The sequence below is a fragment of the Anabas testudineus genome, chromosome 10, assembly GCF_900324465.2.
Source record: "Anabas testudineus chromosome 10, fAnaTes1.2, whole genome shotgun sequence".
Taxonomy (NCBI): domain Eukaryota; kingdom Metazoa; phylum Chordata; class Actinopteri; order Anabantiformes; family Anabantidae; genus Anabas; species Anabas testudineus.
In genome coordinates this window covers 18308007-18452185 of record NC_046619.1, presented here as the reverse complement: position 1 = coordinate 18452185, position 144179 = coordinate 18308007, and the positions used below count along the sequence as shown (strand labels likewise).

Below are 144179 nucleotides of genomic sequence, written 5' to 3'. Positions count from 1 at the left end.
TTATACTGAAATAGTGAAAGCCTAAGCAGCAAAACATTTTCAGTCAGTTTGTTCTGACAGCAGTTAATTGCTTTATTAAATGCAATCACATATGTTGCAATGAAACCCAGATCTTGTTTAATTAACTATTTAGATTGTAAACACTGAATTCTAATATTGTAGTGTTACTTCTACAAGAATCTAACAATGATCTTAAATCTTTAATAAATGTTTTGCAGTAAATAATTCAGTAGACGTCATTTGATCTTATTCACTACATTGTAGCCTATTGTGTGTTTGAGACAGTTCCCACAATACTAAATAAATATAATAGGCATGGCTGTTTATCTGGAGAACTGAGAGGAATGAAGAAGCATCAATTCACAAATGTACCAATCAGCAGCATCTCAGCATCTGGAGTATTGTAGTTGTTCAATTAGAAGAGCTGCTTCACTGTACACAGAAACCTTTGTGGTATGCAGTAAAGGACAGAGGCAGACAGAGGCTTTGGTTTTCTCTCTCTGCAAATTGTTCAAGAGTAGTATCAGAAAACAAGGTCCCAAGGTTGAGACACAGTAGGAGTCTGACTCAGGCATCATGTGCTGCAAGCAGTGATGCAGTAAACCTTTGTTTAGGAAAGTACTCACAGCATTATACTGCGGTGGTCACTGAACTCTCAGCATGGGGCTAAAGGTACAAGTATGTTCTTGTTCCAGTCTCTTTCTTTTAAATCTTAGGGGGATTTTTTTTTTATACAGTACATATTTTTACTGCTGCTTGCACAGCCTTCTGACCAGATGTACTGTTGCTGTTTCGTTTACTTCTAAGTGATTTATTATTATTTATTTGTGTTATAAATGGAGTGTGGCAGGTGGATATGCCTTCATCTTCTCTTCTCCCTCTGTTTAAAGTACTGACACTTTCTTGACACGATTCCTTTTTTGTTTTATTCAACCTCTGTGTGCATGTGCTTGCAAAGCTATACATCTGACCGTAAAGTTTCAGTGATTTCTTTGTGACATTTTAGTAACCTTTTGAACTAATATTCTCGATGTTGCCATGCTGTCTTCATATTCAGTTCTTTTGTGAGCGTAAAAAAAAAAAAAAAAAGAAACAGCTGAATTTGCTTTTCGCCTATTCTGTTTTATTCTCTTTGAAGACAGGCAGATGAAAAGGAGCATGGGAGAGGGGGTGGGTGGGACGTTAATACTGTTTCTAAAGCTATTCCAGGCTATACAGATTGGAGGCTGGCAGAGAGTTATATTGTTTAATTGAGTGTCAAAATATGTTGTAGGTTATTATTTCCATCCACTATTCTGCCAACAGTTAAATTTGATCTATTGTACACTCCTTGGGTTAAAATACATATTCTAAACTTATGTGTTGCATTACTGGTTTGAATTGTATATGTATATATGTACATGATAACTGTTATAGATAATGGATGAATGGGCTGATTACAGTAAACTTCAGTTGTAGTAACACTGCAAAGGATTATTAACTCCTACTGTGTATTCACTAATCATGCATTCACAAACAAATGTGGACCCGCGATTAATAGGGGGCTTGAAATTGTTGGTTCACTCAGTCCTGTGGAACATACAATGTGACAAGACTAGAAATTATTGTTGTTAGTGCTCGTTATTGTGCATGTAATTTAATGGAGCGTTGGATCAATGCAGCTGTGCCTAAAAGCCTCCTTTGGTATGTTTGTGTCATCAATTGAATTGAATGCACAAACTTCGACTTGCCCTCCGTGTCCTACTACATTATGAAAGCGCTGCCTGGGGTGTGGGCTGAGTAACTCTGTTGCAGAAGATGACTCCAGCCTTTCTTGAGTCTAGATGAGTACAGACCTTGAAACCCAGCTGAACTGAAATGTGAAATAATTCATGATAGAGGATGTAAAGTCAGGTCATAAATCCAGTGGGCACATGGTCGTGTACTACATAGGCTTCAGGAAACAAGCCAGTGATAGAAGGGGTTTTTGCACAAAATAAACTCTGTAGCCTGCAGGACTGAACTGCAAGAGAAGAAAAAAGATGCAGCAACAGAAATCAAATGAAAACTCAGAAGGAACAAATGCATTCTGATGATCAACCTGTTCAACTTTTAAAACGAGGCCACTTACAGTTTCCGGTATTTACATAACAAGGGCAAAAAGACAGTGAATGAGCATTGAAGTGAGTTGAGCCTTGTTGACAGTATGGCCTTTTGTTCCTGGTGAGGACAGTTGCTAGATTGAATTGATCTGACTTCAGAGCCTAGCCGTTTATCTTGGTCAGTCATATCTGATCTGTGGCTGTCAAGTGGAGACAGGCTCCTTGCTGAAATAAACTGCCTGGAGAGCAAGTGAAGGGGCTACTTTACCTCTCCAACGCGGTGGCAGCATATTCCTAGTTATGTATGTTTCTTCACACATTTTCAATTAGTAAAATGTTTAGAGCTAAAATGATTATACTGTAAATCAGTTACTTGACAGAAAAAATATCTTCTAAGATACCATTTGAATCTAAATCTTAAATTCTTCAGACACATAATTTGATTACAGTATGTATAGAGTGGTCTTGTAACCATAGAGCCTTTAAATTTTGCTGTTATGATAATAGAAGTCCCTACCCGCCCATATGTTTTTTTGCACTGCAAAGGTAGGTTCTTACTGTTTTCTCACAATTTGAAGATCAATTGTTTGAAATGATCAAACATTTTCATTGATTTGATAAAAGATTATTCCCTAATGAAAGAAATTATAATTTGTAGCTACAGACATGATGAAAAAGTAGCACTAACTTTGTCGTATGAGTTTTATTGCAGCTAAAGCAACATAACATTTAGTACACAATGCATTTTTAAATGTCCTAGTTTAGATTCAGTTCCAGCACAAGCACATTAGTGTTGTAGGTTACAAGATCAAATGAGGAAATATAAGTAAATGCTCCATTACTTTCCTTCAGTTGCAACATAATGCTGTAGGTGCTGCAGCTATATTTTCCACAGAGATTTCCACTTTAGTTCGATTCTCTCCAGGGACTCTTCTAGAAAAAAATAATAAATAAATAAAAAATAACATTTTTAAAGATTCCAGTGGCACAGTTGCAGCTCAGCACTGTCACTCCAATTTAGAGGGCTGTGAACTGATCCTTTTGACCATGTCTTCAGCTACCTGAGCCATTTCTAAGCCACGGATGATAATCCCCAAGGGTCCCTCATTAAGTCTTTGCTCCAATTAAGCCACACTCGTTTTGTTGCAACACAATTGCTCTGTACCACAGTGCACAAATCCCCCAACAGTGGATTAGGCTGATCAGTGTGTGGGATGAAAATGGCAGCATTGGTAGTCAGTAGAAGAGGTAAGCATTTCTTAAGTGTCAGCAGCCACTGCTCAAACGCCACATAGTGTACATTAAATAACTTGAGTTCAAGGAAACTGCATCAGATATATCAGAAAATATACTAAATTTGTAGCTACAGTAGATATGGCCTTTATATGTAACTTAAATTTGCCTTCGCAAGAGGAATCGCAGATCAAACCGATCCTGCTGGACTTTGATATAAGCTGTAAATTCCAGCTGGCATTAAGACTTCAGGGGCCGAAAGTTTTCTCATCCTTTACAGTTTTCTAATGATCAGAGAGGCTGGATGAGTTGTGAGTATCACATCTCATTGAATTCACACCATGCTTTATGCATATAGCAAAAATCTTGAGTTGCAGTATTGATAATCAATTGCATTCATTAAACAGTCAGTTCTTAAAAACGTATCTTGATGTGACAGAAGGTTGTGCACAAAACAATGGCAACAAACCAATAAAATAAACACATAAACTAATACTACATTTTAAAGGTTATTTAAATTGGTTTATGCACTTTTAGGGAATAAAGAGACTTTAATCTGTATTATGAAATTCTAGTTTTTGCTTTGTCATGTTTTTTGAGTTGCCTTGTAGCCTAGAACTTTAGTAGTCAAAGGTTTGGATTTCATTTTGAATGTGAATGGTGATACCAGAAGTTCTGACAGGCCATGCTGTCAAAAAGAGTCGCATTATATAATGTTAGCAAATTAATCTGACCTCCAAATGATTTAGTTGACAGTTCACTACATGTTCGCTAGAGTCCGCAGGCAGGATTTGGTTAAAAAGTCTAATTGTCATCATTGTGGGTAATATTGCAGTTATGATCTAATTAACAGAGCATAATGACAACTTGTTTATTTATCAGAGAAAATACACATGTTGATGATGATATAATACAAACTATCAGCGATAGTGAATCTGAACATTGTATTTATTTTACATTACTGAACTCTGTATCTTAATAAGAAAACTAAATGGTCACGTTAAATATAGATTTTACCAAAGTTTAACAAAAACAAGGGAGAAGTAGGTTACACGGACAAACGGTTGGGATAAATGATTTGCCATTTTGGCTCAGTCACAGCTCATTTATGTTTCATTCGGGAAGTGGTTCTCACCCCCACACATACTGAACATAGACAGTAAAGGAGTCACAGCCACGAGAGGAGCATTCACTGACAAATTTTAGCGACTCACCTTGGTGAAAGGTAACATGTGGTCAAAAGTTGCTAAATTTGCTATTTTTGAGAGAAATAAAATCACTAAAGCACTCTTAAAAGTAACTAAATCTAAAAATGACCATTTACATGACCACTCTCCACTGTACAAACAGAGGGTGACTGGACGTTTCTTTTTTAGGGATGTAGATAATGAGCAAACTGCAAATACAGTTCCACCTTTTGCTGTTATGTAATCTCACAACTGCAATAGTAATAGTCAGCATATTATGCTGTTACTGTCAATTAACTTGGGTTTTGGTGGATCACTAAAATCATTTTTCTTTATCGCCTAAGCACAAAATACCAGCATCACTTCATGGCACTTTCTTTGAGTTGCCCAACACATTAAAATTAAGCAGTAATGGTGATGCTTTATGGGGAAAGTAGCTAATGTTTGCCCAAAAAGTAGCTCAAGTACTTGATATGTAGACAGGTTTATAAGGTTTTAAAACTCAGCCGTGTGCTGTATTGAGTTACCGTAAAACTGTTGTCAGTCAGTGAGGTGTGTTCACTGTCTGAGGCTGCACACAAAGTTCAGTGGCATGATGCCTGGAAATGCTACTCACTTGTCTTTTCCAAATGAAATGATGGTGTAATGAGGCATTTTGTGACAGCTGTTTAGGCAGAAAAATGATCAGGTTGACCATGCAAGGAGAGAGATGCTGTGCATATATTGTGTGGGTCTTTTCGTGCCTGGTGTGGTTTAGCTATTGCTCCCTCTTGGACTGACATTTCTTCAAGGATGTTTATCCTGGATCGCTGGGCATTTGCAGTAGCTGAGTCTGTTAAAGTTGTGAGCTCACTCTTCATGTCTGCTCTGATTTGTGTTTCTTTTGTTTTTTTCTAGACCCTGGAGTAAGTGACCTGTGAATAGAGTCACACTGGGAATTTTCTAAAGGACCTCCTCGCTTCTGTACCAGTGTATGGACATCTGACATTGGGAAGCCTAGCAGGTATGTCAAGATAAATTCATCTCCTCTTGTAATTGTGGATGTTGCCTTTGTATTTCAGTTCTTACGTCAGCTTTGGATTAAAAGGTCAGTTTTGAATAAACAGATATGTAAATATGTCCTACAATAAGTCCACTCCAACCACATACAAACTGTTGTCATCCGAGCTCACATGCATGTATTAAAATTGTACATAATTTATCTTTATAGAATTTATCCAAACATAACTCGATGAAGCCCAAACGATGCAAAAGGCACAATAAAAACAGTGTATGTGGCTCACAGGTGAAATAACAGGAAGACATGTATATTTAAAATTGGATATTCAGGTAGCAAGCCTGGTGTCACTGGGCCATCTGCTCCAGTGTTTAAGTCCCCTGACAGTGAAAGCCCAATTACTGCTAATTTATAATATATCACAGATAATTAAGGTGTTTGTTATCCTCAGCTTATGCTTAAATGTGATTTTCAGCATTGCAAATCCTGAAATTTATCACGATCCATATGTGGTAAATGGTTATGCTGAAATATTAGCAGTCATGCAATTAATACGGTAGGCAATATGGAGTAATGGATAATACCTGTCAGTTTTCTCTTAACGGTCTGACTCTGCACCACGGTGTCCTCATTTCTGGAAAAGGCACCTGCAAGTGGGAAGAAAGAAAAGGTTTTGGTGTGGCTGCTTGCTGGGAATTTTCTATTTTTGGAAATTATAAACATAGATTGGCCCTCATGTCTTTCAAGACTTCAGTCCTAAAGAGCGGTGTGACAACTTTATACTGTCAAAAAATGAAACATTCATAGGAAATTTAATTTGACCTTGTTCCCTTAACAGTTTGTGCTTCTTTTAACGTACAGTACAGTAGATACTATATCTGCTGAAGCTCACGTTAAAAGAGGATGATGTTATGACAATTGATGGTTTGAATAAACAGTAACTGAATAATTTACTTTGACAGTTGTTAGTAAAACTTTAATCATTCAATCCTTTTTGTGCATTCTGTTGAGACTGTTGAACAAGTTAAACTAAGTCATGCTGTAGGCATACTGCAGAATCAGGTAAAGGCAAGATATGAAAACTTTAATAAGAAGAATGTCTGGAGTGGAGAGAAACGGCCTTCTTCATGCACAGGCCTGCCGAATTAGAATCTACTTACTTAGTAATTAGAATTTGCAGAGAACAAATGTTTGCTCCACTAAACCCTATCCCTCAACGTCGCTTCCCAGTTCCTAGAGGCATCAAAGAGACATTTTATGCCCAACAGGCAGACTGACATAGAGTGACTTGGAGGGTGTCGGACAGATCTACCAACATGCTTAAACGCCTGGCCTGCAAATGTCAGTGTTGCATGTTTCTGGTCCAACCTAATGGGCCTGGTTACATTTTGCAACATCCGCCTTTAATGTCACTTTTTCAATAAATGCACCCAGGGAAGCTGCGGCAAGAAGAACTGGGACCGGTTGGAAATTAATGTGATCATGTCTGGGAAGGGACTGTGCTGAATGACGTGTGGAAGGAAAATGTGTCTCTCTGAACTCCCTTGCTGCCGTGAGGCATAACACAATTAGACTTTAGATTGTTTTTTCCTCTCCCCCTGCCCATCTGATATCTGCTCTTGCCAGGCTATTCTCTTTCATCTGCTTTATTCCTCTATATTGTCATAATGTAGCAGACCCTGAGTGCTCTCACAGATCACTGGTACAGCTTATCAGTGAAGTGGTGCCGCTTCAAATTGGGTCCCTTAATTTAGTCTCTCTACATCCATTCTCAGGATTACACTTTCAGGGGAAAAGGCTGTAGTGTTGGAGAGGAAAGATAAACATACTCTAGGTGGAACAATCGAGACTAGTACATGGAAATCTCGTGGAAAGTTCAGGAGCTGCAGCAAGAAAGAGAAGTGTGTTTGCACTTCTGAATGTTGAAGCAGCTGTTTGCTTTTGGAAACGCCTGCCCTGAACCATCCACAGTAGTGTTGGAGAGATAAGTGGAGGGCATATTGACTTCAGGTAAAATGTTCAGCTGCAGGAAAATGTTCCGCATGTCCTAGAGTTTTTCAATCACATACACATCACAGCACATGAGAAGAATATAAGAACAGAAGAATATTGATGAAATAGTTTAACAACTGTGGAAAAAAAAAGTGATATTTCTATTACTGGGGGTAAATTATTGCATATTCTAGTAAACAGTAGTTTACTAAACTTCCCTTGAACTAAAAATGCCTAGAAATTGTGCAAAATGTCTCTCCACACATTATTTAAAGACACATTCCATGTATTGTAAGGTGTGGGGGAATGACGAGGGCAGCTATGTGGTGAACAACAACTGACCAAATATTACGGTTTCCATCAAGAAAGGGGATCGAATCCCCACTCTCCCTCTGCCGCATTTGTTGCTGTTGTGTAAACATGAGTTCTGATGAAGAATAGCATGTGGTATGGTTGCAGCTGTGAAGGGAGGTGAACAGAACACTTAACCTATGAGCCTTGTAATTTTACAGGGTGCCTTGTAGTTTTTCTTTGCTTACCTCTCGATCCTGCAGTACAATGCATTCCTTTTTTTTTAACTTGTTCTTGTTAGATGGGGATATTTTAGGGACAGTTTTCAGCATACCCAGAGCAGCTGTCAATTGTTTTAGGCACTTGTCGTGGATGTGAGAGTAGAAACAATATTCATCTGTGGCCTCACTTTACTGGAACAAACGTAAAGGCATGATTAAGCCATTAAGGCCACATCTGCCAGCCTAATTCCTTTTTAATTTGCTGAGAATTCGGCTGTATATTGCTACAGTGGATGTGACATTTTAATTAAGCTTGGGCTGTAAAAATGATTACCATGAGGTTGCAGAGGGTTCCTGCTCATATCACTGTGGAGAATAGTAACCAGAGGTCCACACTCAATACCATTGTCAAACCAGCACACCCCAGAAATCAGTGACCTCCCCACTATCATTAAAGCAATCTGTGTTGCACAGTGAAAACACCGACAGATGTAGAGGCAAGGGGAATTCATTTGCCTACATTTAGAACAAATACAGCTCTTTCATGCCAGTAAAACCAGTAATATTTTATCGAATACTTGGGCTTTTCAGCTGAGCTTATTACATCAGTGTATTTAGATGTATTTTAAACACTTCTTCACGGTAAATCCCTCTTGAGATTTTTTTTTTAATACTGCCTTTGGCATAAACACTGGTCCCTGAAATAGAACTCTCTGATTAATTTGACGCACATAATGCCAACTTGAAATACTAAAACGCAGACGAGAGCGATGAATGATGATGGTAAATACTGTATACAAGAAAAATGTACAATTTGTAAACTAAATTTTTTCCATGTCCATTTTAACAACAATGTAATTTTGTAATTACATGTCTCCTAAGCTGCTGAGAGCTGTGTAAAACATGGGTCCACAATCTCCTATAGGCGTTGACTGGGACTGAGATCTGGGGACTGCAGAGTGTATGGTCCAGATTTTCACATACATAAAACTGTTTGTTTCTCTGCTAATTTATCTTGGTTTCTCGTTCATTTCTCACCCGTCTGTTTGTCTGTATTATTCATCTCTTACACAAACACTAACAGCAAAAGCGGGTCCATTAATCTGCATACAAGAGTTGGTTTGAATGGTCAGGATTGGTGGCTATATGTTAGCTGGCAAAGTGAATGATTTCCACTCCTCCTTCAGCATCTTGTCTGCAGTGAAGCTGTTAAATAATACAAGAAGGAAGAATGTGACTATGCTGAGCTGCTCTCCAGTACATATAATATTCTTTTAACTGTGTGACCAGTGTATTTATTTTAAAGCATAAATGTAAATCATTATCGTCATGTAATTATTACAGTGCGTGTATCGGTAGGTATTTAAGAGTAAAAATGGGATTATTGATAGCTTTTTATTTACTAGATGAACTGCTGTGGTTTTCAGTGCACTCTCTCTCCTCAGCTTTCACACTCAGCAGCACCTTGGCACAATTGTAATGATACATTATTATAACATCATTCTAATGATATGAATCTTCTAGTGACATTCAACAAAATTTCATGAATGCTTTCATAGAATTTCTGTGTGCTAGAATGATGGAAATATCAGGCACAATTCATCCAGCAGAAGCTCTGAGCATTGGTAGTATGCAATTATAATCGACTGGGGGATTTTCGGATTTTGCAAAGCATTCCGTGCACATCCCTGTCAAAGCACAGTTTGACTGGTATAGTGAGTGGGATGTGGCAGACAAACAAAAGAGTGTGAGGACTGTCTGAAAGTGGTGATGTGTCAGTGGAATTGTCTGTTCTGACTAATGTTGGAAAGCCAAAGCAGAGAAAAGCAGTCAGCACTGTGGACAGCTCTCATTGTGCTCTCCTCAGGACCATGGACAGCTCCCTTGAGATCTGACCATAGTCATAGTTCATCCAGAAATGGTCAAATGTAATTTCTTTTCTTGATGATTCATTTTTCAATTTATTTTCTGTACTGTAAACTAAAATACCAAGTAATCTGAGGCCTGTCACATCTTGAGCTGAGATTGATGGGTCATCAAGCTGACGTTTAACATATTTAACTGGCTTTCTTGACTCTATGTGAGTCAAATCATAACAACCATCATATCATTCATGTAAGATGTTCAGTATATTCTGTGTCTTATCGTGTTTGGGTTTAGAGTCATGGGAGTACTGAAACTAACACTAAAATTGTCGCTGCACGAGATACAGGGTTCGCCCTAAACAGACATTGGTCTATTGCAGGGACGACACAGTGGGACAGAAAAAACATTCACACTCATTCACACCTGCAGGCAATTTGGAGTCATCCGTTATCCTAACCTGCATGTATCTGGATTGTGGGAGGAAACTGGAGTACCCTGAGGAAACCCCTGCAAGTATGTTAAAGTATGTGTTCAATCTCTGAGCCATCTTGCTGTGAGGCACTGCCTCAGTATGCTGCCCTATTATATTTGAAATGTTTCACACATATACTATAATTTACATAATGGCAATTATCACCAATTAATTAGAGATGACAAACACACAGCTGCAACATGCATTTGCTTTATTATGCCAACGTCTATAGCTTTTTCATGCCCTGACCATAAACAGGCTATATAACTAACTAAGCTAGTTCAGAAGTTTGTCTCTCACTGATGTTCAATGTTCAGGTATCCTGACAGAGGCTCAGTCTAAACTAATATGTTGAAATTTCATCACTGCAGCCCCGATGATCACGAAGCTGAGTAGAAAACCTTTTTATACCCTCAGTGTGATGACGCAGGGTTTCATCTTATCCTGAACGGCCTCTTCTGGACCTGTCCATGTTGCATGTGACTGCCTATTTATTACAAATTACACTCCTGAAATGTGATTTCAATCATGCCTTGATTAGAACATTCATGGAGCTGAAAGAGCACATAACAAGCACTGTGAGACTGATTATCCAGGATATAACCTATGTTAAATCTAATGAGTTGGCTAAGAGTCGGTGTGACAGGTTCCTGCTTTATTGTTACCAGTTATTCTGTGCACAGTTCATTCACGAAGCCAGATTAAATGCTAACTTTCTTATTTAACTATTGCAGAATAGCACAATGTGAGTGACAACAAAAGAAATCGAGTCACTGTAATTATTCTTTCACAAAATCTTTACACATTTCTTCCTATCCCTGTCTGCAAATCAACATGATTATCCTTTTTCACACAGTCAGGACCTTACCATGGGTTTCGTGAGCCATGCTGAGTACTGTGTGGAAGGTTGTAATGGATTCTTAATGCATTACATGACATTTTGCTCACCCGAGTGCTCTGGGACACAGGTTCAAGAACCGACATGTGCATTTCCAGGTTTTTCACAGCTATACACATCTGGAGGTGGAAAGGGAAAAGGGAATATCCTCTTTTCCTATTTTTCTATTAGCAGAAATACTATATATCTAAATGTTAGCAGTGGCATTGTTAAATTATTTTCTCTTTTTTTACAGGTTTGTTTCTCCTTTTGTCCAGTATTTATTTTATATCCATTAATGCATTTCCAACCTTCAGGTGCTATTGTTGTGTCTCAGGAAACAAATGGCTTTTTTCCCCTCACTAACAAGACACATTATTTTGAAGTCAGTCATTAGATGTCTTAATCATGCAGCTAATTTACCTTGTTAAATTGGAACTTCTTTCACTTACCCTATCTCTGTGGAGTGTTGCTCACTTTTTCTTACAAGAACAAAACTCCTGAACTGCTTTAGTCCCAACTGTTGTCATAAAAAAATAGAGTATTTGTCCAAGCTACATATCTGTCAGATGTTTTGAATCGATTTTGAACAAAAAAAAATAAAACACTTTCAAAATGATTAATCTATAATAGCAGAATTCTGTCTTACCTATAGTGGCTAACACAGATATTTTTACTTAACATATGAAATGTATGCATCTAGACAAATGCAAACAGTCAAATTATTTTTTGTTTGTAATGTTTTTGGGCTGCTCTACAGCATACCCACAAATATTGTCACAGACTGCAGGTCACAAATTAGACTCACAGTCATTTACTAACTCATCCGTAGGAGCTGTAGACATGTCGTTCATCCATGACACAGTGTCCTGCTGTTAGGTTTAAGTTTAATGCCTCCTTCCTCTTTACACTTTCCTGTCTGTATTAAGCTTATCCTATGACTTTAAAGAGCAAACTGTGGAAGTGGGAGTGTTGAGCCAGTGTCAAACAGAGCAACTGTATGTGATGTAAATTCCTCCCTGTGTGGATGCTGAAAATAGTGGATGTGAGTTCCCATCATGCTTTGACTGTAACACTCAGAGCCGGCTTCATCCTGTTCTTTCCTCTTCATCTTCACTACAGAACGCTGTTGTGACTTTTTCTTTTTAGCTAATGCCATGTGTATACACATATTCCCCTCTCTTTCCATTGTTGGGTCTCTGTAAATTTCACATGCTCATAACCTGCCTTATAACTGGGAAGTGAGTGCATTTAGACTGCTATTACCTTGTGCCTGTGAGTTACTGGAGTGCCAAGGAGACCTTTCGTTGAATGCCTCTTGATTAAATACATTTTAATTCTCTCTAATCATTGTGTTACTTGACATGGTTCTCAATGGTTTCTTAATTGATGATGACATTGCTGCTTGAGATTGAGCTTAAAAGCAATGATTATGGCTGCCCGGCACATTGTTACTCATGCATGATTGTGTGGAAATTTATATTTTAAATGCAGGCCAAATGAGGTCGCATTGGTCTTTCTGTGCCCTTGCTAGACCTTTTTATTAAATCTGCAATACTAGAAATATGTGCTCTCTCAAAATATTACGTATTTGAGTAAATGGAACAGTTGTCAATTGTCAGTCAAATTAGAATCCAGTTATTTAAACAAAAGCTAAACCTTCACTGGTTCCAGCTTCTCAAATGAGACTGTGCTGCTTATACAGCTTTTTTTACAGCTTTACAGAAGGAGAACTGAGACAATAAAAGCATAAAAAACAATAATGGTGATAATAAAAATAATCAATGCAGCCCTAGGAAATGCTTCATGAAAAAGGACATGGAGTATGAAGACAGTAAATTGCCATTCGTAAAGTCAGCGGTAAAGATGGGCCACATTATACAGACCATTTAACATTATTTGTCAATCAGTCATTGATCTTCTTGTCTCTTCTACCTTCCCCTTATGATGAATAAGTTTAACCTTTAACCGTACAGGCATGTTGATGCCATTAGGCAAAGGATGTCATGGCTTTTGAAACTGGTCCTTTATAATACTTAATGATTTATTTTTTCCAATATATATATATTTTGCATACCATTATACTGAATATTAGCCCTTCTCCATAGCTGACTGACACTGCTTTTATTCATTCAAATATGATTTACCCTAGTTTTGTTTGTAATTGTGATTAAGGTTGTTAAAACCCCTCTTGCATGACCAGTTGCAGCTCTGTACATAACCCAGTAACAGTCCATGCTACTGCTACTGTCCCCTGCTGTGCTCTTTTCACCACAGGTTCAGAGCACTCATCAGAACCCTGCAGTAGACAAATGGTGAAGATTTGATAGCCCCACATTCAATCTCTGCTTATTGTGACTCCTTTGAGCGCCCCTTTAGCGAAAGCTTATATCTTAAACTATCTGCTCAATAACTCAATTCTACTCTTATCTCAGGCACAAGGAAGCGATTTAGAGTGAGGTGGGAGAGCTTGCTCTCATTCACCATAGGATGTATCACACAGACCAGACTGTAAAGAAATACAGAGGATCAATGTCTTTGAGAGATTACCAAGAAGATGGGCGTTAATAACAAGGCACTGTATGTGACAACAGATGGTTTATTGATAGGTGCTACAGAGTCATTTACAACACAAGGTGATGGTGACATATTGTTCCACAGATAGGACTATTTATATATAGTTCTATCTCTATAGAGAGCTTATATTGGAAGAGATGGGTCTGTTGGAATCATTGATCCTCTTTGTGTTTTTACTATAAATAGATGATCAATACCATTCACTCAGAACAATTATGCTTATTTTTTAGATCATATATTAAAACTGCAGCAGGTAACCGTTGAGGATTAGCATTCATTTATGTGTTGCAATAAAATGTGTCCCCTGCATTTAACTCATCCCCCCTGGGGGAAGCAGTGGTTAGCCACATACAGCGCCTGTGGAGCTAGCACCAGGACAAACCTGGTGACAGAGATGGTGTTTGAACCAGTAATGTTCTGCATCCTTAGCTGTTTCTCTACCCATTAAGCCAGTTAAGCCTAAAGGAGGGATAACAGAAAAATACCCCACAGCTTTTGCAGGTTAAATGTATCTTGCTGTGGCACAGGTAGAAACGATTGAAACACTGCAATATGCCGTAGGATTACTATTCAACACATGAGCTTCTAAAGGTTTAATTTTGTGAAATAGATGTAATGATATAAAATATTGTTGTAAAGCTTTGCATTTGCAAAAAACGGATAAATATCTACATCACGTCACATGTGATAAACATGTATTTATGTTTGTGTTGGGATAGCATATAAAGCAGAAAGAGTCCTGCACTGACCCACTTCATTTGTGATATTAAAATTACACATAAGCAGCAATTTTTGGAATAAAAAAAAAAAAAGTACTTGGATATCAAAATTGTATCATACTACTTTCTAATTGTGTGCGGAAAAGATATTCGTTCAGCTTCAGAGATTTTTTTTTTGTCTGTAGAAACAAAGCACCACTTCAGCAACAGGACACTTTGGGGAAAAAATAGCATGTTTACACTAATCCATCCCGACACTAGATATTTGTGCTTCAATTTTCCTCAGTTCTTACTGCATTTTGAAGTTTTTCTCTGCCTCGCCCTGTTCTCAAATTATTCTCCTATTTATTTATTTATTTTCTTGATTTCCTTGTATTTATATGTCTGGGATTTGCCTGAGACACATTATTTGTATTAGCGGCTGTGCAGAATAAAAAATAAACTCCATTTTCTAGCTGGTCTGGCTCAACCTTGTTTGTTCCCTGCCCTTTATTTCTTTTGACACTATTTGGCCAACTTGTTTGTTGTCATACCCAGTTTGTTCGACTCTGTGTTTGTCTGCCTTTGTATTTGTCTTAATGTTTACAGAGAGCAAAGATGTATTTGTTCTCCCTTGTTTGCTTTTGCTGTTTAGTGAGGAGGTTTTTGCTGCTACACCTGTAGAGACCAAACCAGAGAGAGGGACTGTGCATTCCCCAACATGTTCACCTGCTTATTCTTTGTATTATTGCACAGGCAAAACCTATGAATGCATAGCGACAGAAGGTGACCACAATAACAGGAGCATGTGTGGAGTGTAATTTAATCCAGATGCCAAATTTCTGCATTAAACATCAACATTTTGTTTTGATTTTATATAGTTTTTTATTGAACATGCTGCAGGTTCTTGAAATTGAAATGTTGGAAGCAGGACCAAAGGACATAAGGACAAAAACTGTGTCGCCTAGATGGCTGCTTCAGGACAGTATGCAGTGGTCAGTACCTGCCAAAAAAAGGGGCAACCAGTGTGCTGGCAACATGGCCATGTTCACCCAAGGCTTACTGTTCTCCTGGGAGAGGAGAGTGGCACATCTGGTCTGTATGCAACAACTAAATACACCTATGATTAATTACTTTGAAGAGGAGTAATTGCTAATCATGTGCTTTTATTGAGGTTGGATTCATTCATGCTGCATTCAGTACAGTTTCAAAAAAAGAGTGTGTTACATAGTGAACCAATTTCAACAAAGGTCATTACAGTACAGTTGAGAGAGAGAGATTGAATTTTTACATGATCCCCTGCACAGACGATGCTAGACATTCTCCTACCATTTTCTTTACCAATAGTTTTTTGCTGCACAGGTTTTATTGCTCAACCTTTTAAAATACTCTTTTCTGATTCCAGTTAGAGGACATATTTGGCCAGGTCAAAGATTGCGTTAAGTAAAAAGTGACTCTTGTGTGTTTGGGATCATGGCCATGTTAGAAATCCCCTCTCCTCTCAACAGGAAGTCCTCTTTTCATTCATATTTTGGTATTTGTGTGACTCAAATGTTTTAATTGCCTCCACTGGGTTTTTACTATTGGTAGTGAGGGGTGTCATTAAGATTTAATACCATTCAATCCCAAGGTTTGGTACCCAGTGGTAGTCACTGGTAGCATGGCTCCTCATCTGCCACTGAAATACTCCTCCATTTGTGTTTTTCAGTTTTGTTGTGTGTTGTAAGTGTGTTTATGTCTAAAGTAGCTAAAATAGTTTCTCTGCAAAACTCCAAACAACATGAGCATAACGATTTGTATTAAGAACCCTGTGCATGCACAGTGGGTTGTTTATGATGTCCCAGCCCCCTGTGGAGCTCCAAAGGTTGAGAGCATACTAAGCAAAATGTTGGTGTGTGTGCATTAAAACAAGACATGGCTTGTCCTCTTCTAAACTAACAAAGAGGACATGTTTGTATAAAGCCCTCCATGTGGGGGGAGTAAACTCATTGCCATCACATTAGGACAGAAATGCCAGGCCTCTGTGGTAATAAAAGAAAGCTCTGAAGTCGCAACGACCAGTCTGACATCCAACATACTTTCACGACCTTTGACTTTATGCAATCTTTCTGTGTCCAGGCAAACATTATCTGGGTCATGGAAATACAAATGTCAAGTATTTCCACATGAGAATAGTTGTGCTTTGTACCCTCAGGGTCCTTTCATTTCCTTTTTTCCAGCTTCCGCTCACTTTCTGATCCCTTCTTCCCTTATTTCCTCATTTCTGTCTTTCCTTGTGACTTCCTCTCTTTCCTCCTCCTCCTCTCCCTCTTTCCTTGTGTCTGTGCTGTGGCACACAGGACCTGTCCGCTTGTTTGTGGAGAGCGTTGTGGTAATGTTCTGTGGCAGTTGCTGAGGACAATGGCCGCTGGGTGTTTTGTGATGTAATGATCCCTGCCATTGCCTCTCACCCCCCTCCGGTCAGTTAAGGGGAGAAGGGGATGGAAGGTAACGGGCCAAGTACAAACACGCATAAGGAGAAGCAGTTCCGGGAAGCAGGATGCTAACAGAGCCAAGCCTGTGACTGGACAGTTGCCGGCTCAGATATGTGTATTGGAAAATTAGCCAGTGAAGTCTAGTGTATAGGCTCTCCCTTTTCTCAACGGCTGCTGTGGTGCACTTGTGCAAAACAGTCGGCCCACAGATGCTCCGGTGAAGCTGCTCAGTGGTGAGCTGTAAAAGGCTGCAGCTTCTCTGTGAAACTCATGTGTAAATGTGTTGAACCATGTGATTGTAAAGCAAGACTATGCTGGCAAAGGGCATGCATGCTCACCAAATGTTTTCCTGTTAATTAAATGCCACATTGGCTTTTAATCATTAAACGATGCAGAAGAGAAGAGATTGTGATAGAGCAGGATCTCTACATTGCATTTACCTATAGAATATTTGAACATTTCCTAGAAGCCAATCAAAACAAGTTGAGGTGTTTAAGACATGCCACAGTTTATTGTTGATATTAAAGACAGTAGTTCAATCTACTCAACCTCATCTTGGAGTTGTCATTGATCTGATGATAGTCCCCGTGAACAACCAAGAAAACTGTGCTTCACTAAAATGTGAGCAGATTAATAATATCATGTAGTGACAGCTCGGTGATTTTCTTTGTGCTTGTTTAAATCATGCTAATCAATACAGTTTTCAGTCTTTCCTGCAGATGTCATTGTTTCTTTGAAGCAGTAAAACGCCTTCACTTCGATGGAAAAACTATTATGCAAATAAAACCTGATTTGTAACAGCGGCAAACACGTGAGAAAGCTGATCAGTATTGATAGAGGGGGACGATTGACCTCAGGTTCAGATGGAAACGATAGCTGTTGTTGGGTTATTTGTGGTCAAGGTTTCTGCTGCGTCTCAGTAACTCGCTCTTGTCTAGTAGACTAGTAGCTAGTAGCTATAAATTCAAGGTGCATTTTGCTATATTGTGTCTGTAATCCAGCATGTCTGCTATCATCTCCTCAAGACGCTGCAGATAGGTTGTGGAGGTGAAAGTGCATTTAGGATTCGGACCGGCTGTTCCCGGCACAGCCAGAGGTTCATTTCAACTGCCAGGACAATAAAATCTTTTAAAAATACAAACCTGGAATTGAAAAGGGGGGAAAAAAAACAAATACGTAAATCTGAAGTTTGTAAGCTGTCAGTGTGCACTTGCATACAGACACACGGATTGTCATTGTCATCTATGTCTTACCTGTTCAGCTAAAGGAAAAAAGGAACAGAGAGCAATTCAACCATTTTCCAGCTCTGCTACATGAAAGTACTGTCAGTCAGTCTTCCATGTTCAGATTTGAGATAAAAAGAAGACTAGAGATTTAAAGGCAGTAGGCAGTAGTAACAACTAGAGAAGTATTGGATCCATTTCTGTGGCGCAGCAAGATAAAATTGGTTAGTTTTGATAGCTGATGCATTTTAAATTCTACAGATTTTTCTTTCACACAGTCGACAGAAGCAAAATCCACAAAACAACAAATAGACTAAAATTTAGAAAATTGGATATTCTGGAAAACCTTTAAGCTGTAGAGCGCAAAGTAATCGCAGAAGTAACATGACTGAGAAGTAGAGTTTGTGAATTGAGCCAACATTGCAGTTGTCTCTGGAGGACACAGCAGACCTACATATTCCAATCAAAATCTGTTCCGACCGAAACACAACTAATAGGAGGCAAATTGTCAGTAATTAAAATGTACATCAGAACTTCTTGTTGAAAATACACCACAGGCTGCTCTTCCATCTGTTAATTACTCTGCGAGTGGCTTGTTAAGTGAGTGTCTTGGCAATATGCTCATTTCAAATGCATTCAGCTGCATGTTTGTGTTGTACTGTGTTCTAATGCCAATTCTATAAATGCCCTTTTTATTTATTCTATATATTTGTACACATTTAGTTCAACACTCTCCTACAGGGCAAGGTAGCTTATATTCCTATTTCTCAGTCTGGTGTGCTTGGCTAAATAAGGGGTTTGAAGATGCATCTTATCTGTACTGTCACAGTGTGTCCTCTGCACAAATATGATTTCATTTTTCTACAACTGAATGTGTCAGAAAAAATAATATTGCAATATTCTTCACTGCACAAACATCATCCAAAGTTTAGATTGATGGGACAACGTTGTTACATATTAATTATCCATTCTTGACAACTATTATCTCTATGCTCCATCGTCCTGCTCACTAAGCCAGACTTTTAAAAATAGTCATCCATCATCGTCACAGCTCCCAGTACAACTTGTCATTGTCCCTGTTCCGTTCTTATTCCTGTGTCATTTCATAGATAAATCACTTTAGTCAGTGTAAAATTCAAATCCACGTGTATGAGCTACGATATCTGGTCATTTGTTGGTACTAAACCACAAATGTCTGTAACTTATGAAAAGGTAAGAAACACAAACAAACCTGAATGCGCTCTTAATGTCCACAACTAAAGGTTATTCTGTCACCAGAAATACACCCTGAGTACTAACATTTAATTTTAGACTGGTTTTCTTTTTAATTAAGTAGATCATCAGTTTATACTGGAACTGGAACATAAGTATGATAAAACATTTTGATGGCAGCAGTGATTCAGTTGGTAGAGTGGTCCCTCATCATGTCTATTGGCTGGTGGTTCGAGGCCGGATTTCTCCCCTAAACCATATGTCAAATTGTGCCTGGACAAGACCTAGTCCAAAAACACAAGCCAGTGCACAATGCTCAGTGCATTACATTTGCAAAGAACTATTTAAATGTGTATTTGGAATAAATCTGTCTTGGACTTGATGGACGCACTTGTCACTCAATTTGAAAAGGAAATCTTAGAGGCATGTGTTTGAATTGATATCTGTTGGATTGTAGTTATTAGGGTCAGATCACAGCAGAGTGTTTCACCTTAAGGCCTCCAGAATCTGCAAATCAGCTGAAATGAATGTGCTCAGGTTACACAACCGTTCATTACAATATTGGAACTGAAGCCGGTGAAGTGTTTTCCCATGAAGAATGCCATCACAATGAATTCTGATTGCAATGATTCACCCCCAAAATTAGTCATGTTTCTCTTCTTGCAAGGGACGTGCTTCCAGCAACAAAAGCATGTTTGTGCACTTTCATCTGGCCATCCCTTGCTAAAGTGGGATCGCCCACACATTCCCCTCTCCACTGAAAAAGGATTTGATCACTGCTGCCAAACGGAGTCAACACGCGAGTGTGTGTTGCAAGGAGTGGGAGAGGTCTGTGCACAAGCTGAATCCGCTTGTGATGTTTTTATCAGACCTATGCTAATAGAGACATTGCCACATTCCAGCAGTGAGTAGAATACATTGAGATGATGCAAAAAGATTCTGAACAAAACATTTTGTTTCATTGACTGAACTCTTTATTTACTTGAGTATTTATTTTTTGCTTATCAATAATATTCATGCATTTTCTGTCATACTTACTATGTATGAATACAAACATGCAGCTTATGCCTTAAATCAGTTGTGCTTTTACCGGTTTGCTTCTAGTCTAATTATGATTCTAGTTTTTGGTGAATTTCTAAGCAGAAGTTGGAAAAATGATTCCTTCTCTTCAGAGGCAAGTTTAGGTCAGTCAGTTCAAGGTGACTCCTCTCCTGCGGCGTCCTTAACATGTGAAACAGTTAAGAATAGCACCTTTCAGCAAAGGCACCTTCTTTATTTTGGTATTTTTAAATAATTAAATGAGGTAAGATGTCTATAAAAAATTTAAATTTAAATATATCTTTACACCTCAACTGTGACTTTTCACACATCGCTCACAATCCTCTTAACATAGACAAGAAGGACTATTCATCATCTTGACAAAAGCACCAAGCACTGTCCCTGACACTGTCTGTTCCACTGTCAGGGACCCCAAGAGGCATTGAGTCATACAGCAGACAGAGCTAACCTTCACAGGAACCTCAATCCACTACTTTCTGAGAGGAACTGGTCACACAGTGAAACGCAGAACTAACTATAAGTCAGATTTATTAAAGTCGACGATGCCTGGTCTGGTTATGTAATGTGAGCTCAGCAGATTCATGCACTCTGTGTTCAGACTAAACATTGTCATGTAAACAGGCAAATTAGTTCCATTAGTCCTCAAGCAAAGCTTAGAAAGATAAAATCAAAAATATTCCTTAGCCTCAGTCAAAGTTACAAGTAAGTTTGTAGAGAGTTCTTCATTCCCACTGGTGAGTTCTTGTTGTATGTTACCTCAGTATTCAGTACTGCTGCTGTTCAGTGGTCACTGGTATAAATTATATTCCTTCTGCAGGAGATTAGATGTTCAAACATTTAATTGTCACATTCTTTTCTGTATCTTAATCATTAAAAATACTACATATGCACCTATTTAAGTTTTTTTTATTTATTTATTTTTTTTTTTTACACATAGCCTTTGTCACTTTTCACAGTGCTAAACGACAACGAAAACTAATAGTGAAGCTACTCGTGAAAGGCTCTTATCGTAACTATTTCCCTTTGACATTTACCATAAAACACGTACTAAGCTGTGGAGAGTCCCATGGGGATGCTGTCATGAGTGATGTGTCTGTTAGACATGAAATATATACAGTACTTATGTCACATGTGGAAGTCCCGTGAGGATTGATGATATCAGCCTATACCGACCTACCCATGAACCAACCTATCTAGATGTATATTTTCTTAGTATATTTATTCATTTTATCAATCAACTGTTGCCATCATGAGCATGTTTCTGAAGCAGTAATACACATCAAAATAGTTGAGAGTTTCCCTATGTAATAACTGTCTTTTTTGTTTCTCTCTGTGTTTCAGTCTGTGCTCACATGTGGATGTAAGATTAAATCCATAGTTTGATCACATACTGAGCCAGAGCTCCACGGTGTATCTTGGGCAGCAATTATACAGCAGTTGTAAGTACATAGATTTAATCTTTTGCCTTATGAAGATTAATGGTAACCAATGCAATTAACTAGATCTAATTGTCATTTGGTTAATTACAATTATAATCAGCAACAAAGGGCCTGAACACTGCTAAAATCATGCTTCAACTATGAGCCTAGACTCAACTGGCTTCAAGGGTGGGATGCAGTAAAGTAGCAACGTAGGGTGCAAGTTTAAGCATTAAGGCATGGTGGTATGTAACGCTGCATCGAGTCTGGTAATGTACTGCTTTCTGATCCCAGTGTAATCACATCGCATTTCTATTACTTTAGATGGTATTGATTCATGACAAAATGAATGGTTGCTGTTTGGAAACGACATGCAGGATTGTCTTTGAAACTGTTACAGGTAGTTGGCAGTCAGTAAATAGATTGTTTACTTCATTTAAACAGGACATAGTAGCTGCAAGTAGTCATTTGCGTCAGTCGTTATGCTTTTGGTACTGTATTAACAGATTGTCCTTGAAGTTGCTGTACTGTACTCGGAGTGTTTCTTCAACTGCATCATTGCAAGGAGACCCGTGGGATGCATATCAAGCCTTTTCTTGACATTGTGGTGCCGCAGTGGCAAGTGTTCTCTCTCAATGTCAACATCAACAAGCTTCAACTTTCACTTAATTGGACTAACAGTGATAAATAACTGTAGCTTGTCTCACTATGTTAAATCGTAAGGATGGTTAGAGGTTGTCGATTTTGTAACCTTTGAAAATTATCTTAAATTAGAGCCATAATAGTCAAAAAGCTTTTGCTTAAAAGGAAAGAAAAGGCTTGGGCATGGGTGTTAAGATGAGGGCCTTGTGTGGGGCTGTGAGGTCGAACGCTGTTCGTCTGATGTGCTTTCTTAATTACCCCTATTGAATTCATTATTTATTTGCTCTGTTGAACCTGCTTAACCTTGCTGCCCTTCAGCGAAAAAATGATTTAGGAGGCAATAGGGAGTCAGCAGAGACCTCTACCTGTGGGAGGACATCCAAGTTCACTTCACCTCTTTGAAAAGTCATCAAGAGGAATTGCAGAATGAAGCAGAAGATGTAAATTATATTACCAGCCTATTAAAATGCTTTAACATGTTTCAGAGTTTGCTTCATAGACAGTTTAACAATTTAAATATTTGCTGAAGGTGATATTTAAAAATGTAAGTTTGCATTTTTATCTTTATTCTCACATGATAAAATACTAAATCTGTGTTGCCTGACAGTCATGTCATCATATCCCTGTTGAGGTCCTGTCTTGACATTTCTGTCATGCAGTATGCTGGTACATGTCAAAACAACTCATCACACAATTTGTACATGGAAAACAAACTACATGGGTCTGTCAAAATCCCACGATGGATGGAAAGATCTTCCAAATTCTTCCAACAACGCTGAAATACATTATCTACTCATCAGTTCACTCACAGAGTACAGACATACAGTCTAGACTCTTATATTTTTTACAGGATACTTGCTTCATGTTTACATTTAGCATAATGAACCCCAACATTTGGAAAATGTACAAATTCAAACATATCCCAAAAGATGTTGACAGGGATTACGTATACAGCAAGTTCCATATTCAGCTTCAGGGGCGTGATTTGGTAGCTGTAGTCTGTTCTGTTTTGCGTTCTCTGTGGGAATCAACACAAGTGCTCTTGTTTCGTTTCCACGCGCCGCAGGACATGTGTATAAAGTTCCATATTTCTTTGCCAGTTTTTGCTCAGCTTGTTGCCGCTTTGCATCTTTTAGACATTTGACAATAGTTCCTGCTTGTGTATTAGTTTCTTTTTTTGTCAAAAATAACCAATATCCCACAGCTCCTTGTGTCTTTTTTACTGCATGTCTGCACCCACAGGATTGAGATGTGCCCTCTACCAGGCCATAGTCTGTTAAAATATGTCTTGCAGTGTCTTAATATCAGAGAAAGTCCATCCATAATATTGTCACATACGACTTTTAGCAAAGATAACTCTCCCAAATAGGATGTCACCAAAACTAGGGATTGTAGAATGACATTGAGATGCCAAAGGAGGGAAAGATGTGCAAGTGCATTGAAATGAGTTATAAACCCTGAATATAGAACACCTATCAGCTTCACTCCATTGGGCAAATGTGTCTGTTTACTCCAAGCCCTTGAAGAGCGGTGTTGTTAGGTTTGCCAGGTACTGGAACACATCTCACGATCACATTTGCCTTCCGTTGCCATGGTGTTGCAGGCAGAACTCGCTAGATAGTAATGATCATTTCTGCACACCTTTAGCATCCAACTCACTCTTGGCAAAATGCATCAAGACAGAGAGGGAGAGAGAGAAGCAGCACGCAACAATTTGTGTGTCTGTCTCAAGAAGTGAAGGAGACATAGCCCAGCAGTTTCATGAATTTGTGAAAAAGAGGACAAAAAAATTACAATTTACTAGATGCCAATACCTAAAGGCTTGGCCTAGTGAGATTATTTATTTATTGTGTTGGTCCTGCTACTTCATAGATGCTTAGTGAATGATTTATGAGTTAATTCATACAGTAAATAACAAAAGGTGAAACAGTCCATCCATACATAAGGAATTTAGCCAAATATTGCACAATCCCATATTGCTCGTAAAGGATTTATGACTTGAACAGACCTTCACTGAGCTTCAGATGGTGAAGTGGGTTTTTTTTTGTTGTTTTTTTTTTTTTTTAAAACTTGGAGGGAAAATTACTCTTTTTTTTGTGTGTGTGTGAACATCTTACATTTAAATGGAAATTAGCATGAAGACATACCCTGCAAGAACAACCCTTTATATTGTCTGGTAAGTACTTTGAAGGAGTTTCAGTCTTCCACTTCTCATTAGTACCGACTGTGATTCAGTGGTAAATCAGTGGGGTTTGCTGTGAAAGGCAAAAAAAAATTATTCAGATCAAACTGAATTATGAAGGAGCCCTGGAAAATTGGGGTCAGTGGTGGATCCCTTTGATTTTTTTTTTTCCTTTAGCAGCTGTGTGTCCATATAACTAAGGTCTGATTTGAAATCCAAATTCCGTGAAAGTAGTGCAGAACAACATCATGGTCAACTGAGGAAAAAAACTCTTTAATCAGACTGTAGATTAAAGGATTAAGTCTTCTCATGTTTGTTAGTATTGTATGGTATTGCATGCATTGCTAGTCAAAACAGTTTTATTTTTTCCCCTGTCATTATTTTCCAGTCTACAGTATCCTGAATAATATATGTTATATATGTTTCTTTGCAAATACTACTCATATGTGTCTATTAGTTATCAATTTACTTGGATAAGTATGTAATATGATTTGCAGCACTCTGTAAAGGGATTGAATATTTCCACAAGTATTATTTGAACCAGCATTTAGGTCATTTCCTGTTGAGTCAGGTTCAGCAGCATTCCAGCTGAAACATCTGGATTAATTGTTGTTTGGACTTTTCTCTCACTGCACTGCGATTTTAGTAGTTGCTGGTAAAATGCTCCACTTTTAGCCTTTAATTTGAAAATCCACTGTTTTAACCGGCAATTAGATAAGAAATTGTGATTCATTACACAACACTTTTTTTAAACACATGTACATTATCATCTGAGTTATTACATTAACACTAGGTGAGTAGTAGATCTTTTCACTAATGTAGGATTAAATGGTTTGTATTTGTTAAAAAAGAAAAGAACTCTAATTGTTTATCTGCCATTTCCAAAGTCACCCTGATAATTATAGATTGGAGATCTGTAATTGAGCTAAAACCACTTTGAGTGTATTGTTTCAGGAAGGACTGTTTTAGCTCAGGTTTTTATCCTCGTAGCACGCTGTTAAAAAGGGACCTCATGTGGTTCTACGCAGGAGGCCTGGAACAATTGGGGCTTGTGACCTCACCTCAAAGAAAAACAAGCAGTGAGCACATATATAACTCTTTTGGCATCGCAGTGACTGAGAGAACATCATTACTCGACCACCAGCCATCTCCCTTTTTTCCCCAGATAATCAGGACACTGTGGATAAATGTAAACAACTTCAGCACTCGCCTTGCATGCCCACACCTCGCAATGGATCTCTTTCTAAAAAGGAGCAAGGAAAAAATAAAGAGGCCATAATGGTTCCACTTCTACATCCAATTAACTGGGAGGCATTGTGTCACTATTCATTTATAATCATTATGTATATTTGCATGAGTTACGACACAGAAATACAACAGGTGAGGCAGTCTGTCACTGTTGCGGATGATAAAGTTGCAGCTCGACATCTCAGATTACAAACCATTAAATGGCAATGGAGGCAGTTCGCAGTCAATTGCATTCATCATTACAACAGAGTATGACTTCCTGTTAGAGGTATGGTAGACCTAGAGAGATACACTGGCTTAAATCCAAATTAGGACACGTTGCATAAATGAGCATTAACAGTCAACATTCAGTATAATGTGTATTAATTTAAAATAATTAAACAAACAGGCAGAAGTTGAACAACCATTATTTTACCTCTCTGTTGATGCCTGAGCATTTGTTTTTTTTTGTAAATCTTCTGCTATCTTCTTTGTTCATGTCGCATTATTGTTGAGAAAGCTTCGGTAGAGCAATTTAATAAACAATGTTACTTAAATCAGGAGAAAGCCTGGAGACATAAAGAAGAGCCATGTATGGGGGAGATTAGGGGGAGAAAGCTTCTGTTTTGTTTTTATTATTATTATTATTATTATTTTATTTTTATTCTTTCTCTAAAAATGTTTTGAGTCTTTACTACAATGCACAGATGAGGAGATGCAGCAGTCCAACTTGTTCTGACCTATGTAGTAAACACAGCAAGATGAGCCTTCTGAGCCAGTGTTAATACTATTATCAAGTGAAGAAACTGAAGTTCACAAGTTTTGACATTATAAAATCCATATTTAGGTTTATTCTTGCATATGTATTTTATATTTATTAGGAAACATTCACCAAGTTAAACTTTAAGATGTTCTTTGTATAATCACTGTAATTATAAGAAAATCTACAGTAAATTGTCGTAATAACAGTTTACCGATGTTTGGTACTTGTATGTTTTGTAACTCACCAATGCAAGAAATTCAGGATACAAATGTTGTACCTGGAAAAGTCGGTAGATGGAAACATCCATCAGAGACAATGTGCCTCTTTTGTTTTACACTGTTTCAGAACTCCAAAACCACTTTCCAGCCAATGCTCATGCTTTTCCGACCACTAAATGGATCACTTTATGGTAATTCAGGTGAAAACATATAATGCTCGCTGCCCAGTTTCAACAGTACTGTGCCCAGATGTTAGAGCCCAGATGTACTGGCGTATGCTTTTGAAGCAGACGTCGCACACCCCATTCAAAGGTGTTTACAAAAAACAGCACCTTTACCAAGATGTGCTAATGTGTACGCGCCTTTGTTTTGCCTCACACAATAGCTATTGTGATGGCAAAACCATGCAATACTGCCAAAGTATGTGTGTGTGTTTTCCCAGATATGATACCATCATCAAATATTTATTCAAATCTCTGCTGAGAAAAGCCAGCTGTTGTGCTGTCCTATTTAACTGCACTTCTGGTTACTTTGAATCCTTGAAGCCAGAACTTCTCTGTCCTTGGGGTCCTGGAAATGTCCCCTGCTGACTGGCATGAGAGATAACTGAATAACCTGTATGTGTCAAAAATGTTTTGATTAATTACACGGAGGCAGCAGGTATGTATGGCTGGGTGCTTAACAGAACCGTCTCCTGACTGGCATGTCACAGGTTTGAATCGAAATATAGCCATCTCTTCTGGACTGAATCGTGGCCAGCTGTAGGTGTGCTGTTCTGAGTGACTGTGTGCTTTGACTTGCCTGGTAAAATGCATGCATTTGTATCTTGGAGGGTGGAAATCAATTTTAATTACCCTGTTTTGAAATTAAGATTAAAGTGTGCTCAAAGGCTTTTTGAAAAAATTTTTTTAAATGTATTCATTTAATCAATTTATTCCTTTGGGACAAATTATATAAATATGCATTACACATAAGGCTTACACTACATTTTATAAAGCACATAGCTGTGACCACTGCCATACAAATACGTATGTGCTATGTATGCAGCAATGTTAAGTGACATGTCAAAGTGAGTGAGTGTCTGAATAGTCGGTGTGTTCTGTTTATTCAAAGCCCTACATATGCACCCGTCTTGAATGCGCAATGTGATCTATGTGATATAGCGGCATATATATGCAGTTCTTACAGAGGTCAGCAGTCCAACAAAGACATCTTTGTCAAATGCCTCTCCAGTTTGATACAGCAATAAGAGACTCGACGACGCTGTATTGCTCCTGATGTTTTCTATAATTACTTTGTCTTATATTCCTTATGGTGTGACCCTCACACATGTGTTTTCTTTAAACAATGTTAACCTCACATAGAATCATAGCATGGGAAAATGAAATGATGTAATCAAACCTTTTCTGTTGGTAATTCACTGTGGTTTCCGTGCACTATTTCAGTTTTCTCATTAGTCATCTCTCCATCAGAGTAAGCATGTAGGAAGGTCAATTTGCTGCCTCATATCTTTCATATTAACAGGGATGGAAAGTCTTAGCTTGGTTAGAATATTATTACCTATTTTCTAAACACTCGTATGATTCACATTCTGTCTTGATTTGCCATAAAATGGAAACATTATTTATGCAGTACTACAATATCCAGCATACAAAACCCTCTGCCCTTCAACAAAAGCAAATGAGGCAAAATTAAAGTAGGAAAAACATTTTTGGAAGAGCTTCATACGTATATACTGTATTTGCATGTCTCTTTGTCAATGTTTGTCGATTGTTTTGAAGAAATGTGCAAAACGAGGGACTGTCAAAAATCATTCAGAGTTTCCAGAATAGTTTTAAAGATGCATTATTTTGTCACCAAAGTCCATCACTCTCAGATGATATAATGAGAACACTTTTACAATGTCAGCAATGTAAGTACATCCTCATCAGAGACAAATTAAGTGATACTTTGCACATTAACATTGAAATGAGCCTGGTGGATTGATGAGCACGTCGCCACGTTCCCCATGTAAAGTGTCTGCCTCCAACCTGCACTAAAAGGCATGTGAGAGTTTTTTCTTTTCTTTTTTGTGAGCAGAAAAAAAAAAAAAAAAAAAAAGGTAAGAAGTCTTCACAAAAGAGTCCCCAGAGCTGCATGTGGTGCATGTGGCCTGTGGAGAGAAAGGGGTTTAGATTGAAACAAGGAGGAAACAGGGGAAGCTGTGTGGGTATTTTTATTCTGCTGAACAAATGTCAGCTTGAACTAGATGAAAACCATATATTTAAATCATAAGCTAGTGAGGAGGAGGATTTTTCTCTGGGGAAGAAAGTGCTTATTTTTAATTTGCAGGATTTCATGAAAGAGGTAGAAAGTGACTTGACTTATTGTGTACGTCTGATTTATCTTGGCATCAACACTAGCCCTATCTATAGACTCTTTTTTATGAGGAATGAAGGGAGAGGAGTGGAGAGGCAATCTCCTTCCTGGTACTCTTATGTTTTGTTTTGTTTTTTTCTCCTAGTCTCGAGTCTTTGAGCCGCTGGAGCTACGTCCAGGGGGTCAGATACGTGGAGCTAGAAGGGGGCTGCTAATCTTAACCATGCAGGCTGCAGTTACACTCAGAGAGAAGGAGCTTTTTTTCAAAACATAAAAAGACAAAGACGGCACAAGATAGAGGACACCAGTTGCCTATTTTGTTTTATTACTTATTCCATGGCAGGTTTTCAGGTGGAAATGTGATAGACTTGCCTGCCAGTGAATGACATTTACGAATTACGAAGGTAGAGTGAATTATGCAAGGTCCCGACTACACAGTATCTTCAATGGTCACTACGTTAACTTATGATGATTACTGAATCAGAAATTACTGTTGTCACTTGACCTACCGACTTTCTGTTGGTGCCAAATATATGCGTGCTATGTTTTTGTGTGTGTGTAGTAGCATTCCTCATACTTTGGAGGATGTTATAAATAGGTGATTTGCTATAGTGGCTCTGGGTATATTTATTTTTTTAAAAGGCAGAGATGTTGTTGTTTACCACAAAACTTAATTTATGTGCGGACGCCCGAGTAGAAACATTGCTGTTCATTTTTCACCTCATCGTGTACGGTTGTGTGCAGAGGGTCAGCGTGTGTCTCTATCGATCAACGTCTCTCAACAAGTTGTGAACGTTAAAAAAGGAAAACAGCTGACATGCTAGTCTTTGTGTTGGGACGTTTTGAGGTGTCCTAGATGCAGGATCAGCTCCACTGTGCCATCGTGAGTGCGTTTCTCAGGGTTTTACAGCTGTAACTTGTGGGAACATCATAATGGTATGTATGTGAATATGTCAAATAATCCACAGATATTCAAAAATTGAGCAAATAGAGATCCAAAGGGAGCACTGACATTTCAACTTGTCACAATGTGACAGTAATCAACAGGTGCTCATCTAAGCAGTCAGGTGAAATTTCCTGTTGCCACCTGCGTAGCAGTACATCACAAGTCAGGACTCCATTTTGCAATAGTGAGACATCAGTCAAAACTGTCATTTTAGATGCACTTCTGACACCCTATAATGGATCTAATGATGACAAACTGCTTCAAAATGCGAGAAGGAAACGAGGAACAGTGTTATTATTTTATTTCAACAAAGAAAAAATTGAAGGATTTTCAGAGTGATCGGTAGCAGAGGTGAAAATCAGACATGGCGATGTGAATCAGGAGGAAATGGGAGGATGATGACAAAGTGTCCTCTCTGTCCATTTCTTCTCAAATAGAAGAGTCATTTTATATTCATGTCTATGAGCTGACTTGGCCGGAGCTGATTGAACTGAAACTAAGATGACATTATCTCTGTGCCAAATTATTCTCAATCTAATGTGCTGAGATATTTCTCCCACCCTTTAATTTTCAGTTCGGTTCATGTTATCCTGAATATACTTTACAACTTTGCATTATAAATCTTCTATTCACCAGTGAGTCTCAAGTTTCCTCCTGTATTATTTTACAACTTAGATTATTTAACTTTTTGGGCTAACTTTACTCTGGACATGATCCAAGTTTTGACAATATCACAGTCACTGCTTCCCTTTGACATCATATTCATTATGTGAGAGTCGGTCTTTACCCAATGTTATTACAGAGTTTGTCTTTTTGACAGGTAACGAAAATCAAACTCTGAGGTTTTATTATTCAGCCAACATCAATGTTTTTTATAATGTGTGATAATACACAAGAATTGTCGCAATCTTATAATATCTGCAAGACCAAAAGCAACGACTCTAGAGGGATTGTTGATTAATGTGTGTTTCAAACTAAATGTCTCATGATTTATTCACTGCAGAATTACCAGGTGCGATGTTGCTTTTTGTATTCTTCTCTTTCTTTTCTCCCTGTCAAGTATGGGCTTTTATGCTCTTGAACCCATACTAGCTACTGCTCTCCAATTTTGTAGAGGGACTATCTGCAGAAAGTAGTGGATTGTTTCCCTGTTGTGTTCCAGTTACTCAAGTGTTAATGCATTATGATTCACCAAAGCACATGGATAAACGCCCGTTTGCTGGGTGCAAGTGTGAGATCTAGTTGATGTGAGTGATGGCTAATAGTGGCATGATAATGAGGTGGAGAGGCGATACGGACATGGCATTCTTGTGAGTGAATCTCACCCATTTAGAGATGCATTTCTGCCCAAGCAGAAGTGCACTGCTTAATTGGTTCATTTCTTCATGGCCAAAAAGCTTTAATTGGGTGACACACTAAAAGATGGATGGATCCATTGTCGTGGAAAAATAAAGGTAGTAACTGAGGTGGATGGTTTCATGTGATTTGTGTGTGTCTGTGTGTTAGAGTGGAAACGTGAGAGAGATTATGTTAATAGAGCCTATTAGATCAACAAGCACATTTTTATATAACTGAGGCTGTAATACACAAGAAAGTGTCTGCCTTTGTGAAGATACTAGAGACTTAAAATACAAAAACATGCTTGGCACAAATGTTGAATGTGGGTGCTGAGTGTGCAGGGAGAAACAGGGCAGCAGCCCACACAGATTGCATTGTAGTGATTGGTGGATGAGGAGCAAACTGGCTAATGGAAATTCTCTCGTGCATATTATTACCCCTAAGTGTCTCAAGAAGTCCATCTGCGACAAAGTTCCCCATATCAGCATCTACAGAGAGAATAATGACTTGCAAATGTATTCAAACTATCAAAGCATTGCCTTCGCGTTCATGTTCAATTATGAAGCAGTGCTCTGTTTAGAGGGCCTATAACTACAATGTTTTATTTGCGAGTACTGGAAATTACATGTGACAGACATTACTCAGTATGGCCATTCAAGTCTGTGGAAATACAGGTGCTCCTATCTAACAGGAAATTCAGACAATGAGGCCTTTTTTTCTGTTTGGTGTTTATTTGTTTCTTCTCATTTTCCTTCATAATAATTGAAATGGCAAATCGCTGTGACGGCAGGTATTCAGAACTGCTTCTCTTGTGAATTGTTTTGGAGATAAAAAAGGAATAATTATGCTTTTCCATTTTCATAAGGGAGGCCTTTATCATGGCAGATGTTGAGGAGAAGTGTTAAACCTTTTTATTCATGCGGCAACCATTGCTTGTGGTCTGTCTTTCGCAGTGACACAGTTTGATCTATTTTTATCTATTCATACTAAAAATTGTACTGAAATGCTGAATGTATTTGACCAGCAGTAGCAGCTGGCCGAAGTAGAAATTCTGCAGTTTCACAAATGACATAGCTGAGCTAAATCTTTGTGTGATGCATTTTTAAAAGCAGAAATTATGCTTGGTTATTGGGTAATATTGCTGTCTGTGTTATCACTAGTTAAAATGAAAAAAAAATAAATAAGTTTTTTTATGAGAAGTAAGGAAGGGCTGTTGTAATCAGAATGTGTGTGTGCATGTGTTGTTATCTATCTTTATAAACACCCCTTTTTCAAGTTAGCAAGTTAACATTTCAAGTTAATGGTTCACCTGCTTGGGAGCAGCAGGTGAGAGCGTCTCAGCTACAGAAGATATAGACTGTTTTATTTGGAGACATGGTGAGATGCAAGAAATATTTGCAATACAATGAAGGGTTGTTTTAGTATTATAATAAACCCGCAATGTCTTTCTTTTAAAACAGACCTCTGAGTCTTTGAAATCTGATTTGCACTTTTTTATTTCTAGTACAAATTTGCTTTTGCCGTGTAAAGAAATTACACACTCAATTGGCTTTTATGACTCAAAACAAGACTCACTGCACCTAGAACCATTGTGGGAGGCTGTGCACTCATGCCACTGCTTAAGCTCACTTCGTAGTTTCTCCACAATCTGTGTGCAGAACGAATCCCCTCTGAGGATCCCCTCTGTGGTTAAAACCACCAGTGCATTGTTGTATGTGCTGTCTTTGTTTGTACTTCTCGTGCTGTGGTTGTGTTTCCTGGCCTGTGGATGAAATCTGGGTGATAGATGTTTTTAAATTAGGGTTAACATAGTCGGTTCCTTGTTATTTTATATTTTATAATGCTGTCCCTTGGGGCTTCTTGTACCTCCTTCCTTCATATGTCAAGCCCCTCTTGGCCAATAGTAGCAAACACAGCGTGGGATAGTTTCATAACTTTGCATACAACCCTACTTATTGCCTAAGGATGCATACTGAGTATAAATAGTATGTTTCAGAACATATAAAATACCATGTTGACACTGTAAAACAACTAAAGAGGATACCTACAAAATGTTTCTTCATGTTGTTCATTTCTCACAAACACACACACTTTAAACCTTCATGCATGCTATATGGTGCAGCAATGTCAAGTTGCGGTTTCACATATCCACTAGGTACTGCTCAGCATCCATTTGGAGTTGTATTTTGTCCACTTGATGAATACAAGTCCATTATTCACTTTTCTTTGTAGGTTTGTTTTGTCTATAGAAAGTCCACAGGGAAATATAAGTCCCTTAAGCTGCATAAATGCTCCACCATTTTCACCAGCTAGTCTCTAACCTTGTTTGTCTGGGATTTGATTGTGGATAGGTAGCATACAATTGGTTTTTCAGAGCATTTTCTGCTTCTAGGAAGAACACAGATGAGAACTGTGATATTGAATCCAAACAGTGGTTGTACTGTGTAGATAAAGCTTAATTATGGTAGCGAAGAGGAGCTTTAGCCTAATGTGATAACAGAAAGTCAATCAATCAGTTAAATGAAACTGTATTTATATAGCATATTAGAGGGTCATGCTATTAAAAGTGTTTTTACAGATGACTGACAGATTCATAATGAGACGGAAGATATGTTAAACATAGTGCACATGGAAAAAAGAAATGTAAAATAGGTTAAAACATACTTGCTGTATGTTGTTTGCATGCATACGAAGTATGTGATGACAGCATTAACACGTTGCAGTGTGTAATTCCAGTAGATAATACAGAGAGAATCAAACAGACACCTGCTCTGCTCAGCTTGGCAGAAAAAAAACACAAAAAAAAGCCCAGGTGCTCCCTGCGTCTGTCTTCCTCCCTGTCTGTCACCTCCCTTTCTGTTTTTCTGTGTGTTTTGTTGGCATGTGTGCATCTGTGAGTGAGTGTAAATGCATAAGAAACAGCGTGTGCATGCATTTCTCTGTGCTCAGCCCAATCCCAGCGGCGTCTTGCACCGGTTTTGCCTACAAGCTAGCGACTATTTTTCTCAGCATTGAACAAAGTAGACATTTAAACAAAGAGAGAGGCAGAAAGGGACAGAGACGGGGGGGTTGGTGGTGAGGTGCAGATCAGTTCCTCTGCTTTTATTCAGGCCTGTGGATTAATTACCCTGTACCTAAACCTGATCCCGTGCTGTGAGCGAGACACTTTGGCATCACCCTAATCAATAATGCATTTTTCTGTCTCTCCATTTAATTTGCACGCAGGCCCCACACACTGGCATCACCATCTCCTTAGAAAAGTGCAAGAGACACCTGATACCCAGAGTGCAACACTCCACCCCTACCCCCATGGCATGCTCCATGACACCCCCTCCCATCTCTGTTGCTCACTGACAAATTGATTCTCTTTTAATGTGCTGTATGGAAAAAAATCTCCTCAATCCTCAGGAGCAGCGTAATAAGATACATGGCATGTTGGATTAGCTGATGGCTCTGTACAAATTTGTTCCTGTTTTGGTTTAAACTGTGACACTGTGCATTTCCAGGGAGGGTTATTTAGCCATGTAGGGAAAGCTTTAACAACACGACAGTTTAAAATGGGAGCTACATAGTTAGCAGGATTCTACTTGGTAGCCAACGAACAAGAGGAGCTGTGGGGAACAAGGTCAAACTAATGGGGGCACAGGTAGGTCATCTGATCTTGTGTGATTTATCGGTGCGTTTGTGTGTGTTTGGTCCTGCACTGAAAGGAGAGCCCTATGTCGGTACCTTAGACTCGTGCTTTGTAAACCTTGTGGTTTTCCTGAGTACCTCATTGAGTAGCCACTCTCTAATGTTGACCAGCAGTCTCCAGACTTAGTGACCTGGAGGACCAGATAGCGATTTAACTGTATCTTATGGATTTACTTGGGGCAGTCTATGAACACAGGAGTTGCTTTCAGTCAATAGACTCCTTGACACATAGTGTACATGCACTGTTAAATAATGGCAGACTGTAAGGCATTTTGATATGTTATGTTAACATTATATAAATATACAGTGGCAAGAAAAAGTATGTGAACTTTTTCCACTCACACTGTGAGGTTTCCTCAATTAGGACATGAAAGATCAGACTGTACATATGTATGTATGTGTGTATATATATATAGATACTAGATAAGTGATAGATGGATAGATTTATTTATTTTTGTGTTCCAAAGCTTGTAGAACATATTTTATATCTATTTATCTGGAAAGCCATTTTATGTTCATGATGGAAATATTAGGTCACCATATTTGTGTCAGCAAACTAGACATGGTATTTGCATTTGGTAATTATGAAATATTATAAATCACACTACTGCAACAATTTAGTGATTCAGTGATTCTCATCTGATTTGTTGACAAACCAGCTACAGAGAAAGGTCTTCTTTTTAGGCTTTACTCTTCCTCAGAGTCTTCCAACAGACAAGCTCTGCCTTCTGCCATGCTTGTCAACCGAATTATTAATAGCATGAGGTAACAACTTATTATCATAGGAAGGAATTATACCATCCAACCAACCCTAAAACAGAGTTGTAAAGGGTGATATGAAAATTAACAAACACTCCAACGTGTTTTTCCTGTTGTACTGCCGAGTCAGTTGTGAAACAATAAAATAGCACAGTGCACTATGGATCCAGTGTACCTGTACCTTTTTTTAATATAAATTATATTAAATTTATATTAAATTTGATTAAGTTTGATCCTGTAATTGATCATGCAGAATTAAAAACGGCAAAACAAAATAATCAATGCGCAAGAAATTTAAATTGTGAGAACTATAATCGTAACAGCAAACCATCTGCACTGAAGTTACAAGTTTATTAGACTAGCCTAATGTGTCATGTACACAAGCCACAGTACACTGTGTATTGTTTACTTGCATAAAATTTGACCCTTGTACCATGTTTGATCAGTACTAGTCTTTAAGCTGTAATACAGCTGCACTGCCACCATGAACAGAAACTATTGAACCGCACATTTAATGTACTTGTTAAGTAATTCTGATTTGTCAGCACTCACATGCACCTTTGTAGAGATCCAGACTGACATCATTAGTGCACTTAGTGCTTAGGAGAATGCTGAGCCAATTAACCAGCTGTCTGACTACTGGCAATGCAGTGAACAAATAAACTCCTCTTTCCACTACCTTGCGTCTGTATACTTCAGCATTTCATCTAATTTATGTGCAGTGGAATATGATTTTAATCTTTTATATTTAACTCTTTTATTGTCAGACAGAAGCTTAGAATAATTGCATATTAAATCAACATTAACCTTATGACACCATTTGCAGCTGGAAAAAATCCACTGTGGCAAACGAGGAAAATTATATAGGACCTTATTTTTCCCCCATACTGTCTTCATATTGTCTTTATTGTAGAGAGGAGTTCACCAAAGAGGCATATCTACAGTATGTGTTTGCTCCTCTAATTCCCATAGAAAGACATTGGTCATATTAAGTCTAAGACACCACCGACTGTCGTGTTTGGCCATCAAAACATTTACATTTATAAAATGTTCAACTAAACGTGCAGTATTTGTGTGTCGCCTATGTTTTTATGCATAATCTCATGGTTTCTTGTGCTGTGGCCTTGTGTTGTGTGACCTAGGTTTGTTTTAATCAGTGTTTATGGTAGTTCTGGAGTTATATTGATTAGCTTGCAAAGGGGGATGCATGAACCTCCATGTTTAAATTGACCAGTGTGTTATGTGCATGTATGTTAGACAGTCGACAAATCAGTGAATGTGTCCAAATGACTTTATTCTCCTTTGAAAATAGTAAAGTGGGGCTATCAGAACCAAATCAATTTCTTTAAAGGTTCCTGCTCAGCAAAATGCACACATGAAGACAGACAGCTGATTATACTACTTTGCCTTTTTTGTTTTTTTTAAGTTCACATTGATTCTCACTCATCTTTTGACAGCATAGAAAGACACCTAAATGCCATATTTAATGCAGGCTAATGAAAACAGAGGTACTTTGTTTGCTTTGGATTGAAATTTACAGCCATCAGATAACTGTGTTCTGCAGACATTAGTGTTTTTGCTTACACCTGCCTCTTGACATTTGTGTGACATTTGTCTTCATTACAGACGGAACACACTATAAAACATACCACATTCCTGGTAATCATATTTAGGTGTGAGGCTGTGTGTGTTCTTTGAGACAAATCTAGTAAAATATTGCTGTTTTGTAAAAGAATCCCAATCCATTTTCAGTCAGACATAAGGACATAAACCCAGTGACCAGGGTAGCTCTGGAAAATAGTAATGCACCCTTGTAACTCAATCTCTTAGCAGACCTCTGAATGGAGAGATGTTGCTTCTTTGCTTTGCACCATTCTCCCATTCCCCTGTTGTGACCTTTTTTCACTTCTCTTCCGCTTAGGGACTGAACTGATCCCAGAGCAGTCATTTAAGCAAGAGGAGAACAGTAAAGAGATAAAAGCATGGTGTTTTGCTTTCATTTACGGTCATAGCAGGGCAGCGATACAGTAAATCTCTTTCTGAGCTGAATTATATTGTATTACTATTTTTTAAAAGCGATAACAGCCCTTAAAAGACTAGAAGCACAGACACTTCTTGGCATCTGAAAAACAGCATGTTATCTTTTGTACAGCTACAGTATTACTTTGTTATCCAGGATCCATAATAAATTTCTGGCTTTGACTAACTCACCTGTTCACACAGATTTAGCCGACTCTGAACAACACCTCAAGCTCGGCAGAAAGTAAATTAACAAATCAACACATGATTTAAAAACGTGCTAACCGAAATAACTCCAGTGTCACGTGCATATAGAAAGAAGATCACTTCAAAGTTCATAAACAGAACTTCTTCACACAATGATCTTGAAATATTTTTCATATATACTGAAAGGACACACACACAGCCATGTCTGAAATCACCAGAGACTCAATCTGCCACCGTGGACATCAGCAAGCAGAAGATTATCGATTCATGTGACACACATTCACAGATTGAAAGATGAGCATATACTGAATATAAGAAAAAGTGTAATTGTTTGATTATTTTAATTAAATAAAAGAAAATTACCAATGAGTCATAGCAGACACATTAAATCCCTCACCCTTACCACCTCTCTTCATCCATTTTTTCTGTGGTCGCATATTTCACCCAGTCATAGTAGGCACTTTGATGGAGAGATGAGTGACACGGAGTGCAAGGTGTTTTTTGAGATTGGATGTGGCATGATATTGCCTGGCACTGATAAGAACCATACTAGCTGTAATGTCATTTGTTAAAATAAGCTGTTGGCAAAAAATAAAAAAAAAAAAATCTGTCATTGCTATGCTTCTCTTTTGACTGACACACTCTAATTAAAGTTTGATGTAACCTGCATCTTTTTTTGGCATTTGAAACACGCTTATTATTTGACATTTACCTTGAGTAATAATCGTCAATTGGAAGAATAAGGTGAAATTGTTGCATACACATTTGGACGTGTGCAAATCAGCATATAGCTTGGGCCTGGCCTAGATAACACGCTTATAGAGACAGTGAATGACACTTTTGTGGGTGGAAATGTGCTAAAATAAGAGGCAGCTAAACAATCTATTTCTGTTGTGTGTGTGTGTGTGTGTGTGTGTGTGTGTTCACCAGTAGATATGATAATGAATCAATCAATCAATCAAACTTTATTTGTATAGCACCCGTCATACAAGGTTAAGCCAATTCAGTGTTTTACAGGTGACTGACGAGCTGATTAAGTTAAAAGGCACAAATGTGAACAAGACGATTTGAGACTAATGCACACAACAAATAAAAATGATTGCAATGCAGTTTTAGTAAAATATAGTGACAGTGGTGAAACATGGAGGCATCATAAAGCATTTTAAAGCATGAATACAGTCAAATAAAGCTTTGTTGTGGAGATTTGTGAGTGGGAACTGTCTCTGGTGCTGTGCTGAGTAATTGTATTCAAAACATATCCTTTCTTTTATGGACTTGTGTTATAATAATATTTGTTTTTAATCACCTCTCTGTAATGCAGCATTACAACTTAGATGGTCTAGATGGTCTAAGAAGTGTTCTGTTGAGCAATCCGTGAAGAGTGGGGGAAGTAACTGCTGTGAACATGGCTGTAACCTAGATATGGGTAACTAACCATCAGAGAAAACATCTCGACTAACACCATGTATTCCATCATATATCCCAGCCCCAGCGGACTCTCCTGGAGAGAGTCAGGAATGTGAACAAAGCTTAGAAAAGGAGAGGGAGAGAGAGCAGGTGGAACAGCAGGAAAAGAAAGCAGCAGGGGAAGAACAGACCACCAAGAGACCTCACCAAGCAGCAGCAACCAGAGTGGTCTCCTGGGGGTTTGACTGGATTGGCTACAATAACAACAACTCAGTCACTGAAGTGTGGGGCAATGTATGTAATCAGTGCTATACCGACACGGCAGAATAAAAGGAAGTTAATTGGGCATGGAATATTAAATGGATTTAATGCTAATTAACTATGCATTGTTATATATGGTTAAAGTTTAAAACCCAGCTGATTTCCAGTGATTGCAGAGATTGTAATGTTTTCAGTTTGACTATTTTAGTGCCCAGTCAAGTGGCCTTTGTGCCCTCTAAAAATGGGGGAACTTGAAGACCAAATGGCCTTGCCCTTTAATTTAGGAAGTTTATGGTCTGCATCAGAGACCGTGTTGGTTCATGTACTGAAAGAATGAGACCAGTACGGTTTAATGTGTTTCAAAATAAAGTCTTTTACTTTATTTTGATTGATTGATTGATTGATGTTAAAATCAATACAGAAATTGACAGGAAGCCGATGTGATTACTTTAAATCAAGTGTGACGTACTCTCTCTTCTTCTGGTCTTTTGGTCCCACAGCACGTGACAAGCGATGTAGTGAATCAGTTGTCGCCCTGAGAAGAAATGGCCACACTCCAACTGCATTATAAGTTGTAAAATATCAGATTAAATAACCTTACACCGTACAAACCTTACAATTAAAATCAAGATTTATAACCTGTTCACTAGAAATGAAGAGTGGTGCTTCTTCTATCAGCTAACATGGCTCCCTGTTCAGTGTGGACTACTAAAAAACTTTACTGGTGCCATTATGCCTTCTCTGTGGGTAGTGACACACTGATGACGAGCCTTGAAGGTGGAAGCCATTTTACATTTAAACAGTAACAGATGGAGAGCCCCAGTTGCTGAATTGCCTTAAAAAACATAAACCCGTAGGTGGTAGTTTTTCAAATAGCTTGGATGCCATTATGTATAGTATATTTAGTTTAATTTATATTGCTGACAGGCTTGGTGTGTGTGTGTGTGCAACTGTCGTCTTTTGTCTTTTTTACTAACTGTAAAAACTTTAGACATTATACCCAATGTTGTGTCTACAGTAAATATATTTCTGTTGATATTCACATTGATGTTGTTTTAGACTATTTATGCTGCATCACTGTATAGAGTACCTCCTTTGAATCACATTCTGTCTTCCCTGTAAGCCCTTTAGAGTCTACAGCCAACATCAGGGTCATAACATGGCAAATGGCAGTTTGATGGGGAAAGCGAGCTGAATTTTTGATGGTGTCGAATCACGAACATAAGGTCAGCGGATGAACACAACTGCTTCCATCTTTTTCTTTATTGAATCATCAAAACAAGGAGTTTATGGAATCAAGCGAGGCGCATGGTGAGAGTGCAGGTCCTTAGCCGAGAAGCCATGTGTACCATCTTACAGATTGTTGGTGTCCTTGAGGAAGACGCTGAGACACCAACCCTGCACATGAAACCATGACCTTTCTGCTTCTTCCTTCTGTAGATAATTAGCCAATTACTTCCTCTTAATCATAAACTCTAATAACCATGAGGGAAAGGAAAATTGAGTCTGACTGAATTAATTCAAGTATTTCGTGCTCTCATCTTCACTTTTGCTCTTTTCCTGTATCAGCATTGTAACACACAATGGAAAATAATTGGTTTCGATTGTTAGATTTTTGTCACTTCTCATCATTTCAGGACATTTTCAAATGTGACTTAATGTTAAACAGTGTAAAACCAACACGTGCTGCATTTGTTGATTGCTCAGCATATATCCCTTACCCAGCAGCGGTATAGCTACACAAGATTACATTGCTTGCCCAGGTTGTCATTTTAGTTGCCTGCAACTGTTAGCACTGTGCAGCTAGATTGCTGCATTCGTACACGTTTCCAGATGCTGTCAGTTGTTCAAAATTGCACTGATTATTTTAGTAATGCCTGAAAAATGACAGGTCGAAGTTCACATGTGTAAAGAAAACAAGTATTGTTTTGCAATCAAATTAATTGATGTGAATTTACATGCACAAAGAAGGAGAGGCATAAAAAGCTTCTTTTTTATTTCTCACTACGTACAGTTTCAAAACACTTAAGTTATTCTCAATCCCAGCATGCCTTAGCCCGCTGCTGCCATGACAGATGCTCCAAAATTGAATATAGATTTCAGTGAGCAAGGCAGGCATGCCTGATGAATCTCAATTTGCTGCTGTCCATATTTCATAGTCACCCTTATGGATAGCTCAAAGGGAGGTAGTGAGAGCACTATGGCTGCACCTGCCAAACTGTCAGTTGGGTAGTGTCAAATGATAATCGCTTCTTCATAAAAGCCCATATTTATCCCACACTAATTCATGGCTTACATCATTTTATCACCAAAATGTACATCTGTGAGTGAGGGAGGAGCATAGGCATTGAGAAGACATGCTTCATTTCACAGCTGCAATGATCTTAAGAGAAAAAGAAGCCCGCATGATGACAATTGCTCAGCAGTAAAATATTGTAGAAGTAGTGTACAGTAGCTTGAGGGAAGAACAAATGTAGAGAGCTTCCCCAGGGGGGGTGGAGGTGCTTTGGCTGCTGTGTACCTGGCAGTCTATTTATAGCATGGTTTGAAGTACTTATAAAATGACACTGGATGCTACAGAGTGCTGTGGTGGAGAATTCCTGTCTTTCAAACTGACAGCTATTCAGTCACTTGTTTGTGTTAAAGCTGGTTTGACTGAAATCTAAATTAACACAGCAAAGCTTTTGTATAATCCAGTTTATGGTGTACTTCACACTGTGGTTGACCATTTCTCAAAGCTATGTTTAGACTGTATAATACATTATTATTTGTTTTATTTGACTGGGCAACAAGGAAAAGTGAAAACATTTTTTAAAAATCGCAGTATCGGTTACAGCTTCACAACAGCAGCAGTGTCAGACAGCAGCCAGTTTACTTTTCTGTGCAGCCACACATTATCGGTCTGCACAGGGACGTCTGTAGAGAGTGTGTCCTGACCCTCATGAACTTTGGTGTCGAACATATATATGTCACTGAAAGTGGACATGTGGGTGGAAAATATTAATTGGCCTTGCTGCAGCTCTAGTTATCTGTCAAATGACTACATGCTGCAGCACAGTATGTTACAAGAACAAAATGAGACAAAGAAAACCGAACACAGGATGAAACACGTGATACTGTGGAAGCTCTAGTCTAGTGGGCTACAGCAGATTGATTACCATGGTTATTGTATTTGGTATGGTTTTATTCAAATGTCATTTTGGTTCATTTTCTTTCTTAACTCAGTTATTTAGGCCATGTTTAACCTCTAGAGCTGTCTTTGTAATTAGAAGATAAGCAGCTAGTGTACCAGACAAAAGTCAAGCACACAGAGTCTGCAGAGGCAGCACTGTGCTCAAATATAAGAAATCCAGACTAGTAGTAAACCAGTGTTTTGTGGAGAAGAAAAAAACACATACACAACGTAAATGCTCTAACACAAAGTCCAATTTGAGTTACTAAGTGTAATTTATTTCTGAAAAAGATAGAATTATAAAATGGTATAATGAATTGCAGATCTAATTAACATTTCACAAATAGTTTTATTAACATCTTAATTTTACTACTAAGTGTAAATGTGTATAATTACCATATTCATTGTTGTATGCATCTATAATTCAATGAACAATAATTAAACACGGAACTAATCTATATTGATTGAACAAACGTAATAAAACACAACCTTACCTATTCTACTTCTTCTGCTACAGCATCTGCACCTACCTGGCAACTGGCTTATAGTAAAATGAACCCAGAAAAGAGAGAGCCAGTACCCAAACATACTGCATCTGTTAAATTTAATGCCAGACTGTAAACTGTAGCTTCAAAAAATGCTTGTGACTCCTCACTTATGTGTCATGTTTATGATTCTGGGATTGAATACCTCTCCTTTAAAGTAAATTTCAGACAGATGCTTAAAATGTCATGCAATATGCAGAGTCGTCATCAGCCTATCTCTCAAAGTATGCTTTCTGAAGCAGTTCCTATTGCACAAAACTTTCCTCCTCAACCAGTGTTTTGCTGTGTGCTCCAGTGCTCTTAGCTTCACTTTTGTTAGAGCTGCCACTGTACATGACAGACTTTGTTTTTTTACCCTTTTAAGAGTATCCATTTGGAGTGGATTGCATGATGCCACCAGGGGGTGTAGGAGACAGCAGGGCTTTCTAGTATAATTACAGTAGACATGCTACATGTGTCTGTGTGTGTTGCCGCATCTCATTAAGGCAAGGTATGGGCCACTGAGCTGGCTAAGAGGAATGGATAGGGAGCATGTGGTAGCGTAGTTTCTTTCACCACAAACGCAGCCGCGCGGCTCTTTCTCTTCCTCTCAGAAGTCACGCTGAGGCCCCTGGAGCCACGGCCAGTCAGAATGGTTCCACTTGATGCAAAAGGCCTCAAGGAGCCCGCTGTCAAAATGAACGCACACATACACAAAATACAATCTGTGTGTGTGTGTGTGTGTGTGTGTGTCTTCATAGTGTATCACACTGAGCAAATGCGTTGAAGATGTACAAATGCACACACATGCAGTGTGATTACAGCAAATTGAAAAATGAAACATGAAACAGGTCCATTTCCAGGATGAAAAATGGAAATGTCAGTAGCTATGGGTACATGAACATTCACACACATATATCCAAAAGGAGCACTGTGCGATGTGCCGATAAGGAATATTCAGATAACTATAACCTGGGACTTCTTTTCCCCAGCTTTTGCAATCATAACAATATTGATTGTGTTACACATTACATTATTTCCTTCACTGCTCTTTAGCATGCACTTCTTAGAGCCTCACAAATTGATTAAAAAGAACAACAGAAATTTACTTCACCACTTATCTTGACATTTTAGTTGCATAATAAGTTAATCTGATACGTTTCTCGAACGTTGCTTATGTACTCTGGCATTCAATATTCTTTTCTTTTTCAAAGGCTGATGTGAAGAGGTTTACCCAAAGGGCACGTTGTCTTCACAGATCATCCAATAGGACTTTACAGTACTATAGATAATGATATATACTTAGTAATCCACAATGACAAAGTAAAAAAAAAAGGTTTTAGACTTGTTGACAAAAGTATTCAGAATCTTTGTCACAGCACAATTTAGGATTTAGGAAAAGATGAGTGCAGCCAAATACACAGAGATCATTGAAGAAAACCTGCTGCAGGTTTAACTCAAACTAACACTGGGGCGACATTTACCTTTCAGCAAGACAATGACCTTAATCCTACAGCCATAAAAACACTATGCTAGTTTCAAGACAAGCCTGTGACTGTCCTTGAGTGGTGCGACCAAAGGCCGGATTTTATCCCCATAGGACATATGTGGAGAGACATGAAGATGGCAGTTCAGACACTTCCCATCCAATCTGACTGAGTCCCTGAGAAGAGCTGTGAGAAGAATGTATGAACTGACCAGAAGGTGTGCAAATCTAGTCAGGATAACACTCAAAGCTGTAATGGGTCTTTACAAAGTACTGAATTACTTAAAGGTCTGAATACTTTTGTAAACGAGTTGAGAAGCTTCTGATTGACTGAACACACCTGATCCAGGTAATCAGCAGTGGGTAGGGCAGAGATCGCTAGAAAACAAGTAGTGCAGGGAGGTTTGAGTTCCTGACTTAACATGGCGTACCAAGTAGAAGGAAAGTCATGCCATGGTAATTCTAGGTCAACTAACAGTTCAAGTTCATATATTATATGTAGAGACTGATGTTTTGCATACAATTACAGTGCACGTTGTCTTTAATGTCGACTGCTGTCAGCAAAGAGAGGGAAGGAAAGAAGGGGAGAGACAGAAAGGTGGAGGACATTACTATAACAGTGACGCATTTCAGTGGATTCCAAAACAACAGTAATGTCAGGCTACCTTCCATCAATAAGATATGGCTGGTGTTAGACATTGCTGATTGGTTATTGATTTTGCAAGACAACATTTAGACGATCAAATCCTGTATCCAAAGATCTCCTTACCACTTTGACTGGTTCATTGATTTCATGTTAGCAAAGATACTTAGCTCCTATTTAGCTTACAGCAAGACTCGAAAAATCCATTATGCACACAGACAACACTTCTTTCTCAGTTGCATGTGATGTCCATTCAACAACAAAATCAAGTCATTAAAAGCAGTTTTTCAAACATATGTGTTACTTGTATGCTGCCCATCTCTAAACTGTGTTTTGACAATGATCGAAAATAATTTTGACACAGTTTGGCTCAGTGTATAACTTCTATTTATCACTTCACTTTAGTTATTTCACCTTTAGGTTTAATGAAATTGGGGTAACATCCCTAAGTCAGTGATGTCAAACTCAAAGTGATTTCTTCCATTGCAACTATAATGTCCTCTATTTAGTCTGAATGTATCGCTGTAATGTTTACCAGGAGAGCTGATCTCTCATGGTAATTATTGGACCATATTATCTTAAGAGCAGCATTAATCTGCTAAATATAATATGATTGACAACGAGAAATATCTGAGGCCATCGACACTGAATGCAAATGAACAAAAAAGTTGTTACGAAAGGCCAACGTATGGAAATCTCTGTATATAAACATCACTTCATGTGAAACCTTGTGGAGGAGTGGGAGTGATGGATGTAATTAAACAGCTAACATTAACTTCCCGGAGGGCCTCACTCCCCATTGGTTTTTTTCTGCCTTTACTGGTGCAGAGCAACTTCTTAATTGGCATGATAATGTGATTAATTGCTTTCTTGTCATTGGGCCCACTGTAAAAAGTATAAATCAGGCATGTACTTACTAGCAATCAAATGTTCAAGATCGAAAGGAACATATAAAAGATGCCCAGCTGTGCAAAGGAATTGGTTCTGCTTTATTAGCTGTGTATCATTAGTTGAAAGAAAAGACGGTTGGATATGTTTTTTTTTTTTTCTTGTATGTGGCTAAAACTGCCAAATATCTTATGTAATGTGGTAATAAATATTACATTGTATAGAAGCTGTATGTCAGCCAATCAAACTTTTTTCCTTTTAAAAGGTGTTCAAAGTGTTTTAACAACCCTGTTTTAGTTAAACAGCTGAATCTGCACCATGGGATGCAGATTTTTAATACATTATTATCATAAAACTATAGCTGAATTGTAAATCAGCGTTCCCGTTCTCCAATATGTGACCATGACCTAGGAGATCTTCACATGTTCTCCTTATACATTTCCGCTGTGGACTTTCTTTGCTCTCTAAGAATGAATCCTCCTACTGAACAAAGAATATTCCCAGTTCGCCCTTCACCATCGTCACCGGTTATCTGGGTGGCAGTTAAGAACAAATGCTGATGAAGCTCTGATGTTTATAACAACATCCAGGTGCTCTTGCATATTAAGGCAATTTATGGTCACATAATTAAGGCGAGACACTATTGTCTTGATTGGTGTGTATCTTGATTCCAGCTGGTAAATGTTGTGCTAATGCGTCCTTATGAATCAAGGCCAAGCTTGTGGCAGACGGGGGAATTGGTGACTCTTTTTTTTCTGAGGTCATATTATGACAGATTGTCGGTGAAAGGCTATTAAATGAGATTATGTGCAATGATATACTGTAGTTACAATTGGAATTGTGATCACTTCATTTGCTGAGCACAGTAAACACACATTTGGCATTTGTCAAAACAGTGTATGCCGTCCATGTTGGTTTTGTGACAGTGACGGTGTCCATAAGGCTATAATTTGACAAAATCTAACAATCCATCTAGTAGTTGTGGTTTGTCAAAGTCAGTAGTATACAACCTGAACATGTGTGTCAGCCTGCCTAGCAGCTGTAGATGATATTTGAACTGCAGGTGCTGTCAGACACAAGGTCAGGGCGTCATCAAAGTAATTCAGATTTATTCTGTACAGTGGATGAATTCATGACAGCCCATCCAGCATAAAACACGGCCTTTGATTGTAAGATTTGCTCTCATATTGTCATGTTACAATTATTTGTAGAGCTTTAAAGAATCCATATTCAATCAGGAATGTCAGAGATTTCACTCATCTGTGATATCAACGGAGGAAAGAAACGTGATTATTATGGATTCAGCAAAATCACCCTCTCACAGCCCATCAATATTCTGTGGCCATTATGAGGAACTGGTTTCAGGCTCCGCAAGGGATAAATGATCAAAAAACAGGACGGCTACTATTGTCCTTGAACTTTTATTGGCTTACTAATAGCACGGCGTGTCAAGAGTGATTTTAACAAGAGTATCCTGAGTTAAACTTTTTATTTAAATTTTTTAAATTTGTCTGCCTTTGGACTTATAAGAGGTACTTCTCCCTGCCCTCACTCTCTCTCCCTCTTCCTTTATCTTTCTCTCTCTCATCATCACATTACCAAGTCAGGCACGCCTTTTGCATAATGACCATTCTCTGTGTTTCCTTTTGCAGTCTGGATAAGGGTGCTCATTAAAGCTGAGAGAATAGTAGGCAGGGGACAGTTCATCTTGCATAGGTCCTACGGTTTGCTAGGGAGCTAGCGTCAGGAACATCTACAGAAAAATCTTATAATGAAGATAAAGTGTGTGTGAGTGATTTACTTAATGTAGTTTGAAAGCACAGCTGACAGTAAAGCATTTGCTGATGTGCTGTCACTGTACCCGCTATTGATTCCCTGTCTCCTCTGTGTCCATCTAATTTCCAAACATTGTGTTTTCACAATGTTTGAAAGTGTGATCTTTATGTTTTTATTTCTACTTCTTTTCTCTCCTCTACTTCTAGATAAAAGACTGAAAACAGGCACAACCAAAGCAAAAGAAGAGAGAAAAGAATAGGCCATGGCTGTGGGGATGATTGCTTCCCAAACCGGTAAGCAGCAGTCTCTTATGTGTTCATTTTGAATGACTTCATTTCTCATACGTCAGTCCTGGTGCCTTCATGGTTGGAGAGGAATGGACAAAAACGAACATAAAAAAACCTTTTTCTGTATCGTTTGTTAAGTCAGACTGTTACTACCTGCAACTATTTTGAAGTTTAATGTGCAGTTCTCCTGTTTATTCCTGAAACATGCAATTATTTCTTTTCTAGTGAAAGACAACAAAGAGAAAACACATTTTTATTCCATCACCTTATAAGCTGTACTTTAGTTTTATCCATACACATTTAGCTTTGTGACAGCTGACCTGTTTAGGCCATTTAGAATTTTTGGCTTTACTCTATGTGCTTCATGTCACTTTCAGTCAAAGGACTGATTCAGCGTCCCCTGACTCAACCTGTCTGACCATTGACACACAAGTCATTGCTGAAAAATGCCTTGATCCTTCATCAATGCAGCCAGGACAAGCAGGTCAAAAGAGCGGGATGTGTGCCAGCTGAGAAAAAGGTTTACATTGTCACCTTGGATTTTTAGCCTCTCCAGGAGCATCCTTTTTAAATTTACAATGAGTCCATGAGCTCTTCAGAGCTTCAAAAGAAAGTACATGTGATTCATAAATAATTTAAACTCATGGATTGAAAGTACAGCATGAACTGTGCATTTCTCTCCACGTGTTGCTTCTGGAAACTGGTGATTTCCAGCCCTCCTAGAACTGTAATTTAGTTTAATATTATGTTCAGTCAGAGGATATACAGCACATGTGAGTGAAATATTGAAAGGCAGAAGTTGCTTTTCTTATGAGACATGTAATCTAAAAAACTACCTGCATACAATATACTTTAGTCAACATACACACTGGAATTTACACTGTTAAACGGCACAGAAAAGTGCATCTCTTTTTCCAATCTCAACAGTACAGTACCGTACGTTTTGCTGTGTGTGTGTGTGTGTGTGTGTGTGTGTGTGTGTGTGTGTGTGTGTGCGCGCACCCAAACTGTGTGTATGCATGATTGTGTAGGCAAGTGCGTCTGCATCTGTGTTTAGGAGAGAAAAAGAAAAGCAGCAGAGGTGATGTTGTGTGAAGAGATGGGAGGCTGCAGACAGATAGTGTCATTCCCTCGGTATCACCATTAAATCTTAATCTCCTGGTCCCTCATGGGAGGAGCCAGCCGAGCATGGGATTGTGTTTTGCATCTAAATCAAGATGTCTTGTTTCTTTAGAGAAGGCTTTATTGAGACCAAGTTTGATGTGTCTCTTCTCAACATCACAAGTTTGGATGCACAGGCTGATCATCCAGCTGCTGTTGTTTTGCACTAAAGTCTTGTTAAATTCAATTGCCTCGTAAACTGTAACATCTCAAATCAATTACAAAGAAAGAGAGAAACAAAGAGAGTGAAGTAAAGTTATCAACTGTTGTAAGTTTCAGCGAGATGCCAAACATAAAAAAAAAAACTATTCTGCTGGTAATGATCATAGGAATTACAGATTAGCTAGAAAATCCACATTTGTGGTCACTATAGTGGACTTGAGTTACTATTTATTTATTTGGGCAGCTCTATGTCAGGAATGTATGTGTTTGTGAGCGTAATCCTGTATCTGTGATCAGTCAAGGCTCCTATTAGCTTTGTTTTTGTGTTTCTCAAATTCTGCTTCCTTAAACCAGCCCAATCTCATGCGTTATTGTCTAGCAAACATTCAGTTTTCACATAAAAAAAGATCAAAAATAAACACACAATCTTGCTCTTATCTCAGTGATGTGTGCTTCTTCCACATCGTCTCTCAGCAGGAATTGGCCTGTACTTCTGCACCACCTTCCCACCTTCTCTGTTGGGAGAAGAGGTGAGCAGTAGTCATGGCACACTGCATTTTAAAATGCCTCAGAGGTTACCCTTCACAATTCTCACCTGCCAGACTTCATTCCACATGCCAGAGGAAAAAGTGTGACAGCGTTTTTAATTATGGTTAAGGCAAAAAGACAAGTATTTATCCAGAGGGATTACAGATGCTGCTGCTGGCATTTGCAAATAGAGGACATTTTTTTGGTGGTTGTTGTAGTTTTCTCCAATGAAGCGCTACATTTTCCCCCTAAATCAATTGGGTATGGTATTATTAGATCTTGCTGCACACTTGATATGATATGAAAGGTAAAATAATCTCTCTGAAAGAGGTAGGCTCTGACAGCACAGCGAGACCTAATGGAAAGCTTGGCTGCTGTTTCAAAGGGAGAACACAGTAAGAAGACTGGTTAGGAGAAGCAAGTCAGCTTACTGCTGATAGCAAGCAGGAAAAAAACAGCAAGGATGTTAATTTCACTGTACTGTACCTAGTTCAGATTTATTACAGACATTTTTTTTTCATGCAGTTCCTTTCTTGTTACTTGAAAGCAAAGGACCCCTCCTGATTCTTGGATAACTATAATTTAGTGTAGGATGCAGGGAGATAATTTACAGGAAATAAAGGTTTTTGTTCACTTTTTATTTCATGCATAGTGATTACTGTGAAATTTTAGTTCTTGTCTCTGAGCAGATATTAAACTTTCTTTTTCTTCATAATGAGCTGGACGATTGGTCTTCTATAGACACAGATGCCTTTTTTCCAATTCTAGTACGACACACTCATGAGGATAGGAAACAAAGTATTCATTGTGTCTATTGTAGATTCAGTGCTGCCCACATGCCTCATTATTCTTGGTAATAGACTTCATATTTCCAACAAGTATATTGATTCATCATTATTTTCGTAACGCTTCCTTTCAAACATATTATTTGAAGTCTGGCAATTGCATAGCAAATGATGCCAAATTATGCTGTGTTGCTGTTGTGTGGAACTGTATTATTTTTTTTTTTTTTTTTAATTTTGGGTAGACCCATAGTAACCTTAATCCTTTTTCAATCACCTTGGACATTAGGATTATAATATTTTTGTACAGTATGGTTGTGTTTAGGCATGTGCAGCATTTGGTTAAGGTTAGAGAAAGATTGTGGGGCAGCAGTGTATTTTAACATCAGTTGTGTTGTATTACTGTGTAACCTTCAAACATTTTATGTCAATCACTGAAATATTTTATACATTCTAATTTATATTATTTATACAGTTAATTAATATTAATTACACAATTAAAGTTCCAAATGTTATAGAGGCAGGATAGTAAATGTACAGTTACTACACAAAACAGAATAGAAATGATAGATTAGCGTCACACAACACTCCACAAGAGTTTCTTATTCAGTTATGTATGACAAGCTTCTCATCAGGCTACCTCATGACTTTAAAAGTCCCCTCAGGTAACCTGATGTCACTTTTTTGTGCCACCTGTATTTTTAAAATGCATGTCTTTCAGGGAGATAATTTTCCATTTTGAAAGAAACTTGTCATCTCTTATTGTTTAGTATGGCTAACCTTCCATTATTCGCTGACACTGTCCTCAAAATGCTATTATGGGCTGATTAGGGAAATGCCAGCAGTGATCAGAATTTTTGGCCTTGATTAGAGAATATTCACCCCTTTTGTTACTGTCAAGAATGATCAAGAGGAGACAACGTTTTCTAAGTGAGTGAACGTGACTGGGAGCGGCATCATCATCTCTGTAACACAGCAGCCCCCTCATCTCTGAGAGAACATATTAACATGCTGCTGTGCTGTCATCCCCAGTGCCCTACTTAGACCAGATGGGCCTCATTCAGGTCTTTCACAAAAAACGCAGGCGTGAAGGGATCTTAAATGTCAGTCTCAATATCACCAAAGCCATAATTAAGAATGAGCTAGCAGAAGGACATGTACTTTTGTGACCTGCTTAGAAAGATTGTCTCCTATCAGGCAGCTCATGAGTTGAATTATCAGAATGAGCACAGTCTAAAAGTCAGATTTGTATTTTTAGGTGTAAATATGTCTGAGTGTAAAGGGTATGGATCATAAAGTGAAAAACCGTTATCCTCTTACAGATATCATACTGAACCATATCATACTGTAGCTGTTACATAACATTTTTGTATAATGCATGATGTATAAAAGTTAAAGCCAGACCATGGAGATATAAAAGTTAAAGAGACCATTTCTCTAACCTTAACCAAGTAAAACGGAACAAGACAAATTCACTTGAATACTTCACTTAAATAAAATAATTAGTTAGTTTAGTCGAGATAATATGACTTTGCTGCCACACACTGTGTTATACTGTTATTGTAAAAGAACAGTTAGATTTGAGAGGTTTTGTAATTTGCATCACTATGGTTGAAGTTAAATCTAATAGTATCATAATTATATAGTATAAAAAATCTAATGATAAATACATATTTAACTGATTACACAAGGCCTGTATCCTTCTAATTTAGATTCAATAGTAAATTAATGATCAGATACAAACCACAGTCTCATATATTTTTTTCACTCTTAGTTATTTATGTATCTGGACATTGTAGGTACACAACTGCTGTGTTTTATTTTTAAGCAGACAATTTTATCTTACTACTTTATCTGCACAGCCTCCAAAAGCACAAACTGATGTGCATGAAGCAACTAGAGACTTGTAAGGAGATGGTAGGGAGTACTATCCTTTAAAAGGAGGTGAATAAAAGAGGGAAGAAACCCGGTGTTTATCAAATGTTCCCGTTGAAGTAGTCGTCCACTCATATAGCCCACAATTATTGCAGAATGTTATAACATAGTGCATTGTGGGAAATCAATGGGTTCGCTCCCTGTGGCTTTCTTCCCCCGTGTTTGTTTTTTCTTTTTTCCCCTCTTCTGTTGTTTTCCATACAAGAATTCAAGGCTTCTAATTAAGTCTTGGAGGGAGTGAATGAGGCATCTTAGCTGGCCAACTAGCGAGCGGCTATTGCAAACTCAACTTCGATGTTTAATTTATGTGCACTGTATTATTTATGGATGCTGTGATGTGTGTGCATATGGGGCTTTATGCAGAATTTGATTCTGTGCAAACTTACAGTGTTTGTAAGTTTGGGACAAAGACAGAAGTAAAAAAATATAAAAAAGGGAACAGGCTATACACTCAGAGCACTGAGTGTATAGCCAGCTAAAAATATAGCATGGTCTAAATAAGGAAACCAATGTTGCCACCATTTTAAACAGCCAACCCTAGTCAGCTTAAAAACTGTCATACTTGTGGATACATATAAAGACGGTCTCCACAGGCTGTATCTCCACCAGCATTAGATGGGAGGGTGAGGTAATAACAGAGCTGCCTATAGTGGCCAAGAAACCTGTATTTATGCTCCTTCCACTTCAACCTTTAACATGTAGTGTTGCAGCTCTAAACTAGTCAGTGCCAACTGAGGGCTAAATCCACACTTCAAAAATGGCTGGGCTCAGCAAGTGTGACTGGGAAGGAAATCCCAGATTTGCAGACGGGAGAAATACAGGGAAAATAAATATTTCATGGAACATTTTCTCGTAACACAGTTGAAAAGGAGTGAGATCAATAGTCACAAGGGATCTGGCTATGCACAGATAGAGTAACTGAGAGAGGGTTATGCAACTTCAAATGGAAGGGGTACTGGCTGAATACTGGGGGTTAGTTTTAAAAGAGTGTGTGGAGTTCTGACTTTTGGCGATAAAATAATCAGGAACACTTTTTACAACATACTACTGCCTAATGTAATATAATTCTGTTTCTGGTAAAAGATACTGACACAGTCAACTAGTTTGTAGGGCAACATTTGCAGAGTACATCAGCAAAACAAAACAAAACAAAGAAGATAATGCTGTAGGTGTATCGCAGCAATCACACCACGTTATACAGTTGTTGACTTCAGAGCACCTTCAGCCAAACAGAAGCATCAGAGCAGAGCATGTGTTTAACTGAAAGAGTGAAGCATTAATGCAGATTAAAGTGGCCATGCTTGGTCAGCATATATAATGCTGGCAGCACAGTGCGTGATTTACATTAACATCAGCCCCTAGAAAAACATGGGGGTTCTGTTTTTAATGGAGTTTATTAGTAGAGACATAATGTTGACTTTAGCTTAATGTTAGGGATTCACCTGCAAAAGAGATTCCCAGTATAAATCTGTAGTAAAGCCGCCCATTGCACTATGACAGGCTAAAAATGGTGATAGGGTGAATGGTTAATGGAGCAACTGCAATGAAACAAATATGCCTGTGTCATGCAGGAAATTAGACTAAGAGGAGCAATACTGCACCTAACAAGCTTACAGCACTCTGAATAGGGTGATTGAGAGGGAGGCAGTTTCCTGGGCAGAGGCACTGGACCATCAACCTTCAGTCTCACATATCCTGTGGCCCCTGTCCAAGAAACACACACACACACACACACACAAACACACACACACAAAGGTGAGAGAAGGCACTTAAGGACCTCCGCTTCGCTGGAGCTGCTCACTGTCCAACAGAAAAACCGTGGTTGTACTGGAAATCAAACTTCCTGGAGGGGCATGGATCCTACTGGAGTGTTAAACAGAAACATTCCTGGAAAGAGTCTTTCATAAACAGAAAAGTCCGATATTTCTTTTCAGTTTTCACCATCTTGCCGTCACCACATTAACACTACATTTACATAACACTGTGTGTCCTTGGTTAGTTTAAGGGTTGAGTTCAGAAGTATCAGCCAAAGCATAAAATCCAGTTTGGAGTCTAACATGCTAATGCTGTTCAGTCTGTGGATCAGTATGTCTTTATGACGCATGCTTTCATTCAGTCTTATTATAAATAAGATGATAATACATACATGATACAGTTTATGTAGCAATGCACCCTCGATCATGGAAACTACACTCACTGTTTAATGTTTCATCTTCATTAAAGTCAATGTATTGTATATAGCTAAATAGACACACATCATTTTACTGCAGCCTTGTTCATCATCAAATCATAATCCTACATCACAAGACTCGTATCTGTTACCTGTCTCTGTAGCTTATGGACAAAGATAGACACAAAGCCTTTGTGTTTTCTGTTCCAGTCACTACTGTATATACAAGAATATGATAGACTGACGTCAAGGCTATTTTAAACTATGTTATATTTATTGTAAAGTAATAAAGGAAGGAAAACATAAATTCTTTGAGATGACAAAATCCTTAAATGTTTAATTTTTCCGCTTGAATAACTACATTGATGATTATCGACGTTGTTGCCAGTAAATGTTTCAAACAATAGTTTTTAAACATTCAGTAGAGATTAGAAAATCTGCTTGACAAACTAACTTCAGATATATGAATTTAAACATAATGAGCTTTAAAAAAAAAAAAAAAAAAACTGTGACTAATATCCTTAAGTCGCTTTTTGTGGTTTGATCCCTTTTGCTGACACCAGGGTGCATTTGCAAGCTTATAACTAGTAAGTGCCCTTGAGCAAGTGACACAGCCCCCACAGCTGCTCAGGGGCACTGCACTCTGGGCGACCCTGTGCTCTAATCCTGCTGATGAAATCCATATCCATCAGTGTGTTTAACCTGGAAAAACTATGCAATGACATTGATCCTTGAACTACAGCAGAGACGGAAAAGATTAATACATTGTGGTATTTAAAAAAAGCATACTCCCTTTTCAATTAGTGCAGGTACTACATATAAATACTGCACTGCATCCAGCCAGAGACAAATACTGGGACTCTGTGTTTTCGCTTCTTGCAAAATAAGAGGAGGGAGCGCTGTCTTTTATCTCCCTATTTTACATCACAAATCCACTTCCTTTTCAGATAGACCTAGTCCCATGCCATTTACAGGAAAATATATGAATCAGGCAGCTCATAAGACTACATTTTATGTGTTCAATCAGGAGTTGAAATAGTGTTGAGTGATGGGCTTGGTGAGGGAGTGGACTTCATTTTAACGCCTGACTGAAGGTGAACCTGACCTCTTGTGTGGGATGGAAGGATGGTGAAACGCAGAGCAGTGTAGCATAAGCATACACAGCAACATCAGTGACTCTGAGGGGTCGTTACTCCAAGAAGATGGGCTAGGAACACTGCCAGCCCGAGGCCATTATCAGTTTGTTGGTACAGGTGATTATGGTTTACTCTATCATAAAAATCATATAGTGCATTCAGCCTAAACTATATTTAGTTCCACTACTCTGTGACTGCTGTATTTACAGATTTTTATGTTTATGAGTCAATTTACATTTAAATTCAAAGGAACAACTCATCCAATTCAAAAAAGGAAGCGTGCACTTTCTCTTCGTGCTGAAAGGCACCCACCACAAGCATTTTGTGTGTTTTTGTTTTTAACAGACAAACGAAGGGTAAAGAAATGTATATAAACAATACTTTTTATGTCAGTAGCCCTGATGAAAAGAAGCCTCTATGGGTATAAACAGGAACAAATGTGGCATTTAGAATCTAGGCAGTAAATAAGAAAAGGCAAAGCATGCTGGGATGCAGAGGGGTGTGAAGAAATTGGTCATTTGTCAGCTTGGATAAGGTCACCGTGTAACTTCCAAACAGCGCAGTAATTGACTGCAATTGGGAGATTACAGCTAATAGTGAGTCAAACGCAAAGTCGTGGAACTTATAATGACATTCCATGCTTATTATCTCATTTTCAAACAAATGAATATCATTGACAATGCCATCAACATAATTAAGACACCAGCGCCTGTAAACGGCATGAAAAGTGTTAAAAGGGCAAACAAAATCCCACAGACTCTGCTTTGAGGATTTCTCCACCAGCGCGCCGTTGGATTTTGGTGACGACGACATTAACTAATCGCTGTGTATGGACTTAAAGTGAACATGAGAGGGTAATACGCTTAGTACTTATGGAATGGTAAGTGCTGTGTTTCTAGTTTAAGCCACAGCTAAAAGGTTAAATTTATGGCATCATTCCAGCATGTGGCATATAGGCACAGCTGTGGGTAGTCCTCCTAATTAAGTTTGCGATGCTTGGATGAATGCATTTGAGATAGACTCTAATTGCTTTTATAGAAATGTATTTCATTTATATTGAGAAAAACATGCAAGAGCTTGACTGTGGTTTAAAAAATAAATAAAATGGCATTGTATTGAAATAGTAACGCTTCTTCTATTACTAATAAAGGCTTTTCAGGAAGTGACCATAGCGTTTGTTTATGTGTATCCATATACTGAGTTTGATTGCTGCAGTAAATGAGCTCTTGTCACCATTGTTTTCACAAGCATGTAGAGGTACTATAACGAGATGTGTCAGAAAGCAGAAGCAGTTTTTGAGGGTGCAGCAAACATCCCTGCAGCTGCAAAATGAAGATTACTAATTATTACCACATACTGTAGAAGAATTATTACCTGCTGTGCACGACTATCCTGGAAAGCAATACATGAAAGCCACTTTCACAGCTTGGAACTATCTTCAAGTCTGGAAGAATGAAATGAATGATGAGTCTTTGTCTGCAGAATTTGTATTGCCAGCTATTGTTGTGCATTGCAAATACTATCTCAGAGCCATAGTGTGTTTTATTCCTTCGGAGAATATCCAAATAATATTCTTTCTGACAGCATGTCATTTACTTTTTAAAATAAAATGTTTAAAAGTTATGCTAGGGAAAAGAGAACAGTCATTCAGGGAAGTGAAGCGAACTTGTAGTGGAGGCAGCAGATTGAGGAAATCACCAGTCTGCTTTGATGTTTTACTTCCAAAATACAGCACAACTCCAGGACAACAGTGACTTCCTATTAAGAGACCATCAGCAGCAAACTTTGTTCCGGCCAAACATCCTGTTTATTTGGATTTATCTTTAATGCATTCATCATCATTACTAACTTAAGGCAGTTATCCACGGACATATGATGTCATATGTCCGTTTGGTGCAGCCGAACCTTTTACATTGTGGTTCAGACACAAAGCCCTTAACTAATTACTGTGCATTACATTTAATTTAAGCCCATTGACAGTTATGAACTCTTATTGAACCAGAATACAACACATACTTTACATTTTTCTTTGTACAGCAGTCTTGTTGGTTTCTTGTTTAGTCATGTAGAGCTGGAATCACGGGGACTCATAACATGTCATATCTACGCATTCATTTTTCCTCTTGTGGAAACAGTTTTTTTTATTTAGCAAATAAAAACTGTTCATCTCAACATTTTAAGATTCATTGTGGACCTGGTTGATGCGTCAGCCATAAATAACTCGCATAAGATTTTCTGAGCCACAAGACAAACTGATGACGCCACTGGCTTTTTACAAATATGTGTTCTGGAGGGAATGGAAGAACATCTAGTTAAACCTCCCCTCCCATTCCTGCACCCTACTTGATTCACAAACGCCAACTATTATTAACGTGCATGCAGATAAAGACAGAAGCAGTGTTGATAATACATTAAAAGCACTATTTATACGCCAGGTTGTGTATTTAATTTAAGCCCACTATGCCATTTCAATTCATTCAGTTATTTCCTTCTGTTGTGCCAGTATACTGTTTTCCAACTTACCCCAGGAATATCTTAAAGGGAGCTTCTGCATTGTCTGTGCTGTTTTGGTTGTTTATGTTTCTACTACTTCAGGAAAAGTAAAAAACACCAAAAGATGAGTTTTTCCTGCCTGTTTTGTGTCAGCCCACTTTTGTGATTGTGTTGTCAATCTCAACACCGCAGCTGTCAAACTAAGCTTCTATTTAACAGTGTCGCTCAGTGAACCATTCTTGACTGCACCCTCAAGGACTTAATAACTAGCTTTAGTTGCAACTGAGAAGGATGAATAGCAGTGGTGCCAGGCGACCGACTATCTATGGCACCCTTATCTTTCAAGTTGTCTTTCCCAGTCTTGTTTTAATTAGATTAAAAGTTCTCTGCACCTCTGGGGAGGAGCTGGAGGCCTGGGCCAGTGCCTGAGCCATTGTGTGGAGAGCTTTTTTTTTTTTTTATTTTGCTCAAACGCTGCAGAGGCTTTTCTGTTTCACTGCTGCAGTACTTAGGTTGTTCAAACTGTGCTTGGGTCAAACATCATGCAAACTTGTTGGCACCGGCAATGTTTAAAGGTGACTCAGTGACTAAAATATGTTTATAAAGCAGCAGGTTTACCCTTGTTTGACTCACCTAACAAATATTTTGAATAATAGCATATACTTGATTTCATCCTTTACTAATCCCTCTTTAACAAATTAAATTTCTTCTTCTGGTCTAATGCAGTGATGTTTATTTGGCTACTTGTCAGATAGCTGATGTCATGTGGAAGTCATCTTAGCATATTAAAGCTGTACCATAACTTACATATGTTGAACTCATGACCAGAAGATCCCTGACTTTTGACAAATCAATAGATCTGCATGCACAGATGTACATATTTTATGGGCAACAACATAAAGATTTTTATCCGTTGTCTATTCTTTTTAAATCTTATTCATGCTTTCCTTATAATTATCACTTGGTATTGCACAATCGCCCTTTACATTCAAATTAAACATTTGATTTAAGTAATGGTGAATTGTAGCTTAAATAAATGCTTTTAACATGATAACATCTCCATGTGTTTATTTCTTAAGGAGGATTGGATTCTAACTCTATAATCAAAACTAATCAAAGCTGAAATGTTCTTTGAATAAAAAATAATTGTTACACACACTCATGCTGCTTTACTCAGTAGATCTCTATCATAATACGTCTAAATTGGGTAGATTTATTATCCGGATACTATTTGCTCAGCCCAGATAAAAGCATAATATTAGAAATTAACTGCACTATCAGTTCCTTCTCTAAGATTTAGATCTGATGGCGAGGCATACAGTACAGTACTTAGAATAGTTTGTCTCAGTACATGCTTTTGGTAGAAAACCATAGCATCTGTGTAGCATTTAGCATTTACACCAGATTTCTCTAGGTAGGCGTCAAACCCAGAACCCACTTATTGTTTGAAACAGGCGCTAACCACAGAAATCTGATGCTGGGAAAAGTCGTCATATGTGTTGATGGGATGCCAGTTGTGTGGCACTCCAAATTACTATCTTTTAGTAAGACACAAAAATTGCATAGGATTTTCATGAATCGTGATTCATTATCATGCAGATCAACTTAACTTTTATTCAAAGAACAACACCCCCCTGAGCAGCTCTTCAGCTGCTCGTCCCCAATGGGAATCATGCTGTGTTAGCTGGAAAACTCAGGATAGCTTCTTTAACTTTACTTAACAGTCTGCGTTTTAGATTAAAGAAACCTTACTTTGCAAATTTATGCCTACTTTAGGTCTGTGAGATGGGTCCCTAGAGATCTGGTGGGCCTACCTCAGTTAAATATCAGTCTACATGCATCAACCCTAGTGACCTTCCATATATTGCTCCACTACACGAATCTGTTTTCTGTCAAATTGTACCACAGGGTATGATCCCATCTGATTTTAGTTTGAATTGTTAAATCCAAATGTTTTTTCCCTTTGTTATTTACAAACTAAAAAAGACATGAAATCTGCAACTGAAGAGCCTAATTTCACACGCAAGCACTCCATTAAACGTTCTAGCTGGTGGAGCATGTTTTTATGGGATTTGGACATAATAAAGCGGGATAACATTGATGATACGGTTATGTGCTTTAGCTGGAATTGCATTTAATTGAATGCGAGAAGAGGGTTACAAGCAATTACACTGGGTGAAAAGTAATAATAAAGCAAATAGAAATAGGATTTGTAAGATAAGCAAGTAAGTGTCCAAGAAATGTGAACAGGCAAGCATGGCTGAATGGAGACTGAGGGGCTCCAGCATGCTTTCACATCCAACCTGATGTTTAATATCTTGATAATGCAGCCTACCTGCTCTCCTCGCTGTGATATTGTGCTGACAGCAGGAAGACGTGTGTGCCAGTTAAAGTAGTTTGAACGAAGCCAGTGACAAAGCAGTATTTTATTTTATTTATCTTACTTCTCCTGCTATTCATTGCTGCTATTCATTACCCCTCTGACAGCCCAAGCCATGGCGTACATTGATATGTGGGGGAAAGAGTTGTAAAGTGCAGGGGAATGTTCTAGGCCAGACATTTCCATTCATTGTAAAAAAGAAATCCCATCACATTGTAAGTAAGAAATAAGGAAAGGATCAAACTTAAGTATGTTTCATGTCTGATGGCATTGATTCTAGAAAAACAGTTTGTTTCCAAACGGATTTTCATTGTCTGACTCTGACATGCAGTTTTTCCAAGTGCATTAAATGATTCAGGAAAGCCCGGAGTGATCTACATCAAAGTGGTTGGGTTTGGTTTCATGGGTTCCAGATGTCTCATGGAAGTGAGTGAGTGATTTCTGAGCAGAACTTGGACTGCTCTTATCTAAATTCACACACATCTGCACTATTGGTCGTGGTTGGCATGCAACATCTGATTGTTAGTTTGTATTTTGTTGTAAAAATGTGGCTTATTTTAGATAAATTAGTTGTTCTGGGGAAACGATGCATTTGTGCCGGCTCCTGTTTGTTTCGTCAAACAGTAATTTCTTTCAAAATAATCATTGTTCACCAGTAAATAAACATTCGCTTTCTGTCACTTGCAGAGGGATCCATTACAAACTTGTGCAGCCTGTAATGGCTCAATTCAATTTGCATAAATGTAAAGTGTGAATGTTCCCCCTTGTACAGTATGACTGACCTGTTAGTAAAACCCGACCTCTAGTCAGAGATTAAACAATGCTCGAAAATGTGGCTTTTTGCTCCTCCACAAAAAGGACGAGATAATGAGTTCTGGGGGAGAGGCTTTTTGGCACTGTCGAGTGAAATCCCTTCCCCTGAAAATGAAGGCTTTTGGCAGTACATCTCAGTGTCTCTGACTGTATTTACAGGCGAGGAAAAAAGAAAATGGAACATGAGGAAAGAAGCTCGACTTGACCTCACGCTTGCTGTGTCATTGCAACTGCTTGTTGTTTATCTTTGTGTATTCGGCAGGATTGAGTCCATTGTCTACAGGATTATCAGGCATCCATATGGGCCAGCTATGAATGGAAACTGTGATAATGTTTCTGTGCAGCCAAAGTGGAAGTGTAAAACCCTAGCAGATTATTGTGACTGTGGTGCTGACCATACCACAGGAAGAAGCCAAGTAATGCCAAAGTAACAAAGCAAAGCTCTCCTATTATTAAATGACTAAAGATAAAACTGCATGTACTGTATGATGTTTTGTTTTTCTGTTCTGACTTCTGCAAATGAGTGGTTGGCTTTAAAGTAGGTGAACGTAGATGCTAAGAGTTTCTTAGAGAAAGCAAAAAAATGCAGAGACACAATGAGCGAAACACAGGAAGAAAGACAAATCGGAAGTATTGTTGTGCTTCCAGATGTACCTGTGGTCTTTTTGCGTATTTGCAGTTAAACATGTGAGTGAACATGGATCAGAGACAAAGAGCGAAGAGCAGAGATAAAGACAGTGAATGCAGCCTTGCTTTGGACAAAGACATGGCCCTTTGCAGAGTGCTTGTTAAAGCTGCAGAGGATGAGTCAGAGAGCAGTCCCCTAACAGGAGCCCTTGTTGTTCGGAGTCCAGTCTAGTTTCATCTTGTCAGCCTTGCTCAGGGCAAGTAAAAAAAAAAAAAAAAAAGAAAGGAAGAAAGAAAGAAACGGGCGCACAGGAAGTCTTCTCCATGTCCTCATTTTGACATTTTCCTCTCCATTAAATCACCTGGAGGCTCCACATTAATTTCCCGTCCCAAGATAAAGTGAAATCATCAGTGTTAACTAAGCTGTCACTCAGATGACAAATTATTCTCCTTCTGTTGAAACTTATTCTATTGATAAATAGTGATTTGGATCCGTTTCTGAAAATATGCCGATATGTAGGAGGATGCTTGTGATGGTTTAACCCACAGCTAACATGGTGGGTTGAGTAAATGTGCGACTAAATAATTAAAGAGGTTTTTGATACTAAAATTATGAGGAGAAAGCTGCAGTGAAAACACTGTAATGATCAGATGACAACAACAGCAACAGCAACAACAACAACAGCAACTTCTTCATCTGTTTAGCCCAGGGCTATAGCTGTCACTGAAGTACAAACGGGGTTAGGGAGACAGGGAGGCACTGCTTCATTAACCCAGAATTACTGCAGTTTATAAAGACTAACATCTAAATGTATTGTTCTTCCTTAGCAATTAGCAATTTAAATATTCTTCTCTTGAACATTTATCTACTTTAAGGTTTGTTTGTTGGTTTTATTGTTGAAGTTTAATGAAAACCCAGACTGTTGACCTTATGAAGATAAATTATTTACTGCTTAATTTGAAATGTACGTTAGTGTGCAGACAAATAATGCTGCTTGGGTCTCCGGCCATTCTGTCACCTATACTCACAAAATCATTTAGTTTTATAATCAATATTCAGGTTTTCATCATAAAATTTAATTATAGTTGTATTTCTAACATTTAAAAATGATCTGTTGTGTCTGTAGTTGTTACAGTGGGTGATATGTATTATTATATTGTACGCACCTTGCACTGTACAATTCAATTTGTGCTGCAGGTATCGAATGACCTTTATAATAAACAACACAATCTCTGTGAATGTTATTCATATGATTTATGATGTCACAATACAATCATAGTTTTGCATGTTATGCATATGGTACCCAGTATACATATATTATTTAATGTTACCATATTAAACCATATTTGAAATGCAACACAGCACATGAACTAAATGTATATAATGTACAAGCCCACATGTTTGGATATCTCCATTTCAGTCACATCAATTGTGAGGCCTGCCATGGCTTCACAGTACCCATGTGTCACAGATTGCAGGCAGTTAATATTTCAGTACAGTGGAGCTGCATTTGGCGACAGCTGAGGAGTTGGGTCAGGTTAACAGGGCTGTTGCGTGCCAGTGCCCAAGAGAGTCTTCAATATTTGATTGCCTTTTTCTTCTTCAGCTTCCTCCTCCTTTAATGCATGTTAGATTGAATCCCCATATTTGTAGTTCAGAAATAAGCCTGCGGATATCTTGTTTTAAACTATGTCATGTTTTTAGTTTTCCGTGTTTTAGATATATTTTGCTGAATTCATTTAGCTTTGTTATCTCTGAGGTTACGGCTCTGTTGAAAAGATGGGATAATCTTTATGATTAATTTAATTACAGGAAAAAAACAACTGTACAGCTTTCCCTATATCAGTGACATGACATTATACAAGATGAGTGAAGAAATCCCTAAAAACGGAAGCAATGTGACTCTCGCTGTGTTTTGACTTGAACTGTCAGTTTTATTTTATGTTTTAAATGATGTATTTTAAGCAGGGACAGTGTTTCCTCTCAGTCCCTCCACACTGTAACATTAGGCACTAATCATTGGAAAACGTGAAGTGACAGCTTAGATCATTTGGCTGACCTTTAAGGCTGTTCATACATCGACGCTCAGAGACAAATAATGTCCTGTTTCAAACAAGTAGCAGTGAGTTAGCGCTTCATAGTCCGTAGCAGGCTGCTTCTAGTTCTGTGACATAGACTTTGAACTCCATTCAATAATTATCACCTTGGAAGTAAATAAGTAATTAACACAGGATAAGCTAGAGAAACTGAATAGGAGTTTTCCTGCAACATCCTAAACTTGGTGTGCGTTGCCTGTCATCTGATTTATTGAACTCTACTTAAGTGATAATGTTTGTGCTATGTCAGGATTTGTTATATTGTGAGCCATCACCTCGCATCAGTGTCTTAGGAAATCTATCAAGTGACTATGACTCATTTTTTGAGACAACTCTGTTGCTGTTATCAAGATGTCACAAAATCACATGATATACAGAGTAGGATGCAGGCGGTTCGGCTTTATCCTACAGCAAACACAGTTTTCGGTCATTGAGTTATGACCTGCGCATGCTGTAATCAGCTGATACATTAATCAGACCTGACAGACCTGTCAGGCTTGTATTCAGAGATTCTAATCAGAATAAATACATAGCACTGATGTTAACTGAGGAATAAAAGAATACATACGTACATTTTATAAAATGTTCCCTTTCTATAAAATGAAGGCCAATAATGACGGTTAGTGTGGGATCCCAGCCGAGTGCAGACTGCGGTGATAGTGGAGAGACGGCAGGTGAATGATGGAAGCTCATTCGGAGCTCATTCTCACAGGACACAGGACACTCTGAAGATAATGGTGGTGATGGATTCGGAGGTGGGCCATGCAATTTGTGCTCTGTTAGACAAAATGGCAGGTTCAACAATGATATTCAAATATCAGCATTCACCAGCCCATTGGTTTGCTGGAGAGTTGGACTGGTTCGACATGGCGACATGTGAAATGCAGGAGGGGAATATTTAGCTTCTTTGTTTTGTGATTTTTTTTTTTTAACGTGACAACACTGAAGCAACAAAGACAGAGGAAAACACAGAAGAGGCTGAAAGTATATAAAGAAAAAGATAAAAACATCCACAGCAATGTGGAAACAAAGTGATAACAACCTGTTCATTGGCTCACCTGTCTGTAATTATATAAACATTCTCGATATAGATTGCACATATTGTACAATATGATGATGTGAATTTCCAATTGAGCTGTATCAGCTGGATCTTTTTTTATTATTAAGTCCATTTCTTGCTGTGTCACCTTTAAAAACTATGAACACTAAAAAGAAACAGGCAATCTTTCAGACTTAGTTGTATGGAACACATTTATCGGAGGGCCTGTCTGATCAGAGCTCCATCAATTCCCTCCAAAGAGCCATTTGTCCTGGGCCTTCTTTGTTGTCCTATCAGAGCAGTGCTGCGCAGCAAATTGTCTCCCATGATGCAGTCTGGGTGGCTGGAGATGAAAAAGAAGAAGAAGGAAGTGACAAGAGTGTTGCCCTAAATTGCTATCGATTCGGTAGTTTGAACCTTTTTTCTCTGGGAGGTTAAGAGTCTAGGAGGAGCCGGGGCTGAGGTTCAAAGGAAGGAGCTGTCACACGGTCTTAATTCAAAGTGATGTCTGTCGCACCCTGTCATTCCTCTCCGAGTGTCCAGTTAGTGGAAATTCATAAGTGAAACATCTTGGGGATTCTCGCTAAATTGTCAAGCAGCTGTCAACACATCAAACACTCTTTCAGGGATTACTTACATTTTCTACCTTTTTTTTTCCTGTGATACTTTTCCCTTTAGAAACAGCTTTTTTACAATTATAGAAAATCTTTTTTTATTTCTTTTCTAATATTATCCACATAAGGGCTCAGTACCGATGTCAGTACAATATCAGTAATGTGAGTAATCTGTCCGGGGATAAAGGTTTAAAGCTATTGATTCCTAAACAATATACTGTTAATGCTTTTCCACAAATATTGATACAAATACAAGTTGAACCTTAATGCCTGTTGCAAAAGTTATCGACTGAAGCAAGTTACCCTCTGTACTCTCTGCAAAAAGCAAACAGCCTACAGTATGATGCATTGTGTCCTCTGATCGATGAAGATGCTTCATAGTTTGTAATGTATCAGATCAGTGGAACATTGGAAGACAGTGACACTTTGATTTATGTGTGTCACAAGCACTGAGCAGCAATTTGGATGTTTTCTACTAAAAGGAAAAAGGTTGTAAGCTTATTATGATTGGTACACGTGTATTTGCATCTTAAAATAGCTTTTTTTATGTGCTACTAATATGATTAGAAGGTCCACAGTGTTTCATCATCATGCTAAAATGTTTTCCCTATTAAAAAACTCATGTGTTGCTTTCATTGGAGTTTATCAGCTCAACAATTATTCAAATCTGCATTCAGTTAAAAGCTAACCAGTGCTCAGAGAGGATCTTTTTCATTTTTTGTATGACTTTTGCATTTCGTAACAAAAGAACTGCCTCTAAAATGCACGAGAACGGTACCCTGCATGGATCCGATATTACCCTGCAAAATGGCTTCTTTGAGCTCATTTAAAAGTGTACACATGGCGGTACACAACATCTTTCATCCCTTGTTTAATAACAGCGGGAGAGAAAGTCAGTAACAGCTGGCGTTATATTCTACAAGGCAAACTTTATACTCGATTCACTCTTTCATGTCCTCTCCCCTTCTTTCTACTCTCTCTCTCTTCTCCTTTCCCTACCTGTATCCATCTTTCTGTCTCCTGCTTTCGCTGCATCAATAACATTTGAAGAATCACAAATATTTCATAGCTATGCCCGTGGAAGGATTCCATCAACTTGAATGGATTCCATCAACTTGAGGTGATTTGCATTTCTTAAACTATGCAGGCGCAATGCATTATGCAACACTGGCAATGCATTCTGCATAAATCCAGTAGCTGAGTACATATTTGAGAATCTAACATTTCATGAATTCCTTTTCTGGGCATTTGCTTCCAAACATAAGTAACAGGCTGTTCCTTCATAGATTTAATGAAAATTAGAGCAGTACATATTTGCAGACATCTTATTTAGTCTGGTTATGTGGCAGATTTTTTTAAATTTGCAGCCCAGAAATTGTTCTATGATTTCTCTCAAAGCCTGAGTGATTGAAGGAAATAGACTTAACATGCTTTAATGCACAATGGATGCTGGTTGTGTGTTCAGTGTCCACCTAGTGGCTCCTACTCAGCTTTCTCAGCCCATTAAAGTGGAAGACAGCGTGCACTGTTTCTGCAAGGGAGTCTCACTGGAGAATACTGATCGAGTTGTACCCTTCTCCATGCAAGTGAGTCAAGCAAGTAGTGCTAACCTCCCTCGTCACACAAGTGAAAGTGCTCTAAAGACTGAAAATGTTTTAGCAGTAACCTGATGCGCCTTCACAGATAAATGTAGCTATTATCCCTCCAGTGTTATTCCTTCTGTAGCTTTTGAACATTAAGTATGCAATGTGGCATGTAATATAATTCCTAACCGGTGGATTAGGTCAGGACATCGTGCTCAGAGATTAAAAATTAAGCATTCTGTGGTTTAACTGCATTGAAAGAATTTCATTCATAATTGTGATTATTTTCTAAAAACAAATCTAATGTACTTAAACGATTATGTCAAGTATTTCATTAAACTTGTATATTCCACAAACTGCTATCTCACAAAAATACATGTAGCCCTCTAAAGTCAGGACAGTGACAATAATAACTTTTAATACTATAAGAAACACGTTTAATTGCAATGGCTTAAGTATGGAGAGATTTAAATACTAGCAGGATCCAGTAGATAAATCACTCTTTGACTTAATCACAGCCACCATAAATAGTTTTTAATTGCAAATAATGCTAATGATAAAAACCTGAGATTGAGTACCGCTGGTGTGAATCTTGATCAGTCCTTCTCTCTTCAGATCAAAGGACTCGGTCATTAAAGAGTCCCAGGGTATTGATGGTTGTCTTATCACCAATCCTAGAGCCCATTATGGTCCAGGAAGCGGCTGCTCCATATCCCCTGAGAGGTGATACTCTGCACCACTGATAGGGAAACTTTTTCGTCTGACCATTTGCTTGTCTCCAGAAGCAGAGGACAATTATTGGCAGTGCAGATCCACTCACATTTATTCATGTTCAGTGTGTGTTCACGTGTTTAATGTTCTTTACTTTACACAGGAAAAAAAAATCACAAATACAGTTTTATTTCTCCATTCAGTGGCCTGGCATGTTAAGATTATGAGTTGGTGCTTTATCAAAGCACAGTTTGAAGGCAGAAACAGAATACTTTATAACCCAACAGCATTGTTTTAAATCTACAAAAGAGTACATAGTCATTAAATTACATGAGATCACAATAAAATAAGTTAAATAATAATAAAACTAAACAGCAGATAGTTAAAAATCAACTTCATATTTTTCTTGTGAGCCAAGTTTGGCTAGGACCTATATGTGTGGTGCTGATAGGTATGTCACACAATGTGTTTATGGTGTTTGTGGATCATAGAAATTTTTATTTTAACAACCAACAGCATCTCGTTGCTGTGCTGTGCATTAATATTTACTCTTTAACTCAATGCACAATGCTATGTCACTTTCCCTAGTTGCTGTGAAGCTGTGCAGAGTTGCGCAAAAAAATTACAGCTCAAGCTACATTAAATTTTCACCTCAGACACCTGCATTTCACCTGAATGTTTGATGTGTTTTCTCAAAAATGTTCGTAATTACATTCATATTTAATGCAAATGTTTTATGCTTGATGAAGTGTCTACCGTATATTGCAGAAAGGTGGTTTAAAGGAACAGTAGGCAAAACCTTTTAGTGTAAATACTGTTGGATAAATATGCACAGAATTGATCATATTTTAATTTTAATTTTACCAGTTTCTTCAGCTCTGCTTCACCTAATCAACTGTGTCATAATATTCACATGTAATGGAAGTGCTGTATATCAATATTATTTCTAACCAATCAGCCTAATGAAGTATTTCAGACAAATGACATAGACAGCAGAGTGTGCCTATGAGCATGGTGACAGCCGCTCCGATTTATAATTCAGTTTTTGTGAGATTAAAGAAGGAGGAAGGACAAAAGGTTTGATAACTTTATTTTTAATTATTCATACAGATGGAATTATTCCTCTCATAATATTGTCACTCTCTGGAGAAGTGTCATTTAAATTTAATAGCAAGAGCAAGAGATAACCATTTGGCTTAATTTGGACTCTGTAAGTAGTTAGAGGATTTGGTTTGATTAATGTCCAAATGTTTATAATAGTCCCACTTGCTGGACTATGAGTGAGTTTCTAAATTTTCTATCACAGTATTTAAGTTTGGAGATATTGTTCGGTTGTTTTGCTTTTCAGCTTCACTTGGGTCTGTTAGGAAATCTTCTAACCAGGTTCTTTTCTTAGTGCCTCTTGAAAGTTGGCCAGTGTTTAAATATAAAGTGTTACATAAAGTAAATGTACCTCTTAGCTTACATTTCACTTTGGTTATCTCTGAAATACACAATTGTGATAGTTCTACAAACCAACCATCTTCTTTTTGAATTACTTTTGCATCTGCTGACGTTGTACAGCTGTTATTTAGTTTTTCCTAAAATGTCTGCTTGCAGCATTTAAACATCAGTCTCTGGTGTAAATGTCTTTCATTTTGTACAACACACCAACCCCCAGCTATTAATAGACACTTTCTTTGTTGTACTGTACAATAACAATGTACCACTTCCTCAGGCTCTGTTATACATATTCTGGACTGCAGATTTCTGCATAACCCATACTGAAATGTCCAAACTTATTTTGCAAAGCCTTTTATTACTGTAAGTTTAGGTATCTAGGAGATATCCTTAAGCATAGTGTTGTTTAAAAGACAAAGTTGTGAAAATGTTAAGATGGGAAAAAACATTTACTGCAGATGTATATCAGTCATGGAAGATGAAGGACTATGCAGTTGTGTTTTGAGTTAATATAGGTCTATGTAAATTCTTGTCCGTTCTTAGTACTTTGCCATAGTATTGCAGTCTTGCCTTTCCTTTAACCTTATTTGATCTTTCGAGCTCTGGCTCCAACAGATGGCACTCACTGGTCTGGCTCAGTCTAAAGGGAGACAGCCTTTCTCCCCTCTATCTTCCTTTGAGGACAAAAGGGACTTTTTTTCGCTTCCCCAGGGCTACAGCACGCTCCCCTGCCAATCAAGAATCAGTGATTGAATTAGTGCCAGGTCTGCTAGCTGGTGTTTCCGCTGAACGACAGACAGATCCAGAGTAGAGATTAGGCGAGTGTGAAGTTCACTCTCCTTCAGAACTCCTCACATGCATCTCTCTCTCCCAAACTCTCAAAGGCACCTCAGAGGAAGAGAGCTCTTGCCTGACAGGCCCTGAATCGTCCAGCCTGTGCAGAATGCAAACTAGGCGGATGCCCATCTCTTCCGTCCCAACTCTCTAGGAAAGAAAAAAAAAAAAAAAAGCTGCTACGTTTAGAATGCAGTAGCAGTTCTCATGCGATTTCTAAAGAGCTTTTGGAGTTAAAATGAGTTTAAGATAAGACTGTGCACAAGATGTAGCCTATAGCATAGATATGGTGTTGAATTTAGCAGCATAGCCCGACAGATAACAAGTAGTGTGCTTTTCTTCAGGTGTCTATTTAAATAAAAGTATATAGTTTCTGTGATTTTTGTAAACCAAAACTGAGCTAAATGAAAGTTAAATAAGTGTACTTACAGATGGTTAATGATGCACATTGCTGCTTGAAGGATTTCCTGTTCTTTTGATTGATTACTTGTGACTTTCTTACTGTTCAAATGTACATTAAATAAATCCTTTCACCACCCCAGCCTTAAGGAGCTTTTGCAAATGTATAAATTAAGTCCGGCGTTATGCAGCTAAGTGTAGCTATCCTGCTTGGAGAGCACTAGAGAAATGTTTCAGAGATCAAACCAACATTACACCCTCTGGCTCGACAAACAGCATAGGCAACATGCCTTCAATAATCCGCAATGCTTTCCCTCGTCATTGCCATTCCTCAAAACAAAAACAGAGGCTTGTCTTAAATGGCAGCCATGATTTAAGAAGAGAAAACAAGCACGATAACGGCGGCTTGCCACTGAACTAAAAGGCTGTTTGTGTCAAAGTAAAAAACCTCTTAAAAGCAAGGAGCAAATGCATCAAACATTGGCAATAAACATGGAATTCCTGATTATTGACCAGTGTTGATTTTTCCTTAGTACTACAAACTTGAATGTTGTTTATTGCATCGATAGGTTCCAGTCTAATTAAGCAAGGAAGACCTTCAACGAGTCATTAATTTGCTGGATGATATTTGGGGGAGCTGCAGTCTGATGCGTAAGTAAATAATACCACATGCCGAACACTACACTGAGCTTTATGGAGCCATTAGGTAGGCGTTATTCTCTATCCAGTACAAATTGTCCAGGATGAAACATTTTCCCCAAAGGCAAAGTAAATGTGCCAAATTTTTTGTAAGTTTGAAAAACACAGAAAGACGCTAGCACCATCCAAAACCATGCATAATGCTCTACTTTACTAATGATAACACAGACAGCTGTACTGGCAGTATTATCATTTGCCATACAAAGAATGGCAAATGATAATCACATTTTATGCCATCAGCTGTGGGTAATGTGATACTGGCCAGAATCCCATTATCATCATAGTTATTATCGACCACTGCTGTGCGAGCTCTACAAACACAGTCTTAGTGACTGTCTTAGAGTTATACTTGCTGCCATACATAGATGTGAAATGAAAAAGATGGAAGAATAGGTTTAGTGGGCTTTTACTCAAAGGCTTAAGAGTCTTTGAAATCATCAAATAACTCAGGTTACAACTTAATTTCAAGACAAAGTAGTACAAGAAAAACCATTTATATTAGCAAAAGGTAAAGGAAAGCTTTTTATTAAACTTCTAAAAGCAGCATAGAGATATGAAACATCTGCCTACAATCAGATAGAGACACGAAACTCACTAGTGCATGTGAAGAGGAAAAGAAACAACAAATATTCTCTGAAGAGACAGATTGAAGAAAGAGTCTTTTACAGTACTTGGACATGTACTGCATCTTACTACAAGACATATTTACTCCAGTGTGGTACACGGTGTAAAAATCTGAAGCTTTAGTTCTTTGTTTTTGACACAAAATCGGTGGAATATTGTAATATCGTGGCATACCGGCATTGATCATGACATTCAGCAGTTGTCAAGCTAAGTTCCGAGTTTGCTGTTGCTGTGAGAATGCTAATAACCTTTTCATGTGATGCTGTGGCTAAATGAATCTATTTAAAGCATTGTATAAATAAGAATCAGCAAATAAGGAGATGGTCATTAACAATAACCCTCTTTTAACTTACTTTAATGTCAACACGTTTGTCAGTGACGTTTTGTGTGAGATTGGGAAAGTAAAGTTACAGCAATGACTGAAGGAGACTTGTTCAGAGGAGGCAAATAATCTGCTGAACTAATCCGTTTCTATACCTGATATGAGGGAGTTCGACAAGAGGTTCACAGAGCTCAGCTTCTGTGTAATATGAGCAGATTCTATGAGCTGGTAAGGGTCTGCCAGTACACATATAAATCAATACCTTAAACAAGATGTATTATACAGTATATTTTCTGTGTACATTCATTAATGACTTGTCACAGACTGTATCTTAAAAGCTTTCACTGTATTTGCACTGTTTCCCTAATACTAAAATCATCAACAGGAAATTCATTTTCAGAGTTGCACACACTCTTTGGAGAACTGCAGCCTAGATGTGTACTCTTGTATGTGCGTACTATTCCAGCCCTATCCTCCAACAATCAATTTCTTGGAGTGCTGGATACACTTGAGTGATGGGAGCGCAAAAGTAGTGACACTCAGCCATCACGGAATGAGAGCATCAAATGATTGCCTCAGAGAAATTGCTGTATCTTCAAATGTCTTTGAGAATATCTCCCAACTCTGTCTGCTTTTCCTCTACTTGCTACTTGCCAACACTTGAAGAGTTTCCTTTTGACTTATGTTATCAGTTTGTGGTTCAGTGCGGCGCACAGTCTTGTGAAATGGGTGTTTGGTCCTGCAGGATGCTCATAGTGGAAATTCCATTACTTTTCTTGTAGATACTAACCTAAGATCTGCAGTTACCAGACAACTGAAGACCTAACAACTCCAAGTCAACTGGACTGGAGTCAGAAGGGACTCAAATGTTATAAGTATAAATACTGCAGCTGTCTGAAGTAACTAAATTAGAACATTACAAAGAATACCATGATGAATACCATTATCCCTCTTGAGAACCCAAACTAGGTTGTTCCCCAGCAGTTAAATGAGAGAATGGAGAAGTCTGGCAGACGTTAAATTCATTCTCTCTGCAAAGGGTTTTAGCGTTTTTCCACGTCCCTCAATTCTGACATCCAGTAAACCGGCCTGGGTGTCCTCCATCAAAGGACTGCACACAAAGGATTCATTCCCCAGAAATAATAGTTTCTAAACTGCCTTCTGTCATGTGAGCAATGGTAATTAACAATAACAGAGACCAGCGACGGAAGGAACTGAAGTCCTTGAGATCACTTTAGAGGATGGCAAAGCCGAAGGACTCAAATTGGAACCTTATTAGTATTTCATTAACACGCCTTTTACCTTGTTCTCCAGTGTTGCCTGGGTAATTAACGCTCTGTCGTGTTCTCTCTCAGACCACAGGAGGCTTTTTATGGAAGGCAAATTCCTCAGTTGAGCTGGTGCTGTATAGCTGGAAATCACTGCAGCCTGCTCTCATTCTCCAGTCGCACAGTCAGTGCAAGCTAAATCATTTTGCATCGACTCTCAACAACTTAACATCTACCATATATTTCAGTTTTTGTTAAAGCTGTGAAAAGAGGGCAACTCACTTACCGTGATTGTATTATGATTGTTTCCTCATTGTACAGTAATGAATTGTGTATTGGCTTTTAGAGTAGCCTGTTGTGTGTTTTATTGCCTTTATTTTTAACAGAGAAGACCTGTAAAGTCAACCACATCAGGAGAAAATGATTTAATATTGAATCGGTGTAGAAACATTTACTAATTATTTCTATTTCTAATATATCTTTTGTAAGAATGATCACAAAGTCTAGAGAGTGTGATGCGGATTCAAATAAACGATGTTTATTTTGATGCAAATGTGGGCAAATGGGCATTAGCACGGGGCTCTGTGAGGTGAATGGGGTAAATAAAACCAATGATAACAGGTAGAACAAATGAACTGTTGCTTTTCCATGATTTGTTTTTATGTGGATGTTTATTTAATTAGCCCCAATCCTGTTCAACCTTATTAAGATGCAGACCCTGCAATTTATAATTGCTACTACATCATATGTTTACAAAATAACTCCGCTGATGAATTGTTATTGTTGTTTTATTGTTAATGATTGGCTTGATTGAATTTCCTTTTTGAGCCATATGCAAGGTGTTTATCACGCATAAAGCTGCAATATAATTACTTTGGCTTATATTTATGACCTTTTATGGTAATCTCTCTCAGTTTTAGGAAAAGTAGCTAAGAAAAGTCAGTGCATCCAATAATAAATTGTGATCAGGTCTCATCTTGGAGAAATACCATAGTGGTTCATGCAAGGTCGCAGTTCTAAATAAGTGCAGAATCTCCACAATCCACCAATCCATATATATATACACACCTTCACACCGCTTTTATCCAATGTCTCCATTCCCTCTTTTCACACTCCATCGAAAAACTGCCCTCTGAATGATGTATGGGTGAGTACAGGTATGCGGATGTCATTTTTCACCCTATCCACTTACTTTCTGCTCTCCCATGTTGGCTCCTGGCTGACTTTCTGGGCTGACTGGGCCGGGAGTCCTATCACGCTGTAAAATGTGATGCCCAGTATCTATATTTCTAATGGTTGAGAGTAAATTCACATGATGTATACACGTCCTGCTGGCAAGAACCTTTTGAAGAGTGCACAGCACTTCTACCAGTGTCTTACAGTAGAAAGCTTTGAAATAAGGTTTTTTACTTGTGTTTGTGGCTTCCACACTGTTTGGTTAAGATAAGTCTTCATTTGTGTGCAGTCTATTAGAAACCCATTAACATCACACAATTAGGAGTCTACTCTGATAAGATGGATAATGTCTTAAAGATGCATCACTGACAAAACCATGTACTTTTTTGTACTGTGTTACCTCACAAAGTGATAACGAGCACCTGAGTGTATCTGAGGCCACGGTGTGTTCGGTTTAGAATGTAGAAACGGTGTACTGTGGTGTTATGACATAAATTAAGAAGAATAATGTTGAGTTTGTCAACTAAGGTAACACTTATGTATATTTGTTCTGTTTTTAATATTTTCCCAGAGGCCTTAATATTATTCTCTCTTCTGTTTTCTCTCATCTGCTGCCCTTGATGCAGGTAAGTATTTGTGTTTCCCTGTTATTTATGATGCTGTATGTACCTGCATATGCGTCCTCTCCATTTCATTCAGATTGCTCCCAGAAAGGAATTTGAATTTGTTCTTATAACCTAACCAAATAAGATTTGATTCAGGTACTATTTTCTCGCCATATGCCTATCATGTATTAGGTCAATTGACTGATCAATTAATCAACTAATAATTGCAGAATCTTTTTGTGTTAACAACATATTATAGTGCCTCCTGAGACAAGAACAACAAATCTTATTATTTTTCTACTACAATGGAAGTGTGGGGACGTGCACATGGTATTGTGTGTCAACTGTCAAGGGCATCTTAGTCAAACCTTAAGGATAGAACGTCATCCTCCATGCTGCTTCTCTGGTTCTCTGCTGTTTGGCAGAACAACTTGGATCTTCTGTTGCCATGGAGACTGTTGTATTTATTCTAAGTGCAGACACAGTCAGCACTCACTCTTAGATCTCTAACTGTGGTGCACTTGTGTTTTTTTTTATGTATGAGTGGGTTAATTAATAACTACCTAATGGGCAGTGATGTCTTTGCACAAGGGAAGCTGAGATTCAGTTTTGATTGATTTTATATGGTTTCAGTAGTGGCAGTACCTGTAAAGGATGCAGCTGCAAGCGTTTGCATGGACACACACGCACCAGCTCCCACAGTTTGAAATTATTAAATCTGTTTGATGATGTAGAAAGACAGTGAATTCCTAAAGGTTAGTGTGGTGCAGAGTTTCAGCAAAGGATTGACTCACTTGTAACTTGGACAAGCGCTGTAGTGTAGTTTCAGTGGGATTCAGGCTAGTGCAGCTCTGAAAGGTCATTAGGATTCCACACGGTTTTGATCTGGGGGGCTGCAGTGTGTTCCAGTGTGTTGTAGAGAGAAAAGTGGAGTGTTGGAGTTGTTCTCGTGTTGTTATGTAAGCCGCTGTTGAGACCAGGCTTTTCAAGGATAGATGACAATACCGTTGTGCTTTTCCTCTAGCCTAGTTCATATTTTTTATCTTGCAGCTTCCTTTCTTATGCAGTACCTCAAAGTCATTCAAGACTACACAGGAATATTTTCTACATTCATGGATTTCTCATAATTAAGTATTCTTTAGAAACAGACTGCGCATACTGTACTACCTCAATAGAAAAAAAGCAGCTATGAATAACTGTAACTCTACATGCAATGCATTTATATTCAAAACCAGGAAATATGGTTAAGCAAAAAATGAGGGAAGGAGATCAAGTTTACACTCTCAGCATCAGTGCTTACATCCACAGTGAGCATAATACTAGACGAAAGCATCTGTTAGCTGGTAATGAATTCAGACCCTTGCCCCATAGCTGTCTATCTAGGCCAAGAGACTGCTAGAAAAACTTATTTGCTATACCTGAATTTCTTTGGGTTTATCTGAAGCAGTGTATCCCCTAAAGTAGGCCTAATCTGGGCGGCTGACCCATACTGCCCCAGGCTAGATCAAACTCAGGGCTAAAGCCACAGCTCTCCCACAGTCCCAGCTACGCCACCCTTTGATAATCAAAGGCCCAAATCCTTTAAATGTCGGGCAGACTTTGAGAGACACTACAGCTCAGGAAAAGAAGCAAGCACTTGCTAGGAGCTTACATTCTCTGGGGAAAAGCTATGTCCTACTTTCAGAAAAGGGGGAGAGTACCTTCGCATCACTTCAGGCGCCACTTGGAGGCTGTGGCAGCAGGTATGAGGACATTCATAGTCCCAAATGGTTTTGTGGATGCGGAGAAGTGGCCTCCATCTTACTTCCTCCCATCTCATGCATCACACTTACGAAGTGATAGAGGCTAGGGGTTGGATCCAGAGGGAGTTAAGCCCACAGTGCAAGGTGCTGGCTGACAACATGCATTGTGTTGCTCATACTGTGTAAGAGCACAACAGGAGTGCACACAGCCACTTAGACTATGTTTACTGGATGATGTTGTTTGTTGTTAATGATCACAATGTCTATGATTTGCACCATTTTAATTATTACACATTTAACAGTAATTGACCACAATTGTGCACAATTGGACACAAGTGGTGGATCAATGATTTTTAATGATTGGCAAAATACATTCCTATGTTAGTTGTTGTCATGTAGGGGACACACAGGGCAGTGCCGAGAGCTTGTGCTTTTGAAGGACAATTTCAGGGGGGCCTTTGGGGAGGCATCTCAGAAGCGGATAAATGTTTCATTGCCAATGGGCAACAGAGAAAAAGAGATTTTCCTGGGTGTCGAAGTGGAAGAGAAGGCACTGGGTGGGTGAAAGAGACGAGGTGAAAGGAGGATATGATGCACTGCAAACAGTGAAAGAAAAATGGAAATAGACTGAGAATGACAAAAAGATATTGTTGAGGGGAGGCGCACAAAAAAGTATAAAAGATGTAACCAAGAAAGGTGGGAAGGCAGGGATTATGGTGACAGTGACGAGCATATTCTGAAAAGCCAGATGAATGAGAATGAAAATGAAAATGATTAACGGTGTGGAAAGGAAGTTCCCTCATGCTCACAGCCTTTAGGATTCTTACTGCATGTGTCTGGGATATTTCCTCTGTGACTGGTATTAGCAAATGCTGACAAGTGCAATGGTATATTGCAGATGTCAACAAGCTAATTTACACTCACAGCAGATTTGCTGTAATTAATTTGGTTACGTTGGGATGTAAATGTCTTTTCAAGGCAGTAAGATTCACCTATAGTCTTGAAATGTATTATTAATGACCATTGACATCTAAATTTGTAAATTGGTACTATTTTAATAAAATGTACCAGATAAGTGCCTTTACAAAAGAAGGACCACTGTCCTGTGTCCAGAGGACACTGTGATATGAAGTTGGAGAACTAGCGACCTTACTTAGGATTAGGGGTAACCCTTACTGAGGTCACTTAAAATAGGAGACACAGGAAAGGAAGTTCTCTCAGTAGGCAGTCTTTTGCCAACATGGGTATATGTAGTTTATGAGGCATGGATCTTAACCGTCAACATCATCTTTCGGCATATTTTTCTCTTTGAATCTGCATTCCCACACCTTGGGAGAACCGGAAGCAGGACTGAACTAAGTGCCCAGCAGTTCCTCATCCCTTCTCGCTCACTCTCATCTTTTCTGCTTCTCTCACTCCTATGAGTCTGAAGTAGGTTAGCACTCAGAGCTTGCACAAGGGAGGAAATTGAAATGCTGAAATAAGGAGTAGCTTGGGAGAAGATGGAGGAGCTATAACCGGGACAAAATTGCCCCGCCATGATGAGAAGGGGAGGCATATCTACTCGGACACAGGGGAGTTCCTCCACTGCCCAATCACTGAGGCGTGTTGCCATCCTTTATTCTTCATTCCAATCTTGGTTTAGTGTCAACAGCTGCCTTATGAATAGTTTTTTCTCTTTCTTCGCTTGTTGCATCCACATCCCCTGCAAAATTACATTGCCATGCTGGGGTATACTGGTTTGTGAATGTAGGGATTTAATATACTTGAGAATGAAATGGGCATCCTCCTGCCTGTCTCTGCTCTGTTCTTATGAGAGATTACTCTAGGGACTTTGATCGAGCAACGAGAATTCAAGCTGCATCTTCGCACACAAAACAACCCAGTGCACGCACTGGGTTCGCTCATGCAACTATGAAACACACTTGCACACACATACGCAGCCATCTTACTGTTGTATGTTCAAGCTAAACCATAATGCCGCCACCCCCCCTTCCTCCCCTCAGCAGACCTTTTATTATAGTGCTCCCTTGTGGCATATGTTCTGTATTTGTTTTGTCACACTACATCCCTTTCAACCTGCTTTCCTTCAAACACTGTATCTGCAGCACGTTTTTTTTCTGGAGAGACTTATAATTCCAGTTTGATGTGGAGGTGTATTAGCTTAAATTGGATAACAAACAACAATGTACACTTCCTAGGTAATCCATATCTCAAAATCTATTTGGTTAGTGCTTGAAAGACACATGCTGAGATCTGTTGACAATGATGTTGATGCTCTGGCTGTGTAGCAAATAGCTTGTTGTTTCATGAGAATGTGAAAGAGACCTGGAATATCTGACAGTCTCGATGCAATAAGCCATAACAGGCAGACTCTTATTGGTATGGTTTTTAAGGGGTGTCACTGTATATACTGAATATTTGATGCAAAGCCAGGCCTCTCTACTGTAATAGTAGGCTCTCCAGCTGTGTTGCAGATGGTACAGTCCACATTTGTCTTGTCCTTGTTTCAGGGCCTTCAATATTTTTCTGAACTCCATTTTACTGTTTAGATACAATACACTTCTATGCCAAACACCACATTACCAAGACATGATTTATTAGGAGTCATTTTATTCAAAACAATCTTATCTTATAAGCACTAATTCGATCACATGTATTTACTGACTCCTAAGCTATAATTAGTGTATTTTTATAATCGAATTGCACAGATTAGCAATCTATGAAGGGCACATTTTGAAATGTTATGTTTCAAAACACACCAGCACTGCAGTTATGCATTTTGTTTTTCCATAGAGTTTATTGCTCTTCACTTGACTGCTCTTTCAGACCTGGGATTATGCCTCTGTGAAGATACATATGTATAAACACCTCAGAGAATGAACACAGAAGGGGTGTGACAGGTAAGCGTAGGTCAAAGGGGCTCAAAGAGTCATGCAGGCCTGCATGTCGAGCCGGCTGATTGTTTGGTCCACAGGAGCTACTTTTGAAAAGAAAAGGAAAAATGTTATTCTCAAGATCTGTATAGTATAGAGAAAAACAAACAGCTTCTTTGCAACTCCCTTGCACATTCACCTACATAAAGCCCAGAGTAAAATGTTTCACCCTTTAGATTTTAGTGCTTCAAAATATTTCGTGCCATCGAAGTAAAAGAAAAAGCCCTCTGGACATAAGCATACATGTTGGCTGTGAACCAGCTTCACTGTGAGAAGTTCACTTGAGGGCATGATTACCGAACTAGCTCGACATAAACTCTGGCTTCCACTCTGCCGATATATCACATCATAAACTGTCATGCAGGCTTTCAACATGTCTTCTTTGCAACTTTTCAACAAGAATATTCCCATTAAAGTGACTCAGCAGTTGCCCTTTGAACTTTACTTGAGCACTTTATTCTAACAGTCCACTACTCGAACCATGAGAAGCTTTGTCCCAGGTCTCTGTCAGACTTGTGCCCCTTTGCCCTGGTCTGATCCCCACTGGGCCAAGTCAGGGCAGAGTGTGTTCAAAGCATTTCCCATATGGAGCCTCTCATGGAAGTGGACAGTAAGGACAGTGATAGTAGCTCATCCATGTCCTGCCCTTTACCCCTGTGCTGGACCAACTACTGAACTAAGATTGCAGTAGCTGCTGGGCAAAGGAAATTAGACTATATCTGCTACAGAACTGTCCTCTCTCTCATCTTGCACCAGTAGTTAGTGAGAGTCCCCCACCAAAGAACCTCTGTCTTCTGAAGACAGTGTGAAATACAACTAAAAGGGAGTAATCTTAATATTCTTATTAATCTTAATTCTACAACAAAACTCCACAAGAATAGATCGATGCAATACGAGGTCGCCACAACCTTTGACAAGCCTGTAATCTTAAATCTCACAGTGTTATATCCATTTCATAAGATAGATATAGGCACTGCACGAATCCACAGTTTTATTGTTTGTGATTACAAGTCACTGAAGACGAGTGGGCAGGTTGAAAATGATGCACAAGGAAGAGAGAGTAAATGAGAATGTGAGGGTGTTTATTTGATCATGATGATTACCGCTGCTCCTCTGAGATGTCGACCCTGCTCAGAAACAGTATAGAGAGCTTACATAACGCCATAGCTCTCTCCATTACTTTCTATAACAATATAACAATATAACCTCATTCTTTTAATGCACACCTTTTATTTTGTTGTTTTGTCTTTTTTATCTCTGTAACATGCTGACAAAACGGTGTGACAAAAATCCAGCAACCGGATCAGTAGTTAAAATGTAAGATATGGCCTGTTTAAGAAAAAATAAAAAATGAGGAGACTATTCTCAACTCCACTCTGTCTAGCTGTAAGATTAAGCCCCTGCTGACTGGGAGAAGGCTCACTGTCTTTTCCTGGAGAATCAACACAGAACTCATCTTCCCTGGGGCTATTACACTGTTGAACAGTATGTACAGTATAAGCCACTGACCAGACCTCATACTGTAGACTTTGTGTTGGGATGCACGATTGTTTTCCCACCGTCCAACATGTTCAAATCAGTTTCTGCTGGATGTACAGTACCCCAACAACTTTGTTGCCCATTAGGCTCCATATTGTTGCAGCTACGTGGTGTACTGCAAAGTGCTGACACACAAAGCATGTCCATGAGGCATAATTATGATTACTTCCTCTGTAGGAAAAGCATGCACAAGAATTGTACTATGTCTATAAATTTAATCTTGTTTGTGCATAAACCAAAGAATATTGTCTATAAAATACCTACAGTGTTATTCAGCAACTGTTGTCATCTGGATTAATAAAGTTTGTCTTATGGTATCTGTTAGTATCTACACTACACAATGTTTCTTCATGTCTCAGTTAAGCATGTGAGTCAGAATAGTGTCGACTTCAAGCATAGAAAGTTACATATATACATTTGAGTGAAGTTTGTGTTGTTATGTGGCAGCTGCATTGATTAAAACTGCAGTCAGACAGAAGAGTAGCAATAGGGAAGGTGTTAAAATAACTGATCAGATGTTTAAAAGGTTTAAGACATAAATAATTGTTGTGAAACCCACCGTTATTGTAAAGCCAGTTTTAGTAACACTAGAGAGAGAGAGAGGAGAGTGGGGATCTAAGATCAAGGCCATAGCTGGGATTGTGTCATCACTTGGGGATTGTCTCAGTGTTGGAGCTGACCGTGGGTTATAGTTTTGCTGAAGCAACAACAACAATGTCTAGATTGTGCTTAAATTGTGTTCACCTTTCCCTAGAGTCCAGTGTTAGTGGGACTCAACGTGTGGCTTGGCTTGAAATTCTCTCTGGCAGCAATTAGAGCCAGCACAACGCACGATTGGCTCCAGGGTGCATGGGAAAACTGTCACCTGTGATGTGCCGTTATATTCACGTTATGTCTATTCACACTGTAACAAATACACTCAAGAAGCAAAGTCTACCTCAGTAAGTCATACACATTGCATAAACATAAACAAGTTTAATTCTGTCCACAGAGGACATATATACTGTAAATGTATGCACCATCAGCACCATCATTACTTCCTCAGTCATCCACAGAGGCCACAGTCATGCATGCAGATATCCTCAACATGCACATTTATTGCCCATGCTTACACAGTGTAAGACCTTTTATTACTTTTAAGACAGACTGAGTGATTTCAGGCACCCAGTAGTCACCCCTCTCTCTCTCTGGCAATCTATTCTTACCTAATTATTTGGTGGGGTGGGCTTGAGACCTGCCTTAATTTGCAACTATGCAGTGTGCAATTAATCAAGGCCCTTGCTAACTGACAGCCTTAATGGATGCACTCAGCTCCTCTGTGATTGTCTTCTGACTGCCTGTTCCTTCAGTGCGTAGCCTCAGAACTCAGACAAGCATATCCTTCAAGAGTGGCTACACATACGAGGACACTTCCACTGAATTGAATGGTGGGGTGGAGTGCTGAATGAGTACATTCATCTTTGCTTACCCACACCCACCTCTCAGTTGCAGTTGTGGTAATAACTGTGTTGGAAATATCAGCCTTTGATTCTCCGTGTTACCAAAAGGCTCGTGCTCAGCTGAAGAGTTTGTGGCGGCAATTCCGATTGACTTAAAACACGTCCTGTTTTTTCATTTTCTGTTTGCTTTGTTTTTCATTTGAACAGAGGAATGGAGGTTATATGCTTATATAAAAGGGAGAAGTGATGTGGCATTGAGACAAAGGCAAGCATGGGTGCTTTTAAGGTTTCCAAAGGGTCCTCCGGCACTTAAGGTTTATACTGCACTCAGATGGAGAGAGAGTGAGGATGTTGCCTGAGGTAATGTAATGACAGTGATGTTGCTGCATTTACACCTGGAAAATACTTTTCAGAAAAAGTCTGCATCCTTCAAAGGTCTGACCCCTATGAGGATGTGATGGAGTGTTCTATATGGCATTAGTCCTAAACTTGCAGGCACAATTCAAATGCATTACACCTCCAGAGAGACATTTTTATATTGTATCCCAGGGTCAGATGATGGGAGTAAAGGGCTCATCATGCCACTTAAGAATCACAACACTTTAACTGCACACACTTTTAAGTACTACACGGTAGTGTGTTGTATTTTTTACAAAGACATCAGACATAGTTTCATTCGGTACCACACATGGTTTGTTGACCTTTTAGCTTTCCTGTAGTTTTTCCCCACTCTCACTATAGCTGTATTAAATCAGGTGGTAAAATACACTGCAGTTTCTGTTTGTAGGCTACAGTTCACATCTCTTAGATGTTTCTCCATGTATTTCATTTTAAATCCACCCCAAGATCAACTTTCCATTGCAATTTATTTTTTTATCATTGTAATAAAAGCAAACTTCATAAGCATTCAACAGGAATGACTTTAAACCCATCTGCACCAGTATCAGTTGTGTGTATCAGTTCACAACACTATGGACCAAGATCAAAACTCCGGCATAGCTATCATTGTCTATTTCCATCATTGTTTCTGCTTTATGGGCCCACTGGCAACTACAAATGACAAATTACTGAGAGTACATGAAGATGAGTTGTTGTAATGAAGGCACAAACAGTGCCAAAGAGGAAAGATGGGTGGAGACAGCCAACTGCCAACGTGATGATCCTCCACAGAGCTGGATGAAACGAGGATGAAACTCCCGAACGCAGCACCACTGATGTTGTTGCTTTTAACAGGAGTGCTGAGGAGTGCATCTCAACTTGCAATGAAAGTTATTTACATGTGAAACCACAGACTGGCACATAGCCTGACTAGGTTCTTCAAGCATTATGCCAGTCTCTGTTTCTCCATATCAATCTCTCCGTCAGATCCGTCAGGAGTTTTACAAAGATGAGACTTTGGATACGTTTGCAACGGTTGGCACAAATGAATCGCTCAACCTGCCATCAGTTAAGTTAAGTTAAGTTAAGTGGTCACATTTGAATCTATATATAATTTGAAAAGTGTCAACTAACTTTACAAATATTGGTGGTAAAAGGCGTTTTATATTAGTAGTAGTCTTTATGAAGTAAAACTACATTCTATGTTCTACCAAAAGCAGCTATTTCCCTTTCTGTGATGAAAAGACATCCATCGATAGTAATTATGTATAATCATCAATTGTTCTTCAGGGTATTTAAATATCCAGCTACTATGTCATACTTATTGTTTTCCTCATTATGAATCTGAAGCTTTATGTCAGGTCCCCTTTGTTTATATATATTTGTCACTATGGTCGCTGTATTGACATATATTGACATTTATATATAGACGTTATGGTGCAGTCCCACAATAATTAGATTAACCCTTTGCTATGACCCCTAAGTTGCATAAATGACCACCCATGCTAGTGTATTCACTGATGTCACTCTGAGCAAGTTTGGATTAAAACATGCACCAGATGGCATATGCTAATCCAACTGTGACAGCATTGCTTGAGTTACCAGTGACCAGAAAACTGCAGAAAGCACCACTTCCTCGACCTTTGTGGTCTCTCACCCAGATGGAGAGTGTACATTGATGGAAAAGCCCCAGGGTTATGGAGATATGAATGGCCAAGTACTGACCTTTGACTCCTCAGCGCTTTACACCCAACTGTGAATAAATGATTCTAAAGGGCCCCATCCCAGAGCACTAATGTGCTCAGCAAAGTTTCCAGCTGCTCACAGAGAGCAGAGTGAAAATGTGTCTTTAACTCTGTACAGTACAATGCTGCAGTGACAGTAAATGTTGGAACAGCTCTCCTAGGAATCCTGTTGCTTTTGTCATTCAGAAATCAGCTTTGTGTTAAGGGCAAAAGAGGCAACACAGTTGGTACTGAGGCGAGATTAAACACAATGTGCTGAGCTGTGAAGTAATGAAACCTATTAATCAAGTTAATAATTGCTACCTGCACATTTTAGTCAAGTGAAATTAAGGGGAACACTTGAGTTAAATTGAGTAAATGGGCAGGTCACAAAAGGGCATAATTGTGAGTAGGCCCAGGTTCTGAAATCTAATTTTGTCATTTTGACTATAATATATTATTTATTTATTTTTGTATTATTTTTTACTTCCTTTACTAGGATTGTGCTAGTGACGACAGAAATGATATCTGGACATGGTTGAGCGGGTCTGTCCAGATTTCTGTTGTAAGAAAAAAAAAAGGGAGATGTGCTTATTTGCTTTGTTAGTGTGACGCAGATGAGAAGATTCATTTTGTATTTGGTGAAAATGAAGCTACAGATACATCAGTTTAGCATAAAGGCTAAAATAGGGACAATATGTCTCTGTCTGAGTAACAAAATCTGCTTACCACCACCTCAAAAGAAGTGCTCTAGTTTTGTGCTAAGCTAACCGGCAATCAGGGATCTATTTAACACTGGAAAAATAAAACAGACCTATATAATGATGACATACTTTACTGATCCCCTTGGTGAAATAGTTTTGGACAACTGCCAGACAGTAGATGACTGCACTAATACCTGTAGATACTTCAACATGTATCCAGGAGGAACCACTGACCCCAAACGCCAGCCCTCCCCACCTACTCCACTGTCAGCCTGTTGGAGCCATCTCAACCCTCTACAGAGGAGACTTATTCAGTACAATATCTGTAATCTTTTTTTTTTTTTTTTTGTACTATCATTTGCTTTTGTGTGCAGGTGTTAGACTAGTAACGTAATTTTGTGTCCAGAGCATTAGCTCTATCTGTGCAATGTAATCTTGGTACAGTTAAGACTTTTTTATTCTGAGGTCTAACAAAAGGTGATCCACAGGACAAAATATCTTATGAGATTAAGTCAGTGATGACTGATCTGGTCTGACCACTTGTTTCGAGGCTCATCACACTCAACAATTGTTCCTTCACAAGGAAAATGTGCATACCTCGAAGAAAACTAATCGGATATTAAGCATGAAGTAATTTCAGTTAGAAATAGCTATTTTCTATTTTCTTCTGCAGTGCCATCTATCATCTGCCCAATGTCTGGCTGTTATTGTCAGATTTGATTCCAAACAAAATGGATGTGGCTGATATGCTTTCATATTCTGCAGCAGGAAGATAAATAGTTCAGATATGTTTGTGCTTGTAACAGCATTTTGCAGGACTAGCACATTTGTAAAGTGCTGCTGACACTGTTAGGGAGGAGTCCTCATGGATCACTTGGTATACAGGAAGAACATAGGCCAAAGCAGACAAGCAAAGTCGTTTTAAATGGAGATGCCACTCTGACTTGCTTTTAAATAGAGCGTTAGACCACCTCACTGTGTCAAACCACATAGAACATATAGGTATTATCACCCCCAGTGTGTACGTGCATGCTGCTGGATTCCACCCACAAGTGAAGCCACAGAGCCAGGGGTGAATTATGACATGTCAGCAGAGTTTTCTTCTTATAGTTTTGTGTGAGTTGAATATGAATTTTCCCCTCTCTCCTCTCTCGCTCACCCTCTTAACGCTGGTAAAGTAAGACACACAGAAGCTGAGAGCGTTTTTTAACTGTAGGGTCTAATTAAGCACGGGAGTGAAAAATCAGAGAGGGAGCTGGAAGGATGGACATCAGGGATATTAAAAGAATAAAATAATAGAAAAGCTGACGCCCATGGCACAGAATATAATCCCAGTGTTGCTTTCTATGCATTTCACATGACACAGCATCACGATAACCAGCTTGTAATTCTGTTTTCCTTCTGCTGGAAGTCCTGGTTTATATTCCTGTCCACTTCTTGATCAGGAACCCCCAGAGGGCAGTCCTCTGCTGCCATCACTCCAGGAGTAAGGCTGGTTGGAGTTAATTAAATCTGAGCTAAGTGAAGCGGCAGAGTTGGGTGGGAGGTAATGGTCACCCATCTTCGGCTAGGACTGTGGAGTGTCCTATCCAATGAGAAAGCAGAAGTGATGCACTGCCTGAGAACGGCACAGGCAAATAGTTAAGGAGGACGGGGGCAACATGCCGTTAAATTGAATAGGAAAGATCTTTAAGGCAGGGCGCGGCTCTCAGGCACTGGGCAGAGCTGATAATTTCAATGTCTACTAATCACATAAATGCCATTGAGTGCTAACATCACCTTAAAATTATGTTTTTATAACACTTTCTTATCTCTGCTGGTAATATGTTGTTGTTTTGTTTCGCTTCCACAATCAATCATAAAGCGCTTAATGAAACTGACTTGTTGGTTTAATAAGAAAGCACAGCACTGGCATTTATCTCTGGTAAATATATATGTTCTCTGCATATGCATGTTGTCATGACATGATTATGTGTAAATAATTACTCATTCTGCACCTGTAAGGATGTGATTCAACATTTAAATAACATCCTATATAAATGACATCATATTACATAGAACAAACGTTTCATCGACTCTGCAGGGTATAAATACAAACTCAACAATTACAAACATTTCTCATTTTGGATACGGCGTTATTGCTCCTGGGACGTAAGTTCATAATAATAGAGATCCCAGTTATTTGGCTATTCATCCCAGTTACAGCAAGAGCAAACGTGCAACAGAACACACCTCTGACAGCTGCTTTTGCGAGCGTCTACTACCACTCAGCTTTAACCCTTAGCAACCTATTGATTGTATTGATAAAAAAAGAAATGCATTGGGGAGCAATGAATTGAAATCTCAATCAAATATCATAGTACAATTATGCATACAACCCATGGTTCACAGTCAATCGTGATTCAGTCGGAAACAGTGTTTGTACTCTCCGCCCCCTTGTATTATCCACGGTGTATTTATGTAGACTGTGATGAAGCTGTACTGATGGAGGCATCATTGTGCATTTCATACTGCTTTTGTATTTAGCATTTCATCTTCCTATAATGGGTAACATTGATCCAACAGTTGGCAAGCTAAGAGTCTGCACCTGTGCATATATGTGTTTTAATCTAAATGGAAGAAAAAATTATTTCAAATTACATGTGTGTAGTGTAACTGGTGGAGGTCTACCATTCTCTAACTCTCATTAAGTCTCTAATTATGCAGTTCACCTCAATCTCAATTTAACAAAACACTTCACACTGTACTTTTCAATTATTTGAGGAAAAGCTCTTAACACAAAACTCTGTAACATGCACAGGTTTTTGAGTATTTTCCTCATGTCGCAACGACATTGGGAAGGGTTGCGACTGGATGAGTACATCTTTCATTGCCGGCCTAATCTCCTCTCTAGAAGTGAATATGGCGCAATGTTCCCTGCCACAGCAGATGGAATCACATTCAGCAGGGCCACTAGGAAAGGCAAATTGAGGCTCATTTTATCTGGGTTTATGTTACAATATGTTATGATCCCAAAACTGTCAGGGGGGAAACAGAACTGGTATCCAGAGCTCAAAGTTGAGTAAAGTGCAGCAAATTCTAAAGAAGGGCAAAGTCTGGGTACAAATGCACGCAGAAGTGCTATTTGAACTCCTTGCATTGTAAGCACACTTTATAGTTTATGAAGTACATCACGAGTACCATAATCAATGGTAGGGTTCTGTAGTATAAGAAAAGAAGTTAGACACTGAATATAACCACTTTAGTAGCATAATTACACACTTATTATGATATTTGCTCAATCACCATTTAGTATAATCATTGGGTTCTTATTTGAACAGTTGGAATGAGTATTTGTGGAGACCAAACTGGCTGAGGGATTTCTAGGAAAGAAACTGGCAGCTGGACAGTAGACTTTAGCATTCTGCATGAGCTGCAAGGGTCAAAAAGTCTTTTCAAAGTGGTGAATAATGACAGCATCATGGTGGTTTTGCCGGGAACTAGTGTGAGGGAAAGTGTGATTCAGTGGATGTTGTGAGGAGAAAATCTGCAGGCAGGAACAGTGGCAAGTGATGATGTTGTTTCATCTTACAGGGGACAGGATGCTACAAAATTCATTCTCTAGTTAGTGGAAAACATCCACATGAAAATGATACAGTAGGTGTGTAGAATTGTATTTAGCCTCTGTGTAGGACATATAGTACAATACATATTGCATGGGGGAAACTAGAAGGAGGCTAATGACTCTTGCTACACTCCCACATTTGTGTGTCTGTGTGTGTGCACACATGCAAGCCAATATTGTATATCACTGCAATATTGACGTCTGATGTTAGTTTGTCGTGTTGCCAATGTGGAGATGAATTTGTGGGGTCTATAAAATCTGTAGTGAACCCTGCCTCACCCTGCTTGTGGGAGCTGCTCAGGCTTAGTATGAATTTCATTAGCATGTGTTTTTAGAATTCATTATCCTATGATGGTGTACTCTCTGCAAACTTTGACCACCTAGTATGAATGATTTATTGGAAGTAAACACTGAAATCCTTTGGATTTGGATGAAATGAACCACAAGTACCTGCACAGAACAGAAACATTCAACCAGACTTTTTGGATGGGGCTCGGGACTTTTGTGCTGACATGTTTTTATCTAACGTTGCTTGCACATGTGGATGGTTTTCCGGTAATCCATCACCTAAGAATAGTTTTCCTTTGGTGTTTAAGTCTGACGTAAGCATGACTTTTGTTTTGAGATTTTTCTGACATTAGTTTATGAAGTGCAGTGCATTAAATAAAGAAAGTGTTTTTGGTTCTTGCACTTTCAGACTAGTAAAAATGATTTACTGACTACAATGGAAGTACAACAGGTGTCCCCCAGGTATTTTGTCAGTCGCATTTTAACTGTGCCAAAATGCAGAACAAAGGCCACTGGAAATGCCTCCCAGAGGACCTGAGACAAAAAAGCTCACAGTTTACCTTAGTGAAGCGTTTGCTTCACCTCATTTCAACTGTTTATTTTGTGTGTTTCTCTGTTTGTTAATAAACTAACTTATTTTTTACATTTATTTTCTTTAAGAATTTTAAAAGTGAAGGTTTTGTTATTCACGAGGACAGAGCAGGGATGGCATTAGTTATCAATAAGTACAATCATTGATACAATATGTGATTGTTATTGGTTTTTATTCAGAAAAGGCTTCAACAGCAATTATAAATTACAATGAAGTGTTAATGCAGAGAAACATTTTACAGTTTCAACAGTAGTCACTGGTCACTGGGTACTCAAATGCAAAGAGATTTACGACGTGTGTGTATAACTTCGGATAGCTCTGCTCTGAAGTTATTATTGTATTATTGTGTTTTTCTTTTTTGTTTTTTTTGTTTTTGGAGAAGTAATTTCTGGGGCCGCGCTTGATAGATTAAAAAGAAGACTTAGCTGCCTCGACCTCCGAAATATGAGATTACTAATCTAATATCTGATATCATTCATAGTTAGAACTGTCACATAAACTGTCTACTGACGTTTTCAGATATAAAATGTATTTATATTGTAGATACTATCCCAGTTGTACAGTATATGTATTAGTATTGTACAGTAGTACCTAAATGGATTAGAACCTGCACTGGTTCACGTCTAATAGAAACCCTTAAATATAAATACATTTCAAATTATGTAAAAATGTTCTTTGTAGGCTACAGAGTTACTTAAATGTTATAAAAAAAAATACTATGATTGCTAAATGGGAAATGATGAATACCTGAATTCAGTGGTGCTCTTAAAAAGCAAAACATATTATGCAAATCTACAATTCAATGCCCGGTACCTCACATTGATAACCCTTTAGGCCTCAGTAGTTTGGCAGGATGAGATAAGCTACAGTATCAGTCATTTCAGCAGATGCCCCAAATTAACATATGTTTATGTTCAAGTGACAAAGCCCTAAAGCAGCTGAAGCAATTACGGTTCTTCTCTGTGAGGAGCAAAGGAGGAGGCACAGTGAATTTACAGAGAGACACCACAATGCTTTTGATTTTGTGATGATGATTTATGACCAGTAAGTGACAAATGATAAATGATTTGTTAGCAATAGGGATGTCAAATCAGAATATGTGTGTAAACATTTTTATTTCTTTTTCAAGAACGTGTGTTTCCCCTTTTTGATTTTATGATAAACTGAATTTATCAATACAAACAACACGTGCAAGTTATTTTTACTGTGTGCAGACAATACAACATGAGCTGCAGTGTAAATATTAATATCCACTGTACCTTCTCTTTTTAAAGAGATTTTCACAGTTGAAATAAATATTGAAGCAAAGAATCTGTAGTATGAATCAACTTGATACCACCCACACTGAAAATTTCATCAACTGCTTTGTTAGCAGACGATATAACAGAGAATGTGTTGATGCAGACATGAGTCATTGTGATGTGTCCCAGACACAGAGTTAAGAATTCTGTTATAAAAATCCTACAGATAATATATGCTGTTTATGGTATTCTACAAAATTCATAAATAAACACCTCATATATATTATCCAGTTGGATTTTAAAATCTCTCTCACTAAAACTAAAACTTTTTCTTTTTTTTTTGGAAACCCTGCAATATCGGTGACAACTTGGTCAAGTGAGAGTCAACTAGTCACAGTTTTAATGTACAAATAGCTGTGGTAAACTCACTCGATCTACCTATGATACATCTCGTGGTATGTTTCATCATATGTCCATGTGGCTTTGTTGCCAAAACAAAACCCGTAGCTCGGGAACGTCTTAGTGAACTTGGATGCAAATGTAGAAGAGGTTATAAAAAATAGTAGTTGTGAAACAGCTGCCAGTCCCTCTAGGGCAGGAGATTGTGAAAGAAAACTCTTCCAGCCGGTGACAGGTTGGATATTTACTCTTAATACTGTATCCCCTCGTGGACTCAATGAGAACGTTGACACGAGGCCATTATTTGTAAATCTGTCTTCATGCCTTAGATTTTGATACAGTTACTCTGACACTTATCATTCACGACATTCCTGGGCTTGTGAATACTATTGCTTGTCAGTGTCATTTTCTTGTATCAGAGTTTAAAGTAAAACCACCTTCGCTCTTTGTTGTCTGGAGATCATTTCTCTCAGTCAGTCACTCAGTAGAATACCTGAACCCATCGCCGCCCTATCCTTCACCTCCCTCCACCATTTGTTGAAGGACTTGCGAACCAGGCTCCTTGTGCTCGCCACCCAAGCCTCATCATTTATCATTTAGGATCCCTGCGTTGGAAAATGGGCTTTTAATTATTTATTTTGTGGTTGTGTCCTGGGTAATTTAGGAGCAAGACCTTGTGGTGATTTACAAGAAGGCCTCGACAGATGATAAATGTTCTGCTCTGGTGATATGATTGGAACCTTTACCTTTCCTCCATCTGGCTGTTCTCTTTTATTTTGCCACCAATTTAGAAAAATATATATATGTTCAGTGGGTCTTTTTCCGTACGTACCTTTACAGGAATGATTCTTACATGTGGAGAAAAGGCTACGTTTATTGAATTTGTTTGAATTACCCCACCTCCTGCCATGTTTTGTGTACCTCCCTACTAAAGCCAGATTTGAAGCAGATACAAAAACTGCAGAGGAAATATGCTGTCATGGTGTCTTGTAATCAACACAAATTCTCATTTTCATCAGTTTTACCTCTTTTCTGAATAATTCGATTCTAGTAGGTGCAGTACAGACACAACAATAAGTTCAGGTATATTAATGAGATGTTTAATGTCTTCTAATTTAGTATTTTTAAGGTTTAAATTCCCTAGTGGTTCTACAAAGGGCCAGTGGTCTTTAAAGAAAATGAAAACAGCATTTTTTTCTGCACCAACAGACGTAAAATGATGTTTGGACAGATACCTCTAATAACGTCTGTAACATTTGACTGAAATGAGGGAACAGACTGTTAATGACCACATTCTGTGTTGGTTGACAAAACCATAGCGCAGACAAATGAAATGACTCCAATTGCATTGTGTCAACTCGCTTCTTTGTGAGAAACAACACCGAGCTAGGCGAAAAACATACAGTAATTAACAACAAAGCAGAATTTTCTACCATATATTGTGATTTCCTGCCATCATTTGGTGAAAGAGTCTCCGCAGAGAGCAGCTGTGCTAAAATGTCACAGAGGAGTTCAGATAAAAGGCCAAGGGCCCATGAGTTCACACACTTTCTGTCTTTTCTCTCCATTCTTTTCCTCTTAATTTTGTACTGTGACACCATCATGTGTGCACTCTGGTTTGATTAAGAGCTCCCCAGGGGTTGGCAGAGGGAAGAGAATGTGTTTACTACAACACTCTTATGCCATATACAATGTTCAGATTGTGGTCTTGATTGAGCCCAGTAGGCCTATTGAGATTGCAGCCTCTGCTCTCCCTAAACCTCTGGGGGTTAATTAACCACACTAGGTAACTAGCTAGCAGCCTCCGATTGCATTAACAGACAAACAGACCTATTGAACCTTCTTTGTCTGTGTTCTGCTGATATTACAGAGTGTTCACAAAGTTGAATAGATTTTGCTTCAGACGGTGAAAAACTAAAAAAAACTAAGTGAAACAAACTTTTCCTCCGTGAATGAAGAATGTGCAGCCACTTCTGCGAACATTTTTGCACAACTCTGATACTCGGGAGAGATTTATTGTCTGAGATTGGAGCGAACACACACGATGAGGATTCTGCTTTCTAAGGGACTGTTGTTGTTTTGGCTTTTTCTGCAGAATAGCGGTGGCGTACTCTGAGAATGACTGCGGTAAGACACTTTCACTTCAGATCTGTATTGAAAAGTGATTTTGAATGTTGAATGATGTATCTCCATTCTGTCAGTATCATTACAGTTACTTTAAATAAGCATTAGTTATATCAGCAGAATAACTAAAGGGGAGATGGGAGTGGAACTAATCATATACTGTGGCTGGATAGTGTAGTGGTGACATTGCCCTCCCTGCGGGAGACTGGGGCTTGAATCCCAGTTGTGGCCTACCTCCAGTAGGGGTCCTTAGGCGAGACCTCCTTATGCTGACCCTGCCTTTGCCTTGTACCGTGTTCCTCACTGTTGTTTGCGTCTGCATTCACTCAGTTGGTGTAACCGAAATTAGACTGCAGAGGTTGTATAATTACCAATTTCTCTGTTTTATATAGTGTAAGTTTTATAATCGCGGACACTCAAAGTGGGATTTGGGATTTTTTTCCTCTTGCTTCCTGAAATAGCTTGTGTGCCACAATGTGTCTGCCTTCAGACAAATTATTATTTTTGGCTCTTACACAGATGGAGCTAAATCCATGTCATCTCATAAAATCAACGCCAGTGCCACCAAACTTCACAGAATCATCACGATACCAGATGCCCTTTGTGGAAAAGAAGAACAGCTTGTGTATATCTGAGTTGCCTTACTGAGCTGCATCCATCTTACAACAGAAGTCTTGTGTATACTATTTCCTATTACTCATCTGCTCATGAAGAGCAGATGAGTAATAGCATGCTGCAGCAGGGGACGATGGTATAGTGAGTGATGATGGCATCTTTTCTAAATAAATCCCAATTATAACATTGACACATGCCCTGTAACCTGAAATCTTTGTGTTACCATCAAAAGGCAGACTTCGCTGTGATGCACAGTGTAACGAAAAGAAAAATCCAAATGTCTCCTCTTCCGAGATCCCGAGCCGTGCTACACGCCTTTGGGAATATATCGGACTCGAAGTGAAACACAGAGCTTTTCAGCGGCATCTTACACATGGTGCTTACTTTAGGCATAATCCCCCTCTGCTAAAATGGTGTGGAAATCTGAGCCATTATTGTCTTGAGCAGTGAGGTGTATGTGTAATGAGCATACAATGCTAGTCTGAGAGATTTCAGCAAAGTGCTGAGGCTTAAGGAAAAGAGGAGCATGATTCATCTTGTTTGTAAGGCAAGCCTTTATTAGGAGCAGAGTAAGAAAAGGGCCTTGACTATAGCTCTTCAACTCCAAGGCTCTGTAATTGCTTTCAGCTACACCTTGAGAATTTGATGAGTCAAGTCAAGACTTTTGTTTTAGTGACAGAGCAAAAAAAATGGGGCTCTTATGGTAAAAGTGAATTATCACAGCATCACTGTGGAAACACAACAGAAGGTCATGGGGTGTGAACAAGCTTTCATGTTATAGACATCAGCGCTGCTTTATTTTGTTCACTCAACTGCTTTCATGTACATTCATGAAAGGGGAAAAAAAAAACTGGCACTGCCGTTAATTCACTGTTTGAGTTTCTAAAAATGATGCACACCCAGCTCATATGTACACTACCATCAACTGTGATAACAGCTTGAAGTATTGTGTTGCACATCTGAAGCCACAGCTCACAATATTTTTTTTCCATGTTAATCTTTTATTTATGTCACATGCAATTTTAATAAGGAGCATCTTCACATAGAGGCGTAACCTGATACCGCGGCTCCTGATATATGTTGTCTTAGAAAAGAACACAGATGAGGATTAGTTTGTAAAGCTATTGACTAACAAGGTTCAAGACTCATTTAAATCCTTATTTAGTGGTACCGTATTTCACACGAATTCTTTGTGACACCTTAAGTGTAACCTCCAAATTATCGTCACGTTTTTCTACCTCTGACATTTCCAAACAAACACAATAACCATAGTTTATAGCATTTTTGTTCATTATATTTCTAATAGATATTATCGAGTCCCTCAAAGATTCAGACTTTTAGGGGATTGTTGCAGACTAACATGTTTTAATATTCTAATGCATGTTGAAGTGTTTTCAGGCGTTTCTTGCAATGAAACACTGCAGAAATAGTTTATATATAATGCATTTCTCCCACGCCGCATTTAGACATTTATTTATCTTTATCAGTTTCCTTTCACACACACAGTTTGTCAAATAGGTGAGCACGCCACCATCACTTCATATTTCATACTTCACTAAATTAACCATAGCCATGATTCTGCACTTACAATAGGTGCAACAGTCTCTGTCATGGTGGCCTGCTGCCCCCTCAATTCAGCCATTCTCAAGATCTGTTGTAGCTGTGGAAAAGTTTGAAGACTTTATTTGTATCCCAACACAACATGGCACACAGTGCAAAACACCCATTTTTGTACAAAACATAAGGGAACTGCCTTGCACAGTGTTTAGCAGTAACTTCTGCAGACGTCTCTCTGCTCCCAGAAACAACAGGAGTCTCCAGCATTGTAATAGTAGCTGCCTGGCACCTGCAAATTATATGCAGTATCCTGGAAAACTCTTATTTCTTCTCCTTTTGTCACAAGTAGAACTGTCACTTGCCTTGCACATTTTTCTGAAAGAAAATCATCATCATCAGTTGACTTTTATTAGCAGCAAGGTGTTTAGGGTTACTTAGAATTTATGGGGATTGGTTTAATTTGTATTAATTGATGATTAAAATATTGTTTTATTATTTATGTCTTTTACATCTACAGATGATTGTCCTTTCTTGCACTTCTCACTCTATGATCACACAGTCTCTGTGATTGTGCCTTGTTTTGACTTGCTCCTCTTTAATTACAGCTAATTTCCATAATGCACTCCATACCCCTATAAAAAGTGCATGTCACAATTTACAGCTTGAATCGTGCTGCCAACTGGTAAAAATAAACATCCGTATGGAAAGACACAAGCAGTTCTCTTCACTTATTAAAGCAGAACAGTGCCTTATCTGTCGAAAGAAGATAGGTTTGAAGTCTGCACAAGGCCCTTTGGATATCCTGGATCATATAATGGGGCCCATGGGCTTTGTCATACATGATATATATCAAATTAATTGTCACACAGAAAAATGGTGGCCAGTGGCCAGGACGGCACATCATCATCATATTGCTGGGAAAGGAAGTTGTCTAACTCGATTTGAAGTGAAATGTAATTTGACCAGTCAGACGCCTGTCAGAAAAAGCAGAGTTTTATTTTCCGTCCTCTTATGAATCGCCTTGTTTTTGCAAATAAGGTGCCAAGAATTCACAGTAACCCCTGTTCTCAATCACAGCCATGTCCTTTAAATTTTCCCTGTGGGGATTTCTTGGCTCAAACACCTCAGTTCTTTAAACACTGGAGAACAATCAGTTAGACATGCACACCTTAAATCTGCTACAGCGTGGTCATGATCAGGGGAAGAGATGTTTTTTGAGGCTTATCAGAAGAAACATCTATGATAGTGCAGAGATAAAAAGTAGACACATGGTTGCAATGATCAAGGTTGTAAAATGTCCCCAGACAGGATGTGATGTGAAAAGAAATATCCAATGTGACAGAAGCTGCATTTTGAGATGTAAACACAAAGGTATAGCTTTCATACTGTATTATACACAACAATCTATTTGAAGATCATATTTTTGGGGGGCAAAACAATCTCATTTGTCTTTCAGAAAGATCTGCAGGTTTGTTTTCTCACCCTTTTGGAGCAATGCTAGCCATCTTAGGCACATGGGCATTCAGTAATTAATTGTTGGAGGTTCTACCTATTCAGACCATCTGGACCATAATTAGGCCACAGTAGTGCCCTCTAGCTTAGCGTCATCATGCTTCCTTTTTCCCCCTGCCAGATTGGAAGCAATAACCTTTTTCCCTGAACTTTTCTACCGTCATGACACTGCGTCCTTAGAAGCAACCCAAAGGGGCACCTTGGAACAAACAGAGCATTATAGTGCTGTTTTTGGCAGTAGTTTATGTCGACATTTACACTGTAAACTAAATAAAAATGGTAATGGAAAGATGTTTAAGGCATTTATTGATACATGGTTTGGGTTATGAATGGATTGAAATCCTAATATGATAACTAATTGAAACTTTTATTACTATTTGTACATAAGCTTCAAATTGTAATATTGGTGAAATTTTTCTATGATCCCCTTCGGGGAAACTCTGCAGTGAGGTGTTTTCTCTCCTTTTCCTATTTGATTTTAAATTGGTGGCATATATCATGGAGGCATAGAGTTGTTTTTAAAGAAATATTAATTACATAAATGCCAGCACCTGATTATATTAGTGACCTTTAAGTCACTCACTTTACTCAGACACCAGTTTCACTTCCCAGATTAAAATTAAATGGTTATCTAGGTTCTTATGAAAGTTAGATTTAGGGCTGGCTGGCATATGCTTTTTAATGTTTCAGCTCTGACTTTGTCTTAACTTTACTGACTCATTCTTTTTTATTGTTGTTGCTATAATATCCAGTGTCCTTTTTATTGTATTGTTATTGTTGCTGCAGCTGCTCCTGGCATTACTAATATTGGGGCCTACCCCGAGGGTTTGTAAGACAACTAGTAACTAGATTTGTAAATGTTTGGGAAAAGATAAACTATGGGTACACAAAAAAGAGACTTGTCTTCATCTCAGCTCATTATTTTGTCAGTGAGCTGTTTTGAGTGTTGCTCAATTTGATCATATGGTGAATTTTGAAAGTGCTGGCAATGCAAACTTGGCTACGCTGAAATAAGTAAGCAGAATATCTTTAGTGAAAATATGCATGTTTCCTTTACTTCACAATCTCTTTGACTCTTTTATAGTATGAGAATAAACAGGTTTAAATTAAGATCCCTGATACTGTCTGCAGACAACATGATGGTAAAATGTATCGTTGGCTGGACTGAGGCTTGAGGGTGTGGTTGCCTTAAAACGCAAAAACTGAGGATACAAACCCTTCCTCAGCAGTTATACCTAGTAGTTATACCTCGAATATGGTGTTGTTAATTTTCTAATGCATCTAGATATTTGTCATGGATACTTAGAAAACAGTTATTTACTAGAAATACATAAACATAAAAACTAAATATGAATAAAACATGTAAAATATAATAAATATGTAGTGTGGAAAGTGCCACATTAACACCGGGCACAGAGAAAACTGATTTTACCAAAGATGAATTTAATCTGTTTTCATAATATTATATTATTAATTGTTCCCTCCTCAAAGTGATACCCTTACTGTAAGCCCTTTATAATATATATAATAAATATGTCCCAATCCTTTATTGGAGGCAGTCAAGAAAGGCATTAAACAGACATTGGCAGTGTCCTGGATTCTGAAAACCATGGAAGAAATAGCTGTGAGAAATGGCCGTGTTAATGATTTCTTTGCAAAAAGGGGCTGTGTGCAGTTCAGTTGGTTTGGGGCTTATCTTCAGCAAACAGACCCTTGATGAAACCCTCCCCCGGTCTCCAGGTGGCAACAAACTTTTAATGTGAGAAAGTGATTTTGAGAAGAAAAAAAAAAGCACTCGGCTGTGGAAATCTGGTTCCTCGGCCAAATTGGTCAACAAAGTGTCCAAAGTGCTCCTCAGGTGCTAGATATGTCTTATTCTGGTAGTAAAATATTTATTTGTAATAAATATTAAGTTATTTATATGACCAAAGGTCAAAGTCGGGTAGGAATTTCATTACATCAGCTTGGACTTATGCATAAACCTATTAGCATATAAGTCTTGACAGACATGCATGTAAACTACAATATCACTGATTAGCTGTGTCAAACAGCTGCAAAGCGCTAATTCTACTCTAATAGAATAGTAATAATAATAATAATATAATAGCAGATGCTGTTTCTAAATTAGCTCCCACCTAGTTTGATACTTCTGTTCTGTTTTGTAGCTGAAATATACATTAATATAGATTTGTTTGCATTTTACTAATATCAGGCACTTTATTAGTTTATTTATTATTATTAAACCAATTGCACACTAGTCTCAATGCCATACATCTCATTCTGATCCAAAGTTAGTACCTAACTTGAAAAATATTTATGCGTAACCTTTACTTCGCTGTCAAAATCATGTCAGAAAACTTCTGTCCAAGCTGTTTTAAAATAAAACACACTCCTTTACAGTGTGTAGATTGTAATTGTTTTCTTACCCAGACTGGCCCCTGGCGATGTGCTGCAGAGAGCAAAATCCTTAAAATGTCAACCTCTATCCCTGAAAATTAATAAAACTTGTTCACAGTGATGCTGATATTTGATACCATTTTCAAATGGATGCATATCTTGTATAAATCTGTGGTGACATCAGATAGAGCTGGGTTTACAAACATGTCAGCTGCACTTGGCTGGCTATCCCCATATCTACGTTCAAAACAGGCCTGATGATATTTCACTATTTGGCCTTACAGCTTGTTCAAGCTGATGTCTCTGTATAACCACAACTTGATGTAGAAGTAGAAATCAACTATACCAGTCACTGTAGAGCACGCTGCCTTGGTAGACCTACTGTTAACATATTAGCTTCCCACACCACCCATTTCCTAGTGCTTAAACTAATCACCCAGGGCTATTGTTAGCTAAACCGCTGCTGTGTAGTGAGCTACAGAGTCCCTTGGTGGATTCAGATGCTTTCTCACTGCTCCTCCTTCATTTTAGCAAGCAACTTCAGAGAGACATGAAACCGAATAAAGTGAATGAAAGGACGGAGAAAGTGAGAATGGGGGTCAGTCTTTATATGTCCACGTTTAAAAAAGCAGCTGTATAATGAACTTTAAGAAATAAAACCATTACATATTTGTTTGTTCTGTAATTTTCTTTCCAGTTATCTGAAGAGCACCAGGCTTTGTTAAAACTGAAGTTAATTTTGACTCCTTCTGGCAGTGGGTGACATCTTAATACAATCTAAGTGTTTTTACAGCAGACTTGCAATTATAACACTTTTTTATTGCACAATACAAAAAAAAGTTTATGTAGATTTCATCTTCTATTTAAGAGAAATTGCTAAGGAAATCTGTCATTTTGTCAGCTATCATCACACATTCTGTGAGATCATACAGGAACAGAGTGTGGTTCAGTGATTAGTACTTATGGCGTTCCCTTGCCTCAGTCACCCAACACCCAACGGAGCCAGCGGAGCAGGAAATGTGTTTCAGTTTACTATAACGATGGCAGTCACCTGAGGAAGGCCGTTTGTATCAAACCTGAGCTCGGATTCTTTAAAAACAGAAGTCATTTAATACAGCTGCAGTTTTTATAGTATTGCACTTTTACAAACTTGCTCAATTTGAATATTTCCAGACACTTGAACTGTGTCTGGTAATCGTATTCCAATGTTTGTACCAGAGGCAATCTGCAACGGAGAAAGCAATTTAATTAAACTTGAGCATGTTTATTTTGATTAAATTCTAGCTACATTGTTTTGTACTGTTTTCACAAGTAAACATTGTTTAAGCAGTGACATTACCTGCGCACCCAACAGCAATGCAAACACAATCCTGCTCACGCGCATTTGACTGAATGCAGCCTGTAGCTGTTGCCTTTGACAAGCGCCTCTGACAGATCAGTATTCAAATTCAAAGATCCCCTTTTTCTAGTCTTCTTTTCATTTCACACCCACCACTTGCTTTTCCCGCATTGCTCCATGTGAGAGGTATGTGAAAGATACAGGCAGACTACTCAGGACTCTCCTCATGAATTATTTAAAAGTATGAAAGTGTCACGGTAGCCTAATTAATCAAAGAACTAAATATAGATGAAGGGTATGATTTGTTGCTCGTGTTCGGCTTGTTTAATGGAGGCAATATACATAAAACTGGAGAGAAACAAACTGTCACTCATTACTTTTGTGTACGATTCAAAGGATTTAATTTGTGACAAACATACTGCAGAATGGATGTGACTTCTTATATACAGCTTATAGATAAATTTACATGTGAATCAAGAAAATCAAAGCATGGGCACGTTGCATAATGAGTTACATAGCTTTGGCACTAGTGATTGTTGAGGTTATATTAAATTCAAGTTTCTATAATTACTCTTTACTTAAATAAGGGCTGATTAGTCGTACAGACTGACAAACACTGTTGCATAGGCTGTAATAAATTCTTATTTTACATATAGAAGTGATTTGTTAAAAATATCTGACATTTCATAAATCTACTGCCTTTCAGCTCAAACTATAGCCTTAACTGTGGTTTATTTTTGAAGTTGACACTAATAAAATCATGATGTTTGCAAAAAAGATGGCCATGGTGCCCTTTAATTGTTGTAAAACAGTTGATGAGTACTGTATATATATAATGTGGAGTGTTGTTGCTGAAGCTGCTGCAGCGCTCCAACCCCTTGGTGAGTGGAGTTTATTTTGCTAGTTTGTGTATTAACACTGTGCTTTAAATTAGTTATTACTGCATCAATAACTTCACTATGGATATTTTCTGTACTGTGACTGTGTTAAAGTGCCATCTGGATTTCCTGATATACCACCAGAGCTGGGAGAGGGAGAGGGGTCGTGCTGCATGATGCACTTCAGGCCGACACTTTGTGATCTCTGGTCTTTCACCTCAGCAAGGCATTTAACAGCGGAGGTCCGAGCTAAAAGAAGCATTTAAAGTCTGTCAGTTACAAAAATCTGTCTCACTCGCTCTATACTGAACTGTGGCAGATGGGAAACTCATTCAGCCACAGGATGAGTCCACTGAAAAGACAAGATCTGTACAATACAATCTGTGCACCAGCTGAAAAATACACGCATTTCTATTCACATCTTTTCCACACATCAAACACTGTAACACCTTTCATTCATTCTACTGTATATATTTTAATGTTAGTCCTGTATAATAACCCTATTTACCTTGGTTAATATATTACATAGACGGTGCTTGTTCTTTTTGTTGTGCCTTATTGTTTTTACTGTTATGATGTAATTATTCATTTATCTGCCGAAATTCCTTTAAACTGAAAGTTGTTCAAGTACTTTCACACCAACTCCCTACATATCTGGTTATTTTAGATTAATTTATCAAAGAGCGTGTAGTTAATTTGAATTTTTTATAGCCCTTGACAGCACTAGTAATTACATTATTGACCAGGCAGACCTGGTCAGATCTGATCGTAATGTGGCAGACGACTAGATGAAACATAAATAAAGATGATGGAAGAATTATAATATAGTGTGGCAGAATACCATCCTGTGCAAAATGCTTTCTGTATCCTTATATATGCACCACTTGCTATAACGGTCATGACATGCATTGCGGTATAATTACATACAGAAATGGAAAAATAGCACTTTATTAAATCTGGATATCATACCTGAACATCATTATCTGAACATCATAATTGCCAACATGTCGAAATATGGATCTTAAGAGCACTTGTCTCCTTCTTTATAGCTGCTTAGAAGAAACCAGGAATATATGAGGAGATGCAGATATGATAACTATTTCACTGATGTTCTAAAAACGATGAGAGCTTTAGGAAACCTTTCCCACAGTGTTTGAAGTGAAAGCGAACAGCATGAAATGCCATAAATGCAATATTGACTGAGACGTTCCAGACAAGAATCAGCAGGACGGTCATTTTGGACATTATCATTTGCCTCCCACTGGAGCTTTCATTTTATTTTGTTGCTTCTTTTCTACCACAACTGAATCATGTGACCTGATCAATATCCAATAAGGCTTTGTGATCCTTGCATGGACCATAATCTGGATGACTGATAACGGCAAGTTGTAAAAACAGTCAAATCACACAATGCCCGCTTTGATTTGTCCCATGAGAATCCATTAACCCTTTGTTGTAAACCCTCTGTGTTCAGCCATAACTGCGCTCAGATTAGCCCTACTGTGTGAATTCCCCTGGGGCATCACACTGTGATGCATTGAAGCGAAGCCGCTTTGTATACAGATGTGCAATATTTTACTTGAATCAGCAGCTGCATTTCCGTTTTGCCATTCAGGAAGTATTGTTGTGTCCCATATTGATTCATTTGTTTTGATAGCAATAGGTACGCAGTGGAGTGGAACCTACAGCAATAACATTAACAACATTAACGCTATGATAGGTCATCATACCTGTCCAAGCACATTTGCAGTTGCCTCATTACTTCACCTGAGTTTGACCAATGGTCCAAAACGCAAAGATATTCAAATAACAATGAAGCTTGGCAAAAGAAAACAGATGAGAAGCTGGACTTTGGTGCTTTTGAGAAATTATTCAAAGGTTTATTGACTTTGAAATAGGTGTTGGTTATTTTCCATGGACAGATTACTCAGAATATCAACTAACTTTTAGCTTTTTATTAATAATTAAACTGGTGGCCGTTGAGCTTTTTGTCTGTATACGTATAAAGAAACATCCAAACACCTGCTTTGTTCTCTGTAATCTGTAATTTAGTGTGAAAGCAGACGACCGTGACAGAAACAACACTGACTATTTAGCAAACATGCTGCATTTGTAAAAGAAGATTCAAACTTTAAGACTTCTTTTCTTATGTTTGTCATTTTCTAATTTGCGTTTTCAATATTTCACACACAGTAAAAAAAAATGTATTGTTTATATCACACGGAATCACAGAATGGATCTTTTACATCAAATTAATGTATTATCTGTAGAACTTACTGTACTGTAGAAGAGCCTCAAGTCAGATAAAGAAAACAGTAAAAAAGAAAAAACTCCTCAGCAAGTTGGAACTGTAATTCATTAGATAAGTCAATATCAGTGCTGCGTAACCCTCCTCTGCTCATATTTTTTTTGTGTTTGTTTAAGAATTTGATTAGGATGACTATGCAATAGATCCACTGGAATCAATCAATACACCATCATCTTTCCCAGCATGTGTGTACACATAGATAATCATATGTATCTGTTAATTCTCAACATGTTTTTCCACTCACGACCAGATGACTCAGACGATGTAAGAGGAAAAAAATACAATACATATACAAGCGCTGATATTAAACACAGCGTAAAAGCTACAATTTCTGAGGCGCTACAAGCTGCACAATTGAAAGGACTTTAATGGCATTGAGCTGCAAGGTCAGAGGGCAGATCTCTTGATTGGGTGAGAAGAGAGAAAACCAAAGCGGAGGGAGAGAGGGGACAGACAAACAGAGAGACCCAGAGGAACAAGCAACACTCGCACAGAAAATAATATCATGAGAGAATGAGATTTAAAACGAGAGCTTGTGATTTCATTTTGACTTAGATGAAGAGATGGAGACATGTCTTGCAGATATTTATACAAGATTTCCTGCCAAGTATACGGAAACACTGTTGGGACGTCACGGAGATGCATGGGTATGTTAGAGCGTCATGTGTTTCTTTCAGTTAGCATCATGAATAATTCTTCTTCCTTAAAAAAATGTTTAAAATTGTATCTTCTGCATGTTTGTGACTTTGAGCATAAAAGGTCTCTTAGCCTCATGGTCTGCCATGAGTGTGCTGAAGACGGTGTGTGCAGACTGAAGCACAAAAAAAACACTGGATGCTGATTATGATGCTGTAATGTGTAAAATGCATCATACTCTAAATTAATATGGAATCAGTTCTAACAGTGCGACGATGAGCTGTTTGCAATGGCTGGATGTAATACTTGGAAGCATCCTCTCAGCACAGTACTTGGTCTAAGCTGATGCACGTTTGGCAATGGGAGATGAGATGCTTTCATTAGACTGCAGCAACTCTGTTGTTTTTTGAATTTTTGCCACTGGCATCTATGAAGTCAGCACTACATGTCTTCCTTTATTCTGGCTCATTGCTGATATAGTTCCTTTTTTTTTAAACCATGAAGCATTTCCTGTTTTTGTTTTAGGTACAAACTATATGGTATAATTATCTTTATAAAAATGTTTGGATGTATAAATAGGCCATATGAGGTGTGTAGGTGCAGGGGTAAAGGGGTTCGCAAACCACCTTAACTGTTCCTGTGGTTGACTCATAGTACCAATGAAACACCCCCTGACTCACACCTGATGTAGGCTGCCCAGACAAGGTGGGGTGTGGGAAGGGGGCAAGAAGTGAATCCACAAGAGCTCTCAGGAGCCCACACAATGCGTTAACCGCTGTTTTACATGCATTTTAATCAGTCCACACAATTTATCTCACGAGGCCTTTCCGTTCAAAGCCAGAAAAAGGAAGAAATTCACTTGAGGTTTTGCTTACCCTTTTAAAAATGCTCTTTAGATGTGAGGCTGAATAAATATACTGTCTACTTCATTAAAAATATAAGAGATCAGTGATGAAAATTTGTGGCAGTCCTGCTGCTTATGCAAGTTTATGATGAAGTTATTAAAGCGCGGAGTAGATTAAGGGAAAGAGAGCAAAGGAGTTTCTCGCTTCATTTTGTGCCTGAATGTTATCCTGTCTTTACCTGTAACTGGCAGAAGTCTGGGAGGATTTAGGGAGCAGTTCTTTCGTTATGTCATGTATACACACTACTGGCTGTACCCAAGAGCAAGATGCAGCATCCCTAGTAGAAGCTTCAGGGTTGCTGTTGTGGGCTAATCTCTCTGTGGGGGCAGCAGGTGGAAAAAAGAAAATCCCTGTAGGCATCACTGACTTATCACAGAAGCATTGCCTGAATTGTCAAATGACAAAAAAAACAAAAACAAACCTGGATTATGTTTGTTTGTTGTGCATTATAACCTCTTAATTGTATTGTTAGTTATTGATGTGTTATTATAATGAGTCAATCAAAAAGCCTGCATCATGCTCATATGTAAGGGACTCAGGTATCTGATGCAGGTATTGATTTTTCACTCAATGTAGGCAGAGTAGCTCAGTGAGCTGCATGGTATGTTATAGAATATATGCTACAGCATGGACTGTTCAAGTGGTGGTCAAGGTGCAGATGGTGAAACATCTGCTTCTAATCTAAAAATATAATTTATAGAAATATGCAATGATTGATATGAATAATTCAGAAATGACTAATGAGTGTTGGGTTTTGTGGTTCTTATTGAAGCTGAATATTAATGTGTTTGGGGGATTTGAAACCGAGATGTTTATCAGCTGCACGTCATGTTATGGATGATAAAGGTGCACTTTGTGGAAGGATGCAACAGAGGAATGTACTTGTAATAATTGTACATCAGTTATTGTAAATTTAGACCAATGGTGGATATTTGAGGCATGTACCAGTAGAAATACTCAAAACATCTGATAAAAAAAAAATTCTTTTCACATAAAAGTAGATTTCTAAAAACTATAAAACACCCAACATGGGATCCAAGATTTTTTATTTTTAATTATTATTGGCAGACCAGTGTTACATCTGTAACGTGTCCTTGGACAATTTGCACCAATTTAACCCCTGTTAATATGAGATTAGGGATCTGTCCTGAAAGGACTTGTGATATTGAAAGAACACAGATTTCTCTCTGGAGGCCATTCTGGCTCGCTTAAGTGGTACTATAAAGCACAATAGCATCACCTCAATATCAATATAAAGGTGCATGAATGTATGAGTGTAATGGGAGAGGAGAGAGGAGAGGACGTCGTTTTAACACAAAAAATACCCTGCAGTGAAACTCCTAATACATAACACATAGGTCTCTAATGGACTGACAAATTGTTTGATTTTTCTTTATCACTTGTCTTTTAAATGTGATAAAATCACAATGCTCTGTTACTCAGACCTTATTAAATCCTCTCATATTATCACAGTTCTTATCCTCACACATTTAATTGCCAAGTTTTGTTACCTTGTTTTTTTACAAGCCCCTGCTTGTCTCTCAAGTTCAGAATGTTTAATAGCTATTAAACATTAGGATTACCACTCCTCTCTCAGAGGATTGTCCTGTGGGATGAATCGAGATCCGACTGTGTGATGCAGCAGTTTTGACTCTTCCCCAAATCAAGGGTTATCAGACACAGAAAAGAGCAACTGACTCAATCTACTAAGTTTATCTCTAATTAACACAGATTAATTGAGCTTTGACTTCGCTCTGCAAGCCAAGCAGAAGGGCAATTTATGCATGGAAGCTTATTATTGCCCAAAGGCTGTTGATCCTCACTGTTAAGGGCTCTAGGTCCCAAAACTCTTGATCATGTGACTATGATCATGTTGCAAGTGTTTGTGTGAGAGAGAGTGTGTGTTAATGAATTACACAGTTTGCCACACTGAATCCAATTTATAAAAATGGTTGTAAAAGTATAACAATTATCAACAAGGCTTTTTATATTTTCACTGCCATCTGTGCGCATTAAGAAATAAGAAGATGCTGCTGCTGTTCTTTTGTCTTCTTGTTATTCTCCTTCCACCGTTAGAAACATCCCTGTCTTCTCCTGCTAATTATTTGTGTTTGGAAAAATTGATGAGTGCTGAGTTGTTCGGTTGTATCCAGGTCACATCCTGCGGAAGCATTCTGTTGCCTGAGAAGTCGGACTGACAGCGGTTTATTAAAGTAGTACAGGATCATTTTGCATTTTGGCAGCCTCACCTCAAAGCTTTGCTGGCCTTTACAAAGACCCTCTCAATAATGGATAAGGCAAAGAGCATCACAGTATCTTCCCTCTCATTATGATCCCATTTGATTACTCACTGATGCTCTTTTGAAAAGGTGGGTTAATTGCACACTACGACTGTGAACTAACCTGCAAGTTAATAACCTCATTCCTTCAGGGTAGCATCATTATAAGATATAAGCCTCATTAAAATAAAATGATGATTTAATAACTTTCCTTTACAATGACCCTTATGAGGATGTACTGTTATTTTTTTTTTGTTTTGTTTTGTTTTTTTGTGTAATTGTCTTGGAAATTAAGACATCAAACACGGTGCGCTTGCATGCCATCTGCTGTTTTCAGAAAGCAGGAATTAACCATCTCTTGACCATAGCACTTTAATTTACACGTGAGTGTACAGTTCTTACTCCAACTGAGAAGAAGACAGTGAAGATGTGGTGACAAGGCTCTAAAATCTCTGAATGGATTTAAAGAATAGTATCTTTTGTAGGGGTTTTCTAACATCCTTTTTGGCACTTTTTGAAAGAGTCGCCTTTCTTATTCCTTCCTTATTATAGCCAATTACATTACGATGAGTTGGAACCATTGACGTGAGGGCAACCATGTCAGATGCTAATGTACGAGAGAGCTTTCTGTATAAATGCAACACCCAGTGTGTAGCACATTCTCTCCCTGCATGATTACACATAATGTTGCTTTTATTACTGCTTTATTCCACACACAGCCCTGCTCTTTCTGCGGCTTTGCTCGAGCTCACAGTTAATTTTCCCCCTTTTCCTGCCTTTCGATGTGGCTCTTTCTCCAACGCTGTCTTCCAAGTCAAAATATCAAAAATTGATGCTTTGATTATGCATTTTAAGGAGTGTTGATGATTGCCAGATAAAGAAAGCAACTGTCTCCCACCATCTACTATAAACACAGGGAGGCTTTCCTGTGTGAAGAGGAATCACATTATGTGCTGTGATCAGTGCCTGGGGCCCACATCAAACAGCATCTGAAAACCTTTCCAAAGGAGATAGAGGCAGGCCAATTTCACAAGTAGGCTTTTATTGGTTGATTGCACAGGGGCCAAGTTGTAATATAAAATCCCCAAACTACTTGGGCAAATAAGTAGTGTCTTGTGAGTGTTCAGGGTGTGAACTTACCCCTTAGATAAAATCCAATGCAAAATGTTTACAACCAGTAGTTTGCCAGGATTATGGCTTAAGAGTGTAAACAGAAGGCGGTGGTTACAAAGTCGACCAGTGAAATACAGTCATGGCTAGTGCGGAACAACTGCGCTATGCCAACTTTGATTTTCATGTTTTCTCTTTCGCTTATTTAATCCTTAAACGGATGAACAGGTTTCATGCTCCTGCAGCCCACATTTAAATACATTTAAAGCATATCATTTGAGTGTTTAAAGACTACAACTAACTTTCAGGATACACTCAGGATGTTTGCATCAAATCTTATTAAGTCAGATTTTTAAACCCTCCATTGCCAAGATCATGTAGCTGTCTAACAAGCCAACCTCCTGTCCGGTGAGGTCTACCATTGAGTAATTTCGTTTAGCATTTCACATAATTTTATTCACTCCTTATTGGAGCTGTGGGGCTAATTAGTTGGTAAATAATTTCAAATCAAACATGGATAGTGGGTGTCCACTCTGCCCAGCAGGAGGAGAGACACTGATGAGCAAACTGACCCATGATTGCTTGATTCGATTTGGACCAATTAAAACAAAATCCGCTACCATGTTTCTGTGGAGTTTCTGGCAGCTGCAACTCAGAGGAGCTTAGAGGAAGAAGTGCGCTCGGGGCCGCAGCTGCAGTCTGTATGAGCCATATGTGAAATCACCCTATACATCGTTTCTCTTAATATTCTGTGAAAAATAAAACAGTAGAAAAAGAAGAATTAATGCATAAATATATATAAAAGTCTTTCATTAGGAAATGACTTCAAACCCAGCATAAACAAATTCAATGCAGCGTAGCATCATTGGACAAAATCATCATACACAATGACTGTAGATCTATATATAACCAAAAATGATTCCACTAAAATTAGCATTGAGACAATGGTACAGAGACAGACATTTTGCAATAACCTGGGGAGCGACTGCAGACTCCTGTACGCTCTCACCTCTAGATTTGTCTGATAAATCCTCTTGTTGCACTTAACTCACCCAGATGTCAATTCCAGGGCACACAAGCCTTTGGTTATCATCACGTATTTAATTCATTATCCAATAGAATTGAACTTTTGTTTAATGGTTATCCAATCACAAATGTTTACAGTGATGTGAACAGCTGTTTAAGGGTTTTCCTTTTACCTTTGTTATTTGAATCTGATGAAAACACGGCAGTGTCGCACTGTTTGTAAGTACCATTAAAAGCAATACATTTATCAGTCATTCCCTTCAAGAGGTCAAAGCTAAATGAGTCTGACAACAGATGAAGCTAATTACTGTGTAATCTAATGCAATTACTTTATGTATGCTAGGGAAGGTAAAGATAAACACATCTGTTATACATGGAAATCATTTCAGAGGTTTGAGGAAGACGCGTTAATGGAATAACGAACTGAGCATGTTGGACTGTTTCATTGTTCTGCTAAAGGCAGACGTAACCTCTACTCGTTCTCTTACTAGTTACCACTCCTCTACATATTCTGCAGTTCATATAGAAAATGTGATGGGAATAGATTATATGCATATTGAAAATGAAATGTTCTCATATATGTGTTATAGTGGAGGAGTAAATCATAATTTAATAGTTATAAATATTATGTGAGATTGAGATTCATGCCGAACCACTTGTGTACATACTGTACAGTATGCTTGGGATGCATTGCGCCGACGACCTCAGCACCTCTGTGAAATGGCTGTTCACTGATTTATGCTGAGTCAGATACCATTAGCCGTTATCATCCCCCTCCTAGGATCCAACCCTGTACTAATGTGGGTCAGGGGCCACATCATAGAAACACCTTCCCTGCGCAGTCTTATCTCGCTGTGCATTGCAGGATTTCTGTCGTCATAGTCGCTGTCACTGAATGGAAAGTTTGAGAATATTGAGATAATAACTGTAGAGTTAGGAAATAAAATGTGAAATGTGTGAAAAATAAATCCTGCCCTAAGACACCCACAGGTCAGTTCCTGATAATGATCCATTCAGAGGTTATTTTTGACAAAAACAGCTTCATTTACCAAAATATTACCTACTTATTTAATTAACAGAATAGTTATGAAGAGAGAAATCCCTCATATAATACCTTCGGTTTATGTATATGTACAAAGGAAGGGTGGAACTACTACTACTACTAAACAAAAGTATTAATATATAAGTAAATGTACCAGTAAGAAGTCTAATTAATTACTGTACACCACCATGCTAAGGTGTGGATTTGTTTTCCTTTTGAGATATTGGTTGTTTTTGTTTCTGTTCATGAGGAAAATATTATTTTAAAAGACATGTTGAAGCTTTGCACTAAATTATTACGGAAATTATGAGGAAATGAGAAAAAATAATCAATGCATCCAGCTGTGAGATACACATAAACAGAGATATCCACCCAACATGAGCAAGCATTTAGAGTTTTATGTGTAGATATTGGTATAATATCTTCATAATTCTGTGCAGCATTAGCTTCTACACAGGACACACCTCAGATGACACACTTGGATTATGGTTCTCTCATTCAACCGTGCCTAGGTGAGGGGGCCACAACACAGACTCACTCTTACTCTGATTACACACTGTTACAAAGACATCCCATAATTATCCTGATTAGACACCCTCTTAGCAAACCATTGAATCATATGGTGCTCGATTCATGTGGACAGTGTGTGTACATAAGGTGGTTATTATGTGGTAAGAATCCGCACAAAGACAAATGAACAATATCCTGTGTAGAGAATGTGTGTGTGTGTCACAGTCCCATTAGTCGTGTGTATCTACTGTTTGACTAAACACTGTGTTAAACAAAGTAATATATTGACCACATTTATTGACTGTTGTACTAAATACAAGGATCAGATATTGTTTACTTTTTTGATGACACTGCCTGTTCGGTTTTTCTCTGTATCCACATCAGAAGCAATATTTCTATACAGTTTGCTTAACTGTAAAGAATATAAGCATCTGGGTTAACTATACCGCCAAAATGAAATACAAGTCCAACTGAGTTAAAAGCAGAACAGGCAATGCTTCACAATATAGACAACAAATAGGCAGGTGTGATGGATGCTGTAGCACAGGTGTTTCATGAAGTCAAACTCGGGCAATTAGCATGTTAGCACAAATGCTGAGCATAACACTGAAATGTGAAATTTATAATGGAGGCAGCAATTACACACAAAGGTTATTAGAATGCTGTTGCGCACTTAAACAAACCTATTCACATTTGGCAATGTTTTAAAAGTCAGCAGCAATTAGGAGTCCACCATATGGTGCCTATACGAACTAGAGCAAACTGGGTGAAAGTGAATGTAAAGAGACACAGAAACTGAAAACTAAAGTAAACGATAAACACATAAATGCCATAACATTTACACATATTTACACATTTAAATAAGGATTTATCAATGACATGCATGGATACTGGGGAAAGTTAATGCACTGCCACAGAAATAAATGAAAATAACCAGTGAGTCATTTTCAGCCAGTGCCGCTGGCTATGTTTGGTTTATTAAGATCACATCAATGCGGTGCATGCATTTTGCATTCAGATTTGTGTTCTGCTATATTTATTGTGCACAGTAAGACACTCGTTGCATTCTAGTCGAAGTCTTCAATTGTTAACACTCAACCACTTACTTAGATTCACCTTTTTATTTATTTATTTAATTTATTTTGCTGTTGTTTATTTGAACATATTATTTTAGGTTTACATAATGTTTCTCTTCTTTTTTAGATGGGTATGTCATCATATTATCTTTGCAACATAACTGTTAGCATATTAAGAGCCTGGAGAGAAAATTCAGATTGTTCCTCTCGTCGTTTAAATTTAGCACAGCCCATGACACACCAAATGAGGCAAGGATGGTTTGCAATCTTTGCAACCTGTCACCCAGTCTGTTTGTGGCAAGTGGTGCATTCAGTTTTTATATCAGCTCGTCACCGTGTCCTCATGTGATCTATAATACCTCTTTTAATAAAATGTCTTCAGCTACCTTGAAAGTGTCACCTTTTACTTTTCATTCAACATTGAATGGCTGAAAAGCGTAGTAAGTGGCTGGATAGTGTAGTGGTAAGGTTGCTTCCCTCTAAACAGGAGACCAGGGTTCAAGTCCCGGCTGTGGCTTGCCTCCAGTAAGGGACCCTTAGGCAAGACCTCCTTATTCTTACCCTGCCTTTGCCTTTGCTTTGGATAAAACCATCTGCCAAATGACTAAATGTGAATGTAAGCAAGAGGGGCTAGTGACTAGAGATGAAAGCTGCCAACACACCTGTCTCATCAATTTAAAAATACAATTTTTAAACATGAGAGATGTTTATTTGCTTTTGCAACGTTTGAGGCAATGCTTATCATTACAATCTTAAAATTCACCCAACATAAAATGATGCCCTCCAACTTGTTAAACTTGTTAATTACTTCGGTCACACTTGTCCATGAACCTCATAATTATTATTTTCTTTTTTCTTTTATTCTGTCTCTGTAACCTAGATCTGTCCTCTAAGAGATAACATGGACAATATTTCTTTGACTAGTATTATTTAAAAAAAAATCAGAGAACAGAAAACACGCAAAAAAAACACGATGAGACATCTGGTAAAGTTTTAAGAACACACTGATTGTGTTGCTGAATTTGTAGGCTAATGAAATTTTATAGTAAAACAATGGACTGCAAAAGTTGCACTTCAGATACATTTAAAAATTAATTTGATTTTGGTGAAAGTCAAAATAACTTCCAACGCTCAGCAGGGAAGCCTTTTAACCAGCACTGTTGTGCCTTAATCAGTGTCCCATGGATAAAAGGAAAACAAAGACGGCAGACAGATTCAACTAGGGGTAATAAAGAATTACATTTTTTTTTATCAAACATGAAGACGTTCCCTTACAAAAAGTGCAGCCCAGCAATACAGCAGTTGCCTGTATTTGAATAATAAGGAGCTTGATGGAAAGATAATGGCAGGAAAGACATTTTTATAAGCAGTAATGTCCACCTGGCCTGTTTTCTCAATGATAGACTAAAACCTGACACTGTATTTCTACTATTAACCGTTTCTTACATGAAAATGATTTAGATAAATCCAGAGTGCTTTACTAACCTGCTTATTTCTGTCTTTGTTCTTTTATGTCTTGCAGAACCGTGACAGAATGGTCGACTGTATGAGCAAAGTCATGCTGCACACAGTTGTCTCATGCTGGCAGCCATTCCTGGGACTGGCCTTTATGGCTGTCTTTGTGGGTTCTACATTAGGATGTCCCTCCCGCTGCGAGTGTTCAGCGCAGACGAAGGCAGTTGTCTGTCACCGCAAGCGCATGCCCACCATCCCGGATGGCATCCCAACAGAGACCAGGATCCTAGACCTGAGTAAGAATAAGCTGACTATGATCAATCCTGATGACTTTATTAACTTTCCTGGGCTTGAGGAACTTGACCTCAGTGGAAATATTATCAGTTACGTTGAGCCTGGAGCTTTTAACGCCCTGTTTACCATGCACTCACTCAGTCTCAAGAGCAATCGTATCAAGCTCATTCCTCTGGGTGTCTTTGCAGGCTTAACAAATCTTACCCGACTGGATATAAGTGACAACAAGATTGTCATTCTCCTGGATTACATGTTCCAGGATTTGCACAATCTAAAGTTTTTGGAAGTGGGTGACAATGATCTGGTTTACATTTCTCACCGTGCGTTCAGTGGACTTTTAAGCCTGGAGATACTAACTTTAGAAAGGTGCAACCTTACAGTTGTGCCCACTGACGCCCTTTCCCATCTCCATAACCTGGTCAGCCTCCATCTACGATACCTCAGCATCAGCATTTTGCATCCCTACTCATTCAAAAAGCTATTCCGGCTTCGGCATTTAGAAATTGATAATTGGCCTTCACTAGACCATGTACCAGCCAATACCCTGCATGGCCTCAACCTGACGACACTGTTCATAACCAATACCAACTTGTCCTCTTTCCCTTACCAAGCTCTGAAGCATCTGCCCTACCTAACACATCTAAACCTGTCCTACAACCGTATCAGGCACATTGAAGGGGGGATGCTGATGGAGCTGGTTCGACTACGGGAGCTCCATCTGGTTGGAGCTCAACTAACCTCCATTGAACCGTATGCTTTCCAGGGCCTGCGGGGGCTTAAAGTCCTCAATGTTTCTCACAACCGACTGGATACACTGGAGAAGGGTGTTTTTCAGTCTCCTGAGGCTCTGGAAGTTCTTTTGATTGACAACAACCCCTTAGTGTGTGACTGCCGTCTCATGTGGATCCTACAGAAAAGGCACTCCATCTTCTTTGGGGATTCACAGCCTGAGTGCAGCACACCTGAGGGTATTCGTGGCAGGCCTTTCAAGGAGTTTAAGGAAACTCTCCTGTCTTATTACGTGACATGCACCAAGCCAAAAATTCGTGAAAACAGAACACAAACAATCACTGTGGATGAGGGCCAGCAGGCGATGTTACGCTGCAGTGCTGAGGGGACACCAAGACCCATTGTGTCCTGGTTGTCACCACGCCGACGAGTTCTAACAAGCAGGAGCCATGGTAGAGTGACCGTCCACAACAATGGAACACTTGAGATCAAGTCTGCAGAGGTACAAGACAGTGGAGTGTACCTTTGTCTTGCCTCCAATACTGCCGGAAATGACACCCTGATGACTTCATTGGCGGTGAAAAGTCTGGGATCACTGTATGCTAACAGGACCCAGTACTACACAGATCCCAGCAATACCACTGCCAATGCGACAATCGGTGTGACCCTTGGTTTGGACCTAAAGACTATTTTAGTGTCAACAGCGATGGGTTGTTTTACGTTCCTTGGAGTGGTCTTGTTTTGTTTCCTGCTCCTTTTCGTTTGGAGCAGGGGTAAAGGAAAACATAAAAACAACATAGATGTTGAATATGTGCCTCGTTCAAAGTCTAACGGCACTAATGTTGACTCAGCAGAGGGGCAAGCTGGTCCGCGTCGTTTTAACATGAAAATGATGTAACTTCTTTTAAAAATCTCAGTTTCTGGATTGTGGAAATGCCCAAACTACACTGTATTTTTTTGCAAACAGGACTACTGAACTTCCTTCTGCTGCCGGGAGAGTGGTAGTAAAAACATTTGGGGCATCATAACAAGATGAGCTGTATCTTAAATCAGTGGATCTTGCTTGGATAATGTGTTTCAAATACTGAAAAGCACAGTAGGACAATGTGGATAAGGAGTGAAAACTGTTGAGCCAAGGGAACCGGAAAGGAATAGGTAACATTTATCAGCTTTTTGAAATTTATATGCCCTTAAAGAACCCTTCGGTTCTGGGTTGGATCCACAGACTCTGCTGAACCATGTACAGTACAAATTTGTATCTAAGCTATTAACCTACTTTGTTTAGTCTTGCGCCATGCTTATTCACTGAACAAATCAATGAAACAAAACCGTAATTTCCTATGTTCAATACTTTGCATATGTGTACCTAATGCTTCATTATGTACATGTATGTACATATTCATTCAGAAGAATTATTCACAGCAATATTCATGGGATGCATCAGCCAAAATTAAAATAACCCCATATGTTCAGCAAGAGCATTCTTCAGACTTTTGAAGTTTCCATGGATTCAGGAAGGGCTTAAGGGTGGTTATATGTCCCTACCCCCAATTGACTCCTAGATATTAATGAATATATATTATTTAACATTGAAAATGGAAGAAAATACAATTTATTTATAGAAAAATGTTGAGCATTTTACGAAAACCTGTTCTCAAACATTGTTTAGGATCTAACATAAAACTTGGGTCATCACTAAGGTGAACCAGTATTGGTCAAAGTATCTACATGAACCACCTTTTTGTCCTATTTTTGTCTCTTTTTATTCCTTTACCTGTACCTTCGCTGGTTGGCAACCTATGTGTGTCAATTTTACTACAGTGACATTTGCATCATTTTCCCCAGTAGGAAATTTGGACTTTGTTGTGGTAGTTTCTCATTATGTTGTTGAATCATTTAGATTGTGAAAACTAAAGTAAAAGTAAAAAAAAAATGTATGTGAAATAAATGAAGCTGTATTTGTACCATTGAGTCTGCATACATGACTAGCACATATTGAAACCTTCTCTTTACCTATACACATACATAACAGCATTGCAATAATGAGTAAACATGTTTCTGTTATTGCAAAAAAATATGGAATTTACACATTGTTCATTAAGTCTACATAAACACACAGAAAAATGACTATGATGCAGAACTGTTACACTGTAAACTATCATTAACCTTCATAATAATGTACGAAAAACAAAATAAGTGGTCACACAAACTATGTTGAAGGCGTAACCTTGCCAACAGGGCACATTTATATAGTTCATATGATAATATAGATCATTTTTATATGCACATATTAAAACATATTTACTGTCCCCTAGTGCTGCACATTTTATACTTTCCTGTTTTTGCCACTGGCTGGTAGTGCACCCAGAGACCCAGGTGTCTTAAGTGCTCATGCATGGCATTGCATCAATTTCACTGTCTTGCTGTTGAATTGAGACAGCCTATGTCTCTTTTGCTTATGTGTCTTGTGATGAAAACTGTTAGGGTGACTACTGAGACAACAGATTGTTTCCTTCTGGACCAAACACTAAATAGTACAACTCGAACAAGAACCCTTTTCACAAACATCATTTTAGCTGGTGCCTCTGCTTAAGCAAGCTTTGGATGCCGACTCAAGGTAAGCCCCAGATAACCCTCTGATTGCTTTCAATTTGTTTTGTTATTTATTTTACAGGTGAATGTTGTGACTCCATAATACCAGATTGCCAGTAGTGATGTGATGCTTTTTGTCCCAGATCCTGATCCAAGTCTTAATATTTTTAGAATCTGCTCATATCAAGGCAGATCCAATGTGTATGACACACTAAAATAACAGCTGTGTTTTACTTAATCTGAGACACTTTATTTTTAAAATGGTTATTGATCCAAATACCGATGTGCAACGGTGTAATAGAAGGGAGCATCTTCTCTCACAAACAGTCTTTGACTACATCCAGACACCAGCTAAAGAGTGCGTTGTTACAAATGGTACAGAATGTTACGCTGCCATTTCACCATGATAAATAGCATTTGAGTTTAGCAAGTCTTACTCACCAAGGTGCCCGTATTGTGCACACACTTTCATTTTCACTCTCCTCTGCTGCAGAATGTTGCACTGTAGGGCACAGCTGCGAAGGGAAGCAGCAATTCTCAACCAGCAGGTTGTGGACAAAATGCTAAAGTTCACTAAAGAGTGTATGAGATGGTTTTAGCCAATACTGATCTTATTAAATATGCCTGGATGACCGCTGATACTGATCTATCCTACGTTGAAGTAAGATGCAACATCATGACAACAAAATCATTTATGGTTTAGGCTTTACTGACAAAGAGCCTTTTGGAAAATGAGGTCAGGATAACATGGTTAAATTAAGACCTTTTAATAAAGTGCATCAACTTATATTTTCACATGAAGGTTCATCAAAGAAAGAAAAAGCAGTGTAGGCAGGTTGTTGCTTATTGGGACATGTTTTGGCTTTATGATGACTTACAGTATGCATGAAGACTTCATCACTTTTAAAAGAACATTTACCTTGTGATCATTTACCGCATTTCTTCCAACAGTTCATGTTCAACTTAATTATTGAGCAAATCTTCATACATTATTTACCAGGAAAAACATAATTTTGAGTTTTATGGAGATTTGTTGTAAGTAATTACCACAGAAGAAAGTCATCATTTAAAAAAAATTCAATTCAATTCAATTCAGGTTTATTTGTTTAGCACCAAATCACAACAGAAGTAATCTCAAGGCACTTTAAAGTGTAAGGTTTAAGACCTTATAAATTATTACTGTGTACAGAATTATATAGAAACCCAACAACCCCACTAGACAGTAGAGAGGAAAAACTCTCTTTAACCCTAGTGGGTGGCCATCTGCCTCGACCCTGGGGTAAGAGGAAATAGGAGAAAGAAAAGAACAGCAGTCAACAAAAACACTGGGCAGGTCGGTAGGCTCCAAGCTCAGGATACCTGCAGAGGACTACAGATTTGACGTCTTTATTTAGCAAAGCATGTCTAATCTTGGGGTATTGTGTATGTAGCTCTTCTTAGCTTGGATGGTACGTCAACATGAATTGTATGAATGAATGGAAATGGTATTTAAAACTATTAAAAGACCACAGTGATGATACATACAGTAGTAATTGCTTTCTACCGGCATCAAACAACTGATTTCTATGACGCATCAGAAATTATTGGCTTCTTTTCCCTTTTTTTTTCTAAAGCATGTATCTCTTGTGTCAACCTGTACTTGTGCAGTCTCATTAGCAGCCACAGCCCATCTCATTTCAGAGCCTGCAGTCCCCTGGGCTGCGTTAGAACCGGAGCACCAACTGCTACAACTCTTCCAAAAATACAAAAGAAACAAGGTTAACTTTGTAGGTCAGCGATGCCCATGTCCAGAGTATTCATTTTGTCAAATTACATGAAAAATGTTTTCCTCGCTGAACTGAAGAGCACAATTTTGCACGCCTGTACAAATGAGACCTAACAGAGGGCTGGTATATAGAAACATATAGGGTACATACATTATATTGTATGTCCTAAATAGAGTTAATATTCTGCCACCCTGATGTGCTACTTTTTCTTCTTCAGAGATGTAATTTCAGTCTTTCATCTTATATGACGGACAACTGGCATTCAATTATGGAAAAAAACATATTGATTGTAGTTACATGAACAGTCTAATTACAAATAGAAGTAATTTTTCAGTTCAATACTGAGTAGATGTATGACCAGAACAGTCAGATTTGTTGCATATGTTTCCTGCATAACGTGTGGTTCCATGGTGATATTCAAAGTAATTCCTTTGATTCATTCAGACCTTTTCATGCTAATTCACTGCATTTTGATTGCACTGGTGCATTGGGATTGTATCTGAAAAGCTGTTAGTGGCTGTTTGTACCCCTCTCATCAGTAATTGACTGATCTGACCACTCATAGTTTTGGAGTAATTAGTGAGGATATTTTTTGAAAAACAGATGGGTGTCTCACAGGCTAAAATGACTAATGCGGTTTCTGTTGAGATAGATCAGTTATTGGCTCAAGCTACACAAGACTGACAGATAACTGTATCCAGTAATCATTAATATTTGACAATGACTTAAAGTTTCTGAAAGGTGACAGATGACGTCCAAGACTTTCAACCATAAAATAGCAAAGAAAAAGTGTTTTCTTTTCTTCTGTCTTTGTAGAAAGCAGCCATTGTTGCTGAAATAAGAGAAATCACAGAAGGCTCTACATGTGGTGGGTGAATAATATTACATTCAAGAAATATGAACAATAGCTCATATTTATATCAAATTATAGTGTATATCTGTGACTTTTTACAGATATAAATACATCAATTTGTTGTACTTCACATCCACAATAAACTTAAAACATATGCTTTGCATGAAATAAAGATCACTCTATATAAAAACAACAAACAGCAAACAGCATGCAATAAAAGTCATATGTTTAATGAGGCTGAACACACTGTATGTCTGATGCTTAACAAACCTGACAAATGCTTTTACTTTGCATTTTGCATTTGCTCTGCTCCTTGGCAAATAGCCACCATCCTGCAAATCAGTTAGCTAGTGAGATACCATTGGTAGGACTATTGCGCCACTTGCACACATCCGTATGTGCATGCATGAGACAAACACAGCAGATCTACTGATAGTCGTCAATTTAAAAATCAGGAAATTGCCTAAAATTTGTGATGACAGTGAATATCTGTAATAAATGACAAGGTAATCCATCCAGCAGTTGTTGACACATTTCAATCAGACACTACTATAAAAGGCCAACCTTATGTTAGTGTTTTTGAATAAGTCAGGACATAAGTAAAGAATTTGGACTCAACCTCTGGGACCTGAAGGACCTTGAATATCTGTAGGAAATTTCATGCCAGTCTAATATTTGTTATTTCAATGCTGAGACAACTGACGCATTGCATCCCTAGAGCCGTGCTGCTAGTGTTGCTGAAACGGAAAAACTGCACATTATTTACATAGCATTTAATAGTTGTAATAAGTAATACTGAGAGAAGCTGTACTACATCAAAAGAGGGAAGGACAACAAAGTGCTCTTGTATACACACACTGTTCTCCGTTACATGTGAATGCTTGAATGAGCTGTTCATCATGGAATTACTGTCAGCTATGTTTTTGGTTGTTTTGCTTTTTTTTCTGTAGTCTGTGAAAATATCCATATCTGCACAACAGAGTCTAAAATAAAACACACACACATTTGCTCAGTGACATCCCTGTAGTTTTTAAATTATACTCTGTGTTTTTGAGAAATTTCCAAACCCCTACAGGCCGCAGAACCCTTGCAACACATAAAAGATCATATAGACCTGCAACTCTAGTGAGCCTAAAAAAAGCCCGGAAAACGGGAGCTGTGTGGTTTTGCTTTGATGAGAGAGTGAAGCTGGTTGTAGCTGAAGTGTGGGGCAGATGTTAGCCAGCAGGTTTTGGCTGTGTGTGCTTTCATTAGGTTTAGCTTTCATACGCTCCCCAGTGACAGGCTAGTCTGCCAAATGAGCTCCCATGTGAGCTGACTGCAGTTCCAGCCCGACGTCCAAAATTGTGGCTGGCTGCAAAAGAGGAAGACATGCATGTGCTGCTATGCGTCCCCTACACACACTCAAGCGTTCACTAAAAATGAAACAAAACACGTGTGGAAAGCGAAAGACGACACACAAGCTTAAATTCTTTGGCATGTTTTTAAAAGCCTCCAAAAATACCTCCAACACATTGCATTATTATGATCTGCAAGTTAAGACAGTTTGTTTTGTTTTCCCTCACAAAACAAAGGTAGATTTATGGGATTGAAAAAGACTTATTCCCTTCTTTTTAAATATAACCCTCTTCCACACTGCAAGGCAGCAGTGAAAACATCTCCAGGATAATGGAGGAGAAAGCATTATTAGCAACAAAAACCCCTCACAATTCACACTGAATGTTCTCCTGTAAGCCAGCAGTCGATATTTCTTTGTTAGCGTGTTGCTGCATTCTGTAATTATGTTTTTGCCCTTTCTGGGAAACACGGTCATGAAAGAAGAAATGAAAGAAGGGAAATTGAATTCTTTGCCTATGTAATTGTTTAATGATGAATGGACCCATAAATTCTAGCAAAGTGACGGAAAGTTTTACATCCCTCCCCTTCAGAAGTAAAAGCAATATTTCCTCTCTGTCAGTAAAATAATTATTTTCATTTGCTTATTCTGTTTGGCACCACCCACTCCAAGAATGAGCTTTATTTTAAGGATTTTATTACCAGCAGTATATTTAGATTATTTATTAAACAATAATAAAAAGTAGAACAGACGAGATCATATGTCAATAGACAACTTTTTCACATCTTGAATGCAAGTGTCATTTGAACTCTTCAGAGGTTTAATCATCAAGAAACAGTATCTCACATCCGTCTTCATAACTACTCACTGTAAATATCGCATGAGTGTTTATCTACTCATAGTTTCACTGGAAGGTGCAATATAGATAATTGGTCCTGCTTTACTTCTTATGCTGCAGCTGGTCCAGCTGAGAGGTGTATCATGCTCTGAATACCTGCACAATGATTTAATTAGAACGTGGATTCAATGAGACACTCCCTGAAGAACCAGGATAATTAAAAAGTGGCCTTAAAAGTCTGTTTTCGTGCTTCGTGATATCATATAATCTGATGTCTCAGGAACACCAGATGGAGTAAATTGAAAGAAAATCAAGGAAATTTATCAGCCTATAAGTAGCTCTTGTTACAATTCATCTGAAATTAATCACACTACTAATTGTACCAGCCCTGCACATCAGCATGGAGGGATTGTAGCCCACTCCTCCTGACAGAACGGCTTCAATAAGGATGCTGTTGACTTCCCTGCATGAACTGTCTGCTTCAGGTCCCTCCACAGCATATTTACAGCATTAAGATCAGGGCTTTGACTCAGCCACTCAAAAAACACAACCCAAGGACACTGTTTTTGGTTAGGGTTAATTGGTGAGTCAGGTGAGTTGCCCGTAGGTTTGAATGTGAATGTGAGTGGTTGTAGCTACAAATCCAGCTCTACTGTGTCAATGAACTGCTGACCAGGTTGGTTAAGGTTGCTCTTGGTTAAATATAAACACAGTGTCTGACGTCACTGTGGACTTTTCCATATTAAATCAGACCACTCAATAATCTTTTCCAGACTTTAGCCAATGTATCATCTATTTCATCAGCTCTAAATGTTGGTAGACCAATTCCAGCCCCAATTTCCTGCCCGATTTCTCCCCTACATCCTGTAACAAGTCTTTTTTTCCCTTCCTCAACCCCTGTTCTCACTCTCTGTCACACTTAAACCTCGACTGCCAGTTGTGCTGCTTCCCTCATCAGGTACATAGTTGGCTCTCTTTCAGCGGCCTTGTCCCCCTCACAGTGCAGATGCTAGTTAGCTCATTAGCTACTCTCCAAATCTGCAACAAAGCACACAGACAAACCAAACTAAGACCTCACAACAGCGTCTTCATATGATTACGGGAGCTCTGTCTAGCATAGATACTGTAAGTCATCAACACCTTGTACCACACTGTACAGTCTCCAGAAGCCTGCAGAATCTAGTTAGCCTTCAGTGTAATGCCTTTTTCATCCCTTCCTTTCGAAAGATGCCTTAGGATGTTTTAAATCATTGCTTAGTGATTTAACCTGTCTGCCAAAGTGGATTTCTGTATTGTGATAGCCTTAGCAGACCATTATCACTGCCCCAGTATTATTTGAGATCTACTACTTTACAATATATTATATCAGAAAACTAATTTATGTTCTCCTCTCTCTAGATTAGAACCACTAGTGACCTAAAATCTAATATTTACTGTAATATATACAAGACATTATTAAACCTTTAAACTTTCAGGAGAAATTAACCAGTTTCCGTTTCACCTTACCACTGATAATGACAGATCAATGTATTTAGGGGATAGTTTTATCCAAAGTAAAGTAGAGAAAAATGACATTGTCCCCATTTTTGAAGGAAATAAGACATTACTAAGTAATTGCATGATGTGTTTTTGCTTTTTCTAAAACGCTGGGTTACAGCAGCAGAGCAGTTCTTTTGTTCTGACTGTTCTGTCTGCTGTGGAGCCAGAACAGAGAAGAGCTTTGACCTAGATGAGTGACTGCAAGGTCTTCTGTGTGATGTGCACACAATCATCCATGGCGGGAGAACACAATGGTTGAGCTGGAGTGTGGGGTTTGACAAGGAGCAGCACACTCCTTGAGTCTTGAACTGGATGTAAACGGTAACAGGAAGCCAGTGGAGTGTTGTAGTAAAAACTGGGATTGCCACTTAACCCCTGGACTATCTGCAGGTCTAGTGACAGCACTGTCGCATTCAGCAAAGTAAAAGCGCCATTAATAAATGAATTTAAAATTATTTATCAGTCATTATTATTTTTAATCTGAGCCATCTTGATGTTATTCTGAAGTGTGACCTCGAAAAATGATTAATTTATCATCGTTCTGACATTTAATAATAATCACTGATGTATCACTGACATGATGGTTTATAGGTACAAGTAATTAAAAAGTTGTACAGTCGGTCTATAAATTGCCACAGCTGTGCATAACGCTCATATGTAACAACAGCTGATTTCCCCATGAGCTGATGCCTTTCAGTAAATAGTAGAAGGCTTTTTGGTTGCTGGTGCAGTTATTATTTTCAGCAGTGGAGAAGAAAAACTGGCTGATTAGAGAACGAGCAGAACGTTTTTTGATTCCAGCTAAACCACATTCTAGCAGTCGACTGTGAGTTTTATGTGCGGTCCATGATGTTTTCTAAGTGAGCAGGCTACTAACTAAAACCTATACCTGTTGTGTTTCTGCTGTCTTGGCATCACTGCAGCACTGCTAATAGAAATGTTTGATGTGGGTGCTTTTCTGTAGTGCCAACCTGACTAACAAATATATCCCCTTAAGTTTGCCACTGTGTCCAGTCGTCCAGTCGTCCCTGTTCCACCTGTGGCCTGTATCACACCTGACATTTACCCTCTTTAATATATTGCCACTCCATACTGTCCTCACAAGAAAAACATTTCAGCAAATGCCACAAATGACGTATGTTGAAGTTCAAGTGACAATGAAGTAACCACAAGAATTATGACTTCTGTCCATTAGAAGCAAAGGAGGTTATTGTTTGATGTCGTCGTAGAGCAAAGGGAGGTGAAAAAGGTCAAGGTGGTTGACAAAATGTCAGATTTTGATTTAGGATGGTACTTCTTGCTTGCTGTTTCATGCTGACAGTAAATATTTCTATAAACTATGATCGTAATCGATTGCTAACCTTAAACAAGTCCTTTTTTGTGTCCAAATCTTAGCAAACCATAGCACTGTCAGCTCAGAAAAGACTTTTTCATGTCTATTTGAAGGGCAGTTACAACAATATATTGGACTTGTTGGCTACTCCCACCTGTCTAGGCAGGTAGAGCAAACGCTCAGTGTATCTCTTTCAGTGGCAGTGCCCTCTATGCCCACATACAGCATGATTCAGAGAAATTAATATCTTCAGATTATTTGGCACAGAATCAGAGTGAATGAGTCTAACAAAATAATTGATTTTCATGATATCTTCAAGTTTAAAGAAAACATCTCTGTGTGGGTTTGAGGACTGAAACTTGTCCTCTTTATTTTTAAAACTCATGAAAGTGGAAAAGTCAGTGCACCAGTTCCTTCATTCTGCAGTCAATGAATCTAAAGTAACCATGGAACATACTGTAGATGATAACTTGAGGCTATTTAATGTGCATACACACAGCTGGGAAGTCACTATTCTTCCCTTCATATAGCTATTGCCAAAGGAAGTGACTCAGTGGAGTTCTGAGCACACAACAGAATAAATTCAGTAATTCAACTGAAAAAAGATGTATTTTGATGTGTGCTTGGTGTAAGAACGAGGTGTGCTCAAACGCTATCTATGTGGAGAAAAAACTTCAGGTGTTGAGCAACCGACAGTGTTTTCATACACAAATAGATTTTCTACTTTAAATTCAGAAGCATGTTTTAGCATGCTTAAATAAGTTAAAATGTTATTGTTTTTGTTAATTTCAATTTGCAAAAGAGCAAAATCTCCTTCACAGTGGGAATATATGTGAATTTTGAACGACCTTGGTTACTATACAGCTGATTTAGCGTGGACTTTAGGTGTCTCTGGCAGCTATGGGTCTTGTATAACACATGGTGACGCCGGTATAGGGGAAGAATCGGGCTTGTTAACAAACACACGTTCCCTAGAAATGACTAGTTGTGTGGTTTGTAAGGTGACAAGAATCCTGGCTTAACGTACGTATATCCAACCTGCTGACAAATAAATTAGACTGAATGTTCTAACGGCGGAAAATAAACTTGAATTTCTCTTGACATTTTGAATTAATTGCACTGAAAACGAGCTGACCCCATCTGTGCTGCAGCGAGATAAGAGATTTACAATGCACACAGGTCTCAGTCAGCAGTGCACAGCTCCTTCCCCGTGTACAATGATTACAACATCAGGGAAAAATAATGCAGTTTTATCCGGTTGTTTCATCGCCACCTTTTTCCAGATTCTAGCGGGACTTCAAGACCTCCCTTTTTTTAGGCTGTGAGATTAAGTTATTTTCCCGTGTTATTGTGTGAAGAGCCACCTAAGTTCAGATACGCCGGAACAGTGAATGCCAGAGCAGATCAAAGCCTCACCTCTGGGCTTTGTTACATATATTGAGTTAACTACATCTCACTCCCTTAGCTCTTACCCCTTATGGCAAAAGTGCGAATTATACTTGACTTGTGTCATCATATGCAATCCGTCTTCATTTGTGAATGCGTCAGGGCCAGTTGTTACTGCATTGTGAGCTGAAACCAAGCAGCAACACCCTCGGCTTCACGGTTCGTCATACCACCAGGGATGTTGCTTAGTTTTCAAGGTTTCTGACAACATCACCTCTTTTCAGCAACGGATTTGTCATGCTAGTAGAGGAGGCAAAAATGAAGACGAGTGCCACATCCCCATGTGTTTTTTTGTCAGTTGGTAGTTGAAGTGTCTCAAGCCCTTTTTATCATGACCTGAAGGTCAGATTAGTCCATATAAATTAGACAGTTGCCCTGTTTTTCTTTTGATTAATTTAGCTTACCTGATATAAAGGAGCAAGCCGAATCATACTGGCAAAGAAAGATACCACATCAAATCCAAAGCTGACAGTTAACCTTCAAACACAAGACTGACGTCCACTATTTTGCTAGTTCGCTCTGTTCGCTTTCTCTTTACATAACTCAACATTGATTAGAACAATCACGTGACTGAACATAATGATTGTTTCTATATGTGATGACATAATCCCAGTTTAACAGATTAGTTATTATTAAAAGATGGTTACTTACACGTCAGACAATGTTCTGCCTCAGACAATCTCAGGATTGAAAGTGTCACTCTGGTTTTCAGGTTTGAGACACATAAAAGTTCAGTCTTATCTCCAGCAGTATAAACTTGACAATGCCCCATTCTTTGCAGCCTTGTTATCGGTCGAAGTCTCTCCATCTCAGCACTTTTCTCTGACTCCTGAATACTCTGGCCCGTACAAGTACGCTTCTATGAATTCGTCACATCAAGCAATCTTTTCCTATGTGTCAGACTCTGTCCCAGACACTGAAGGATTCTTCAAGAACTACTATAAACAGAGCAGATTCATACGTAAAGAGAAAAATCCATTTCAGAGACTGTAAATGTAATGGTCATTCTTTGGAGGTCCTTTTTTAAAAACTATAATAGGCAAGAAAGCCAATGTGGTCGTGTGGTGCACGCGTTTGTTTTTGATACTTTTCAGACAAAAATGCCACACATGAATAAGTCTTTGTTAGTGTTAACATACGTATGGGATTTGTTAAAATCCATGTGTGACAGTCCATAGGGTTTTGATAGACTCTCTTTGGATGTCCACATGCAGCATAAGTGGGTTTTTTTTTTTCATAATCATCCGCTTATCTGTACTTCATGGGGACTTTTTTGAATATTGACCTCACGTAGCCCTGTTAAATATGTTTTTGTTTTAAAAAAAATAATCCTGCTTTGTGTATCATACACATAAACAGGTCAACTTTGAGCTACAGTATATTAGGTGAAGGTGCCCTTTAGTCTCTTTAAATTGTCTTTGCTTGGTCAGTATTGCAGTACCGGATTTGTGGTAAAGAATTAAAGACCTGTAATATGCTGTTAAGTTTCTTCAAATGCCTGACTTGTGCCCAAACAATTCTGAATCAAATCCTCTTAATTGGCAATTATAATAATCGGAAATTGACTTGTCCTACAAATATGCGAGGAAACGGAAAGCTTATCATATACTGAGACACATTTCGATTGATGTGGTACAAGCTGCTCTACAAACATTATACTGCATATTGGAACACTTTTCAGTTTGTGCTGATTTTGAATGCAGTTTGTTTCTGGCAGAAAACTCAATCAGATTAGATTAAAACACTGCAGAATAAGTGTTGAGATCCTCTAGTCAAGTACAACTTTTAGTGCAACAGTCTAAAGCCTTTAATCGGTTAAAGTGGAGCTAGATTTACCACCTCCAATAGTTAGGAAGTTAAGTTAAGTGGATCCCAGTGTAAAGGCCAGGCCCCTTCAAAAGGTCACCAGATAGTTGTAGGCTTTACCTTGTGATGTTTAGTGGTCAAGTAAGTTCCTTTTTTCTGTTTGATCATGGAAACATAATTTAATATCTATGTAATCAATATTGGTTATGTATCGTAAACCCAGATCTATCTATATAATGTTTCTGATTTTGATACTAGTAGTTTCATACTTTTGAGTCCTAGATAGTTTGTTGAGCTGTGTTTACACGGTATATTTCTTTATTTGCTGCAGAAATACTTGATTTAGTACATTCAGTCAAGCATTTCACACACATAGGACCAGAAAAATAGACTTGAAGCGTAAAAGTAAACTTTGGGTCACATTTGTGCTCGTGTAGTGTTTGAGCTGACACGCATTAAAATAGAAGTGTGTCGGTTGCCTGACACGCATACAAAATGCAAAGCTTATATGCTTCTGGTGTAGGCATGGTGCTAGAAGGGAAAAAGTGAAAATGCAACAACCAGAGTCATCTGAAATGAGCCTTTTGGGTAAGTGATCCACGAGTTTAATGTAAAATCCTAATCTGATATTTTAACACGCTTTACATATGCAGTACTGCTTCCTAAGACCTGTAACCAAGCTTTGATGTTTGAAATCTGCAGAGTTCCCCTTTAAGTACAGTACTGGAGTAAACATACTTAGTTACTTTTCACCACAGGGATTCAATACCACTGTGAAATTGACACCACACATGTTAAGTTAAACTTTAAAAGAAGATCTATTTGTCCATTTTCAAACCTATTTTATTGTGCATCGTGTCAGAGGCAGAGTGGACCCCAGACGTGTCACCAGTCTATCACAGGGTTAACACACAGTGACAGACAAACACATTCACACCTACAGGCAATTTGTGTGTCTCCATTTCACTTAACCTGCATGTCGTTGGACTGTGTTATAGCAAACCCACGCAGGCACAGGGAAAACATGAAATGCTCTGGTATTGAGGTGACAGAACTAACCAACAACCACCTGCACCACATGTATTGTTTGTTGTTTTCATGATATCTCTCTATCTGCCCCTTGCAACTCCACACTCCCACTTTCCATGGCACCAGTCAAACTGCTGCCTGGTCTGATTTGTCTCCTGCATATAATCCTTGTTTTGTTTTGTTTTGTTTTTTTTTGTGGTGGAAGAACACATTTCTCTCACTTTTCATACAAGGTATTTGCATCTTAGAAAATCATGCTTATTTTAAAATAATGTCATGCGTCCAGGCAGAAAGCATCACAGAAAAAAAACTTGTATCCTGCAATCTACATTTATTTGAGCCAGCATTCAGAAATACATGGAGTTTCACCAAGTTATGAAAGCCATTTTTGTTCTCAGCAGCTGATGCCCAACTGAGATGACAGCTCATATGCTGTAAACTGGAGACACACACACATACAGCAGTTGGCAATAAGATCATGTCGTCACCTCTTGTTAACGAGTAGACAAAAAAGCCATTCAGGATCAACAGCTTTAACAAAATAAACCAGACAGTGATAATATATTGTGTTTATTAGTAAACAGATGGTAAAAGTGTTAGCTGTGGGGTTCTTGATATAAACTAATAATAGAAATTGCTTTCTTTTTTCAGCATTGCTAGTTTAGTTGTAATGTTGACTGCTGTTATACCCTAAACTACTAGTTTTCCAAGGCAAGAGAAAGTGCATTCATATAAGAGTTACCTCAATGTTAATTTTTGACAATTATAAATTCACCAATCCTTCCTGCAAAATGTAAGGGATGATTTCTTTCAACCTGAATTTTATTTGTAGCTGCAGTCATCCGTTCTGTTGGTAATGATAACATTGTGCCCAACAAACTACATGCTGAGAACTGGGGACACAGTGTCATTGCTAAAAATAGGTCCAGTGGGGCCACAAGAATAAGTGTTCTGATGATTATAAAGGTTGAAAACAAACCCCTTAGTTGGGATTATATATAATAGGAAATGATGACAAAGTGTGAAATCCTGTCCAACATCCTCTCTAACATCAACATCCGTCACAGCTTACAGTCTGATTTCCTTGACAGCTTACTGTAGTTGTGCAAAATCACAGTTTAGTGTGTAATGACTATGACAGATTATTAGCAGCTTTACAGGTGCACACACTGTTAGTTTAACCTCCACATAAAGCAGTAGCTAAACACCCTCAGAGCTACAACAATAAAAAAAAAAAAAAAACGTTATAAACCAGTACATTTTTGTTAAAATCCCCAATCGAAGATTTCTGTAACTTTCTCACCAAAATGCAACGTAAACCACATATACGACTCAGGTGTCAAACTACGGTGTGCAGTCTATTAGTCCTGCATTTTTTTTTGGACTTGCCATCCACCCACATATAACCATTTTTACCAAATCATATTCAAATCATTTTAGTTGACTAAAGCAGTTACTTTTATAGTGAAGCAGATCACAACGTCTATTATGATGTTAAAACTTTTTGGTGAAATGCAGCCGGCAAACAACAGCTTTTCACAAGTTTATTTTACACCTCAGGCAATTTAATTGCTGAGTTTTAATTGCTGCTGCCTTTATTTATTCACTCCTCACTTCTATTAAAAACAAGTAAAGAGTTTTGAAAAGAAATGTTGTAATCATCGTACCTGTACGATGATGGATGGTGTGCGCTTGGCCTTTTGTTGTCTGGAATTAAAAGAGCTAATTTATAGTAAGATTCAGAGGTTGACAATAAAGTTAAAGTTTAGTTAAAATCCAATGTATTGATTAAAAGCTTATTGTTGCAGTGATCTGCATAAACAGTAATGTGATATGTCTAAAAAGCCAAACTCATACCCTATCATACCATTCTATTATTATATCATTACTGTTATTGTCTCTACATAGTGAAAATGTGAACAGTCTTATGTTCATTTGAAAAAACTAACTGTGCCACAAATAATTAGTTCCACTGGGCAAATTAATTTGTAAAGTGTTCACACTGTTCAAACTATTTCCCGCTGGATTAATTCTAGCCTGTCTAGCCTAGTCACCTGAACTTTTAAACCAAGAGACCAATTAATAAAAAAAAAAAAAAAATGAAAAGTCCTGTTTTCAAAAAGAAAAATTCACCAGGTATGATTACAGGTTTTCAACGAGTTGAAACATTTTTATTTATGTTCTCTGGAAAACCTTTGTTCGGACAAATGTTTTTATTCATTTCAAATAACTTTATATGTTATCATTGATGAGAGCAGAACAATGACGTAATCCATGTTTATTACCTGAATTGAGTTTAACTACATCTCAGTTTAAAATCTGCAAAACGTCAACTTTAGAGTTTTCAAAGATCACTTCAACATGACAATGAGTTGAGCTGGTGTGGTCAGCACATGGCACAAATTCTAGATTAGTTCCTCAGTCTCTAGAAAACTCGCTTCAGAACTACATTTAAAAACAGGGGAGTTCTGGGGGCCTCTGCTTACACATGACAGTGAAATGTTTGTCCCTTTGGTTTAGTGTGTAGCAGTGAACAAAATGTCATAAACAGATGCCTTTGAGATAAAAACCTTCAGTGACAGCAGCTTTAAAATAACCTTTTCAAACAAAGCTACTGCCGTTTTGTACAGAAACCCCAACACTAATGCATACTCTGAGCTTTTCTGCCTGCTGTATTTAATTTATAGTCCTATTTAAATATTTACATGACTGTCCGCCTCTCTACTAGATGCAAAGGACTTGATGTTTAATAGTACAATTGTGTATGCTTCCAATCTGTGGGAGCGCTGAGCATTCAGGCAGAGCACGCCATTGTAATATTCAACATGACTAGTGCACGGTAAAGTGATTCATGAGGAGCAGTTAAATTTATCCATGTCAAGTTACGCACACTGTGCTGTAAAACCAAGCGATGTTATCCATGGGTTTTTATCAGGGCAGAGCGATCCATTCATTAAAGGGGATGAATTATGAGATCAGATGCCTTTTAGCATGAGATTCCCCCCACATTTCATTATAGTGGTTTGACCCACGGATTTATGGGAACGTGCCATTTTAAAGGTGCAGGGTTTCCTAAAGAGGCGCAACGTCTGGCAGCATGTTTGAGCTTTAAACTGAGCCCTTCATTATCTGCACCTGCATCCAGTATTTTTCCTCCAGATGGTCTTTATTTAACTCGGCAAATGTGTGTTACTATGTTTCTGTGTTTAAGGGCATCGGTTTAAGAAGGAATTACTGCAGTAAAATCCATAAGTAAGTAAAATGTGTGACTCTGTAGAATGTATTAATTTATTTATTTTTCAGGAATAGCTGTAATGGTTATAGATATACCATGTAAATGGCCCATAAAGACACAAATAACACAAAATATACAAGTTACATTTCCCATTAAATCCAATCCAATGGAACAATTTTACTGTAGATTAATTTTATAGAGAAGTTAGCTAACTGCTCACTGCTTAATAATATACAGTTGTTATGTTATTTTAAGGAATCCTCTTTAAGTCTGAGTCAAATTGACATGTCTTCAACATACTGCAGAGAGTTGGTAAACCTTTGTGTTGGATCTGTGTCTGTACACAGCGCATTTCATTCTTAGTATTTTTCTCTACTTTGGAAGAGTCGAGTTCACACCCTATTATCACACGCTATCCTGAAAACTGTTTTTTGTTCGGTTGTTTAAACACAGATTTAAATAGCCTTTTCTGGTGTTGAAATGTGTTTTACCACACAGGCGTCTGAACATGTCTCTAAGATTTTCCTCCGAGTAAACAGTAGGCTCAGATCAGGCAGTGTTAAGTTTCAGGCATGTCACACTCAACGCTGCCTGGCTGGTAGTTCTTCCTTTTCCTCTGCAGTTGAGTACTGTGTACATAAAAAGTCCAACCATAGTCTAATAATAGTTTTATGTTTGTAGCTAGTCGTATTTGTGCCAAGTAGATCACAGTGATGTTCATAACCTTGCAAGGGACCCTGTGCAAGGGATGCAGTAGCCATGAACCCACCACCTGAACAATGCCTGAGGCTAATTACACTTTATCCTTAGACAAAGCCCTATTAGTGTGGTTTACCCCCTTATGCAATCGGAAATACGTTGTGAGGGGACCGTAATTATGTTTGCACTCATGATAATGTTTCAGCAATTCTATCTACATAAATGAGAAAACCAAAACATAAAGACCTTGATATAATGTACCCATAAATACTGAATTCTATATCATTAATAAATATGTAAAAGCATCTGTGACGTTAAGTTTAGAATTTGTTATGTGTTAAACAATAATAATAATAACAGTTTTTTTGCCTCCTCTTCACAGTTTTGTGAATTAATTATTTAAAATAAAATCAGTTCAAAAAGTTTTTGTCACAAAACTTTCAGGTGCTAATGATGACAGTCTAACAGAAAGCAGATGCATCATCTCGTTAAGACTGTAACTATATTATCTGCAAAAGAAATCTGGTGTGAATTAGAGGGAGAGCTCCTGACAGATCTGTAAGAAATGTATTACCCTAAGAAGCTCAAGTGTGTGTGAAAAGAAGGTTTTAAAGATTTCTATCCTTCTACTCTTGTAGGGATTAGTAATGTGCTCATTTTCTAATGAGGAAAATAAGTCAAAACAGGAAACTAGTTCAACTATTGGATCTAATCACAGTCTGACCATCAGATCCGGGTATGTAGCATATGAAGATGCACTGATACAGCAGACCTTCACTTCCAAGTGGTAGATTTCCTGTAAGTTAAGTTTAAAAAATAAATTCTAAATTGTTCGTAAAACCCAACACATGCGTATATGTTGTAAATCATTGTTTTATTCTGTGCACAGATGCTGTTGTAACACTGCATGCTCCTTTATCTCTTTCCTACTATTATGTGCGACACGCTTCACACTGTTTCTGTAACAAACAACTTCTGAAGCTTTTCAGGCTGAATTTCCACACAGACAATAAGCAGTACTGTGTCATGTCATGTGAGCAGAAACCCAAGGAACCGACTGCAGAGAGAAAGGCCTCTTGTGTAGCCAGATCAGAGCTTAACTTTCAGGCATCCTGCCAGTACAGCTGCACCCATTTGGAAGAGCTGCAGCCAGAGCCGTGAGCTGCCTCAGAGGACTGTCTGATGCACGGATACCACTGCCTAACCTGAGAGATGAAGCAGGAAGAGGCACAGATGGGCACAGAGAGGACATCCCTGCTGCATTTATACAGGAGGTGGTGACGGCCACCACATGGTCAACAGGAACAGAAAACAAACCCTGTTCTGTTTCTGTTTCGGGTGCAGTGGCAGATGAACTCTATCCTGCACCAGTCACAAAGTATTACAGCTTCTGCATTGGAAACTCATTGACTACAAATCAAAGCTAGTCTGCATTGTTGCTGACCGTTTTCCCAGCGTCTAGCTTCTATGCACCCATTGATTTTAAATTTAATTTACAACAACTTCAAAATCATTTTGCCTAAAACTATCTTCCTACAAGGAAATTCATCACAGTGAACACTTTGCGTGCAAGATAATATATTTAAGTGCAGAGAGAGACCAGTTTGATTTTAATGACCAAATGCAGGTTAAATATGTTTACTGTGTTCTTTCTGATTCAATACTTTTTACCAGCTGACTCTCTCTCTCTCTCTTAGATGAAGGAGCCTCCTTACATTAACCACCAAAGATTGATTTTAAATTCTACCTGCTAACTGAGCCTTTTAAACATCTATAATAACATACAGTAGCTAAAATCAGTCCAGATTGTCTATGCACTAGTGGAATATCAAATTGTATTATAATTTCCTTTCAATTCCAAACTTACCTCTTGTATCCATTATATTATTCATTTTTCATCTGTGGTTAAAATATTGCATTATCCATTATCATGTTTTATAATAAATATTATTATTGTTATTATTATTTTATTAGGTAGTCATTACTATGAAAAGCACTTTAAATTACCTAGACTTGTATAAAATGTGCTATATAAACTGACTGATCTATAAATATATATATACTGTGATGGATTGCCTGTCTGCAGAAGTATTGTCTATAATGTGATTTTTTTTTAACCCACTCTGAAATGTCAGGAGATTCCTGAATGTATCTTAGAAAATGTTAGGGTATGGTTTTAAATATTGAGCAGAGCATTCACCGATTGTAATCGGTGTAGGTACAGCGATATTGCATTTGTTGTCTGCTAGCATTCTCACTTCACCCACTTCAACACAAAACCTCAGGAGCCAGGAGGAGATAAATCAAAATAGGAAACAGAGCTTGAATTTATCTCCTTAATGGGCTTCTGTAGAAAAAACTAAGACATGAATATACATACAATAATCCAGTGTGACCATATAGTTATCATTAACTTCTACTAACTTCAGTAAGTCTTCATCTTCCCCTAAATGATAACAAACAAACATGAAATGCTATGCTTGTGAAAGCAAACATTTCAAAATTGGATAAAGTAGAAAAAGAAACTGCGTGTGAACATTACATCACATTTAAAATATATTTAATGCTGGTATATAACCATCATTTCTAGGAGAGAGGGTTAGCTCTGTGCCCATTACTGTCACCTTTAGCTGGAGGCTGCCTCGCCTCACAGTGAAGCCGCCCTGAATGTGATGTAAAATTCCTGTAATTCAGAGTAAATGAGCTATTGCTGACAAGAACCATATCTTAAATGTAATGTATGTCAGTCCACTATAGTAACTACAAAACAAAAAAAAAAACAGTGGCTGCATCAACATATGTGGGTTCTGAGTTGAAGAAAATTAGTTATGCTTAAAAAATGTAAACATAATTTGAAAGTGCTCAGAGAAAGAAATGAGCTTCCTCAGTTAAATTAGACCAAATCCACATATTCCATTTGTTTCTCTGTGTTCCCCTTAAATGTCTAAGATTAGACAAAAACCCCTGGGTACAACATGAGTTATTCATGAACAGAGGAACTGTACTTGGCACCTAGTTCTCGAATGAAAGAAGCATCAGACAGACGAATATTAAATGGGGGAGTCAACAATGGCGTCCCGAGGAATTTAAACTCGAAGCAGAAGCTTTTGCTTGTGAACCACTGTAATGATTCACAAATACATAAACAAGCATTAATAACAGGAAAACAAACAACCCAAGATAGTTTACATATTTGTTTAATTATCGTAATTACAGAGCAAACACAGACGTGTCTGCAGGTGAACAGAAATGAAAACGATCTTAAAACGGTTGTGGAACTGTTTCGTAGATGCAGCTCTGATCTTTCTCCCAAGTGGAAGAAAACGTAACGACCAAACACGCCGACAGTCCTGGTCGTAGACCTACAGTAAAATCCCACTGGGTCATTTGTCATCAATTAATATGATTACATCTTATTCTTTACATGATTAGTTCACAAAACGTAAAGCTGTTGTGTTTCATTAGTAATAAATATCATAAAAATATTGTTTTTGTGTCTGCAGATTTATTTTAAGTACAGTCACAGATCTGATTGTGGCAAAGTCAGAACCAGCCCCGCTCACAGCTGGAGACTAAGTTCACAGTGACCCGAGCCTGATGCTGTTTGTCAAAATAAGAGCATCCTGTTATTAGATCAAAAATCACATTTAGCCCACATTTGTATTCCAGGAATGAACTGGTCATTTAAAAATGTACTGAGACACTTTGTGTGTTTGTTGATTAGCTCAACATTTGACTCCACCTGGATGAAATTAGAAAACATTATCCACCAGTAGCCGGTAAAAAAACAAGAGCAAAACATGAAGAGTAAGATTGTATATACAGCTTCAGAATTGAAGTTAAGATTGGAACATTGAGTTTGGTAACTTATTTTATTTATAACTGTGCTGTGTGTATTGGTGTGGACATATGTTGTTATATTAGCGTAATTATGTAATAAACATCAAAACAACCTTACAGCAACCACCAAAATACCAAAATACACACTTATATACCTTAAGATAAGCATAAATCTCATCTCTCCTATCAAATTCATGTATTTTATCAAACTTACAGTTAACTTGTCTTGCTACTTGGAAAAGGACGATCATTAGTCACAGAGTTGTAAACAGGACTCCTGTTGGGAGACAGGTGTCACAACAAGCACTTTTAAAGAAAAAAGTTTTCTGGTGAGAACTGATTCCTGAATGATTCCTCAGAGGTAAAGCCACTGGGGACACTCACTTTGGACAGATATCATTCCAGCAGCTGCTTGTTTTTGCCACAGTCTTGTTAGTCGGTCCGGGGACTGTGTAATGACGATAATGAGAAGTCTGAAAATGCAAATCTCCTAATATTGGCACATGTTTACCAGAGAGAAGAAACTTGCCCCATTAAATGGAGCCAAGTCTCATATTTTGCATTTCTTTAGCGAAAGCAGTTTGGTTTGGCAGACAGATGTTTTTGGATTGTTAACGTTGTGACGATGAGTCGATACTCTGGTGTGATTATTCTGTTCTCAAACTCAGCTGGCTCATTGTGGAGAATTTCTGTTCATGTTCAGTAAGGAACATTTGGAATTAAATGTTTGTCAGTGCTTTTATAGGAAAGCCTTATTTATGGTCAATGAGTGGTCCTCCCCAACACTACAGTTCAGTGTTGATAGTGCTCCAACACCAAGCTATTGCTTTGAGCAAGGCAATAACAGTGAAACTCTTTAATGTGCAGGTGACAACAAACGTCTATCCATCAATATATGTGTGTTTCACAGAGCACTGGTTCCCGAAGGCGTTGATATATAGATCAAATTATCAAGGAGGAGATTAAATGAATCTCTTCTCTCACTTTTATGCACATCTTTTTTCTGTCATTGAGATGATAAAGCTCATTTATCCTTTGTCATACCAAGAATTACAGTCTGTTCCATGTTATAGGAGGGCCCTACATGGACTGTAAAAAAATAAAATAAAAACAAGGGCGTTTATTGATTTTTACCTCACTCTGTCAAGGTCATTGAAATAACTGTGTAATCGAAGTTCTTTAATGGAACGACTGAAATATCCTCGGTCAGATGAGAGGGTCTGCAGAGACCAGCCTGGGGAGATAACCCCCATTGTTGTCTATTTGTGGATGTAGTGGTCGGAGAGGGCCAGATTAAATATAGTAAGGAAAGAGATTAAAGATTTACATTAACATAATATGACAAAATGCTGATTCCAGCCCTCACACTCATTAATTTTCTCTGCTTGCTTTAGTCCTTCACAAGGTCACAATAGATCTTCAGTTCAGACAAGCAAAGAGAGTCTGTGTGGCTCAGTGGAGAATCATAAAAGGTTGATGTCTCCCCGAAATCTTTTACTTCCAATCCACTGATTCGTTCAAATATTTCCATACAGTGGATCTCATTATGTTTAACAGGAAATAACTAAGGATTAGACCCTTGAGAGTTTTTTTTTTTTTTATTTAAAGACTGATGTTTCAGTGATGCCAGAAGAAAAAAGATCCTTTACTTGTGAAAAATACAAATGCATCAAAGTAAAAACAGTCAATGCTGTAACATAAAGTGTAAACAGCCCCTTTCTGTAGTGGGTTGAGATTTTAACTATTTAAAATACAGTATCGTAGTCCTGGGCGGTACCAACCCAAAACAACATATGTTCACATTCAAGTCACTGAACTCTCGAGTAGATGTAGAAATCGATGTAATGACAAAAGCAAAGGAAGTCCGGCGACGTTCAGAGTGACAAAGTCCACACAGGGAGGGGGTAAATGGATGGATGGGTCAATAACACATTGGGCTTTGTCACAGGAGACTGCTGTTTATTTCCCATTTCCAGCCATCAGTCAATGTTTTTATCTCTTCTATTTTTTTAACCATGACCACGTGTTTGGTGTTGTAACAATAACAGCAAAGCTTCTCAAAAGTCATCATTTTAACCCAAACTCAACAAAACATTTTCCAAAAGTAGAATTCCTTTCCGAAACCCATATAAAAATCTCACATAGGTGTAAGTGTGTTCTTCTCATTTCAGTTTTGTTATCTAGTCTTGTATGTATTTATACATTCTGAAGAAATGCTAAATAATTAACTTAATTTTTTATTACTGTCTTGTTCTCCATCTTGTTTTCTAGTAGAATATCCAGAGTATCTAGTTAGTAGCTTGTTTATTAAATAAAACACGGTTAGTTGCAGGTTCTATTATAAAATGTTCCCAAAGAATTTGTACAAGAATTAATTCAGGCGTTTTACAAGCAAAATAATTGTATTCCCACTCTTTTTGTGTCTTTATCATTGAAAGTATGTGTGCCATATATAACTGAGGATATTAATAATTTAAAGTTAAAGTACAGTTTTTAAAAAATGCATGATCTGCAGACAAATTCTAAGCTGTCTTTTCGTGATATAAAAGTAAAGTGATGGTACTATACGTACATATAACAGTGTACTCACAGATAAATAGGAACTTTATGTACAGTATGGATGGAACAGGCCTAGCAGCCATGGGATGAAGGGAATCAGAGGTCAGGGGGCACTCTGTCCTGTGTCTAGTGTTAATGCTTCTTGTTTATAAGTCACAGAACTGAGTTAAAAGACACAATAATTACAAATAGGAAACATGTGACAAGCGTGAATGGACAGAAAATGACTACAAGTGGTTGGAAAAATGACTAAAAAGACACGATAATCAAGAGCAGCCACACAATGGACGTAAACATTACAAAACATAAGACAAAAAGATATTTTTATCTTTTGCATCTCGGCTGCCAGACTGAGTAAACACAGCCTCCGTGCTCTAAATACACTATGTGTCTGTCAGTATATATGGTGGCGTGGCGCTGATTGTCTCTTGAATTGCTCTTTAATGTGCACTTTGATTCAGCATTTGGATGCTACAGATGATTTCTTAATTCATTCTGGGTGCAATATGCATCGCATCTGTTCTCCGTTGAGTTCATAACCTCCCTTTCCTCCTTCCTCTTCCTCTTCTATCCTCCCCACATCTAACTTGCCTTTTTATCTCAATTCTTTGCACGGGTATTGTGTCCTCTGGCAGTCTAAGTAGCTCATTGTTGTGGGGAGAATGTTCTCTCATGGGAGCCATAGCCAGTGAAGAGTGGATTGCTTCAGTGAGATGCATTTTTACTTTGTCTGTCAGTTGTGATGAGGGATAAGAAACATTGTGTTCTTCTGAGACACACTGAATCAACTGTGGGACTTGTGAAGAAGAAAAAAGATTTCTTTACATATAGTTATTAAGGGAAGAGCTATGGAAGGATAGTTATATCCATTCCCGTATGACTTGTCTGAATGTATCGCATGTTTCCCGCTGTTTGTCACAGTCTTCGTGCACTAAATGTGAAGTATTGCTGCCTCTGTAACATGTGTTTGTTACAGTGTTGGTTGCTGACATGTTGTCACGCCGTTGTTGCAAAGGAAAATTTGTGGGTTTCTGTATCAACAGCCATTTAATTCCGACCTTGGTGTTTGAATTTCATGCAAGAAGAGCATAATGGTAAATGGGCTGAATTGTGGTTTCCTTACATGCATATTCACACATCAGTGGGGGATGGAGGATTGATGGTAGAAATAGGAAAGAGTCTCATTTCACAGCTTGCACCAGACGATCCAGCAGAGACGTTTGATTTAGTTGCATTTCCAGTTAATTTAATAATTGTTTATAAATTGACTGATAATGTCGGGAACAACAACCCTGTTTCAGTTCACTAAATCTTAAGGTCATGCCTCCAAATGTCTTGTTCTGTAAAACCAACAATAACTCAAACATAACAGCACAGTAAAGTGTAGTCTACAAACTTGAAACCTGTGATTATGTAAAGTCCAACATTTAGTGTCTTAATCAAGGACACTGTTGGGATTAAATGGAAATCAAACCTACAAACACATTACCTACTGCAAAGGCGTCATTAGACCTGAAACAATTAGTCAGTATAAGTGGCAGAAACTTAACTGGCAACTATTCTGTCTGATTACTTTATTAATTTATAAACAGTCTGTTTGAGGATTTGTTTCATTTCATTTTCAAGTCTGTATTTGAACTGTTGGTTGGACAAAACAAGCAATTTGACAGTGTCAAATTTGCCTTTTGGAAATTACATTGCCAGGAAATGACTGTAATTGAAAACATAATCTGGATATTAATCAATAATGAGAATAATTGTTAGTTGCTGCCACATTTGCCTTTATTTAGTCTAAAAATAAAGCAGCTGCTTTAAAAATAAAGTTTCAATCCAGCTCTAGGCTAATTAAAATGGGCTAGCTCCTTTGTACAGCGTTAAAGGCAGTGAGAACATTACAAATCTACAAGCATCTGCATAACATTAAAAGACTCTGTCAGAAGCAACAATAAAAACACATGTACAGTATGTTTGTTTGTCTGTTTTTGGTCCAAAAATGTGAAATTACTAATGGAACTTTTCAATTCAAATATATTTATAATAAAAACTTTTTGTACCTGATGCTTTTATTAACCCGGCGTCCTGTAGGGAAACTCAACACAAGTCTCATTACAGTCGAGCAAAATTTCTTGTTTGTCGCATGTTGCACATAGATTTTATAACTGCAGGGACTCGTTTCAATTGTACTGTCTAATGACTGTTTACTGTAGTGAAACAAGCAGGATGTCAGAAACTGTAAACGAGTTAAGGTGATACTACTGCTGCTGCTACTAACATTACCAATAATACTGTAGCACCGTCCTTTGTTTGTTCGAACTCTTCTGTGATTAAGGAGCTTTGAAAGACCACTGAAAATTAAAAGAACCCGAAAGAAAGGGGTTATGTGGAGCCAATTTTGGTGCAGAGATGTGAAAGCCCACAAGCAACTCTTACCTTGTCTGTGATCTTTTCCCTATCCTTCTGCCCTGTAGCAATCTGCTCAGCAGCCAGCAAGGTCTATATGACCCCCGAGGGCTGGACGGCCAATGAACTCCTCATGAAGAGAGAGCCTCTAACACTAAGGGATTTTAACGATGGTTCAGTGAAAGACAAAGAAGAAGTAGAGCAGCTCTGTTTGCTATGAGAGACTAATCACCACACTCACGGGCTTCTCAAGACTGA

At 38.3% G+C, this 144179-nt stretch overlaps 1 protein-coding gene across 1 annotated transcript; it reads left to right on the top strand.

Annotated features, from left to right (window-relative positions):
- The first annotated feature begins 48640 nt into the window (after nucleotides 1-48640).
- On the top strand, nucleotides 48641-118521 carry lingo2 (leucine rich repeat and Ig domain containing 2). Its single transcript, XM_026358034.1, has 2 exons — nucleotides 48641-48680; nucleotides 115695-118521. Exon 2 carries the CDS (start codon nucleotides 115707-115709, stop codon nucleotides 117546-117548), a length of 1842 nt encoding a protein of 613 aa, XP_026213819.1. The 5' UTR covers nucleotides 48641-48680; nucleotides 115695-115706; the 3' UTR covers nucleotides 117549-118521.
- The last annotated feature ends 25658 nt before the right edge of the window (nucleotides 118522-144179 follow it).

Excerpts from the sequence above, each read along its gene's own strand:
- lingo2 (XM_026358034.1), top strand. The coding sequence starts at position 115,707 with ATGGTCGACTGTATGAGCAAAGTCATGCTGCACACAGTTGTCTCATGC.